The following is a 134,554-nucleotide window of genomic DNA, read 5'->3' on the forward strand; positions in this document are numbered from 1 at the left end:
GACAAAAGGTACATATCCTTTTCAGAAGGAAACCTATTGGTGCACGTCAACCTCTCATCTGAATAAGTTCAAAGACTTCAAGGGAGTATCTCCTAATGCCAGTAGTTCAGACAGGAAGACATCCTCAACACTGGCAATCATTGTACTGATTTGTTTCTATTTTTGCATTTGTAGTTTCTTTGTTGTTAAAAGCTGCTTGCGTTTAAACATCATTGTTTTTAATGGTAATATTGATGAAGTAATGATGCATGTTTTGAATTAATTATCTCGTATTCGCTCATTTTTCTTCTCTTATTTTCAAAAACAAAAATACATCAGTGTTTCTCCCATTCACTTTTCTTTATCATAACTTTTGTTTTAGCAAAGATTTGAGGCAGGATGACGAAAACAAAATACCCATAATTGCTGATTGTATGCTTTCGGATAAAATTTTGCTGATGATGTACATGCATTGTTTCAAATCCCCAAACACTGGAGAGATAAGGAGTTAATCCCTAGTCAACCACTTCGAGCCTAGAAGTAGGAGTTTCTTTCGGATCTAAAAAACCTTACATTAAACCTGGGGAAGGGTAGTGTTCAGTTAATCTAACTACACATTCGGATTACAAGACGAAATATCCTGTCTGAGGATCAACCACATGACATTCTTCGCACACATCCTAAAGTGTCGAAGGGACCTTGCAAAATCCAAAAGTTATGTTGGTTGCTCTCCCAATGACCATTGACTTGGCAGTCACAAATTTTCTAAAAATGAATCAAAGAAAAGCCCGCTAAGTCGATACCCTAAAAGGAGACTTAGGCAAAAACTGGGGCAATCCCGATGGACTAAAGCTTCAAAAAGTGGTCCATGCAAAAGTTATGGATCAAAACAAAAATCAAAGGAGGTCACAAAAACCCTCAACAAAATAAAAACAAGATTTAGTGACCACCATATCAAGAATCAAAGGGTCACCAATATCCATAAAGAGCGAAATAAGTGACTGTCATTTCAAAAAGATCTTACACTGCTAAAATCTCGTAAGAGTAAGTGTATGTCGAATTAACTGAGCATAGGATTGGAGATCATCGTGAAGAATGGGTGGGTTAAAACAAAATTTGAGCCTTACATCCTTTGTTTCAATAACCATGAACCAAGCCACGTTACAACCCTTAAAAGACCTAATTGAAGTAGGGTTTATTCCGAAAGCATATTACAGCAAAGTTGCGTAAACTGACTCCTAAAGATTTGCTAATATTCAACATCAATGTCATTATTCTCACCGTATCTTTCACACTTTAAACTGCTAAATCAGCATTACATTTGGACCCATGGTCCACTCGTCATATACTATCACATCATTCCAATAAATGATTCTTTTTCAAAACTTGCATGAGTATCGCATTAAAATTACCATTTCTGAACAAACGATTTTAACTGAAAGATAGTACTTGACGTCAGGGAAATTCCAACAATAAGGAACAATCAAAGGAACTTGGACATTCGTTGGCTAACCCGAATCAAGACTACCTCACAACCTATGAATCTGAGGCATGCCACCTAAACATCAGTTGATCATAGGAAAATTACTCCAAGAATTGGTCAGTCTTAAACAGTCTCCAACATTTGTTAATAAATATGCAAATCATTTCAAGAATCAGTTGATCCAGAGCAAATCATCTAAGGACTCTATTACCTAGGGGAAGATCACCTAGAGGTTCTGGTGGCCAGGGGCAGACCCCTTCAATGTTCAGTTAAGGTGAGTTAAGTCGCTTCAACGCTCATATCGGGGTAAGCTACCTCAAGAACACAGAAAGTCAACCACTCCAAGAGTCGGTTAACCAAGGATAAATCCTTTCGTGGATCAAAATTCTGGGGCAATCCATCTCCAAATTATGGTACAATTGCTTTCAAAATCCTTTCAAGGTAAACATTTTGCATAGACCCATCACATTGGGGCAAGATGAGCCATACAAGAGCGAGTCCTCTCCATGTTTTCAAGCAGTTCAAGCAAAAGCTTTTTCCGCAAGTCAAATGCAGAGTTCAAGATGAGTGTCAGGGAATCATGCTACCACCCCATAAAATAACCTTTTGACAGATAGAAGCCTTTCTGGAAAGAACCTTATCTTCCAATACCCATGCAGGGGTATTTTGGAAACTTGCAAATCATTGCATAAAGCATCCTCATGCATTAGCCATGTCGCTTTGCTCTAACATAAAACCATGCATATCATAAAATTCATCGGGTCTAACCCCATAACATGAACCTGGCATCAAAAGGCATTGAAACACAAAATCTGACAACAAAGCCCAACATCGCTTGGCCATTTCAAAGTCCAGTTCTCGTCTGGCAATTTATTTCAAAGACCAGTTCCCATCTGACAACTTATTTCAAAAGCCCAGTTCCCGTCTGGCAAACCTTTTTCAAAAAAACAAGTTCCCGTCTGGCAATGTACTTCAAAGCCCAGTTCCCGTCTGGAAATTTATTTCAAAGTCCAGTTCTCGTCTGGCAACTTATCCCAAAGTCCAGTTCCCGTGTGGCAAACTATATCAAAAATCAGTTCTTGTACGACAAATCATTTGCCAAATACCAGTTCTCGTCTGGTAAATTATCTCTTAATACCATTTCTCGTCTGGTAGGTCACTTATTTCGATACCAGTTCTTGTCTGGTAGTCAATTATTTTCAGCAGTTCTCGTCTGGTAGCCTACTTTAAAAATCAGTTCCTGTCTGACAAACAAAAACAAATTCAGTCCCGTCTGACATTTCAATTATTTTCTCCAGTTCGTGTCTGGTAACATATCCTTCAAGTGTTGTCCTCATCTGGTATTTCAATCTCCTTCACCAGTTCTCATCTGACAGTTCCCATTTAAAGTCCAACCTTATTGGCAATCAAGAATTAAACCCTACAAAAACATCCAATTACCCAGTTGCATTCCCACATGCATCACACGAATCATTCATACATGGTTTTCCTACCAAACAGAAAATTAAAAAACACAGTCATATCAATCATCAGCATACTCATGCATAACACTCCCACAAAAGGGGAATTTCAACAAAATAAAAATCATTCTCATTCCTACATGCACATCCAAATACCCCCAGCAATTGCATACTGCATACGTCTCATGCATCCTCTCATGCATAGTATTTCCATCCAAAGTGGAACATCATACAAAAATCACACCAAAATATCAGGATCCAAGGCCATTCATGTATATCCTGGACGTTTCTCATTTCCAAATGAAGTTATTACCCTGCATATGCTCGTGGGTGAAGGTGAGAAAAACAAGAAAGGGGGGGTTTGAATTGTTTTGAAAATAAGCGCTTTTTCAAAATGAAAAATACACAAGGATTTTTATACTGGTTCGCTTATAACACAAAGCTACTCCAGTCCACCCGGCCAAGGTGATTCCGCCTTCAACAAGGACTTAATCCACTAATCTTGAAAGATTGATTACAAACAACGTCTAAGAGAAAGATCTCTTAGTCCTCTCAAGTATACAGACTGCACAGAGTCACTTGAGGAAATACAACAAAGATAAAAACTTATGTAATCTAGAGTGCTTCTAAGATAAGCAAATATTACAACAGTAAGAACAAAAAGTGTTTCACGTTTCAAGCAAAAGCTTTTTGAAGATTGAGAGAATAAAGCGTTTTTATGTGTGTTGATGTTTCAGTATGTTCTTTTTGTGTTGCTGTACTTGTTATATCTCAATGTTGATTTGCAGTCCTTTATATATAGGATAGAAGTAGTCGTAAAAACTGATGGTCAATAATTTGAATTAATGCCATAACTTATATAGCTTCTTGCCAAGACAACTTTCTCTCCTTGAATGACTACTTTCCAAATATAGTTCCTTTTCATTTGAATTTGGAGTTAACGTCTCTTTCTGTATTAGGAATTCCATTTCCAAACCTTTATTTGAAGTTAACGTTACTCTTCCTTTATTTGGAAATCCATTATCAGAGTCTTCGTGTTTCTGGAGATCTTGGAATCTTGCTATCTAACTTCTGATGTTGATCTCTTTTGAGTTCTGATGGTTTCTTCAGATAGCGCTGAGAACTTCTGGAGTTTGACATACCTTTGTTCAGAGTCAGAACTTCTAGAGCGTACTTCTTGTTCAGATGCTTCTGATATTTTGTTGTTTTGCTCAGAGTTAGACTTTCTTGAACGTGTTTCTACTTCAGATGCTTCTGGTCTTCTGATAATTTGTATCTGATATGATTCTGTATCTGATGATTTCTTCCTTCTTTCCTTAGAACCCTGCACACTTAGAAACTTTTTGTTAGGGTGCCATTTTTGGTTTCATCCTTTGTTATCATCAAAATCATGGAATCTGTTGTAGAACAATTTTGTTCTTACAATCTCCCCCTTTTTGATGATGACAAAACAAACTTAATTAGCAGATGAAACATAAACAATATCAGATCAGGTATTTAGGCCAGGGAGTTCAGAAGTTCTTACCAGAGCTTCCAAGCAATGAGGTTTCTTGATACCTTCTGCAATTTCTTAAGTCTAGTGTTAGATAAAAAATTTTTTTTAAGAAAAATATGTTGCAGAGTGCTTAAGGTATTTAGACAGTATTTTCATCAGAGCTATTAATGACTTCTCCCCCTTTTTGTCAGAATAAAAAAGACATAGCAAAAATAAAATAATAATTCAAGAGAAAAACATTGTATTCAGATAAAAGGCAAAAAGAAAACAAGTAAACATCAGAAACAAGAAAAATAAAACAACAAGCAAACAAAATCCTAAGTGCCTAGGGGTTGGGAGGCGGAGGCATTCTCTGAAGCAATTGAGCCAGCATGTTCTGAATGTTGTCGTTGACAGTGTCTTGTTTATCCATTCTGGCACGGAGTTCCTTCTGATCTTTCTTCAGTTCTTCCAGCGTCTGGAGAACCATAGGAACAACTGATGAGGACTCCCCCTGAGTCAGAGCCTGCTGTGCTTCAGCAGCAGCCTTTGCTTCAGCTTCAGCAGCAGTTTGTGCTTCAGCTTCGGCAGCAGCAGCAGCATCGGCCAGAGCTTTAGCTTCAGCTTCCTTTACCCTTAGGATTTCAGCTTCCCTTGCTCTTTCTTCCTCCAGCCTTCTGGCTTCCTCTTCAGCTTCTCTTGCTAGTCTCTCTTCCTCCAGCCTTCTGGCTTCAGCTTCTCTTGCAAGTCTTTCCTGGAGTCTTGCCTCAGCATCTCTGATGTAGCCATTTCTGACTTGCTCAGAGATGTTCTTCAGCTTAAAAGCCTCAGAGGTCATCCAGCCAATGACTCTGTTCCAGTGTGTCCTTACAGAGTCAGGATCATCACTGACTTCAGAGTTAATGGTCAGAGACTTGACCTTTTGTACTGAAGCCCCTGCGACCAACATTATGGCTTCCTCAAGGGTAGGTACGGAAAGGTTAGGTTCAGAGGTTTGAGGTGAAGAGGTTGGAGGGTTGAGATTTAATGTTAGAGGTTCAGGTTCAGCTTCAGGTTCAGGTTCAGGTTCAGGTTCAGCGGAGGTGTTTGGAGGGGTGATATCAGAGGTGTGGAGGTCAGAGAGTTGAGTTTCAGAAGGTTGGTCTTCAGAAGGAATGTTGGTTGTTTGTTCTGGGGGAGGTGAAGTTGCTTCAGATTGTGTTGGTTGTTGTGAAGCAAGGTTTTGAGCCTGAATTTGGGCTAAGGTTGGAGAGTTAGGGTCAGAGTATTCTTGGTCAGAGGAGAGGTCAAGGTATGGAGGTGATTCTGGGGCTGAAGATGATGAAGAGGAAGTGGTAGTGTGAGCAAGATTAAAATTGGGTAGAGGTTGTGAGGTTTTGGTTGTAGAAGGTGGGGTTTCAGAGGATGTGTATATAGGTGGTGTTGGGAGAGGATTAGAAGAAGAAGCCATAAGAGGTTCAGAGGGAATAGAGGGAGCAGACGTTGTAACACCCTTCTAAAATACCCTAAATATTTAATTAAAATAGCAACATATAAATCAGAGTAATTATGCAGTTAAGGGTGTCACACAAACAACTTCACACCATTCCTCAAAGTAGATTGTCATGCTCATTTATTTATCAAATAAAACGTTTGCATAGTACGCAGCGGATAGAAATCAAATCAATCATGCGGAACATGTAACACAATTACATGTAAAATTATTCAACAAGGTAAAACATCCCATCCCGATGTTACATCTATCAGAGCATGACCCACTAAAAGAGACTACATTAGACTCCAAGCACTAGCTTCTACTCAATCACTGCTCGTTACCTGAAAAATAGTTGTAAGGGTGAGTTCCTCAATCAATATAATGAACATTATGAAATATCATGTCATGTTAAGTAATTTAACACATTAATCACCCTAATCACATCACACATTCAGTAACGGCACATTAATTCAAATATCATATTCAATACCAATACAATTCATGCTCATACTCAATATCAACACAAACCCACGTATAATATTGGAATACATCCATTCATATTATACGCCATACACATATTATGCAATGAGACTCCATGCATGCGGTACCGACTATTTGTGAACATATAGTTCACCTCACCGTCCAAATCCAGGCACGGCTACCAAGCCCACTAGTCCCACTCATTTGAGACCTAGTGACTCACTCACTAATTCCTCACCATGGGAATTAGCTACCACCCCAAGGGCTATGATATGCACGCTAATTCACCTAGCATGCAAACATCAACAACAGTCCAAAATGACTAACTCACTAATTCCTCACCATGGGAATTAGCTACCACCATAAAGGCCACAATATGCATGCTAATCACCTAGCAATGCTAAATCATCAACCACAATTCAAGAATAGACATATGCTCACACTCTAAGCCATAAAACAGTCTATTCACAAATGCACACATAACTGATACATTCACAAGATCATGCATACCATCACACATCAATCAGTATTTTATCACATAAGCATATCAGATCATGCTCAAGAACAACCACAGTATTAGCACACTCTACTAATACCTATACTACTCAAAACAACGGGAAATGATCCCTAATATATCATACATCAGCTGAATTACATTACTCAGCTGAACAGTTAAAAACTGCACAACAACAGCTAAGGAAAATCACAATCCTGCTCATACGCGTACTGCCTAGTCCCATACGCGTATGGCCCATTTCTCAGCCAACTCCCATACGCGTAACACCATCTCATACGCGTATGCTACGCGTATCACTTCCCCATACGCGTACCAACAGAGACCAAACTACGTTCAAAACATCACCTTCCTCATCCATACGCGTATTGCCTAGTGCCATACGCGTACCAGACCATCTCATACGCGTATTGCCTAGTGCCATACGCGTATGACCAGAAACCAGATTTCCAGATCTGCTATGGTCTTCTCTGCTACGAGATCTATCCAACCCAACCTTCCACAGTCCAATTTTACACATTATTCGTTCATATCCTCTAACACAATTCATACCCTATTCGATTTCACAAAATCTAACATTATTACATCTAATTCCTACGAATTTCCTCCATTTATAATCCAAATTTCGTTCATCCAATATTTCACAAATTTCATCATACATCATTCCAATCAGAGGTAAATCAATGGTTTATCACTACCCAGTACATATTATCCCATAATACCCATTAAACAGTGATAAACCCCCCTTACCTGAGTTAATCCGGCGAATCTTTAAGCTTCAAGCTCTCCCTCTCTTCAACCCTTGTTCTCTGGCTCTCTTTGCCCTTTTCCACTTTTCTGTCCCTTTTTCCTTTTCACGTGAAAAAAATGAACCTTTTTACTAAATGGGACCTTTTCTAAATTCCAACTTTTATTCCAATAATAATAATAATAATAATCCAATAATAATAATCCCAATTATTTAATTAAATTAATAAATATATTATTAACTTAAATTAAATAATTATCTTATTTTTATCGGGGTGTTACAACTCTCCCCCACTAAAAGAGTTTTCGTCCTCGAAAACATACCTCAAGCGAATAACTCCGGATAAGACTCCTTCATCTGACTCTCAAGTTCCCAAGTCACATTGCCACCTGCTGGTCCTCCCCAAGCTACCTTTACCAAAGCAATCTCTTTACCCCGCAACTGCTTCAACTCTCGATCCTCGATCCTCATAGGTGATGTTTCAACAGTCAGGTTATCTCTCACCTGGACATCATCTACTTGGACCACATGCGACGGATCATGAATGTACCTCCTCAACTGAGACACATGAAAAACCTCATGCAAATTCGCAAGCGACGGCGGTAAAGCGATACGATAGGCTACATCTCCTATCCTTTCCAAAATCTGATAAGGACCAATAAATCGAGGTGTCAACTTCTTTGACTTCAAAGCTCGACCAACCCCAGTTATCGGAGTGACACGAAGAAACACATGATCTCCCTCTTGAAACTCAAGTGACTTCCTCCTCTTGTCGTGATAACTCTTCTGACGACTCTGAGCAATCCTCATCTTCTCCTGAATCATCTTAATCTTTTCCGTAGTCTGTTGAACAATCTCCGGTCCAATCACAACACTCTCACCGGACTCATACCAACATAAAGGTGTCCGACATCTCCTACCATACAAAGCTTCAAATGGTGCCATACCAATGCTCGAATGAAAACTATTGTTGTAGGTAAACTCAATCAAAGGTAAATAACAATCCCAAGCACCTCCCTTTTCCAAAACACAAGCTCTCAAAAGATCCTCTAGTGACTGAATCGTCCTCTCAGTCTGACCATCAGTTTGCGGATGATATGCAGAACTCAATCTCAGTTTAGTTCCCAAAGCCTTCTGCAAACCTTCCTAAAACTTCGATGTAAATCTAGGATCTCTGTCCGAAACAATACTCGACGGAATACCATGCAAACTTACAATCTTCTCAATATACAACTCGGCTAATCTCTCTAACGGATAATCCATTCTGATCGGAATGAAATGAGCCGATTTTGTTAATCTGTCAACAATCACCCAAATAGCTTCAAAATTCTTAATTGTCCTCGGTAAACCAGAAACAAAATCCATACTGATACTATCCCACTTCCACTCTGGAATAGCCAACGGTTGCATTAGCCCAGACGGCTTCTGATGCTCAATCTTCGACTTCTGACAAGTCAAACAAGAATAAACAAAACTCGCAATTTCTCTTTTCATTCCCGGCCACCAAAATAACTTTTTCAAATCATGATACATCTTCGTAGCTCCAGGATGAATACTCAGGCCACTACGATGTCCTTCCTCAAGAATACTCTTCTTAAGTTCGGTAACATCCGGAATACACACCCGATTACCAAATTTCAAAACACCATTCTCATCAACTCTGAATTCACCACCTTGACCTTGATTCACTAGAGTCAACTTGTCAACCAAAAACACATCGGATTTCTGACCCTCTCTAATCTCATCCAGAATACCACTCGTTAACTTCAACATTCCCAGTTTAACACTATTGTGAGTACTCTCACACACCAAACTCAAGTCTCTAAACTGTTCAATTAAATCCAATTCCTTAACCATTAACATAGACATATGCAATGATTTCCGACTCAATGCATCAGCCACCACGTTTGCTTTACCCGGATGGTAATTCAAACCAAAGTCATAATCCTTCAGAAACTCTAACCATCGCCTCTGTCTCATATTCAGCTCTTTCTGATCAAACAAATACTTTAAACTTTTATGGTCACTGAAAACCTCAAACCTTGACCCATACAAGTAATGCCTCCATAACTTCAGAACAAATACTACAGCTGCCAACTCTAAATCGTGCGTCGGATAGTTCCTCTCATGAATCCTCAGTTGTCTCGAAGCATAAGCTATAACATGCTTATTCTGCATCAACACACCACCCAAACCCAACAATGAAGCATCACAGTAAACCTCAAATGGTTCTGACGAACTCGATAATATCAGAATAGGAGCAGTAGTCAACCTTCTCTTTAACTCTTGGAAACCTCCTTCACATTTTGAGTCCCAAACAAACGCTTGCCCCTTTCTAGTCAACATCGTCAACGGTAACGCCAACTTAGAAAATCCCTCAATGAATTTCCTATAATAACCAGCCAAACCAAGAAAACTCCTTATCTCAGAAACTGACTTCGGAGCTTCCCACTTAGATACCGCTTCTATCTTAGAAGGATCAACAGCAACACCACCTCTTGAAATTACATGACCAAGAAAACTAACCTCTTCTAACCAAAATTCGCACTTAGACAGTTTAGCAAATAACTTCTTTTCTCGCAGAACTCCCAAAACCACTCTCAAATGTTCAGCATGCTCTTCTTCAGATTTCGAATACACCAAAATATCGTCAATAAACACCACAACAAACTGATCTAGGTACGGATGGAAAATCCTATTCATATACTCCATAAATACTCCAGGCGCATTAGTCACACCAAAAGGCATTACAGAATACTCATAATGTCCATACCTTGTTCTGAAAGCAGTCTTCTGAATATCCTCAGTCTTCACACGTATCTGATGATACCCCGATCTCAAATCTATTTTGCTGAACACACTCGCACCAACCAACTGATCCATCAAATCATCAATCCTCGGCAAAGGATACCGATTCTTGATCGTCACTTTATTCAGTTGCCTGTAGTCTACACACAACCTCATAGTACCTTCTTTCTTCTTAACCAATAACACTGGTGCACCCCACGGTGACACACTCGGACGAATAAATTTCTTATCCAACAGATCTTCCAACTGACTCTTCAGTTCAGCTAACTCAACAGCAGACATACGGTACGGAGCCATCGATATCGGCCTAGTACCAGGTACCAAATCAATCGAGAACTCAACTTCACGCTCTGGTGGTAATTCATTCACTTCTTCAGGAAACACATCAGGAAAATCACACACCACAGCTAGATCGCAAATCACCAGTTTATCTTTAGCCTCCAAAGTCGCTAACAGCATAAACAACTCTGCCCCATCTGCTACTGCCTCATTCACCTGCCTTGCTGATAGAAACAAATCCTTTCTTTCCTCAATCTCAGGAAAGATCACAGTCTTATCAAAACAATTGATATAGACTCGGTTAAACACCAACCAGTTCATACCCAGAATAACATCAATCTGCACTAGTGGAAGACACACTAGGTCCATTCCAAAGTCTCTACCAAAAATACTCAAAGGACAATTTAAACAAACTGAAGTAGTAGTCACTGAACCCTTCGCAGGAGTATCAATCACCATACTTCCATGCATCTCAGATATCTCTAACTTAAGTTTCACAGCACAATCCAAAGATATAAAGGAATGAGTCGCACCTGTGTCAATAATAGCTACAAGAGGAAAGCCATTAATATAACACGTACCTCGGATCAAACGATCATCTGCAGAAGTCTCAGAACCCGATAAAGCAAAGACCTTGCCTCCAGACTGGTTCTCTCTCTTCGGCTTAGGACACTGTGGACTGATATGACCCACCTCTCCACAGTTGAAACAAGTCACGGTCTTCAACCGGCAATCTGCAGCCAAGTGACCACCTTTTCCACACTTGAAACACTTCTTCTCATTACTGGTACACTCATGGATACGATGTCCAGCCTGACCACATCTAAAACACTTAGCAGGGGCACTGGAGTCTCCCCCACTAGGTCTCTTCATCCCACTCTGTCTCTGGAAACCTTTGCCAGCTGCATACGGTTTCCCACGATCATTCTGATTCTTGCCTTTCCTATCAACCCTTTGCTGATAGCTCTCTGCTCTGGCCTTGGTATCCTGTTCAAAAATCCTGCAACAGTCAACCAAATCAGAAAACACTCTAATCCGCTGATACCCAATAGCCTGTTTGATCTCGGGACGTAACCCGTTCTCAAACTTCACACACTTTGAAAATTCCCCAGTAGCCTCGTTATAGGGAGTGTAATACTTCGACAGCTCTGTGAACTTAGCAGCATACTCAGTAACAGACCGATTACCCTGCTTCAATTCCAAGAACTCTATCTCTTTCTTTCCTCTGACATCCTCTGGAAAGTACTTCCTCAGGAATCTCTCTCTGAACACAGCCCAAGTGATCTCAGCATTCCCAGCAGATTCCAACTCAGTGCGGGTAGCAACCCACCAATCATCTGCTTCTTCTGACAGCATATGCGTACCGAACCTGACCTTCTGGTTATCGGCACACTCAGTCACTCGGAAGATCCTCTCGATCTCCTTCAACCACTTCTGAGCGCCATCTGGATCGTATGCTCCCTTGAACATTGGAGGATTGTTCTTCTGGAACTCACTCAGTTGACGAGCAGCTCCCATTCCCACAACATTCGGATTCCCTCCAAGTACTCCAGCTAGCATACCCAGAGCCTCAGCAATCGCAGCATCATCTCTACCTCTTCCAGCCATCTCTATTCTGAAAACCCAACAAGCTAAAACAATAAGTACTGATAGGGTTACACAACACCTATCCCGTACAGGGGAAACAGAATAATTACGACTCGACTCGACCGACTATGCTCTGATACCACTAATGTAACACCCTTCTAAAATACCCCAAATATTTAATTAAAATAGCAACATATAAATCAGAGTAATTATGCAGTTAAGGGTGTCACACAAACAACTTCACACCATTCCTCAAAGTAGATTGTCATGCTCATTTATTTATCAAATAAAACGTTTGCATAGTACGCAGCGGATAGAAATCAAATCAATCATGCGGAACATGTAACACAATTACATGTAAAATTATTCAACAAGGTAAAACATCCCATCTCGATGTTACATCTATCAGAGCATGACCCACTAAAAGAGACTACATTAGACTCCAAGCACTAGCTTCTACTCAATCACTGCTCGTTACCTGAAAAATAGTTGTAAGGGTGAGTTCCTCAATCAATATAATGAACATTATGAAATATCATGTCATGTTAAGTAATTTAACACATTAATCACCCTAATCACATCACACATTCAGTAACGGCACATTAATTCAAATATCATATTCAATACCAATACAATTCATGCTCATACTCAATATCAACACAAACCCACGTATAATATTGGAATACATCCATTCATATTATACGCCATACACATATTATGCAATGAGACTCCATGCATGCGGTACCGACTATTTGTGAACATATAGTTCACCTCACCGTCCAAATCCAGGCACGGCTACCAAGCCCACTAGTCCCACTCATTTGAGACCTAGTGACTCACTCACTAATTCCTCACCATGGGAATTAGCTACCACCCCAAGGGCTATGATATGCACGCTAATTCACCTAGCATGCAAACATCAACAACAGTCCAAAATGACTAACTCACTAATTCCTCACCATGGGAATTAGCTACCACCATAAAGGCCACAATATGCATGCTAATCACCTAGCAATGCTAAATCATCAACCACAATTCAAGAATAGACATATGCTCACACTCTAAGCCATAAAACAGTCTATTCACAAATGCACACATAACTGATACATTCACAAGATCATGCATACCATCACACATCAATCAGTATTTTATCACATAAGCATATCAGATCATGCCCAAGAACAACCACAGTATTAGCACACTCTACTAATACCTATACTACTCAAAACAACGGGAAATGATCCCTAATATATCGTACATCAGCTGAATTACGTTACTCAGCTGAACAGTTAAAAACTGCACAACAACAGCTCAGGAAAATCGCAATCCTGCTCATACGCGTACTGCCTAGTCCCATACGCGTATGGCCCATTTCTCAGCCAACTCCCATACGCGTAACACCATCTCATACGCGTATGCTACGCGTATCACTTCCCCATACGCGTACCAACAGAGACCAAACTACGTTCAAAACATCACCTTCCTCATCCATACGCGTATTGCCTAGTGCTATACGCGTACCAGACCATCTCATACGCGTATTGCCTAGTGCCATACGCGTATGACCAGAAACCAGATTTCCAGATCTGCTATGGTCTTCTCTGCTACGAGATCTATCCAACCCAACCTTCCACAGTCCAATTTTACACATTATTCATTCATATCCTCTAACACAATTCATACCCTATTCGATTTCACAAAATCTAACATTATTACATCTAATTCCTACGAATTTCCTCCATTTATAATCCAAATTTCGTTCATCCAATATTTCACAAATTTCATCATACATCATTCCAATCAGAGGTAAATCAATGGTTTATCACTACCCAGTACATATTATCCCATAATACCCATTAAACGGTGATAAACCCCCCTTACCTGAGTTAATCCGGCGAATCTTTAAGCTTCAAGCTCTCCCTCTCTTCAACCCTTGTTCTCTGGCTCTCTTTGCCCTTTTCCACTTTTCTGTCCCTTTTTCCTTTTCACGTGAAAAAAATGAACCTTTTTACTAAATGGGACCTTTTCTAAATTCCAACTTTTATTCCAATAATAATAATAATAATCCAATAATAATAATCCCAATTATTTAATTAAATTAATAAATATATTATTAACTTAAATTAAATAATTATCTTATTTTTATCGGGGTGTTACTGACGTACCAGTAGTTACTTGCAGAGGCGCTGGAGATCTGGTTCCAGAAGTTTCTCCTAGCCTTGCTCTCTTTGCCTTTGAAGACTTATTCTTAGAGGGACCTCTTTAGAATCTGACAAAGTTTTCTTCTGAATCTAGACAATCGTCCAATCTGAAGTCAGATATGTCGACTCCTTCATCCTTCAGACGCTGCAGATAGTGGAGGATTGCATCTACGGGTTCATTCTTGAAGAACCTTGCAAGACCATGGGGCAGCTTCCTCTGATCTTTCAAGGCATCCCAGGAGGTGTCCATAGTGGGTCTGACGTGAATCTTCTTCAGAATTCCCATGCTTTTCAGATTTCTGGCGTTCAGAGGCTTTCCAGTATCTATCGCCAGATCTTCCATCAGTCTGTTCTTCTCCAGATGATCTACCAGCCCATTTTCTATGAAGACATCAGACAAAAGCCTTCCCAGAGGGATGTAGGCTCTGGGTTTCATGTGGTTTCTGGTCTCCCTTACAGAGTCTCTGAGATATCTGAAGAGAAGTGCAGGAAGGCAGAGCTTCACACCCTTGTGAATGCAATACAGAATGCACTTCTGATCTGTATTGATGTAGTCAGAGGAGTTTGATGCTGGGCGATGATGAATGGTTCCCAGAATGATCTTGAGCCATACTCTGAGGTTCTGATGAAGTTCTTTGTTCTTTGAAGGATTTCCTTCAGTGTTGAGTTTGAAGATGGTTGGATTGATTTCTTCAGCAATGCGCCTTGACCTAGGGTTGATGTTGTAAATCCTTTTTCCTCCAGTTTTCTCCATGTTTAGTAAAGAAGCAATTGACTTTTCAGTAATCACTATCTTTACCCCCAATACGAAGGAGACGATGAAATGGTTATCAGCATCAGCAAATCTCCAGAATTCTTTTATGAGATTTGGGTAAACAGGGCCATAAAGCCTTTGGAAGTAGTTTTCCCACCCTTGTAGACGGAGTTCTTCAGTAAGATCTACTCCATTTCTCCTCATGTTGTCGAAGTCCACCAGTGTTTCACATAACACTTCCAGTCCCTCAAAGGGAGTTGCTAGGTTAATATGAGGTTGACGATCAAGAATATGGGGTTCCTTGTATACTGGAGTAATGGAAACGCCTGTAACCGTTGGAGTTGGAATGCTTGAACTTTGGGCAGTGGTGTTGGATTCCATTTGTTGAGAAAAGTTGAAAACTTGTTGTTGTTGAGCATCCATAGTTGATGAAGAAGAAGGTGAAGATGAAGTGTTTGCAAAAATGCTTTAGAGAGGGTTTGAGAGTGAGTGAGAGTGATAAGTGTGTGAAATGTGAGAAAAAAGTTTAAATACCCTAAACGAAAACACATGCAAAACGACACACTATTCAGCGTTAGCACAAAGCACAAGTTAGCACGCTTGGGGGAAAAATGATTAAGGCTCATTAATGAATGTCTAATCCCAACAGTATGCACACTGCTCGAGGAGATCTCAATCGTCTGACCTTTGATTTTCTTCTGGACAGCTGTCTAGAAGTTCTAGGGTTAGATGTTAAGTGCTCCACGTGTTTTGATGTATCTGATCTTTAGGAATACCAAAGGATTGGTTCCTGGAGATTTCTAACTCAGATATCTTCTTAACTGGTAGAAGTATCAGAGTCAGAGGCAGAAACACATTTGTTTATGTCAGAGTCTCATTTTACATCTTCAGAGCCACACTTCATTCAGGGCAATTTTGAATGTTCAGATTTTCTAAGATAAAAAGAAATCTATCTTCAGCTAGAGGCTTAGTAAAGATATCTGCCCATTGATGATCTGTATCAATGAACTTCAATGTTACTATCCCTTTCTGAACATAGTCTCTGATAAAATGATGTTTTATTTCAATGTGTTTAACTCTGGAATGTAGAATGGGATTCTTACTTAGACAAATGACAACAGTATTATCACAGAAGATAGGAATGTTACTCTCGAAGATTTGCAGATCTTCTAACTGATGCTTCATCCAGAGCATCTGAGTTGTGCACAGTGATGCTGAGATATATTCTGCTTCTGCAGTTGATAGAGCGATAGTTGACTGTCTTTTGCTAGCCCAGGATATCAGATTGTTTCCCAGAAGCTGGCAATTTCCAGATGTGCTTTTTCGTTCTAGTCTATCTCCTGCATAATCTGCATCACAGTAACCCGAAAGTCTATACTCTGATGTTTTCTTATACATCAGGCCCAGGTTAGGAGTTCCTTTCAGATACTTGAGAATTCTCTTAACTGCTGTTAAATGAGATTCTCTAGGATCTGATTGGAATCTGGCACAGAGACAGACACTAAAGAGAATATCAGGACGAGTAGCAGTCAGATAGAGAAGAGAGCCTATCATACCTCGATAGAGCTTCTGACAAACCTTTGCGCTTACTTCTTCCTTTTCAAGAATGCATGTCGGATGCATGGGAGTTTTTGCAGAGTTGCAGTCAGCCATGTCAAATTTCTTCAGAACATCTTTAATATATTTGCTTTGATGAACATATGTAACTTCTGAAGTTTGGTTAATTTGAATTCCCAGAAAGAACTTTAGTTCTTGCATTAAGCTCATTTCAAATTCTGCCTGCATTAACTCAGAGAATTCTTGACAAACAGAGGCGTTAACTGAACCAAAAATAATATCATCAACATATATCTGGCATATCATGAGATCATTGTTAAGGTTCTTACAGAAGAGTGTGGAGTCAACTTTCCCTCTGATAAAATTGTGTTCCAGAAGAAAATTGCTTAAACGTTCATACCAAGCTCTGGGAGCTTGTTTAAGTCCATATAAAGATTTTTTAAGTTTAAAAACATGTTCTGGAAAATTTGGATTTTCAAAACCTGGAGGTTGGTTGACATACACTTCTTCTGATATATAACCATTAAGGAATGCACTCTTGACATCCATTTGATATAATTTAATAGAATGGTTAATAGCAAAAGATACAAGAAGACGAATAGATTCTAACCTTGCGACTGGAGCAAAGGTTTCATTATAGTCAATACCTTCTTGTTGACTATAACCCTGAGCTACCAGTCGAGCTTTGTTTCTGACGACTTCTCCTTTCTCATTTAGCTTGTTTATGAATACCCATCTAGTTCCAATAACGTGAGTGCCTCTGGGCTTTGGAACAAGATCCCAGACATCATTCTTTGCGAATTGATCTAATTCTTCTTGCATGACTGAAACCCAGTCGTTATCTTGAAGTGCTTCATCACAGGACATAGGCTCAATCAGAGACACTAGTCCCAGAGGAGTATCTTCAGAGGTCCTGAAGGTAGATCTGGTTCTGACAGGTTCGTCTTTGTTTCCCAGAATCAAATCTTCGGATACATTGATACGACTTTTAACTTTCTTTGGGATTTCTAGGGATTTAATTTCTTCAGAGTTCTGAGTGACAGTTGCTTCTGGAGTTTTATCAGATCCTACAAGAGTGATTTCTAAATCTGCAAAATTTTCAACTAGCTTTGACTTTTCAGGGTCAAGCTTATCATCAAATCTGACATGAATTGATTCTTCCACAATTTTGGTTTCTGTGTTGTATACTCTGTAGCCTTTAGAACGTTCTGAGTATCCTAACATAATACCTTTCTGTGCTTTGGAATCAAACTTGTTCAGATGTTCTTTAGTGTTTAAGATAAAGCAAGAACATCCAAAAGGATGAAAATATGAAATGTTTGGTTTTCTTCCTTTACACAGTTCATAGGGAGTCTTTTCCAGAATAGGTCTTATAGAGATTCTATTCTGAATGTAACACACTGTATTTACAGCTTCTGCCCAAAAGTGCTTTGCCACATTAGTTTCATTGATCATGGTTCTGGCCATCTCTTGGAGTGTCCTATTCTTCCTCTCTACAACTCCGTTTTGTTGTGGAGTTCTAGGGCAGGAGAAATCATGGGATATTCCATTAGAGTCAAATAATTCCTCAAAATCTTTGTTTTCAAATTCTCCACCATGATCACTTCTGACTCTAATAATTTTAGAGTCAAATTCTTTTTGCACTTTGGAGCAGAAACTAGTGAATACAGAGTGAGACTCACTCTTGTGCTTTAGGAATTTCACCCATGTCCAGCGACTGTAATCATCAACAATGACTAGTCCATACTTCTTTCCATTGACTGATGCTGTTTTCACAAGACCAAATAAGTCAATGTGGAGAAGTTCCAGAGGCTTAGATGTAGAAACAACATTTTTCTTTTTAAAGGATGTTTTTTGAAAATTTTCCTTTCTGACATGCTTCACACAGAGCATCTGAAGAAAACTTCAGTTTAGGTAGGCCTCTGACTAACTCGAGTTTATTTAGCTGAGAAAGTTTCCTCATGCTAATGTGGCCCAAGCGTCTATGCCACACCCATTGCTCTTCGTGAACAGTCATCAGACATTTAACATTTTGTTCTTTTAAATCAGAAAGATTGATTTTATAAATGTTGTTTTTCCTCTTGCCTGTGAATAGGACTGAACCATTGTTTTGATTTATGGCTTTACATGTTTTTTGATTAAAGATTACATCATAACCGTTATCACTTAATTGACTTATGGATAACAAGTTATGCATTAATCCTTCTACGTAAAGGACATCAGATATAGAGGGAAGAGTACCATTACCAATAGTTCCGGAGCCTCTGATCCTTCCTTTCTGATCTCCTCCGAAACCTACAAATCCAGCGTCTTTAAGTTCCAGACTTTGGAACATAGACTTTCTTCCCGTCATGTGTCGCGAGCATCCAGAGTCCAGGTACCATGACTGGTGTCTGAACTTTGCTGCATAGGATATCTGCAACATAAACAATCTTATATTTCGGTACCCAGAATCTCTTGGGTCCTTTCTGATTAGTCTTCCCAGAGTTTCTTATAACTTTGGGTTTTCTAGCATTTTCAAATTTTTGTTCTTGTGTGTGTGTATAGTGATATGAAAATGGAGATTTAAGTTGGTCACTAGAAGAAGTTTTAACTTCCTTAGGATCATACCCAATTCCCTTTTTATTGTTCTGACTGACTCCATAAATCATGGATGCCATAATACTCCTACCTATTCCATTTTTCAGAAATTCTTGAAAGGCTTCTTCGTATTCATAAATTAATTTATTTGAAGTTTGTGGTGCTTGAGACAACGCTTCTTCTAATTCTAAGCTTTTTCTTTTTGCTCCATCTCTTTCTAATGTTAAAGATCTGATTGTATCTTCCCGCGCTAGAATTGTCATCTCAAGCTTGCCACATTCTTCAAATTTTGCTTTAAGACAGCCTTTTATGTTTTTAAGCTTTTGTTTTAATTTCTGATATGAGCTAAGAGTTTCTGACAAGCATGATTCTAGATCAGATCGAGAGAGTTCAGAAAATACCTCTTCAGATTCTTCATCTGAGCTGCTCCTGGATGTGGTAGCCATAAGTGCCACGTTGGCCTGTTCATCAGAGTCAGATTCTGATGACCCAGATTCACTATCATCCCAGGTAGCCATTAATCCTTTCTTTGTCCTGAAGGTATTTTTCTTGAAGCTTTCTTTTCTAGAATTGTCTTTCTTTAGCTTGGGGCATTCATTCCTGTAGTGACCTGTTTCTTTACATTCATAACAAGTAATATCTTTGTTAGTTTTACCTTTTGAGGTTGATTCTGATCGATCCCCTCTGGGTCTTGGTCTTCTGAAGTTGTTGTTCCTCTTTTTCCAGAGTTGTTTAACTCTTCTGGTCAAGAGGGACAATTCTTCTTCATCATCAGAATCTTCTGGTTCAGAGTCATCAGTATCTTCAGTTTCTGCCTGAAGAGCTTTGGTTCTGTCAGGTTTGCGTCTTTCATATCTGGACTTTAATGCTACGGACTTGTTCCTTTTCTGAGGCTCATCTTCCTCTAGTTCTATCTCATGGCTTCTGAGGGAACTGACAAGTTCTTCAAGACTGATATTGTTCAGATCCTTTGACAGCTTCAGAGCAGTAACCATGGGTCTCCATTTCTTTGGCAGACTTCTGACTATCTTTTTGACGTGGTCTGCAGTTGTGTATCCTTTGTCTAGAACCTTGAGACCTGCAATCAGAGTTTGGAATCTAGAGAACATTGCCTCTATGGCTTCATCATCTTCCATTTTGAAAGCTTCATATTTCTGGATAAGCGCCAAAGCCTTTGTCTCTTTGACCTGAGAGTTTCCTTCATGAGTCATTCTTAGAGAGTCAAGTATGTCTTTGGCTATTTCTCTGTTGGTGATCTTTTCATACTCGTTGTAAGATATAACATTGAGGAGTATGGTTCTGGCCTTGTGATGATTTTTGAAAACTCGCTTCTGATCATCTGACATCTTACTTCTGGGAACTTCAGCTCCATCCTCTGTGATAGGAGGTTTGTATCCATCTGTGATAATGTCCCAGAGATCAGCATCATAGCCTAGAAAGAAACTTTCAATTCTATCTTTCCAGTAATCGAATTTCTCTCCATCAAAGACAAAAGGCTTAGCATTGTAACTATCCTTTTCATTTGTGTGGGCCATAGTTTTTCTCGTTCTGGATCTCTCTACACTGTTAAGTGTTTGATTAGAAAATCAATAACAGAGCCGGAGCTCTGATACCAATTGAAGGTGAGAAAAACAAGAAAGGGGGGGTTTGAATTGTTTTGAAAATAAGCGCTTTTTCAAAATGAAAAACACACAAGGATTTTTATACTGGTTCGCTTATAACACAAAGCTACTCCAGTCCACCCGGCCAAGGTGATTTCGCCTTCAACAAGGACTTAATCCACTAATCTTGAAAGATTGATTACAAACAACGTCTAAGAGAAAGATCTCTTAGTCCTCTCAAGTATACAGACTGCACAGAGTCACTTGAGGAAATACAACAAAGATAAAAACTTATGTAATCTAGAGTGCTTCTAAGATAAGCAAATATTACAACAGTAAGAACAAAAAGTGTTTCACGTTTCAAGCAAAAGATTTTTGAAGATTGAGAGAATAAAGCGTTTTTATGTGTGTTGATGTTTCAGTATGTTCTTTTTGTGTTGCTGTACTTGTTATATCTCAATGTTGATTTGCAGTCCTTTATATATAGGATAGAAGTAGTCGTAAAAACTGATGGTCAATAATTTGAATTAATGCCATAACTTATATAGCTTCTTGCCAAGACAACTTTCTCTCCTTGAATGACTACTTTCCAAATATAGTTCCTTTTCATTTGAATTTGGAGTTAACGTCTCTTTCTGTATTAGGAATTCCATTTCCAAACCTTTATTTGAAGTTAACATTACTCTTCCTTTATTTGGAAATCCATGATCAGAGTCTTCGTGTTTCTGGAGATCTTGGAATCTTGCTATCTAACTTCTGATGTTGATCTCTTTTGAGTTCTGATGGTTTCTTCAGATAGCGCTGAGAACTTCTGGAGTTTGACATACCTTTGTTCAGAGTCAGAACTTCTAGAGCGTACTTCTTGTTCAGATGCTTCTGATATTTTGCTGTTTTGCTCAGAGTTAGACTTTCTTGAACGTGTTTCTACTTCAGATGCTTCTGGTCTTCTGATAATTTGTATCTGATATGATTCTGTATCTGATGATTTCTTCCTTCTTTCCTTAGAACCCTGCACACTTAGAAACTTTTCGTTAGGGTGCCATTTTTGGTTTCATCCTTTGTTATCATCAAAATCATGGAATCTGTTGTAGAACAATTTTGTTCTTACAGTGGGATTATTCCTCAGCAAATCATTTTTCAGCCTTTTGATTAATAATGATATTCCCAACATTTTTCTTTACAATCATTGCTCCCCAAGCAGAGGTTACCCTAAAAAAGTCTCTTATGAGCTTTTCCCCTGCAGAGCATTTCTAGTAAATCTCCCTCAAAAGGAGTCTTTTCAAAAATTCCCCCAACAGACGAATATTTGAGATGTTGCTTCATCAATATGAAGAGTCTCACTTCAGATTTCTGTTAGAGATACTGCTCTAAGTATCCTCGAAGAGTCTTAGATTCAATTAAGGTATCATTCCCTCATTCCGAATATCCCAATTCTATCATATAAGATGCTGTTTCGACCCATACAAAGAATCTCACTTTTACTATTTGAGATACTGCTTCATCAATATGAAGAGTCTCATTTCAGATTTTTTAGAGGTACTGCTCTAAGTATCCTCGGAGAGTCTTAGATTCAATTAAGGTATCTTTCCCTTGTTGGAACATCTTAATTATATCATATAAGATGATGCTTCGACTCGATACAGAGAATCTCACTTTTACTGTTTAAGATGCTGCTTCATCAATTTGAAGAGTCTCATTTCAGATTCTTTTTAGAGATACTACTCTAATATCCTCGGAGAGTCTTAAATTCGATTAAGGTATCTTTCCCTTGCTGTAACATCTTAATTCTATCGTATAAGATGCTGCTTCGACCCGATACAGAGAATCTCACTTTTACTGTTTGAGATGCTGCTTCATCAATATGAAGAGTCTCATTTCAGATTTTTGTAGAGGTACTGCTCTAAGTATCCTCGGAGAGTCTTAGATTCAATTAAGGTATCATTCCTCTTGTTCGGGATATCTTAATTCTATCATATAAGATGCTGCTTCGACTCGATACAGAGAATCTCATTTTTACTGTTTGAGATACTGCTTCATCAATATGAAGAGTCTCATTTCAGATTTCTTAGAGGTACTGCTCTAAGTATCCTCAGAGAGTCTTAGATTCAATTAAGGTATCATTCCCCTTGTTCGGAATATCTTCATTCTATCATATAAGATGCTGCTTCGACTCGATACAGAGAATCTCATTTTTACTGTTTGAGATACTGTTTCATCAATATGAAGAGTCTCATTTCAGATTTTTTAGAGGTACTGCTCTAGTATCCTCGGAGAGTCTTAGATTCAATTAAGGTATTTTTCCCCTTGCTGGAATATCTTAATTCTATCATATAAGATGCTGCTTCGACTCGATACGGAGAATCTCATTTTTACTGTTTGAGATGCTGCTTCATCAATATGAAGAGTCTCATTTCAGATTTTTTTTAGAGATACTGCTCTAAATATCCTCGAAGAGTCTTAGATTCAATTAAGGTATCTTTCCCTTGCTGGAACATCTTAATTCTATCATATAAGATGCTGCTTCGACTCGATACAGAGAATCTCATTTTTACTGTGTGAGATGCTGCTTCATCAATATGAAGAGTCTCATTTTAGACTTTTTTAGAGATATTGCTCTAAATATCCTCAGAGAGTCTTAGATTCAATTAAGGTATCTTTCCCTTGCTGGAACATCTTAATTCTATCATATAAGATGCTGCTGCTTCGACCCGATACAGAGAATCTCACTTTTACTGTTTGAGATACTACTTTATTTATCTGAAGAATCTCATTTATCTGTTTGAGATATTGCTTCATTTATCTAAAGAATCTCATTTTATCTGTTTGAGATACTGCTTCATTTATCTGAAGAATCTCATTTTATCTGTTTGAGATACTGCTTCATTTATCTGAAGAATCTCATTTATCTGTTTGAGATACTGCTTCATTTATCCGAAGAATCTCATTTGTCTGTTTGAGATACTGTTTCATTCATTTGAAGAATCTCATTTGTTTTCAAGATACTGCTCTAGTATCCTCGAAGAATCTTAGATACGATTGAGGTATCATTCCCTTGTTGGAATATCTCGATTATATCATGTAAGAAACTGCTCCGTTGATCCCCAGAGAATATCATGTTTTCTGTTCAAGACAATGTTCTGCTAATTTTCAAAGAGTCTTAGATACCATTGAGGTATCGTTTTATTGTTGGAATATATCGATCATGGCATCCAAGATGTTGTTCTGATAATTCCCAGAGAGTCTTGACTGTTTTCTAATAAAAAACTTTTCTTATTGTATTTCTCACTGCATTTTCTTTCTACATTTCTTCCTTGCATTTCAAAAAGACAAAATTTGGGTCTTTTCGTATTTAATTATCTTCCACTACGAATGTACGAAGACCACTGTCATTCTTACTTTCTGGTTCAAGGTAATTAAATAGGGGCAGCTGTCATACCCCAATTTTATCCGGGCATATTTAAATTATTGTAAAATTGATTTCATTTTTAATTTACATCATATGCACAGTATGACATGCATTCCATCATGAATAATAACTAAAATATCAGTCAAAATAAATTTATTGAAAATACAGACAAATCGGTTGAATTATTTTCTCAAGAACGTGCACAAATCAGCGGGTAAAAAGTTTCAAAATTAAAATTATAGACACTAGTATTATTAATCTACAGTTCACGTAGTTTAAGCTGGTGTCCTCGTTATATTTTTCAGCGACTGTTTCGGTTGCATTTTGACCCGCCTGAGCCTTTTAACCGATGAAAATTTATTTCAAAATTTAAAGAAACGTTGTATTTTTTCAATAAGTATATTTCATGCTGATCATTCTAGTACGTCCAATTTAATTTTCCGAGCAAACTTTCGCTCGACTATTATTCATTTTTAATCATTTTAATTTTATTCTTTTACCAAAATATTCAAAAAAAGTAAATAGAATTTTCCATATCCTTATTTTATTTTTTTATCATGCTTATTTCAGACGTGAGAATTTTTATTTGATTCAATTAATCTAAATTATTTTAAATTGATTGAAACATCTAAAAAAGGGTAATTTTTGCATCTTTAGAATTAATTAACATTTGTGTTTTTTCAAGATTAATCAAAAGTCTATAATAAGTTATCCGTGTGTGTTTGTGTCTACCAATTATAAATAATCGAAATAATAATAATATTAATTAAAAAATCAGAATATAACCAAATAATATATTCCATCACTTGTTGACAGCTAATACAAAGAAGATTCCTTCTTATCCTCTAAATAGGAGCACGTGGCGGGATGTTACTGGTGAAAAAGAAAGTGGAGACAGGGTCTCCCAAACGGTCACTTGAAAAGAAAATGAAAATGAAAAATAGAGCAGCCACCCTCAAAAAGCAGACAGCTAGCACGTTACCCCTCTCTCGGGTCCTCAAAAAGAAAAGAAAATGAAAAGGCTAAAGGAGATCTCTATAAAATCATGCGTTCCCATTTTTTTCTCAATCTACTCTCTAATGTCTCTCTCTGAAAAAGACAAAAAAAACAAGTAATAGGATTCTTTTCTTCTTCGCCAATCGCACACCGTTCACCATCGAACCAACCTTCTGCCTTCACTTCCAAAAAAACCATCGCCGGAAACACCATAGATCCGCCCTCAACAACACACAGTCACCATCCTCTCACCATCCGCCACCAATTCCGGAGAAAATCTCGCTCACACACCGTCATCAACAACCCTTCACCTCGCCGCACCGCCGAACCACACATAAACAACTATACAACTCAAACCGCCATTCACACAATAGCTCCAACCACACACATTCAACAATTTCTTTCTACTTCCGCCAATCACACAATATTGAGTTTTAGATTTAGTTTCCATTGAGTTTTATACTACTGTTACTTTCTATCATAACTTTTTTATATATATTATACGGTTAGTTTTTCTTTATTTACAATTTTATATTTATACTTCGGTCAATGAGCTTCACATATATGTATATACATTTTGTTTTTTTTAGTTATATACATTTTGTTTTTTTAAATTATATATATTTTGTTTTTTTATTTAAGTTTTATATACATTTTATTTTTTTAGTTTGATATTAAATATAAAGTATACTTTATGCTTTCAATTTTATATATAAATTTACTTTTGATTTACTTTTATTTTATTGAAACCACTTTAAGAAGTAAACCAAAAGTAAGGGTTTACTTTTGAAAGCATAAATTTTATATATTAAGTGTTTACTTTTATGCTTTCATAATACAAAATTCGATTCCATTCCATTCCATCATCAATTTAAAATCACTTTAAACCATTTAAATCACATAATTCTCGATTTAATATCAGTCCATTTTCAAACACCCTTGTAAGTCGATCGCTTTTAAAGCATCGCCATCAACCTCACATATCTTACTCTTGGGCTTCCTTACAATGAGACCTATTCAATTTTTATCGAGTAGAAGAACAATACACTAAAATAAAATTCACTTCATTCAAAACACAAATTTAAAACCTTGGTCCAATGTCGAGTATTTCTACCCAAATCAAATTAAAATACCAATCACAATCAAACACCATTTCATTTGGAAATGAAAAAGGGGGTGGCTTTGAGTTTTCAATTCCTCTCCTCGATTATTTGAATATGAGTTCTCTTACTCGGTTAGTCAAATAGTCGTCATTTCCATCCATCTAAGCACAAACAAATCAAACTATTTCATAATAACAAAACGAAAAGGGAGATGACTTTGAGTCTTCAATTTTTCTCCTCGATTTATTTGAATACAAGTTCTCTTACTTGGTCAGTCAAATAATTGTCGTTTCTCTAAAAACTTCTAAATCAAGATTAAATCAAATTATTTTCATAATAACAAAATAAGAAGGGAGATGACTTTGAGTTTTCAACTTCTCTCCTCAATTGTTTGAATACGAGTTTTCTTACTCGGTCAGTCGAACAATTGTCATTTTCCGCAAATTAATAAATTAATCAAATCATTTCATAATAAATTATATGAAAGGGAGATGGTCTTGAGTCTTCAATTCCTCTTCTCAAGTGCTTGGATATGAGTTGTCTTACTCAGTCATTCGAGCACTTGTCGTTCATTCTAAAAATACATCAACCATACACAAACTTATTTTCGTAATCACTCAGATGAAAAAGAAAGTGGTCTAGAGTCTTCTATTCCTTTTCCCGATTATTAGGATACGAGTTGTCTTACTCGGTTATCCGAGTATTCGTCATCCGTTTAAAATACCTTAACCATCATTCAAATCCTTTCCATAATTAAGGATGAAAAAGAAAGTGGTCTAGAGTCTTCTACTCCCTTTCCCGACTGTTAGGATACGAGTTGTCTTACTCGACCATCCGAGTAATCGTCATCCAACCAAAATATCTCAACACAACCAGTCAAACAAAATATCCAACACATTAATCCAACTTGTCGCCCCGTGTGACCAAAACTCTTTTCAGAGAGAACATTGTTAATCTTTTCTAATGCGCACAACAAACCAATGCTTAAGCCTCCGCCGAGAGTAGACGAGCCAACGTTTAGCCTTTAGGATGCAATCCAAACAGTTATTCATTAAAAAACACCAACCAATCGTAGTTCCTCGAACTACGAATGCTCTGAGTTCCTTATTGCACCATAAGGATACATAGGCAGTAGATTGCTTTATCTTCGCGAGCACACTAATAAAAAACCTCCCTTTTCCCCCTTATGAGGTTTCCATCCATTTCTATTTTCAATATATTTATAACCCGAAGATAACAAACAAACATAAATTAACACTCGAAACACACATCAGAACTAAAAGGTTCCCGTTGAGTACAACAGACGTAAGGGGTGCTAATACCTTCCCTTTACGTAATCCACTCCCGAACCCGAATATGGTTGCGATGACCATTATTCTATTTTCTAAAGGTTTTATCGATATTTTCCTATTTCTTCATTGGGATAAATAAAGTTCGGTGGCGACTCTGTTCGAACACCAATTTTTTCCGCGACCATCGCGAGGAATCATATTTTTTGAGATGCGACACCAAGTATTGTTCTTCTCTAGGGATTCCAGCTCCTCCATCATAACACAAATCCATTTTGGATCACTTAAAGTCTCTTCCGTTTTATCGGGTTCAGATTCGGCCATAAGTGCAAAATGGACAAAATCACCATCATCGTTGACTTTGTTGTCTCGGAACAACTTATAATCTTGGAGTCTTTGAGGCAAACCACTTTGCCTTATTGATCTTCTAACATTCTCTTCAATTCGGGCTTCGGCAACGAGAGTTTCTACTATTTTCGTTTATGCATAATCTAAAATTTTAAACTTGTAAATGATTACAACTTTTACGTAACCGGTTATAGGCTAATGCAACTCCTTGATTTCGTCAACAATGATGTCTCAGCTGATCACAACCCTCCTCTTTTCTGCATCAAACAACTTGTAATCACCGGTAGAGTGATACCCTATAAGTATCATCACTTCTCCCTTATCATCCAGCTTGTTTCTAATTTGTCCCAGAACATGTCGATATCTACGAAACCAAAAACTCTCAAATGGTTCAGATTCAGTTTGAATCCCGACCATGCTTCCTCCAGTGTTACATTCTCAAGCTTCTTTGTAGAAAACCTATTCAAGAAATAAGCAGTTGTGGATACCGCTTCTCCCCATAACTCTTTCGGCAAGTTCTTCCCCTTAACATGCTTCTCACCACGTTCATGATCGACTGATTCTTCCTTTCAGCAACATTGTTTTGTTGCGGTGTAAAAGGTGGTACTACCTCATGGACTTGATCTTTTTAAACACTTCAAATACCCCACCCTTTCTCGTGATTAGGTATGTCCATAACTTTTTAATATAATCATCAACAAATGTGACAAAGAATCTATTTCCACCAATGGAATCTAGTTGCATCGGTCCATATAAATCTGAATACACCACCTCAAGATGATTTTTGGTTCTACAACCTGCATCCTTGCTGAATTTACCCTTATGTTGCTTCGCTTGCACACATTCTTCACAAATTTCAGTCGATATGTTGATCGGTGACAACCCCGTTACCATTATATTCTTTTGCAAGTCTTTGAGATCTCGAAAATTGAGATGTCTAAGATGATAGTGCCACATCCACTCTTCTTTACTTGCTGTTGTAGCAAGACATCTATGCTCCAAAACCTTGAAGGTTCTATTGGCATCCATAGGCGCTTTAAGGACCAAAGCTCATTTTGCATCCATAACACATAATCCCTTGTTTTTCATGTGAATCTTGTACCCTTTATCAAGCAATTGGCCAATAATTAGAAGGTTACATTTGATTCTTGGAATATACAATACATATTTGATCAAGGAATGTCCAACATCCCTTCTCATGATCAAAACATCACTGATCGCATTGGTCGCTAGAGTGGTATCGTTCGCAAACTTTACTTTGTTCTTCATCGCATAATTGATTTTAATAAACCAAACCTTCCTCCCCATCATATGAGTAGTACAACCTGAGTCTAAATACCATTTATCGATGCATTGAACTTCTTTCGTACTCATCATGGCGTTTTCTTCTGCATGTAAATGGTTAACTGTATCATGTAACCGGTTGCAACCCGTTTTTGTAGCATTCCTAGAATTGTTGTTGCTGTTGCAATTTCCTTTAGTGATCATGAGCAAGAATGTATTCTTTTCATTAAACTCTTGTCTTGCAACCTTGGTTTCATCTCCTTGAGGTTCCTTCTTATTCGCATTGAACTCTTTTGCGAAATGACTGAACCTTTGACACCTAAACCACTGTTCATTGCTTTTGTCCAACCTCTTATTTTCACCTCTAAAGTTGCCTTGACCACTAATTTTGTTGCAGCTACTCTCACCCTTTTGACAAGTCGAATTCTTAGAATTTTGGGATTCTCTTCCACCAAAATTATGAAAATTCTCTTTACTCTTCACAGACCATTTTTCTTTCGATCTCTTGTCATTCTCGTTAAAACGAGCTTGCAAAGCGATCTCCGCCTTTTCCTTATCAAAATTTCTCTCCTCCATCCTTTGCTCATGAGCCTCAAGAGAACTTTGCAGCTCCTCTTTGTTCATCGTCGCAAGATTCTTCAATTCCTCAATCGCGACAACTAGATTGTAAAATCTTAGTCTTAAAGAATGCAAGATTCTCGCGATAACATACTGCTCCGCGACTGTTTCTCCACATGACTTCACTTGATTCACCAACCGAGTGATCCTCGTTGTGAAATCGTTGATTATCTCATTTTCTTCCGTTTGAGTCAATTCAAGTTTACACTTGTGAGTTTATAACCTTAACACCTTCGCCTTATCAGCCCCTGCATAAGCTTGATTTCTCACGATTGCTTCAACGATTCTCAATCACCAACTTTTTCAAAGTTGTCACCATCAACACATTGATGGATCAAAAACAACGCCTTGAAATCTTTCTTTTTCTCTTTCTTATGTGTTGCTTGTTGTGCATTCGTTGCACCTTGGACAAAGGGGTTCACCCCATTCTTGATAACTTCAAGAACGTCTTGGAAACCAAACAACATTTTCATTTGTTTGCATCATTTGTGGTAATTATTCGCATTAAGGATATATAGGTTTGCATGAATTTTTCATTGGAGACAAAATTCATGTTGCACTCTAGATGTTTGTAGATCAGAACCAGACTCTTGATTCCAAATGTTATAACATTGAACCACAAGATTGGTCAACAATGATGAAGAAATTTAGAATGTGGAGAGTGAAAGAGGAAAATTGAGAGAGAGAGAGAGAGAGAGAGAGAGAGAGAGTTGAGTGTGAGATGTGATATTCACATTACATTGAGATGAAAATGCATCCAAGACATTTATACAAGTGTTACAAAATGATTGAGACCTAAAACATACAATTACACAACAGAAAATTACAAAAACCCGAGTCTGTAACCGATTACACAATTTGGTTAACTGGTTACAGCTGACCTGAAAATTAAAACACCTTCAGTGGTAACCGGTTAACCTCATACGTTAACCGGTTACACCTTCAAATATCTGTCTTTTCTGCTACTCATAAGTGCTTCTGGCTTTGCTGTAACCGAAAACATTTCCCGTGTTAATCGACTACAACACTTGAATTACTCAAAATACTTTTAACATATAACAATCCGATAAATTTTTTTCCTTCAATTTGAGTGACACATTTCAATCACCTAAAATCTATGAAGTCCTCCTCTATTTCAACCAAACTTAAATTTAATATTTTACAGACTCTTTTATTTTTCTATCATTTTATATTACAGATCCAACATATTTAAATTAAAATTCTTCGAATATTAAATTTGTTATGTATGATGAATTCCAAATACAAAAGATTGTGTTAAACATTCTATCCTAAAGTAAAATTGTGAATCGTTTATGAGCATAATTTTTATTTTTATTTTGCCAAAAATAAACTTATATATTTTTTTATATTTTATCTCAGTCAATCTTTCTTTGACCCAATAATTAGTCTTAGAGTCATAATTATTCCATGTGACTTTATAGAATTTGAAGTAAAGTTTGGAGGATATATGATGCAAACATTGACACTCTGATTGAGATGATACTAGTACACAGTCACAGTCACAGTCACAGTCACAATCACACACATACTTTTATGATATGGGTTCCCTGAGATACTATTGTCTAAAGCAGAGCTCATAAATTCATGATCATGACTGGGATCACAAGTTTTCTCTTTTTTTTTTCTTCTCTTAATTAATTGATGTACATTTTTCTTAATTAAAATCCTATAATTTATCTAGAATCTAGAAAACTCCCATTACTACAATATACACATTACCAAACCTTTACTCTGTTTATTTTAGATTCATTCCCTTTTGTTTATATCTATTCTAGTACTCTGATATTGAGATATTCACTTCAGCTAAAGTGTTAGAATTTCATAAACAAAAAGTCAAAAACATGGGTTTTGGCCAAAGCTTGCAAAAAAAAAATCTATCTTTTTTTCTTTCTTTTGCTTCTATTGTTCACTCTTTCTAGTAATTACTTAGTAGCTAAGATTAGTTGGCCAGCTAGAACTCACTTGCATGCATGTGAATTACCAAAAGCATGGCATGTAAACAAGATTATCAAAAAGAAAACAAAACTTTGTACAATGAAAATATACTTTACCTATAACATAGAGATGGAAAAGGAGACTTTTAGTCCTACAAATTGCAGAGCATTATAATGCTATTGGCCTTTTCTTTAGCAAACACAAAAACATCTACTTTTTAATAAGATTTTAATTTATTTTAAATTCTAAAATACTAAATATTTAAAATCTAAATCCACAATATCCAAATCTTGTTTTTATTAACTAGTAGTTAGTTTCAAATTTTGTAGCACATAATACAAATATCAAACCTCCACTTCCCCTCACTATTAGCACTAATCAACAAACAACAACACTATCAATTACTAATACACAACATCATCATCATCATCATCATCCACTTTGAAGTTCATGTCACATAATGGAGCAATATCCACCTTCATATTCCTCATGATCATTATGATAACCATAATTATTGATTGGATCAGACGGTGGAGGAGGTGGTGGAGGAAGTCTAGAGTAATTAGCATGCATAGGCATGATAGGTGCCCCAACATAATAAGCAGAAGTAGTTGAAACAGGATAGGATGTGTTATAGCTTAACCCATAAGGTGGTGGTGCATGAGCAAGAGGAGGGTGTGAATAGTACATATGTGGTGGATATGGGTTATTATAGCCATGATGTTGCTCAAGTACTGGAGGGACAATAATTTCCTTGGGAGTAGCAACTTTTTCTGTACTAAGAATCACTTTTTCTCCTCCATCATTATTATTAAGAGGAACAGAAGTTACAGAACCACTTTTATTCTTCTTTTTCTTTTTCTTCTTCTTTTTAGCACCCCCTTCACTTTTATTATCACCACCACCACCACCATCATCATCATCATTATGATTTGAATCTTCTTCACCACCATCATCACCTACATCATCTATACAATCTTCATGACTACTTTCTCCAACTGGTTCAGTACTATTCTTTTCACCTTCCTTGATCTCTTCCTTTGATTTTGTTGAAGGTTTTTTATCTTTCTTCTCAGGTGGTTTTTGTGGCCAAAGTTCCACTGATTTTCCTGATCTTGAAAGCTTTTTGATGAGAGTCTCAGCTTCAACGTTGCCTGTAACTGTAACCTTGTGCTGCATAGAATCAACTTCTGTCGTGTAAACCCCTGTCACAAACATATATAACATGATTAATAATGTTTTATTATACTTTATAACATGCATATATAATATAAGATACCATCATGTACGTTAAAAAGCATATATAATGTGCATATACCTTCAATTCCTTGAAGAATTTTCTTGATTCTTTTCGTGCAGCCATCGCAGTGGATCAAGACTTTCAAAACCCACGTCTGAAGAATATATAAAAATAACTACTACTAATTAAAGTTGAGATAAGAGAGAAAGTTAAAAGTATGTGTTTGATTATGATTTTACCTGATACTTGAGAGTTTCTGATGCAGGAGGAAGTTGTGGATGATGATGATGATCATGTGGTGGTTTGGGTGCAGCCATTTGAAATGAAGTTTGGTTGGTACGTAGCTTAGTGGAGTGGAAATTAAGGGATGGAGAAAGTTTGTTTAAGTTGGTGTGGATTGGTTTTGCAATGCTTTTAAAGAGTCTGAGAAACACATGTGTCAATGTTATTTTTATTTTTAAAAAAAAGCAAATCATTATAGAGAGTAATCATTTGAATTGAAGAAAATTACAATAAAAATAAATGAAAAGCAATGAATTTTTATTTTATTTTTATAAACACTAAAATAAAACTCTCACTGACATTATTCCATGTCTATGCATGAATTCAAATACTCTTACCTGAAAGTATTTATATATTTACTATTAGAAATTGTACACTTTTTTAATATTCATTTTTCATTCATAGAAATCTATGAGTCTTATTAATATTAATTGAGGTTTACATGATTTAATAAAATTATTTTAACCAATGAAAAAAACATGTTAAAGAATGTGTTCTTTAAGACTCTAATAGTAGTACTTCCATCAGAAAATATAAGTAGTAATGTATTACAAATAATAGTAATAAATAATAAATTATCTTATAATTCTAATTTAATATTAATATTTATGTTCTTATCATAGTTAGTACTAGTATAATTTGATATGAAGCGAAATAATAATTATGAATTAATAAAAAGAAGGAAAAAATTGGAAGAAGAAAAGTGGTTGTGATCATCAAAGCACTCTTTTAGTGTTGGATGCCACATCCCCTTTAACAAGTATATCCCACAAAAGCAATCCCCATTATACTATACATTCTTATGACATTTAAATCATCAAGTCACGTGATTCAATCACGTGATTCCAAAGAGAATATTCAGTAACTATTAAAATAAAAATAAAAGTACCTCCAAAAAGAAGAGGCTTTCAAGTGTACATATCTGCTATTTTCATTTTTTTTATTTCAAAACTGATATGATTTTCTAGGGACTAACATTATCCAATATAACCCAAAATTAAGCTCTCAGTAACTTGTATGATGGCAATGACTTGATTAACAAGTAAGCCAATTGATCCTTATCTGAGACATGTATTTATTTATGCTGTTGAATTGGGTATGAAGGATAATGAATTAATCATGCATGCACCTACTTGCTAAGTGCAAAATATTGAAGCCAGTGACCAAATTGTACAGCTTAATCTTTAGAAATAAATTTTAAAAAAAAATCAAAGCAAATTGCATAATACAATAGTGGTGCCTAAAAAAAATTAATAATAAAACATGGGTTATGACTGAAGTGTAGGAGTTGCACTTCAAATCATCAATCATTAGAAAAAGAATATTAGATATTACTGAGTCTATTGGCAAATAGTAGTAACATTCAACATTAGAACAAAAACATCCATATCAATACTGCACTATATGATATAATGGACACCAGGTTATCTTCCACTCATTGCAAGCCAATGGTTTGACAGGTCTATGGGCAAACAAATTACCTGTGATTACCATTATCAATATTCCATATCTTGTCTTTTGGAGTTCCCTAACAGTAACAAATCCTATAATAAACAAGTAAATTCTAATATCATCTTGAAACTCAGGTTGTAGTATGGTACTATCTATTTGTTGGGAACTTAGAAAGAGATGCAGTGAAGCACTTCACAAAACACAATATAGGAAGGTGTCTATGACCTGTTGTTGTTGAATGCCTTCGCACATAGAACAACACCTGAGGAAAGTGAAGCAAGAATGATCGAGACCCCCTGCCTAGAACGCCAAAATTCACACCATGTCAAGGGTCCAGTGACCCGGAACAAAACCTTCTGAAATTGTTCATTCAAGTCATCTAGTGAACCGGTGTTGTCTATTACTATATCAGCTTTACTCTTTTTATCATCCAGTGGCATCTGAGCATTAACCCTATTCCGACCATCCTCCTCACTAGATTTGTCTCTTGCTAAGAGTCTCTGAATCTGTGTTTCAGGATCAACCCACACGACAATAATGGGCGTCGTGAACTTGTCTATCTTGGCCTCAAATAACAAAGGGACATCAAGAACAATGACCTTGTAACCTTTCAACCATAGCTTCCCAACTTCCCAAAAGATCCCCGACGATATATAAGGAGCCAACAATCTAAAGCAACAATCACAACCAGAACTTCAAAGTAAAAAAATTAAATTAAATTAATTGTAATATAATTCACGCAACATAAATTTAGAATACCGGTTGAGAAATTGACGCTTATCAGGATCCGCAAAAACGATTTGGCCAAGTCTGGGTCTGTTAACTTCTCCATTGTCTAGAAGAATTTCCTCCCCGAACGCCGCAACGACTTTTTTCCATCCACCGCTATCTTTCTTCAAAGCCTCCTGGTAATTTAAATCCCAATAACCACAGCACTTGTAACGGAGTTTGCCACATTAAAAGAAAACCTAAAAAGTAAAATAAAACACAGAAAAAGAAACATACACGAGCAACTACATCAGCATCGACAACAGGGATGTCATGAGACTTGAATAAATTGGAAACAGTGCTCTTGCCACTTGCTATTCCGCCGGTCAGTCCAACAATCCTCATTCCTTCTATCGATCACTGCACCCTTCCAGCTTGTCAGCTATTTATTCTGAGCTTTCTTTCCTTTGCCCTGGTGAAGCAGTAATGGTCAGAAAAACATTACATATTGGAACATATTACAGTTACACACATAAATAACTCAAATAATTATGCAAATGTAAACATTTTGTACATAAATTTCTAATATTACAAACTGCAACAGAGCGGGCACGAGATACAAATGTAAAAACACAGATCAAATATGTTTGTTCATCAATAAAGGTACAACACCACTAGTATAGCAGTAATTACTCAAATGAAGAAATTAGGCTACTTAAGTAAGAAGTCAGGATATTATCATGAATCGAACCAAAATTTCTTTTCTTTCGTTTATTTAACAACTGAGGAAACTTGTGCCACAAGTGATTATAATATCTGAAAGTGGCATCCAGACTACAAGCTGTATACTCCATCATTGCCTTTAAAGTCAAAACCAAATTCATTCTTTTGTTGCATAATAGCTAATAGGTTTAATATCCTTTTTCGCCCCTAATCTTTGATTCGGGGTTCAGTTCGGTCCCTTAACTTTTCAAAATGCACCACGTCAGTCATTTCCGTCTAGTCTGTTAATCAAAGTCAACAATGTAATCTATGTGGCGCTGATGTGTATGCCACCGGAAGTGCCAACTGGAATGTCACTTTGTAGTGACCAATTTTTTCTCTCTAAATTTATCACAAAACCAAATATCTTGTGGCATTTCATCAAACACCTTTCTCTCACTCATTTTTCTGGGTTTCAATAAAACCTTTAAAAAATTTGCTTTTTAACTTTGATTGTGTGTCTTCTACAATAAGTGGATTAACCAAACAGGAAAGCTGGATTCTAAATAATCCCAAATAACAAATACTAACATTTTATGCAAGCAAGAAAGTTAATGAAATCAAAAAAATTTACCAGAGGTTAATGGAAGCAGCTTGGATGCTAATGATGGAAGCTTCGGGTTGGGTTTCTTCAGTCTGGGTAGTTCCTTTCCTCAAATCGCTAAATTATGAAAAAGAAAAAGTATATGTTTAGAGAAGAAATCTTGCTTGTGAGAGCGATTTCTGTTGTAGTGAACATTCTAATAATCTACACACCCCGGTCAAATCTTATTTTACAATTACAAATCAATGCTTAATGATCAAGGGAACCAAACATGTTAATAATCAGTGTTGGAAAACGAAATGAATTTAAGATAAAACTAAGAAGCCATACCAGGAAGTCGAAATTGAGAAGGAGAAGAAGATGATATCGCAATTTGGGAATGATTTAGGAAGGATTTGAAGTAGGTAGGGATTTTGAATTATTGAAATTTCTTCAAAGAAGCGTTAAAACTTTGTTAAATAAGAAACGATGTTAAAACTGAACATCAGAGCGCATCTGGTGTAGTGGTATCATAGTACCCTCCCACGGTACTGACCAGGGTTCGATTCCCTGGATGCGCATTACGTTTTACACTTTTCACTTGCAAACTCTGATCCATCAATTTTATATTTGTTTAATCACTTTTTCACTTGCAAACTCTGATCCTTATAAACCAAAAGCCAACTATGTGAAATAAGAATCAATTTTATATTTGTTTAATTCAATATTGGTTATCCTTTTACAAATTTTGATCCCTTGTTAAATCTCCCCTTTTTTCAAAATTAATTTTTAGATTTTTGTACTCTTATTTTTAAATTTTCAATTTTAATCTAGTGTTTAGAAATTTTTAGAAATTTAACTCAACATTTTTAAAAACAATAGTGCAATATTTATTAATTTTACAATTTGTCACGTTAGATTACATTTAGATTTATAATAGTTCAATAAAATGAATGATGTCAAAATTATTTTTGAAAATAGAAAAAGTAAAGCAAATGAATTTCTTATAAAAAATACAATAAAAACTCTCTAAAATAACTAAAATATTATTTTTTATTTATATTAAATAATCACATATTTTTTATTTACACTGTAGAGACTAAGCTCTATAGTTGAGAACAACGCAATGAGAGTTAAATTTTTTCCTAAAACAAAAAATATTTGTGTGTTGAGATTTGGATTCAATTCAAAACCTTAATTAATATGAAAAACATTACTTACCATTTCACCTTTTTTTATCAAAAAAAGATCAAGTATATTAGAAGATTAGAAGACAAAGAACAAGCTACATACGGGGATAAGACCAAAACCCTTAAGAAATGAATCTAAGTCTTAGAGTACCAAGTTTGTCTAATAAAGTCTTTGTCAATATCACTATGCACAAAATTGAAACAATGGTTACTTCTAGACATAAAATCAATGGGACAATCACTGATTTTCTTAAAAATATGAGTAACTAAAAAAATCATGAGTAATAAATACACAATTCAATCATCTAGATCTTGTCTTCCAAGGAACAAGATTAAAATTGGTGAACGTTTTCGGCAGGAGTCATATTCAATCCAAAGATTATCCCACTTTCTCTTTTTAAAATGCCCCATTGAAGTCATGGTTACAGACAACTCAGCAAATAAAGTGTTGCCATAGCCCAAGAAGTTGGCAAAGCTTCCCATGAGATTAGTTGTCTCGTTTATGAAGATTCTTCCACGAGAACTAGAAGATGGAATATTATAGCAAAATCGTCAATGTTGCATTTGATCTAACCCCTATTAGGAGGCTGCCAAAGAACTTTTATGGTTTTCTTGACTTCAGGGGGATGAATACAGATCTTTAACTTCTTCACAATGCAAAAGTTGTCCATGAAAGAGTTTGAGGCTTTGTCGGTATGGTTTCCCACTAAGCTGGTAGCAACAACTATGGAGGTAATACATGATTTTCAATGGACCAGCCAACAAATTTTATAGTGTTTATAACTATCCAAATCTTTGCAAAAAGACTAACCAAACAAACATTGAAAGTAACTATCAACTTAGGGGATCAATCACTTCTCATGGCATGTTTGCAATCCAAGAAATTCTTGATATGGCTCCGAATGTTGAAGGAATTCGTGAACCAGTTCCAAATGTGAGATACAAACATGCAGTCAAATAAAATGTGAGATGTTTACTCACAATCTCTATTGCATAAAAAACATATTGAAATAAAAGCAAAACTTCTTCTAGACAAGTTTTCATCGGTGGGAAATCTGTTGGGCATAGATCGTCACCTCAGTATAGATTTTGAAGGAGGCATGCAAGGATTCCATGGGAATCCAGTCCACGAGTCTAAGGTGAAGAATTGACCAGAAAATTATAGGTTTGCTTTATGCTTAAGTCGCAATTCTCAGAGCTAGACCAAACCAACATGTCATTAAAGCATTTAATGGGAATGAAGCAAGAAGAGACACAACCCTCAGGAATAACAGCTTGGAGATTTACGGGAAAAGACCAATTCTTTCTAGGAGAATTTGGATGATTCTTCCAACCTGGATTATAAGTATTAGAATATGGGTTGTTTTGCTTCAGAAAATCCACTTCTTCAATTTATTGCATAGTTGTAACACAATCCATGGAAAAATGAGGTCCATCACAAATTTCACAACTAATAGTTTGGACCGGCTGAATTTGAGCTACTCGTTGAGTACATATATTGATTGCCTTGAGTCTTCTTTCAACTTCAGTAGCAACTTGATCTTCCATGTTTATACTTTGAGCAGCATGTTTCAAATTTATCACTCACTATGGCTTACTTATACTCATATCATACAACTCTACGTGTTCATTTGCAGTAATGACTTTTATTATCTTCTTGATACTAGTGGTTGTTCAGTTTAATCTAAGTTGTGAGTAGGACAAGCAACCAGTAATCTCTTGAATCTCTTGTACGTATCACCCAATGGTTATCCCTCCTTCTATTTAAAATTCATGATGTCATATATTTTCTTGAGAAAAACAGAAGTAGGAAAATACTCATTAAAAAATGTTGTTTTCATTTCTTCATAATTAGTGATACTTCCGACAGGAAGCAAATAAAACCATTCTTCGGCATCTTCAGCTAGAGTGAACGGAAATATTGTCAACTTTTTGGCTTATTTAGTATGCCCATCCATCTTCAAAGTAGTACTCATAGTAAGAAATCTTTGCATATGTTTATTTGCATCTTCATTAATCTTTCCTATAAAAAGTCTTTTCACAAGTTGTCAAATAGTGGTCGGGTGCAACTGAAAATTTGCAACATTTATCGGTTGGTTAACTATAGTCAAACGACCACCTGGGGTATTTGCTCTCCCATAATCCCCAAGAAGTCTTTCTTCAAGATTATCAGTCATAACCAGTTCCTCTACTTCTCTGTCAGATTCTATATCTAAATGTACTGAGTCGTCTACCTCTTAATCTTCCAGCATTTCTTGTCGAGCTTGTCGAAGTCGAGCGTGTAATGTTCTTTCTGGTTCTGCGTTAAAAGGAAAATCAGTTGAGGTCTTTCCTCGCATACAAATATTAGACAGATATTAGTAGTAACAAAATAATAGTAATACAATTAAAATAAAAATTTAGTTGCAGAGCAACAAAATTTTAACTAAAAATAAAACTATAAACTTTATAATCTTTGGCAGTCTCGGACAACAACGCCAAACATTTGATCGGTAAATTAGCAATTGTATTAATATGCCAATATAGTAATAATTAGAAATCCCAAGTATCAATCTCAAGGATTGCTTAAAGATATAAAGTTCTATTTTAACTTAGTTAAACAAAAGCCTTGGGGTTTTTGAATTGTTGGTTTGAAAAAATTAGAAAATATAATGCAGTAGAAAGTAAATAAAGTAGTTGAACAATTTAAAAGAGATTATGAGTGAACATGTTAGGGAAGGTGTATGAATGGATTCTTCAACAAAAGTAACCTGACCTTGTAATAACTTAATTCAATAACACTGATTATCGGTCCTTAAAGGTGTTTACTCCTACGGTAAATAGGCAATGCTTAAGGTCGTGGTAAAAGAGAACCACATAAGATCCTAGAGGTGTGGTATTTTAAAAAAATTTAACTTTATCTGAGTTGCCATGAGTAGATAGTCTTAAAGTTGTTAAGGGCAAATAACAAGTTAAGTTTGGGATTGTGATCAGTCACCATTTATGCTATAGTTATTATTATTTTAACAGGTGAAAGTATGCGTGTTATTTGCATTTTCCATAAAGATTGAGTGGCTTATATGTCAGTTTCTTTAATTTTTGTATTTTTATGTGTTTTAATTATTTCTGGTATCTTTGATATTTTTGGGAAGGTTAATGTATTTTATAGATTGGAGGAAGTCAAAGAAATGGTCAGAAAATGAACGCGATGAATTTTCAGAAAGATTCACAAAGTCTATTTTTCAGCATGTTTCACATCATGATATATGTGTGGTATTTTGATCATATCTAGAGCTTCATAACTCACAATGACGTGAGACTAACGGAAAATGAAAGATAACATCAAACGCTACAACTTTCATGAAGACACAAAAGGCTAATTTATAATTGTATGCCCATACGCATATCAACTTTCTCATACGTGTATCATATTTGAAAAAACGTGTTTCTCTGTCCATACGCGTATGGTTTGCCCCCATACATATATGGTTTGTCCCCATACGCATATACGTGTATAAAACACCTCAAATGCGTGTTTTAGCTGCCCTATACACGTATGGTCGCCCATAATCACAGGAAAAAAACTCAATTTCGAGTATTTAAGGCCAGAAAGTGATTTTTTAGGGTTAAACTAATTTGGGGATGAATTTTGACAGAAGAAACAAGTGTAGAAGGCTGGAAAACTCATATTTTCAAGGTGGATCAAAATTTCCATAAGCTTTGAGTGATTGAAGACTTATTTCATCTCTAGATCTATATTGTTTACGAATTTTATCATGTTTTTCTTTATTATTATGAGTAACTAAACCCCCCAATGCTAGGGGGTGTCCCTGATTTGGATTTGTTAATGATTTATACTTGAACCTTGTGATAACAACAATTATTATTATATTCTATTTACTTTCAATTTGTTCTTAATGTTTTCCCTTTTAGGAAAGTTAAGTTTGATTTACGGTTAATATTTAGACTGGACCGCCATTATTTACGCTCAATTGAGAGTATTTTGTAGTAGATATCACATAGGTCTAGGGATACACTATAGAAACTGTATTGTTCTTGATATTTAATTTCTTAAATTCATATATAATTCACTATGGACATATGAGTTAATTTGAATATTTAAAGGTTTACTCACTAAGGACTTAGGAGTAAACACCAATAAGAATCGGTAATCAATATTATGAATTAAATTGTTGCAAGGTCAAGTTAGAATTGTAAATCAATCCTATCATATGCATTCCCTAGCATGTTTACTCATATTACTCTAAGCCATTCAACTGCTTTGTTTATTGTTACTTATTTTTTTCTCTATTCCTCAAACACCAGTTCGAAACCCCTAAGTATTTTGTTTAACTAAATTAAAACATTAACTATGTATCGTCAAACAATCATTGAGATCGATACTGAGTTTTGTTTTAACTTAGTTGAACAAAAATCTTAGGGGTTTTGAATTGTTGGTTTGAAAAAATTAGAAAATATAATCTAGTAGAAAGTATATAAAGCAGTTAAACGATTTAAAAGAGTTTATAAGTGAACATGCTAGGGAAGGTGTCTGATTGAATTCTTCAACAAAAGTAGCATGACCATGTAACAACTTAATTCAATAACACTGACTACCGGTCCTTAAGGGTGTTTACTTCTAAGTCCTTAGTGAGAAAACCTTTAATCATTCAAATTAATCTCTATGACCATAGTGAATTACAGATGGAATTAAGTATTATTTTAATCAAGAATATTATGGTTTTCACAGGGTATCCCTAGTCCTAGGTGGTATCTACTATGAATTACTCACAACTAGGCATTAACAATGGCGGTCCAGCCTAAATATTAACTGCAAATCAAACTCAATTTGTTTGAGAAATAAAGCATTAAGAACAAATTGCGAGTAAATCAAATATCATCAAATCAATGTTATTACAAGGTTCAAACTAAAATTATTGCATAAATCTGAACCAAGGACAACCCATAGCATTGGGGGTTTTAGCTACTCATAATAATAAAGAAAAATAAAGCAAAAAGTGTATAAATTACAAATTAATGGAAGAAAATAGGTATTTAATCACTTAAAGTTCACGAAATCCTCGATCCACCATGAATTCTTCAGCCTTCAAAATGCGTTTTATGTACTAAAAAATTGTTCAACCCTTGGAAATTCGTGTTTTTTTGGCTAAATATGTGAAATATGAGCTTTTCAGATCTGGGTCGTGTCATACGCGTATGGCCTCCTCCTATACATGCATGACACATTTTTGCACTAACTCATACGCGTATGACCCAGGGTATGGCATATGCCCTAACTAGAGCCATACATGTAAGGCTTTGGTCTAGACATGAGGGCCTTGGCTGGTTAGCTTCATATGTGTATGGTCCATCCCATACGAGTATGAGGGGAGGCGTGATTTTTAACCCCTTTCTAGTGTTATGTGTATGCTGGTACATGGGCCTGGGTGTCCATACCCGTATGAGACCCCTCATATGCGTATGGGCAGAAGATGCACAAAATCTTCTCTTTTTCTCCTGCTCATGTATTTTTGTATGGATTCTTCTCTGATCAACTTCCTCTTAATGCTGTAGACCTGTAAACACGTAAAACACTACCTCGAGCGCGTAAAATAGCCCATAATCAATAAAACCTCAGTAGATCACGATATAATAAAAATCTACTAAAATTAGCTTAAACTACTACTCAAATTCACAGTAATTCACCTTCTTTCGTCATTCAAACGACAATAAAACTAACATAAATGGTGACTGATAAAGCTCACACGTCATGTTTCTACCAACAAGTCCTCCCCACACTACCTTCGCCAAAGTAATTTCTTCACCTCTCAAGTGTTTTACTTCTCGAAAGAAGCCATACAACGCTTCAAAATGAGCCATTCTAACTCTAAAGTGAAAATTGTTTTTATAGGTAAACTCAATCAAAGGCAAGCAGGTATCCCAACTACCTCCTTGCTCCAACGCGCAAGCTCTCAGTAAATCTTCTAAGGACTGGATTTTCCTCTCTCTATCTAACTGTCCATCTGCAGATGATAAACAAAACTCAACTGCAACGTAGCTCCCAAGGCTTCCTGCAAACTCTCCCAGAACCTCAAAGCGAACCTCAGATCTATATCTGTAACAATGCTCGAAGGAATACCATGAAACTTAACTATCTACTCAATTTAAATCTCTACAAGCTTCAGCAACAAATAACTATTTTTTGTCGGAATAAAATGATCTGATTTAGTCAATGTATCCATAATAACCCAAATTGAATCACTTCATTTATAATTCTTCGGCAAACCAATCACAAAATACATATAAATGTTATCCCACTTCCATTCAGGAATACTCAACAGTTTTATCAATCTTGACAAATTTTGGTGCTCCATCTTTGACTTTTGGAAAGTCAAACACAAATATACAAACTCAACAACATTCTTCTTCATTCATCGCCACCAAAACATCTTCTTCAGATCTTGATACATCTTGGTAGCACCAGGATGAATACTCATACTACTCCTATGAGCTTCCTCAAGAATTCTCTTCTTAAGCTCTGACACATCTGACATATAAACTTTGTCACAAAATCCCATAATCCTATCCTCATCTATCCTGAAGTCTATCTCCTTACCTTAATTGATTAACACCAACCAATCAATCAATCTCAAGTCAACTTTCAAACCCTCTCTAATTTCTTCAAAATTGATTAACACCGCATAATCCCAAGTTTACCTCATTACCTTAATTGATTAACACCACCTAAACTCATCTCAGATGCATCACAATAAATCATAAATTACTCACTTGGACTTGGCAAAATCAAAATTGGCGTTGACGTCAATTTCCTCTTCTGTTCTTGAAAACTCTCTTCATACTGAACATTCCATACATAAGCTTGAACCTTTCAAGTCAATTGAGTCAAAGGAAAAGCCAGTTTCGAAAAGCCCTTAATAAACCTTCTGTAATAACCAATCAAACGCATAAAACTTCTGATCTCTGTAACATATTTAGGATTCTCCCACTGAAACACGGCATCAACCTTCGACGGATTAACTGATATACCACCATTAGAAATTACATTACCAAGAAAACTCACTTTTTAAAACCAGAAATCACACTTGGATAACTTGACATACAACTCATTCTCTTGCAAAGTTTGCAACACAACTCTTAGATGTCATGCAGGTTCTTCAATTGACTTGGAATACACCAAAATATCATCGATGAACACAACCATAAACTAATCCAAGTAAAGATGGAGGATCATATTAATATACTTCATGAAAACATGTGGCGCATTAGACACACTGAACGACATCACTGAATACTCATAGTGACCATACTGAGTTCTAAACGCAGTCTTCAAAATATCTTCTTACTCTACTTGAATCTGATGATAACCCGATCGAAAATCAATCTTACTGAACATGCAAGCACAAACCAACTGATCCATAAGGTCATCATTCATAGTGTCGCATCCGCGAAAAACAACCGGCGGGCCAAAACAAAACAACACAGAGCCGTCACCGTGCGTTATTTATCCCAAAAGAGGGAAAGGAAACGCTCGAAGTAAACCTGGAAAAGACATGGTCTCGCGACCAAAGAGAATGGGATCGGGAGTCGGTTATGCGAAGGGAAGGTATTAGCACCCCTACGCATCCATCGTACTCGACGGGATCCACGCTCTAAAAATAGGTAAAGGTTGCTAAAACAAACATCACACACACACACAACACAGGTGGGAGAAAAGGGGAAAGGGCTCGCTAGGATATCGCATCCTATGCCTACGTATCTCGTCTGGAACGAGAATCAGAGCCACCGTAGTTCGGCTCACGCACGCCAAAACAAACACACGCACAGAAAGGCAAACATGGAACCCGAATGCCAATCGCTGGACTTACATCAGCTTCCGGACCAAACAAACCCACACTGGAAACCAGATGCCACTTGATGGACTTATACCGGACTCCAAGCACACAACAATAGGATACGGAATGCCAATCGCTGGGCTTACATCCATCTCCTAGCACACACAAGAAGAAACAAGCAACAAGTTACTAAGGAGTCGGGAACTCGAGCCTAGCAACTGTCAAGCAAACACACACAAAAAGGAAAAGGGTGCCCGGAGAGATCTCGTACGACCTCCTGCCTACGTACCTCATCTGGTATGAGGATCAGGGCAACGTAGTTCCCCTGAACAGGGGAGAAAGACTAGCCTAACCAGATACAGAGGGAGACACAACTAGGGAGACTATGACTCGAGCCTAGATGTTATCATGCACATCATCCCTAAGTTAAGGTTTGCTATCTATCTTGCACAGGGAGCAAGCTATCCTAAACACAGACAATAGCAAAGCAAACAATCACAGATAGCACACACTACATACAGACAAAGTGGGCTCACACAAAGGTTAGGCTGCAAAAGCAAACCAACTGTATCAGGTGATGTTAGCTCTTAACCCTAACATTGAGAGTTAGGGTGAAGCCAGATGAAATGGGAGTGAGGGGTGTGCCTCACAGCTCTTATCCCTGGCCAGGGAGAGCTTCAGACAAAGAAGTGTGGGTCCAGAAAGTGGGAACCCTTCTACACTTATGACACTGACTCAACTGTACAACTGTACAAGGATCTTGGGTTACTATCCACAATGCATCAACACCAGTTGTGTGAGCAAATGGATGACTCAACTGAATAACAGGAGATGGATTGCACATCTCTTGTATCTGCCAATTGCCTTATTCAAGGTCTTTTCCTGCTTGGGGACAAAAATAAACAATCACAGGCATCGCCTCTTAAGGAGGACTTCAGACAGGTGCCTGGCCAAGTAACAGACCAGGTCTTCCAGACTACATGGAGAAAAGAAATTCTACCTCAATTGGTTAAGCAACCAAGCAACATCACAAGCAAGTTCAAAATGAACTATAGCAACTAAGGCACCTGAAATCAATCCAACATAATCAGTATACCAGACAAACAAAAGTCAAACAGAAAATTACAAGTCCACAACACAAACAGATAACAAGCATTAATGCACATAGGTGCAAGCCACAAGGCCTAAGCACAAGTCTCAATGCCTACAAAACAAACTCAAGGTTAGTCACAAACAAGTCATAAACCAACTCCAATTGAGTGCACATCATCAAGCATAAGCAATTGGGCTCTTTGACCTGAAACAAAGCTCAAATGTGAGAGCACAAACCACTAGTACAAGACTAGGGTCAAAATGGGGAGCAATAAACCAAAACAGAACATGAAACTTATCAAAAATCAATATCAATCAAATAAGAATCAAATCCAAGTGGTCTCACATTCTTATCATCAACCAATATCATTTCATGAAGCAAAGAGTACAAAGCATACAATTTGAAGCTCATAGAACCAAACAGAATGATTCAACTCAAATCAACTCACAAACATTTCAATAAATCCCCAAAAAATTCATGGTCAAACAGAATTCATAAAATGATATACACGCCAAATTTCAAGTCATTTGGACCAAGGGAAGCAAGTCAATTAAATTCAGCAAGCCAAAGCATACTCAAACAAGCTCATACAAGGCATTAAATCATGCATCAACTTCAAGCAATCATAAAACAGAAACCAAACATGATAAATGAGTGAAACCAAAACCATGGCAAACTTCAAGATGTCTATAATACACATGCCAAATTTCAAGTCCATCCAATAAACCACAAGAATTTCACAAAACATATGAGATCATGACTCACAAAAGGTTCACAATTGGTCAAACAGAGGAGAAATTCTCAAACAAATAGGAAATGCATTCAAAAATTCCAGGAAAATTCATATTCAAACTTAACATCCAGGAGATTCAACATGCAAAAATTCAGCTCATTTCAAGTTCATATGGCATGGCAAAAAAATCAGGAAGTCAAGTAAGACATGGTGTGACACAAATTGTCACACCTCTAATGATCAGGCCATATCTCTCAATCCAGGAATGCAAAAATCACAAACTATATACCAAAATGCTCCTCAAGGTGTCTAGATTATGCATACAAAATTTCAAGAATTTCCAATTAAGCATCATCATTTCATGATCAAAAGGGAAAACAAGGTGCAACAAATGACATGTTCACATAAACCCTAGCCAAAACAGAAATCCACACGTGCACAATTTCCACAAAAATCATCAAAAAATTCTAGAGATTACAAGGATCATCATGGAAATAATCTCATATTATTTGGACAAATATTGAATGAGTTATGATTTATTTAGTGTGGAGAAAAAATAAAAAAAGTGAAACAAGGTAAGGTGAATCATGATAAGTGAAATGAGAAAAATGTCAAAACCTAAAATGAAAAGTGTTGGAGCTGAGGATCGAACCTCCTCCAAATTCAAACAAGCGCGCGCCATAGTGAAACGCCGCGTTTCACTAATACATGTGGCGCAGCGTGATTGGCTCATGGCGTACAAACAAGAAAAACATGCAAATGCACGGGCAAACGGATCAAAGCTGCTTCTGGACACGAAAACCTAACGAACTCATGCATATTCATCGCGTGTTCATATCACCAAGAACAAGACCTCACAGAAATTAACAAATGATATATCAATAGACTCGTCTTCTCAAGCACAACAACAATCCATAACCAATTAAGCCTAATTCATGCTAATAAATCCAGATCGAGCGAAAAAAGATCTGAACATCAAACTTCAATTCACAATATCTCGCTCAATACTTGATGAAAATTAAAAGTATAAAGTTCAACATGCTCCACAATCAAGGATCTATCAAATGCATAGCCTAATTTCAACAATTAAGAGTGTCGAATTCCAACCTTGTTTGAAGTGCAGAGTTGAAATCGTGGTTCCTTGGCCTTGTAATGGTGAAACAGAACTTCTATGGTGCTTATGTTGATGAATGAAAGCAAGAAAATAGCCCAGCGATGCTCAATTCTTCTTGAAATTCCAACTGCCATGTGAATGTTCCAAGTTCAACAGCTGCGATCTAGCTTGAATTATGCACAACCTTGCTTCAACAGATCTTCATCATGCCTGCAAATGATGATTAGAACAAGGAGCAAGCAAAAAGAATCAAAGAATTCGATGGAAAAAGTTGAAAAAGGTTTGAGAGAATTTGAGAGAATTTGAGAGATTTTGAGTTTGGATCTGAAATTGTGAATTGTTGATCCAGAATTCTGTTATAATTAGTGCTTTATACCACCTGTTAATCACACTAGCTAAACATGATTAGCAAAAATGAAATGGATTAGTGAATTGAACATGTTATGCAAATTTGGCAAAAATGCCCTTATGCAAATATGACCAATGGAACAGTGCAAAACCACTTGCAGCAAGTCACAAATTCTGTTTTAATGCAATTGGAATTGGTTTGGAGTGAAAATCATGCTTACTTTTCAAAATCACTTTTTCCCACCAAAATTCAAATTGATTCACTTGAAAAATGGACTTTTTGTGTGAGCAAAATTCATGAAATGTAATGCTTGTTTTGGATAGAGGACATCAAAAGAAATTTGCTCCAAAAAGTCTCACTTCATTTGGCCTTGTGAATCAAAAGTTATGCAACTTTGAAATTCAACTTTTCTTGACAATGATCAATCCATAACTTGCCAACCACACATGCGAAATTCATGTTCTTGGACTTTTTGGAAAGGTGAGAGCAAGATCTTCAACTTTCATGTTGGACAAAATTTCATTTGAAGCATTTTTGGACATATAATTTCAAGGAGAAAACCTTTTCATTTTTGGCAATTTTGAATTACAAGCCACTTTCTATTTTTGGAAAGTTTTCATCTGACTTTATTTTCTTCATTCTTGATGTTTGAAATGTCAAATGAAACTTGTTTAGACATGAATGAAGTGTCTCTAACCCTCTCCCACCTCCAAATCCATCAGTTGACCTTTGGTTGACTTTTTCTGACTGATAGATGAACTGGCCATGCATTGATGATCTTGAGCCTCAATCTCCCGATGAAATGGCTCAATGATGAAACCCTAGCTTCCATAAGCTCAATATAATCATATGATGATCCCCATATCCATTAAAAACCTCATCTCCTTCACAAGCCCTGATTGGCACAATGCAGATGATTAGGGTTGACCAGAGGTCAAAACCCTAATCTCAAGGAACTGATCAAGCATAAGGAATCTCTTGGTGATGACAAAACCATGATGATGATAATGTATCATTTCAACCAAGATGATGAGCAATCTCCTTGAGGAATCAAGAAACCCTAATTTGAAGCACCAACCCTCGGATGATTAGTGATCAGTTCAATGAAACCCTCAGCTTGAATCTCAACCTCTTTATCTTCTGATCAAGACCTAGGAGGATGACTGGTTCAATGTGGCCACATGATATGCAAAGATGCAATGACTAATGACCTAAAAATGAAATGTAATATGCTAAGCTAGTCCCAAAAGAGGAGGGCAAATTTTGAGGTGTTACACATAGGAAGAGGATTCTTGTTCTTTATAGTAACATTATTCAGTTGTCGATAATCAACACACAACTGCATGCTACCATATTTCTTCTTGACCAACAACAATGGGGCTACCCATGGTGAAACACCAGGTCGAATAAAATTCTTCTCAAGAAAATCCTCTAATTGTTTCTTCAACTCACTCAGTTCTGAAGCAGGCATATGATATGGTGTCATCGACATAAGACTAGTACCAGATACTAAGAGTATGGTGAACTCAACTTCTCTCTCTGGTGGAAAATTACTAATATCCTCATGGAAAACATCTGGGAACTCACATACAACCGATAACTCAACACTCGCAACCTCGTTCTCCACTCTCAAGGAAGCAAACATCATGAGCTTATAATTTTCTCCTCTCAAGGGCATTCTTATCTGACGCACGAACACAAATCTCGAATCCGTACTCTCTTCGGGTTCGGGAAACATCACAGTCTTATCAAAGAAATTAACATTAACGTGGTTGAACCCCAACCAGTTCAACCAATTGTAAACATTAGAGTTAATAATTGAAAAGCATCGACAGTGTTCTCACACATATCGCGCATAAGGGTACAAATTAGTCACAACCTAGGCCGAATGGACCAACCTGCTCTGATACCACTATGTAACACCCTAAAACCACCAAACACATTTTATAACATAACCAAAGTATATTTTCCACCAAAGGGTGTCACACATTCTCAACATAAACATTTTTCATCATTTAACATATCACCAAGAAATTTAAAACGTTTAATATAATCTCTTCAAGATCTCGAAATAGAAATTTCTTTAATCGAAATAAAACAATTAGTTCAATAACACTCAATAATCAACAAAGTAAAATAAACAACAACCCATTCCAGTGTTATACTATCAGAGCGACACCAAGTACTAGATAATATGCGAAAAATGATAAATGAAGAAGGCACAATCCATCTTCCATGTGATAACATCTAAGGCTCCCCAGTCTCTACCTGAGTATCTGCAAACATAGGTGTAAAGCCACACAACAAGCAACCAGGGGTGAGAATACAATTTAAAATATAATAACTGTGCAAAGTACAACAAGGATAAATAACACACAAATACTCTCAACATCAGAAAACTCAATCACACAACAATCAATCACATAATATGATTTATGTATGCAATTCACTACTCGACTCTACTCCAATGCATGTGGTGCCAAATTTGGATGTTCAGAGTTATGTTACTGAGGTCATTCACTCATTAGGTTACATCTCTAAACTAGACTACACATTCATTTCAGAACATTAGATCAGACACGTCATGATCACAACACTAGATCATGACTCACCTATCTCCAATATACATGATGTATGCAATGCAACAACACACCAATGCACGAAGGTATCACCACCACCCCTAACTTCACAACTCGTAACTAGTTACAACATTAAACCAGTTACTCAAAATTGGTTACAACACTAAACAAATAACATCAACATCATTATTTTCAATATAAGGTCATCGCAAATTATAAGTTCCCTCTATGAACCAACACCATCAATTAAACAACCACATAATAATGCTAATTATAAGGCGACATTAGTTACAATTTCAAATTGAATACACTAACATATCAATCATTAGAACGCAATCATAAAAATTAATATCTTTCTAAATCATCATTAATCATAAGCACACATACACAATTAAACTCTTAGGACATCACCAAATAATATCACCATGCTTTAGCTTTCCAACACTTTGAACCGCACTTCAAACGGAGTCACGAAACTCAAGTTATGATGAAAATAATATTTTGAACAAAATCTGCCTTCATGATTTGAATAATGTAATTTGTGTTTCGAATCAAATCAGGAAGAGGCCATCATGAGGCTATGATTCGAATCAAGTTTCACAATGTAACCCCATGATTTGAATCAAATCAGTCTGTAACATTTTTCTGCTAATGTTTCACGAGAATTCCACTTCTAAGCCCCTTTTTTTTATACCTAAATCTATCTCAATCCAATTTTTAACGTGAATTATCAAAATATATCACATATACCATTAAATCAAGATCAAAACTCATCAATTGAACAAAATACATTCATTAATAATAACACATAATCAAATCACAACAATTGCACTATAAGTTAGAAAGCTTTGCTCAACCATCTCTCACCTCAAGCTTCATCAATGGATAAAGGAAAAGGGAAGAAGAAGGCAAGTGAACTTCTCTATCCTCTGCATAAATTTACACCCATATGTGAATTAATCCCCCATTACTTCAAAATTCCAACAGCAAATCCTAACTTTGGCTATGGCTTCTCTCCTTCTCCAACCCTTGACTTTGTCTTTGTCTCACAAAAGCTTTTTCTTCTAATTTTCAATTGTACTTACTTATCAAAATAGTTCAATTCTCTATCTATTAATCTTAACCTAGTATTAATATTTTAACTATTTCACCTTGGTCCTAACTTATTCTTAATGTCACACCATTCCCTTATTTTCTCATTATTCTTATTTTTCACCCAAATCTTATAAACCCATTATTTTCTGTTATTTTTAATTAATTAAATTAACTAAAGTTCTAATTAATTTCTACACACCTCAATTATACCCAAACACAACTAATTAAATAAAAACAATTTCAATACAATGAAAAATAAAAATACGAGAAACGAGGCATTACAATTAGTCCCCCAAGTGCAAACCTTGTACGGTTAGCATGAAGATCCTCTAACACTCGTTTGGAACTCAGAACAACTCTTTGAGAGATATGGATAAACTTGAGTGAAGCCAAGAAAGATTAAGAAATGATCTCAATCAGTTCAAAAGACAGATAAGGCAATTCTTGGAAGCCTTGCAAGATTAAACAAAGAGAATAAACAACCTTCCACGAATAACTGCAGCGAAAATGGTTGCTCCTTTAGCTTCTCCCAATTTCAACCCAGGTCCATGACAGACCCATGTAACGACCACCAATTTCCCATTGTACGATCTTCCTCACGGGCATCCCTCACTACCAGCGAACTTCACCGGAAGCTCTTACCGTCTGACATCAGAATCTTTTCGTCCTTTGAATACCCTTTTATCCTCGAGTAAATGAACGTGAATCGTGCCCCATTCTAATATGAATATTTGTCTTCCACCTAAAAATAATCAAAATCAGTCAAACTCATTTTTCGCCCCGTACGCGACCAAAACAATTCTCAAACAAACGATTATCGCTAAGCGCAAATCTTTTATTTTCAACAAACGAGTTTTACTCAGTCAAGTGCAATTAAACTCATTTTCATAATTAAAATCAACCGACAAACAAATTTTTTCTATCAAAAACTACGTAGCTTTGAATTTTCCATCACATTGAGAGATATTTAGGAGCAAGATTCAACATCTCGTTAAGCACCCTAATAAAAACCTTTTTAGTTATTTAATAATTAGAAGAAACCAAACATTTTTAGCTAACATTTATTTCAAAACAAATTAAATGGTTATTGTTGGTTACAACGGATGTCACATCACATGGTGTTAATACATTCTCTGCGTATAATCGACCCCTGACCTAAATTTGTTGTGATGATCTCATTTTTGTTCTTCAGGGATATTATTGGCGTTACTCTTTAGAAAATAAACTTCGATAATAACTTCATTGTCATTCAAGCGTTTCTTCACTCAAGTATTTTTAACGTCGCGACATAAAGTAAAAACAAGTAAATGATAAAGAAGTAATGAAAATAGAACCTGGATTGCAAAACAAAATTACCCCAATGTGTTCAATGTTGTTCACCAATGGGAGACTTTTATAGGAACGTAAAATGCAGAGAAAAAGTAAATTATGCAGGAAACTGAATGTGTATGTGTTTATGAATGACATGAGTGGCTTCGCAGAAAGAGTCGTGACACTACTGAAATTTTCTTGCCGTTCTCAAATTCATGTTAAACAAATTCAAGCGCAAATCGTTCTTCACAACCTTCAATCAAACACCACAATCGCATACAACTTCATCACTGCGTCTCAATCTCACAATCTTCTCATCTCAGTTTTACCTCTCTTCACTCTCCTCATTCCAAAACCCCATGTTTTCATCTTCAACTCACTGATCAGAGCTTTCTCCCACTCCCACATCCCCAATACCCCTCTCTCTTTATACTCCCGCATGCACAAAAACTCCATCTTCCCCAACAATTTCACATTCCCTTTCCTCTTCAAGTCTCTTTCCGACACCCGCAGCTTCGTTCAATCCCAGTGTGTCTACACCCATGTTGTGAAACTCGGTCATGTTAACGATGTTTACGTTAATAACTCTCTTCTTGATGTATACGCTTCGTGTGGTTATGTTGCACTTTGTCGACAACTGTTTGATGAAATGCCTCACAGAGATGTTGTGTCTTGGACTGTTTTGATTATGTGTTATCGCTTTGGTGGGATGTATGATGATGCGTTGCTTGTGTTTGAACAGATGCAGTATGCGGGTGTGGTTCCGAATCGGGTCACGATGGTGAATGCTTTGGCTGCTTGTGCTAGCTTTGGTGCTATTGAAATGGGGATTTGGATACATGATATGGTAAGGAGGAATGGGTGGGAGTTGGATGTGATTTTGGGGACGGCGTTGGTTGATATGTATGTGAAGTGTGGAAGAGTGGAAGATGGGTTGAGAGTTTTTAGTTATATGAAGGAAAAGAATGTGTTTACTTGGAATGCTGTTATTAAAGGGCTAGCTTTGGCTAAGAGTGGTGAGGAGGCTGTTTTGTGGTTTAATAGGATGGAGGTTTATGGAGTTAGAGCAGATGAAGTGACTTTGGTTGTGATTCTTTCGGCGTGCAGTCATTCGGGTTTGGTGGATAAGGGTCGATTGATATTTAGTATGTTGGTCGATGGAAAGTATGGATTTTGTCCTAATGTCAAACATTATGCTTGTATGGTTGATCTCTTGGCACGTGCTGGTCAATTGAAAGAGGCTTTTGAGATCATGAGATGTATGCCTTTTGAGCCGACAAAAGCTATGTGGGGATCGTTGTTGATTGGTTCAAAATCGCAGGGCAACTTTGAGTTCAGCGAGCTTGTAGCTAGGAAACTAGTTGAGATGGAGCCAGATAACACTGCCTATTATGTTCAACTGTCGAATCTGTATGCAGAGGCAGGAAGATGGAGCGATGTTGAGAGAGTAAGGGGAATGATGAAAGAGAGAGAACTGAACAAGGACTTAGGGTGTAGTTCTGTAGAGGTTGAACACCGAAGGTCTGCCAGTGAAGTCTCAGCACCGTAACTCACTCTCCTAGCATTTTCATGAAACTTGTAAGCTGAAATGGAATGCTTGTCTCTCCCTCTAAAGTTGGTGTTCAAGGAACACCACCAAGTTAGTTGTTACTTCTGTTAGGGTGCTGCTGTGCTACAATGTGTATTTCTTGATGGATATTGGTGGTTATATGTCCAGTGATACTGAAGAATGGTACGGATGATTGTTCGGGTAATTTTAGTTTCAAAAGCCTCTTGATGATTTAGTTTGCCAACATTTACTTAGAAAGTAGACCATGTGCAAGTCAGTACTCCTGCAGAGCATCAGTATTTTGAGGTTTAGAGTATTTTGAGGTTTAGAGTGTTTTGAGGCTAAGGTTCGATTGATCTTTAATACGTAGGTTGATGGAAAGTATAGATTTTGTCCTAATGTCGAACACCTTGCTTTTATGTTAGATCTCTTGGCACGTGCTGGTTGGTTGCAAGAGGTTTTTGAGATCATTAGATGTATGCCTTTGAATTCGGCGAGTTTGCAGCTAGGAAACTAGTTGAGATGGAGCCTGATAACACTGCTTATGTCCAGCTGTCGAATTTATATGCAGAGGTGGGAAGATGAAAGAGAGAGTAAGGGGAATGATGAAAGAGAGATTTAACCAAGGACTTGCAATGTAGTTCTGTGGAGGTTGAATACCAAAGGCATGCCACTGGTGAACTCTTTGTGTAGTACTCACTCTCCTAAAGTTGGTGTTCAAGGAACACCAAGTTAGTTGTTACTTCTGTTAGGGGGATGCTGTGCTACGATATGTATTTATAGATGGATATTGATAGTTACAAGGGATGATATTGAAGGATGCTACAAATGATTGCTCATTCGCTGAGAAAGCCACTCGTAGGCGAGTCAGTGTTCCTGTTGAGTTGGTTATTTTAGTTTGCAAAAACAACCTGTTGAGCAATCATTTGGGATGTTGTTTTAGTTTACATAAACACCTTCAATATTCAACTCTTGTCGTTGTGGACAAAATTAAGCTGGCTTCATATGCTACATGATATAGAATTTACAAGTTGAGATGATAGTCCATATACTGCTCTGTCTTTGATCAGATTACAACCATTGCAGCTTGACTTGTGAATATTTGAGCTTGGATATTCTACACATTTTCCTACTCAACCTTAGATATCTTTTAATGGAATTCATATTGCATACATTCTCACAGATTTTATTTTGATTACAATACCTTATGAGAAATTTGTAAATGAAATACTTATATTTGATGAAACAAAGAAGGGAAACAGTAATGAAATGGTTAAGTGCAATTGCAGATCATGCTTTTGATTGGTCTCCATGTTTGAGAAGATGCATCCAGGGTAAAAGCATATGATTGTGTAAAATAAAAAGTTTTTCATTAAACAGCATTTTATAGACTTAAACGGCCTATAACTAGAGGTTCTTTGTTCATCTATTGAAGATGTCAAACATTTGGTATTTTTTCCTTTTTTTTCTATATATTTGAAAAAGAAAGTACTGTGTGTGTTGCAGGATAAGCATCGAGCCATGTTGGATAATAACGATACAAGAAACTGTTATTTGAAAGGAATGACAAGATGTAAAGAAAGTGAGTGCATGCTATACCACAGCTTTCAATATAAAAATTAGCGTATATAATCACAATATTATAATTGAAGCAAAAAGGTCAAACCAGAATTTACAATAATGATGTCTGCATTACTTCAGCCTCCCATCTATTACTAATTACACTCCACATCTATTTCTACTATTATTCCACGGTGAGAACTCCTGTAGAACAACCCTGACTAAAAGATAAGCGTCAAACACTACAGGATTTCATTTCATCTCACAAGGCTGTTTCTGACATTAAAATGTTGTGAAATTCAAGCTGGGTCATTTCACCTCCTTGCGCTGGATCGAATTGGCATTTATAGAAGCTGCACAGAATAACCAATTGCAAATCATTAACATCATATAACATAAAGTTTACCTTTTTTTGTTCAACTTTTTCCATATTACATTTAATCTTAAAATAAGAAAGTACGACACAATAGCCGGCCAACATAACAAATATCACAGTCTTTCTTCAAATCCTCAACTCAATAATACTAGAAAGGAATAACATTATCAGCTATAGATTAAAAGAATATCTATCATCTAAAACTTAGACAAGATATATTATTTGTCACTTCCTCGTATCATACCTTCCATCCATGCCAAGAATTATGACTGTATTCTTTTCGACACCAAATGCAACAGTGTACTGAGTGCCCTCGTGTAAGTGAAACCGAGCAACTGACCACTCTGAATTGAAATACTTGGGCAACACTCCTGCAAGCGCATAGTAACATTCGAGCAACAAGAACAGCTAATTGTATTAACAACTATTTCGCTTTGTAACCGAGAAAAAAATAGATCATAAAACTAAAACATGATCAATATAGAAAGAAATACTCAAGTTGATAAAAATTAAAACAGCAAAAAGATTTACCTTTAAATTTAATGAAGGAGCGAGACGAGCTAGGTGAGGCAATGGCGGCATCTGAACTCGACGACCCATGGGAGTTTTCATTCTCAGGGACATTGGGATTAACCTTAAGGCCAAAAACATGGACAGTACCCTTGTCACTGGAAACTGCTAACCACTGAGCAGTGGAAGAAAACGCCAAACTATATATCTCTGCAGCATTTGCACCTCTTCTTACCTGTAATCAACAGCCAATAAACTTATACAAGAAAACCAAAATGTCTCAAATCTCAATGGCCCACATATTAAATTCAAATCTTCAAACAACAGAACATTAATAAAGCAACAAACATAGACATTAAACCTTAATTGTATCTAATCCAATTAAAGAAACATGATTAATCAACAACAAACATCACACAATTGACTTGTCATAGCACATACCTCCTGAAGTAGTGTGCCGAGTTCAGCATCATAAATCCGAATCAGAGTACCCTTGGTGCTGGCAGTGGCGATAAACTGCCCATCAAGCGTGAGAGCGAAGCAAGCTATTCTCGAATCATGAGCAGAAATAAACTTGGTCCTCTTCTGGGAAAAGTGCTCAATACGAATTTGGCCTTTATGCAAACCAGGGCAAGCGAGAACAAGAGAATCTGTCAAGTGCGAAACTTCACAAAGCCCCTTAGGGTTCGCAATGGTTTCAATCTGATGCAACAGCTTCAAGTCAGCGAAATTATATACGAATATCTTCTGCTCCACCACGACGATTATTCGATCCCGCCGAAGCCGAACACCGCTAACGGGAGAACGGAACGAGAGTTCACCGATGCACGTACCTTGATGATCATCCCAGATCATGACTTTGGTGGGAGGGTACTGAGGGTGAGACCCACCGCCGACAAGTGCTAATATGTTACATCGGAAAAGCATCTCCACATGGCCGATTCCTCCGCCACCGAATTCCCGGCGAAAAAGTTCGCGGAAAGGGTCGCAGTTATATATGCGAAAGCCGTTATCAGTGGCGGCAGCGAAGCAGGCGTGGTCCTGGTTAAAGGAGAGTTGAAGAAGCGACGGCGGTGTGGCGGGGGGAGACTCCGGTGAATCGGTGGAAGCATGGTGAGATTGTGGAGACATTAGGGAATCGAAGTCAAGGGTTTGAGATTGATCAGGATGGAAATTAGGGTTCGGAATTGAATTGAGATTAGGGTTAGGGTTTGGCCAAGGTGGAGAAGGAGAAGCAGGAAGAGTGGCCATTGAAGTGGAAAATTGATTCGAAGCTTCGTTCTCCCGCTAAGGAAGAAAAATTAATAATGTAAGCTTTTTTGTCCGGTTAGTTATCACAAAGAAGACGATTTAAATAATGAAAAAAAAAACAAAACTTCGCCGTTGCCGGGGATCGAACCCGGGTCACCCGCGTGACAGGCGGGAATACTCACCACTATACTACAACGACTTGGTGTTAAGAACTTAATTTATTATTATAATGTAGTGTTACTTTAAACACTTCCATCATTAGTAACAACCTTAAGCTTTACTCTACCCTGACGCATGAACTAGTGGTTCAAGTGGATTTTTTATTTGAAATAAAAATTATCATCAAAGTTTCATCAAATATCAATAAGTTTGTAACACATAAAACATATAAGTGTGGCATCCCATTCCCAAAAAATGTTTATTGTAAATAACTTTTTATATTTTATTATTAAATTCTGTAGTTTTAAAATATATTTTTTATATCAAAATTTGATATAAATTTACTGTTAGTCCATTTTAAATAGGAAATTTGGCGTAATTTTTTATATTAAAATTTGACATAAATTTACATTAATGATGATAAGGAAATATGTTATACCATGTTTAATTATGCAATATAGAAAAATGTGATAGTGTGAGTTTCAAAGAATGATCATATGCTATGAAAACTTGTTCTATGTTATTCCCTCCGTCCGACAATGAACGACGTAGTTGACTATTTCGCATATATTAAGAAAAGTGAGTAAATGAAAGAGAGAATGATGTTTATACTAATTATTCACTAGTATCAAAACTTATCTTCATAATAGGAAGATATTGGTTGAAAGAAGAATGTAGTTGATTAACATTTTGGCATCAGCGCTTTAGCAAAACTTTCGATCATTGAGTGAATCTGGGTTTAGGAAACACACATTAGAGTACCAGTGAGATTTATCTCTAGTGAGTGAAAACACAAGAGCGTGTGAGGATCAGTTAAGTGCGACCATGGGTTTGGAAAAGATTGCTTAGGTTACAAGGCTTTATGATGATACCAGACGAACGCGATGATATCTGAGTGAAATGACTTGATTAATGCATTTCAATGATCTATGCGATGATGATATGCACACCTTTTTGTTAGAGCGAAGCGTCATGATTTATGCATGGTTCACCAAATGTTCATGTGGTGGGAGATGGAAGATTTGAGGTTGGGAAAAAGGTTATAATGATATTATTCCACGATGTCTGCTTCAGGCTCAACGATTGTTAATGCACTTGCCTAAGCAACTTGAAACATGAAGAGGACTTGCACCTTCATAGAATATCTCTGCCCCAGTCTATTGGATATTTGCACGGGTTGCCCCGATCACAAGTTGTTAAGTAGTCTTGTCATAGGACGATCTCGACCTGACTTTCCCCAGGTTCTTAAAACTGTATGGCCTTGATTAACCGTCTCTTGGAGCGATTGACTTCTTGTGATCTTGAGGTGGCCTACCCTAGTACGAGTCTTGAAGTAATTTTCCCCCTGATTAACTGATCTAAGGGAATTCCATTGGTTAACTGATCTTGGAGGAATGCCTCTAGTGGGATCATATGCTATAACTCATTATTGCAACCTCCTTGGTGTTAGGTGTTGATTAGCGGATTAAAATTGTTTACTAAAAAATGGTAATTTTAATGTGACGCTCATGCAAGTTTTTAGATCAAAATCATTATTTAAAGTGTGAAAGACGATGTGAAATTTGATATCAATACAAATGTTTTTAGAAAATCTCTAGGAGTCAGGTTTACGCAACCTTGTTGTAGTATGCCTTCAGAATACCTTTGCTTTAATTAGGTCTTTTGAAGGTTGTAATATTGCCTAGTTACAGTTAAAGAAATAAAGGATATAAGGCTCAAAATTTGATTTTAGCCCACACCATTCTACTTGATGTTCTTTAGTCCTACGTTCAACTAACTCAGCCAGTGCATTAAATTTCCGAAATAAATTTTGGTGATTTTTGGAATCAACAAGGTTTTTCTTTCGTTCGCTTGAGTGGTAGTCACCCTTTTTGTTGGTAGTCACAATGTTTTGCTCTTGCTTTTTTTTTTGTTGAATTTTTTTTATTCTTTTGTTATCCCTAATTTTTGCCTAAGTCATTTCATCATTATTTTTTGTTTTTGACTTAGCAGGCTTTTCTTCTTTTTTTTTGAAAGATTGTGACTACCGTGACATGGGTTATTGGGAGACGGCCATTGCAAACATTTTAATTTTCAACCTCTTCAACGTCAGATGATGCATAAGATGTGATTGATCCCCTGATGGGACATTCTTTTTTGGAATTTGAAGCACAACCGAATTAATTAACGACTATCCTGCCCCTGGTTAAGATTAAAGGTTTAATAGTACAGAAAGAAACACCAACTTCTAGGCTCAAGGGGGTTGACAAGGGATTATCTTCCTTATATCTCCGGTGTGTGGGAGGTGAAACAATATCTTACATTGTTAGAAAAGTTTTATTCAAAAGTATACTGTTAGCGATTTTGGGTATTTGTTCTTCATCATTCTCCATTTTATCCTTGCTTAAGTGAAGTGGAGAAGTATTGATATCGTTTTCAGTTTTTTATGAAAAAAGAAAATATTGAATTAAGCCTGGAGTGAATACGAATGGATTAACTCAAAATGCATGCCCATTTCATTAATATCACCATTGGGAGTAACAATGTTAAAAGCAACCAATACTTTACAAAAAGAAAATAAAAATGAAAAAGCTAAAGATGGCCTAAGGATGATCATTCTTGAGGATGATCTGGCAAAGCTTATCCGTAAAGCATGACAACTTCTGATGATGGAGCTCTTGAACTTTGATCTTGAAATTGTAGAAAACTTTTGTAAAGTTCCCATGTATCCTGCATGGCATTTGCACGTGATATTAGGATTATGCTTAAGATGGTAGTGAGACCTGACAAGTTTGATCTCCTTGGGCACAATTTCCCTAACATGAATTAAAATATGAAGTTGATGCGTATAAGATATTGGAATTGGATGAAAGAGGGGACATATGCTTTCTTGATCGTTGTTCCCTTGGTTGTTTTGCTTTTGCTCATGTTTCTGGTTGCCTTGAGTGGGCTTCTAATTCGATAGAAGATATTGCTCTTGCGGATAATCGGACAGGCTGTTTGTAGTTGTATTCTGGATTTTACCCGCCTTTAGTTCGTTCACCAATCATAACTTGATCTGAGAAGTCCGTTGTCATATTGCCTATGAATAGTTCTAAGATCATGTCAACCTTGCCTTGGGCGTGATCCAAGCTTTCCTTACACATTGCATTCTCATGCTTAACCTTTTCCATGAATGTATAAATATATTTTTAGTTTTTCAAGGAATCCAGGAATTATCGTCAATTGTAGAGTATGGAAGTAGAGACAGAAGAAGAAACTAGTATGGGAAAAAGAAAAAAGAATTTATATATTTATGAACTGATATGTATTTCTTCTGTATGGTTTTATATTTTTTGAACGTTCAACAATGACTGGAAATTTAGGATTCCCTGGAAACGATGCATATGGCTTTTTCATGTGGATGGAATGCAAATAGATAAGCAGTATTTTTTGTTTAAATGGTTTAAAGGTTGGATGATGCAATAATTTAGGTTCAAAAGTTCAGTATGTATATGATGATGCAATAATGGTATGCAATAATATAACTTTAAAGGTTTGTTGTACGTTGGAAATCGGGTATAGAGCTGGGGAGAAAATCAGGTAATCTATGGATAAGGTTCACTACAAAACAAACCCAATCCCGTCACAAGTAAGTATTATTCTTCCAAGAAAGAGATTCCTAAAAAGATCCCTAGAGTCATGTACCCAGTTTGAGATACCGATATTTGAAACAAATGACTCGTAAACAGTGATGTTTCAAAAAGGATCTACTTTATACGTGACATTTCGTGTTGACCATAATTGGGACATAACATCAAGGAGGTCGACATGAATCTACCACTTACTATCATGTGTGTCTGCCCAAGCTCGGGTGTATAACTTTTCTCTCAAGTAGCATCATTAAACCTAATCTACAATAGAGAATATAACAGATATTCAAAATATAATGAATATATAAAAACAATAAAGATGTAATAACTAAAGTAAGTAAAGCAATAAAGATAAACATAAGAACATGTAAAAACAAACAAAACTAGGTTTGACTTGCTTAGGTAATCCCCAACAGAGTCGTCAGATGTCGCGTCACAAAAAATACTTGAGCGCATCGCACGCTCGAAATACAACAGAGTCGCCATTGCATCGTAGGCTCGTGACATAATTCGCATCGTAGTTTTGTTAAGTGTTTTAGTTTATACTTGACGTTGGGTCAAGTTTTATACAAAAAGAGTTTTAGTCTTAAAGGGATAAAAAGACAAATATGATTGAAAGAATGGGATATGATACCAAAATGGAGAATAAAGCCTAATGTATCTCATGCATTGGTTATCCTATTTTCTAGGATTTTAAATGAATAGAATTTTTATTTGACCTAAGAGAACATGTATAACATAAGTCCTAAAGTCTTTCTAATTCAATTTAATGAATCAAATGATATTAATCAATTAGTTGAATAAAGAAACTGAGAGAACATGAAAGAAATTATAGGTCATGCTATATTGAGAAGAATCAAGCAAACATTTCAAGAAGTAATTTCAAACATGAAATCAAGGGAAGAAAATTAAGGTCGAAGATAAACCCCAATTTCAAATTATCGTAATATCCAAATTTGCATTAGATCAAATTAATCAGTTTGCAAAGAAAATTAATTAGTTAGTCATTTTATGAAGAAAAAAAACTAATTAATATAGAAATGGTTAATTAATTAATTAATTATTCAAATATCTAATTAAATTATGACGATAGAAAAAAAAGTTATATAATTAATTGGTAGGGTGTGATATAGTAATATAGAAACCCATGGAAGTGGAAAGAATAAGTCAGAATAAACTAGTGTCATGTGTGGTTTATTATAAAATTAAACTAGATAAAATTAATGTATCAGCCAAATTTGAAATGTAATAAATGTATATTAAACTAGATAAAACTAATATAATAATATATTAATACTTAATCATGAAATAACTAAAAAACGAAAGAAAAACACTAGCATTTAGAAAACAAAACAAAGAAATGAGACATGATAGTAACTATGTTAGGAAACTACGCAAAATTTCCCCATATTATCAGATTTGTGGAAGAACAAATTAACGCGGAAGCACACAAACTTAATGAAAATAAAATATATAAATTCATTAATCTCTCCTCACATGAAAATTGCACAACTCAATTACTCTAAAAGAATTTATTGAAATTATGTTCTGATGATTACAAATGAAAGATAGAAGGCTTTTATAGCCAATAAAACAAGAAAGATGAATGATTATTATTTAACATCTCCTCAAAGTTCTCATAACCATTATTGTTTCTTTTTACTATTATTTTTCTTGTTTCTCCTTCATACTCTCTTTATCTCTCTTTTATTTTGACCAACAATCTCCCACTTGAAGAGTGATTTTAATCAATCTTCACACCTTGGTCAAACAACAACGTTTATCAATTTATTATTCTAGCAGGCCAACTGAAGAAGAGCACAACTTCAGTTTATCAATTGTCACCGCCTTTGTTAACATGTCAGTTGAATTCTCACTTCCTTGTATCTTGCTCAATGTTAGTACCTCATCCTCAAGAAGAGATCTAATGAAGTGATAACGAAGACCAATGTGTTTTGTTCTTGAATGAAATGCAGAATTCTTTGCTAGATGTATTGCACTTTGACTGTCACTATACAAAACACTCTTCTCCTGCATGAAACCCAACTCTGTTAACAATCCTTGAAGCCATATTAATTCCTTACTAGCTTCTGTGACTGCTACATACTCAGTCTCAGTAGTGGATAAAGCAACAATCTTTTGTATTCGCGATATCCAACTAACTGCTCCAGTACCAACAGTAAATATATAGCCAGTCGTACTTCTTTGGTGATCAACTTCACCGGCAAAGTCTGCATCAACGTATCCTTGTACTTTTATTTCTCCTTTGCCAAAGTATAGACATTTCTTTTTAGTGCCTCGTAGATACCGCAAAATCCACTTGACTGCTTCCCAATGAGTTTTTCCTGGATTTGCCATAAACCTGCTTACAACTCCCACTGCATGACCAATGTCTGGCCTAGTACATATCATTGCGTACATCAAACTTTCTATGGCTGAAGCATATGGAATCTTATCCATGAATTCTATTTCTTCCTCCGTCTGAGGAGACTGGTCCTTGGATAGGCGAAAATGACTTGCCAAAGGTGTGCTAACCGGTTTGGCATTGCCCATGTTAAACCTTTGCAAAATACGATTGATGTACTCTGCCTGAGATAACTGCGAAATTCCTCTTTGCTTATCTCTCATGATTTGCATTCCAAGAATCTTCTTTGTTGGACCCAAATCCTTCATGTCAAACTCCTTGATAACTACATCTTCAAGTTTCTGATTTCAACCATATATGGACCTGCTACTAACATATTGTCATACGGTGAACTGGACTTTTTGTGTTTTTTATCGCAATGTCGCGGTTAGCAAGAGTCGCCACCGACTTTTCTTTTATCCAATAAGGAAAGGTGGAAAAGAACAGGAAAGACCTTAATTTAGATTTTGGGTTCGGGAGGTACATTATACAAAGGGAAGGTGTTAGCACCCTTTGTATCCATGGTTATCCATGGGCTCTTAATTGCTCGATCACTTATATTATTTTTAAAAAAAAAAAGTGTTTGTGAATTGTTTAGAAAAATTGTTTTGAAAAGAGAATTTAACTTTGTAATGATTCTTGTATGAATATATACAAAGTAGTTATCTCGTTTAGTTTTGGAAATTGTTTAGAAAAATATAACTCGGTAATGATTCTAGTATGAATATATACCAAGTGGTGATTTTCTAAAGATATTTTGAAAGGTGTGAGGTGTGAAAATTGTTTTTAGATTGTGAGCCAACAATTAAGAGTTATACCGACCCAAGGTCTTTATGAGTATTTCCTATCCTTATGAGGGTAAAACTGTCCTTATTATTGAGAAATAAGTAGTTTTATCCTTTGGATGTAAAAGGGTCATCGTAGGGTCATCGATTGGTCATTGAAGGCAACAGTTACGAGGATACCTTAGCATTCGAAGGGACTATCATCTTTTAACCGTAGGCAACATCAGAGGGTCATCGAGGGACAAAGTTGTATATTCGAAGGCAACATCCGAGGGACTATAATTTATTTTATGATGATTTAACCGAAGGGTCTTTGCTAAGGGTATCCCCACGTTCGCGGGACATGACCGTAATATCGTAATCGTAAGGCAACAAAGAGAGGTCCAAGATCACTTATTCAAAGGCAAAGTTTTACAATTAATTATATAATTAGGATGAAACTCCACATTAAAATTATTAAAAATAATATATTAAAAAATTAATACATTAGAAATTAATACATTAAAAATTAACTTAGGGTGAAACTCCACAAGGGTATCCCACAAATAAAGTGGAATACCTAGCCAATAACCTTTTCCTGGGATATGTGAACCTTTACGAAACTCAAAAAAAAAAGAAACATGTCAGAACACCAAATCAGGGTGCAATCGAAGATTACACCGGAGAAATATCACAACAATAAATAGGATAGGATGAATAATGCATGGCTATGATAAAACATAAAAAAAAAGAATAGAAAAGTCAGCTACTGTCTCGTTCGCCTCTGCCTCGCCTAGCGAAGGCCAGGCGAATACTCGCCCCAGGCTCGCCTAGCGATGTGCTAGCGAGCGGCCACGGATTTTGAATTTGAAAACAGCCCCACGTTAGGAACTTTGAATTTTATGGCATTTTATCACAGGAATAACATGATCAAACATTCAGGGTATTCAGGCATATTTAAATTCCCATACGAAAGCAAATTATATATCAACATTTAATCATGATGCATTATATATGTAGATATGGCCAATTGAAAGTATAAACAATAGAGATACGCAAAACCTGTTTGCCAATTCAAGGTTGAAGGGATTGACCACTTGTAGTATCGGAATAAGTTAGGCAGCGGGAATTGGACGGCGATGGCTTCGGTGCAGATGGGCTGCCTTCAGGGTTTCTTTACTCTGAATTCTCCGGGTAGGCAGGGTTCCTATGCCAAAGTTTCTATCCGTCCTTCTCTGTTCTCTTTCTTTCTTTTTCCTCAAGGTTTGTTCCAAGGAAACCTCAAAGTGTTTTGCTTCTCTTCCTTCTTTCTCCAGTGAATCTCCCAGTGTAACTCCAAGTCTCACTCCCCCTACTGAAACTTCAGTATTTATAGACTAATTTCGTGGGTAATGGGCTTGGACTGAGGGAGACCCAAGTCCAAAATAATTTGTTATATTTTATTTATTTATTTATTTTAATTAATTAATTAATTAATTAATTAATTAATTAAAAAAAAAAATTCTCTTTTTTTTTTTTTTTTTTTTTTTTTCGTTTTTTTTTTCGTTTTTTTTTTTTTTTTTTTTTTTTTAGGAAAAATGATGGGTAATTTTTGGGGTATGACAGCTGCCCCTGTTCAATATTCTTGAACCGAGAGAGTTAGGATGGCGTGTATGCCATTCGTGGTCTGGAGGTGGAAGATTATTGAACACTAGAATGCCCCAAAAATTTGCACTTGAGAATCGACAGTTGGTCTTGATGGAGATGGGCTTAAAGGTGCCATCCGGGAGGTTTGATGACGAAAGCTTCAGATCGCGCCGTATATTAGGCCAATTTGAAGACATGGGTGCCACACTGGGTCGTACGTTAGACCGTATAATGAGTCATCCATTAGGCTGCCGACTTCGCTGGGGAGTCGGAGTGTGTCATATGCTGTTGGGGATAAAGGGTCAGAATGGACCATACGCTAGATCGTATCTGAGTTGCAGAATGAGCCGTACGTTAGGCCGCATCTGATGATGAAAGCGGTAGTCGTACGCCAGACTACACTTCAGAAATGTACCGTACGTTAGGTAGCATCTGAGGGTTGTAAGATCCAAACGGGTCGTACGTTAGACCGCGTTGGAGTTGCTGGAGTTCAGAATGGATCGTACGCTAGACCGTATCTGAGTTGCAGAATGAGCCGTACGTTAGGCTGTATCCGAAGAAGAAAGTAGTCGTACGCTAGACTACACCCCTGAACGTACCGTACGCTAGGCAGTATCCGAGGATTTGAAGGTCCAAATGGGTCGTACGTTAGACCGCATTGGAGTTGCTGAAGAAGTCATATGTTGGGCTGAATCAGAATGAACCGTACGTTAGGCTGTATCTGATAACCTGTATATGTTGTACTTGCAATAAATGTCTGGGATGGGCTTAAAGATGCCATCATTAGGAGGATATCGAAGTGTTGTCAGAATGAATGTTCCCATGAACTGTATTTGAAATATGTATCTGAATCTTGAATGTGATTGATAAAGGTGTCTGTCTGAATGAACCTTTTATTTTGACTATATCAGGAGGATAAATAACCTGCAAAGAAAAGTTAGCTTCATGCTATGTCATGATGCATGAGATGTTTCGTGTTATGCTAAAATAAATGTGAATGTTGTATGCATGCGTATGTTGTGAAAGGATGTAATGAATGAGTTATGCGTATGAGAAGTTCTACTTGGGGACTCTACTGGGGAAAATAAATCCCTATCTACTGATTTGAGACATTTGTGTCGATGACCCTTTCTCGGCTGGGGATGCTTGATTTCTGTCTGATGGTGGAAATATTCAACAGAGTCGGGCTGGAGATGGATGAGATGATCAGCCTGTCTGGCGATGCCGACCTCTGTTGGGGAATAGCTGGCTGTGCCGGGGAATACTGCCAATTTCTTCTGGGAAAAATAGGCTTGCTGGGGAAGAGAATTGGTAGCGGATTCATTGGAAGCATGGTTAGACCTTATCCTCGATCCTGAAGTCTTGTAGTAATTGCTATTGCTATTCTATGCATGTATTTTGGTAAACATTGGTCATATTCAAATGCATATATTAATTCAAATTAAATCAATGGACGTTTACGCAAACAAAACAGAAAAGTAAAAACAAAAGCATCTTTTTTTTTGAAAGAGGGTTGTATTGATTTTGAAAGGAGGCCTATAAACAGGCAATTTGTGTACAAGGAGACAGAAATCCTAGTAAGAGGAAATTGTCGAAAACAAAGAGAAAGCTATGTGGAAGAAGTCCTATTGATTTTAAGCCTACTACTGTCATTATGTCTTCGAGCATCTCATCCCTTGCTGTCGGATAGAAGTGATTGGCTTGGTCAGTCCCTCGAACTTGGATGAAAGTTGACTGAGAACGGGACATAGTCATACGCTTTAATCCCTAATTTTTGCCTGGACCGCCTTTTCAGGTTTTCAGTCCACCAGGATACCCTTTTTTGCCCAAGCCGCCTTTTCAGGTTTTCGACTTGCCGGGTGTACATTTTTTTTATATATCCCTAATTTTTTCCCGAACCCTTTTGGTTCGCCGGGATGCCCTTACTTTTGCCTAGATACGTCGATCTAGCGGGTCTCTTTTATGCGTAGTATTTTTTAACTATGTCCGCGTTCACGGGATGTGGGAAGTCTTCACCATCCATTGTGGCGAGTATCATGGCTCCACCTGAGAATACCTTCTTAACTACAAATGGCCCTTCGTATGTGGGAGTCCATTTGCCTCTGGGGTCAGTTTGTGGTAGGATGATGCGTTTGATTACCAAGTCGCCAATTTGATACACTTGTCTCTTGACCTTTTTGTTGAATGCCCTGGTCATGCGCTTCTGATATATCTGCCCGTGACATACAGCCGCAAGTCTCTTCTCATCCATCAAATTTATCTGATCGAGTCGAGTCTGAATCCATTCATCTTCATCTAAGCCCGCCTCTTTCATGATTCTTAGAGAGGGAATCTGAACTTCCACTAGTAAGATGGCTTCCATTCCATAGACTAAAGAGAACGGAGTTGCCCCTGTCGTAGTGCGCACTGAAGTGCGATAACCGTAAAGAGTAAAGGGTAACATCTCATGCCAGTCTTTGTATGTTACTGTCATTTCTCGCATGACCTTCTTGATATTGTTAGCAGTCCCCACGGCGCCGTTCATCTTTGGCCGGTACGGAGAAGAGTTATGGTGTTTTATTTTGAACTGCGTGCAGAGTTCAGTAATCATCTTGTTGTTCAAATTAGTACCATTGTCAGTGATAACTCTTTCAGGAGACAGCAGGTTTCTCAAATAGGTATTTGATAGAATCCATCTTAGAAGTCAATAAGGTGGTATGATTCAACATATACTGTCTTAGTCGGCGGGCAGCCCAGGCCAAAGCACAGCAAGCTTTCTCGGGCTGTGAGTATCTTGTTTCACAGTCGGTACCTTTTGCTAAGGCAGTATATGGCATGCTCTTTTCGACCAGACTCGTCATGTTGCCCCAACACACCTCATTGAATTTTCTAACACGGTCAAATACGTAATTAAAGGTCTTCCTTCAACTGGTGGCATCGGAACTGGAGGTTCTTGGCGATATTTCCTGATTTTGTCATAAGCTTCTTGGCATTCATCATTCCATACCATCTCTTGATTTTGTCTCAGTAATTTGAAGATGGGTTTGCAGGTAGCAGTCAAGTGTGGAATGAATCGGGCAATGTAATTTGAGTGCCCCAAGAAACCTCTGACTTCTTTCTTGTTTATTTCAGTACCCAGATTTACAATTTCAATTGATTCCTCATGCGGCTGTATAGTCTTTTCTTCTTGCAGTAGTCGGGCAAGTTCTCCAGGGACTTCACAATCTTCCTCGCTTCCATCCTCGGCTTGGTAGATCGGATTTTCAAAGTCATAATGAACAGTAGCAGAGTCATTACCAACAGGATCCAGAGTGGATATGGATCGGCAAATTGTTACGTGAGTGTGTGCAAGAAACATAGCTTGTTTGAAAAATGACAGGAAAGATAAAGAGCGCAATATTTGAATGCAAAAAGTCCATTGATCTATTGAATATGAATATGCTTATGAAAATGACAAACCCCTAACAAATTAGCCATTGTGCCTCGGGCATAGACACAATGCTTTAAGAAGTTTGATTGTAAAAGAAAATTAAAATTTGCAATTCTAGAATAAACAATAACAATTACTCCTGACTAAAGGAAATCGGGATAATGTCTTCAGTCTTCCAATTGTTGAGTCCGTCACCAATTGTTGGGAAAATCCAGCTATCCAAGTCGCAATCACTATCAGCATCTTCCATAGCATTAATCTGATTTTTGACTATCTTTCCAGAGTTAAACCCCAGGCCAGCTTTATCAGACTTGTACGGTACATTGATCAGTTGACCCCAACCAGCACGATCACCATTTTCAATCGCGGCTTGAGCATCTTTCAGAGAGATCATGACAGGGGGAGCACGAACAACCTTGGGCACAAGGGGAGTTGGCTTAAGGACAGGACTGGGTGGAGGAACCACTTCAAATGACTGAGAAGGAGTCTCAAAGAATTCACCATCCATCTCGACGTATTTGAAGGCTTGCACACTACTGACAATATACTCTTCTTCTCCACATACAGTGACAACCATGCCTGCTATTGGATACTTCAGCTTTTGATGAAGCGACGAAGCTACCGCACCTGCCCCATGGATCCAAGGGCGCCCCAACAAGCAGGAGTAGGCGGGACGAATGTCCATCACGTGAAAGGTAGTGTTGAAGACTTGAGGTCCTATCTTGATAGGGAGAACCACTTCACCATAGACAACACTCTTCGCACCATCGTAAGCACGCACCACAACATCACTAGGTTTCAGTTCAATGCCTTTGTAGTCAAATTTATCGAGTACAGCTTTCGGGAGCACATTCAAGGAAGAGCCGTTGTCGATCAACACGTGAGCCAGGGTGATCCCCTCACACTCGATGGAGATATGCAGAGCTTTATTGTGATTCTTTCCTGCTGGCGTCAGGTCAGCATCGGAAAAGCCTAGGCCATTGTCAACAGTCAAATTAGCAACATAATGTTCGAATTGATCGACGGATGTTTCTTGAGGCACATGAGCGGTCTTCAAGAATTTCATCAATGCATTGGCATGGGATTCAGAGGATAACAATAAAGACAACATTGAGATTTTAGACGGAGTATGCCCCAATTGTTCCACTACATCAAAATCGCTCTTACGGATGATTTTCAGCATCTCTTCCATTTCCTGTTTGGCAACATCTTCAGAAGTAACTTCGACCGATGTCTCTGACTGAGGAGGATTGACTGGTCTTTTTCCTCGAATTTCGGGAGCGGGAGGTGAGATTTCTGGGGAGTAGATCCTTCCACTTCGAGTAACTTTACTAGTCCCCACAATATCATTAGGATTAGCAGAACTACCAACTTGCTTTATGCCATGGATGTAAACGTCGCCTCCATAGTTCCACGGAATAGCTTTGCTGGAGGAATATGGCACGGGGCCAGGTGCGGTAATAATCAGGGGAGCCACTTTGGGCTCAGCGGTAATCTTCACAGGCACTCTAGTAGCGGTAATCTTCACTGGAGCTTTGGACCTAGCAATCACAGATACCTCTTCAATAGAGTTGTCCACCTTAGGAACCCTTTCAAATAGAATTGTACGATCATCCATCAGCCGTTGAATGCCGTTCTTCAACTTCAAACAATCATTGGGTCGGAGTACACAGAGATCGCAATCTTCAGCACAACCTGGAAATAAACCAGCTTGCAATAAATTCTTCTTAACGATCAGGAGAGGAGATGCTAAATCAGCAACGTCAGTAACGTGAGAATTGTCGTCCACAACATTAACATTCTGGTCATGATTAGGCATAGGTGCTGTGATGACATTGGGGGTCGCCGGAGGATCAAATTCAATTTCTCCAGCGTCGATCATATCCTGAATCTTGTTCTTCAACAACCAGCAATCATTCGTATCATGCCCGGGGCTATCGGAGTGATAGGCACACCTGGCGTTGGGATTATAACGAGGAGAAGTAGTGTTGGGATTTGCAGGAGGGCCTCTGAGGGTAATCAAATTGGCCTTTAACATACTCTGCAGTGCTTGGGTTAAAGTCATATTGATCTTGGTAAACTGTCTTCTCGACCTGTCTTGTCTGTGTTGGAAGTTCTGAGATGGCGGTGCGGCAATTGTAACTGCCCCAATAGTATGGTCACGATTCTTCTTGTTATGCTTCCTCTCACTGTACACAGCATTTGATTCATTCTTTCCCTGATAGGACTTTTTGGTGCTTGCAGAAGTAGCTGCCTGTATCTTTCCACTTCGAATGCCGCTTTCAACCCGTTCACCTGTCAAGATAAGTTCAGTGAAACCTGACGAGGAACTTCCCAGTAGATGGCTGTAGAATGGGCCAGTCAGTGTACCCATGAACATGTCCACTAACTCTCGATCAGTCATAGGGGGTTTGACTCTGCCAGCCAAATCTCTCCACTTTTGAGCATATTCTTTGAAACTTTCTTTAGAGCCCATAGTCATATTTTGTAGCTGTAGCCGAGTAGGCGCAAACTCAGAATTATACTGGTAGTGCTTGTAGAAAGCTGTTGCTAAATCAGTCCACGTGCGGATGTTAGAGCTCTCAAGCTGATAATACCACTCTAACTGTGTGCCAGACAGACTCTCTTGGAAGAAATGGATCCACAGTTTCTTATCAGTAGTGTGCGGCTGAATCTTTCTCACATAAGCCCTTAGATGCATCTGAGGACAAGAGGCACCATCATACTTAGTGAAAATGGGAACCTTGAATTTGCGGGGAATGACCACATCAGAGACCAGACCCAAGTTTTCGAAATCCAGACCGGGCACTTTCTGCCCCTCCATAGCTAGCATACGTTCTTCCAGCAACTTGTACTTATCATCCTTCGAAGAGTACTGTTCATGTTCATAATCTTCATCGTCGTCCTCAGAATTGACGAGATTAGGATTCTCATCTTCCGAATCATTCTCGGTCTCTTCTTCTGAATCCTTCGGAATTCTAATCTTGACTCCTGTAACCTGTCCCTTAAGCCTTCTCCCCGGGTTGATGTAACCCACAGGTTTCTGGTCCTTCTTCTTCTCCATCAAAAGAGCTTTCAGTTCTTCCTGCCCCTTAGATAAGCTCAGCATCATTTCCTGGAATTGAGCATTCTGGGCCTGGAGATCTTTGACAGTTTGTTCGAGAGCCATTGTTCAATCTGTTTGAATCTGCTGGAATCTGTTTGATAGGAAAATCGTGAGAACACTGATCCTTTAGAATACCTGTTATGCGATGCAATGCAATGTATGAAATGTTTTCAAGGACTTTCGGGATTTAACTTTGCATAAACTAACAAAAAGAGCTTTTTTTTTTTTTCTCTTTTGTTTTTGCTTTTGTTTTTGTTTTTTCTGTTTTTTTTTAGCAGAGTTAAATCCCTAAATCCTTGAAATGGTTAGTACAATGCCATGATGTTATGATGTTATGTTGTTATGATGTCATGTTGTTAGATAAATAACAAGCACAAGCAAGTCACACAACAATCATTCCTAGGTTTTAAGGCTTGCGTGAGTTCCATAGGTAAATACCCTCCCCACTGAAGTTTGGTTGGTTCAACCTGTCTTAGAATAGTAACCGGGTTCTAGAAGGATCTCAAATCATTGACCTTTCCTTAAGTCCACTTCAGTGCAACACCAAGTGGTTGACCGAAGCTTCCCTAAAGTCCAATCTCAAAGAGTGTAGTATCGAGTCTCAACCAACTCCAGTTGGAACCGAAGCCAGTTATCTCACTACTTTCTAATGGCCAAGATGAGTCAATTAGGGTTCTAAAGGTCTGGTTAATGCTTTTATGACACCACGCGAATGCCAAATATTTCCTCAACTAACATGAGGAACATCAGGACATCCAAAGTGCCACATTAACCGTAGCCATCATTTTGACCATTCCAGTATACGCCGGACAGTCGCGATGATCTCTTGCTACTTACCTAAGGTACACTAGATCCGGGTGTAGGATCTTTCACTCAAGCATAACATACCCAAGCAATCCCTTAAAAATAAATCAGACAAATTGAATAAGTGATCTTGTTTTTAAGGTAACCTCTCTTTTTTAAATATTTAGGGTCCCCAGCAGAGTCGAGAGTTCTGTCATACGGTGAACTGGACTTTTTTGTGGTTTTAATCGCAATGTCGCGGTTAGCAAGAGTCGCCACCGACTTTTCTTTTATCCAATAAGGAAAGGTGGAAAAGAACAGGAAAGACCTTGATTTAGATTTTGGGTTCGGGAGGTACATTATACAAAGGGAAGGTGTTAGCACCCTTTGTATCCATGGTTATCCATGGGCTCTTAATTGCTCGATCACTTATATTATTTTTGTCTGAAAAAAAGTGTTTGTGAATTGTTTGGAAAATTGTTTTTTGGAAAGAGAATTTAACTTTGTAATGATTCTTGTATGAATGTATACAAAGTGGTTATCCCGTTTTAGTTTTGAAAATTGTTTAGAAAAATATAACTCGGTAATGATTCTAGTATGAATGTATACCAAGTGGTGATTTTCTAAAGGTATTTTGAAAGGTGTGAGGTGTGAAAAATGTTTTAGGTTGTGAGCCAGCAATTAAGAGTTATACCGACCCAAGGTCTTTATGAGTATTTCCTATCCTTATGAGGGTAAAACTGTCCTTATTATTGAGAAATAAGTAGTTTTATCCTTTGGATGTAAAAGGGTCATCGTAGGGTCATCGATTGGTCATTGAAGGCAACAGTTATGAGGATACCTTAGCATTCGAAGGGACTATCATCTTTTAACCGTAGGCAACATCAGAGGGTCATCGAGGGACAAAGTTGTATATTCGAAGGCAACATCCGAGGGACTATAATTTATTTTATGATGATTTAACCGAAGGGTCTTTGCTAAGGGTATCCCCACGTTCGCGGGACATGACCGTAATATCGTAATCGTAAGGCAACAAAGAGAGGTCCAAGATCACTTATTCAAAGGCAAAGTTTTACAATTAATTATATAATTAGGATGAAACTCCACATTAAAATTATTAAAAATAATATATTAAAAAATTAATACATTAGAAATTAATACATTAAAAAAATTAATTAAGGGTGAAACTCCACAAGGGTATCCCACAAATAAAGTGGAATACCTAGCCAATAACCTTTTCCTGGGATATGTGAACCTTTACGAAACTCAAAAAAAGAAACATGTCAGAACACCAAATCAGGGTGCAATCGAAGATTACACCGGAGAAATATCACAACAATAAATAGGATAGGATGAATAATGCATGGCTATGATAGAAACATAAAAAAACAGACTAGAAGAATCAGGTACTGTCTCGTTCGCCTCTGCCTCGCCTAGCGAAGGCCACGGATTTTGAATTTGAAAACAGCCCCATGTTAGGAACTTTGAATTTTATGGCATTTTATCACAGGAATAACATGGTCAAACATTCAGGGTATTCAGGCATATTTAAATTCCCATACGAAAGCAAATTATATATCAACATTTAATCATGATGCATTTTATATGTAGATATGGCCAATTGAAAGTATAAACAATAGAGATACGCAAACCTGTTTGCCAATTCAAGGTTGAAGGGATTGACCACTTGTAGTATCGGAATAAGTTAGGCAGCGGGAATTGGACGGCGATGGCTTCGGTGCAGATGGGCTGCCTTCAGGGTTTCTTTACTCTGAATTCTCCGGGTAGGCAGGGTTCCTATGCCAAAGTTTCTATCCGTCCTTCTTTGTTCTCTTTCTTTCTTTTTCCTCAAGGTTTTGTTCCAAGGAAACCTCAGAGTGTTTTGCTTCTCTTCCTTCTTTCTCCAGTGAATCTCCCAGTGTAAACTCCAAGTCTCCTTTCCTCTACTGAAACTTCAGTATTTATAGACTGATTTCGTGGGTAATGGGCTTGGAATGAGGGAGATCCGAGTCCAAAATAATTTGTTATATTTTATTTATTTATTTTAATTATTTAATTAATTAATTAATTAATTAATTAATTAATTAAAAAAAAATTTCTTTTTCTTTTTTTTTCTTTTTTTTTTCTTTTTTTTTTCTTTTTTTTTCGTTTATTTTTTATTTTTTATTTTTTTATTTTTTTTTTATTACTGAAGTGCTGGTATTTATAGTGATAATGGTGACCTAATGGGCTCAGAATGAAGCCCGAAATTTTTGTTGTCTGTCAGCTTCGCTAGGCGAGCGCGTAGCGAACAGGCCAGTTTGGGCCATTTTCTGGATTGGGCCATCCGTGAGCTGGGCCTTTGTTTCTTCAAGATCAGGGTTATATATGAGTCGGAATGCCTTGCAAAATGTCTTGAAATATTAATGGGCAAATTTTGGGGTATGACATCATGACATCCTATACACAGAAAATTCAGTAGGAATGTCTGGTGTTTTGTGATTGCACAATTAATGGCAATCTATGTATGATTGAAGATCTGATTAGCTGGCGCATTCAATCATGGATTACAACCTGATTTACTTATTTTCCAAAGAGATCTAACCATCTGTCATGAAAAGATTTAATTGGAAAATAGATTTAGGGTTTTCAAGATGTCCAAGCCCAGCTGAAAGCTTCTATAAAAAGGGACTTAGAAAACCTGTTTGAAGACACAACAAATACTGAGCGAAATATAGAGAGAGAGCTAGGGTTTGTGCCTGTTTAGTCGTGAGACTTGTAGGTTATTCAAGTCATCCATTGATGATTGAATTGGACTGATTTGTGGTTGTAATTTGTCACTCTAAAGCTGTTAAGCAAGAGTGTGTGTCTACTTGATCAAAGCTGTGAAGCAAGATCAAGTGTGTGTCTTCTTGATCAAAGTTGTGAAGCAAGATCAAGAGTGTGTCTTCTTGATTGAAACTGTGAAGTAAAATCAAGAGTGTGTTATTGAAAAGTGTTTTCTTTTCTCAAGGGATTGTTGTTTAAAATCACAGGTGTGATTATAGGGAAGTGAGTGGGTTCTCATATCTAAGAGTGCATAGGTAGAAATTGCACGGGTAGAGATTAGGTGAGAAAGACTGTAACTTGTTGAAGTGTACGGAGAGTCTTTGAACTAATTCTATTTTAGTGGAATTCCTTCCTGGCTTGGTAGCCCCCAGATGTAGGTGAGTTGGACCGAACTGGGTTAACAATTGCTTGTGTGTTTTGCATTACTATTCTCTATCTTTATCCTGTTTGCATTACTTATATATTAGTGTCGTGACATTACCTTCGACATCTCATATCTGATACCAGAACTTCAATTGGTATCAGAGCAGGCATCATGCTCTGGTTCTAGGTGAGATCTAGGGACAATAATTTCTGGTACAATGGAGAGAGATGGAGGATCTGTCCACAGGCCACCAATTTTGGATGGTTCTAACTATGACTATTGGAAACCTCGAATGGTAGCATTTCTAAAATCCCTTGATAACAAGGCTTGGAAAGCTGTGTTAACAGGATGGGTGCATCTTGTAATTACTAAAGAAGGAGAAGCCACCACTGAGAAAAAGCCTGAAGAACAATGTGTCGCATCACGCGAAAAACCGGCGGGAAACAAGAACAACAGAGCCGCCACCGTGCGTTATTTATCCCAAAGGAGGGAAAGGAAACGCTCGAAGTAAACCTGGAAAGAACATGGTCTCGCGACCAAAGAGAATGGGATCGGGAGTCGGTTATGCGAAGGGAAGGTATTAGCACCCCTACGCATCCGTCGTACTCGACGGGATCCACGCACAATAGAAAGGAAAAATGGCTGCTAAAAGACGCTGCTCACACTCACACACACTGGCTGAAAGAGACAAAAGAGACTGACTGAAACTGACTCGGCAGGATGTCGCATCCTGGGCCTACTTAGTCTATCAGGCATAGACATCAAAGTCGAAGTAGTTCGGACTGGGGAAACGACACATGCTCGCTAGGATATCGCATCCTATGCATACGTATCTCCTTGGACGAAGGAGAATCAGAGCATTCGTAGCTCGGCTGACACGCACACAAACAAACAAAGGCAAAGGCAAACGTGAAGCCCGAATGCCAATCACTGGACCTACATCAGCATCCGAAACAAACACACACAAAGAGGCAAACGTGGAGCCTGAATGCCAATCACTGGACTTACATCAGCATCCGAACCAACAAACACACACAGGAAACCAACTGCCAATCGTTGGACTTACGTCGGACTCCAACCAGAAAACACCTACACTGGAACCCGAATGTCACTCGAGGGACTTACATCAGCTTCCAAGCACACAACAAGACAAAACAAAGACACAGGCGCCCGGAGAGATCTGCTCATCTCCTGCCTACGTACCTCATCTGGTATGAGGATCAGGGCGACGTAGTTCCCCTACGCAGGGATACAGGACTAGCCTAACCAGATAACAGAGGGAGACACAACTAGGGAGACTACGACTCGAGCCTAGATGTTATCATGCAAATCATCCCTAAGTTAAGGTTTCTAGCTAACTGGCACAGGAAGCAAGCCTATCCTAAACATGACTTGCACAGGAAGCAAGCCACACACACACTTAACTTGCACAGGAAGCAAGCCAAGCAAAACCTAACTCGCACAGGAAGCAAGTCTAAACTAACCCTAACTTGCACAGGAAGCAAGTCAAACAAACATTACAAGCACAGATAGCACACACTATACACAAGCAAGGGCTCACACAAGGGTTAGGTTTTAGTCGAGGGGTCATATCAACCTCAACAAACAAACCTCTGGAACTGGGTAGATGTTACTCTTAACCTTGACATTGAGAGCCAAGGTGAAGCAGATGAAGGGTGAGTGAAGATGAGACTTCACAGCTCTTATCCCTGGCCTGGGAGAGCTTAAGACAAGAATGTGTGGGTTCAGAAAGTGGGAACCCTTCTACACATTTGATACTGACTCAACTGTACAATTGTACAAGATCTTGGGTTTGTATCTGCAATGCATCAACACAGTGGTGTGAGCAAAGCAGATGACACACAGAATAGCAGGGGATAGGTTGCATATCCCTTGGGTTCTGCCAATTTCCTCTTCACTTAGGAGGACTTTGACTCTATGCAAGGACAAAATTAAACATCCACAAACATTGCCTCTTAAGGAGGACTTCAGACAGTTGCCTGGCCAAGCAACAGGCCAGGTCTTCCAGACTACATGAAGATTAGAAATATACCTCAATGCAAATTGCTTATATAAGCAAAGCAAAGCAAAAGTTCACAAGGAACTGAGCAACTAAAAGCACCTGAAATAGTCAAGCAGACATTAGTATACAACTTCAAACAAAGCAAAAGGAAACAGAAGTCAACAGTCAACACAAGCAAGTGAATGTGCAAGGCACAAGGCTTAAGGCATGTGAGCCAAGCAACCTACAAAACAAAGAGGTTAGCTCATGATAATCATATGAACTCAATCAAATTGTAATGATCTCTTTGAAGCATTTGTGGATTAACCTGAAAACATGAACTTAAACATAAGCCACAGGACCACTAGGACAAGCCTAGGGTCAAAAATGAATGAGAAAGCCAAAACAGCAAGCAATGTCCAATCAAAATCAAATTCAAACATTTAGGAAGCAAACCCAATTGGTTTCATGTTCATATCATGCATCATCATCATTTCATAAGCAAAAGAAGTCAAAGCATGGCAAATGAGATCTCATAGAAGTCAACAGCAAGACTTGCATCAAAAGTCAACCCAAACATTTCCAAAAATCACCAAATAAATCATGATCAATCTTAACACCTAGCATGGTAAGCATGTCAAATTTCATCTCATTTGGACAAGTGGAAGGCAGTCAATGAAAATCAGAAAGTCAAAGTAATTTTGAACATGCTCAAAGAAGTCAACCAATCATGCATCAACTTGAAAAATTCATAAATCAGAGATGGCATATGATAAATTAATGGGACTAAAACCATGGCAAAGCTTAAGATGTCTAGTTATCTCATGTAAAATTTCATATCCATCTAATAAAGTATGAGGATTTCACAAATGAAATGGCAACATGCATCACATAAGGTCAACATAAGACCAAACAGGGGAGAAAATCCCAAACAATTAGGAAATGCCACAAATAATTCCACAAAAAATCACATGTGAACTAGACATACTAGAGTAGGTTCATGCAAAAATTCACATCAATTGGAGGTCAAGAAGCATGGTATCAAAAATCATGAAGTTGCACATCAATGGTGTGACACAAATTGTCACACCCTAATTCAAAAAATCACAACTCACAAACCAGCAATGATAAATTCATGATCTTTACATCAAAATAAACATGGATGAGTCTACTTTATGCACAAAAAATTTCAGGTCCACTGGATATATCATCATCATTTCACAATTGAATTGGCAAAATGTACAAAAATTGGTCACATGCTACAAACCCTAATGCCATTTAAAATTTACTCATCCAAAAAAACAGCAAAAATAATGATAAAAAACTAGGGATCATGATGAAGATGATGCAAAAATTCCCACGAAATTTGGAATTGAAATGAATGAATTATGAATTTTGCAAGTTTGATGATCAAATGAAATAAAAATAAGAAAAATAAATGGATTAAATTGATTTTAAATGGACCGGATGGCAAAGCTGTAATTATGGACTTCATTTAGCAAAACGCAGCGTTTTGCTCACGGCCAGGGAAATGTTCTGATTGGCCAGTATGAATGAATAGTGAACAGCATCATGCAAAACACGTGAAGTGGAAAAAATCTGGGAAATTAGGGTTCATGTTCTTGCTATAGTGCATTCATCATCTTCATCCAAATCGAAAAATATTTTGTGCCCAGAAATTGGAATTGAATATATCATTCGAATCAGCAAACAGCAAGCATGCATAATCTAACAACCAAATCCATTAAATCATGCTAAGCAAGAAGAAATAAGCAAGAACAAATTTGAATGCGAAACCTAAAAACCCGATTTCTCCCACACCACTCAGTCATTTTCAATGGTTCAAGGTTCATTGGAATCAGCAAAGCATAAACTATCTAAAGCACGGCACGATTTAGAGAAATAAGTGAATCGAAAACTGACTTATTCTTGAAGACAAAGTTGGAACAGTGTTGATTTGGCTATGAAAAGTTGAAACAGTTGAAGCTTTAAGTTCCAGATGGTTGATGATGCACGAGTTTTAGCTCAACAAACTTGTTTCTAGCTGCAACCACGATCTGCCATTGATGATACCTTGGAAAAACAGTCGGGCAAGAGGCTCTTACAGGTGGAGAAATAATGTTGGAATGAACTCAAAATGTTATTTGGATGATGAATCAACAAAGGCAAGGTCGGGTTATTTGGAGTTTTTTGGCAGATTTTGAAAAATGATGAAAATGAGTTTTTTGAGAGCAAGTGTTTTTTATGTGATATCTTGTGGCTGCTAGGGTTTCCTTCAGCAGGAAAATGATGAATATATACCCTGTTTTGTGGTACTGATTAGAGTTCATGAAAGGTGGAATGGAGTTGGTGAAAAATGTACTTTTGTCCAATTTTCAAGCAAGTTAGTGATGGGTGTGTGTACTGCACGAAAATGGGCTTCCAACAAGTCACAAATAACATTTCAGAACATGTTTGGATGGTAGAAATGGTTGGGAATGATTATTTGGAAAGTTCAATTTTTCACCTCACTTGAAAATAATCCATGTAGGTTCAAAAGTGCCATTTTGATCCATAAAGTTTTGGTACATGAAAATTACATTTTTGGAAAGAGGAGGTCAAATGTGACTTGTTGGAAAAAACCTCACCAAATTTGGCCAAATGGTTTGAGAGATATGGCCTTTTGAAGTTCAAGAATTTTTGAAAATGAATTGATCATAACTTGCCAACCATACATGAGAATTGAGTGTTCTTGGACTTTTTGGAAATGGGAGAACAAGATCTTCAACTTTCATGTTGGGCAGAAATTCATTTGAAGCTTGTATCATGATGTAAGTTTGAGGATCAAGACTTTCCATTTTTGGTAAATTTCAGTTACAGGTCAAGTTTCCCTTTTTGGAAATTTCTGATCTGGCTTCAAATTCTTCCATGATGGTGTTTGACATGATATATGAAGACCATATGGACACGAATGAGACCTCTCAAACCAAATCCAACCATCAAAACCATAAAATCAGACACAGTTGACCAAGTTTGACTTTTCAGGGTTTCTGGCAAACTGTGCATTGACTGATGACTTCTGAACATCCAATCTTTGACCTAGACACTTCAAATGGATCCCCAAGTCATGTGAACATGTTGGACCAACCCTAGGGCCTTGGCTCCTTGAGAAATGCACTTGCTTGCTTGACTGACTGATCTCCTGACCAGTTTGACCTAATTCTCTTGATTGGCTTGCACTTGAGGCAGATAGGACAATGCAATGTTATGCAGTGGACCATGTTATGTTATGACCTAATATGAGAATGTATGTACAATGATAGGTGCAAATTTGAGGTGCTACAGCTGCCCCTATTCAATCAGCTGGGAACCCGAATGGATGAGAGCAACGGCTGTCAGACCTTCAGGGTAAACAGGGATTGAATACCAAGAACCGTAGAAATTTGCACTCTGCCGGATATGATACAAGGAGAACCACGTCATTTACCGATGACGCCTGCAATTGACAACTTCAGAAAGGCGAAACCATTTACCGATGGTTAGAAACTGGAAACTTGATATTTATCGATATCAACTTCAGCGAGACCATTTACCGATGGCTGCTGGGAAACAACTCTGATGTAAAAGGAAGCAAGACCATTTACCGATGGTGGCTTCAAAGAAACTTGACATTTACCGATATCAACTTCAACTCGACCATTTACCGATGGCTACTGCAACTGGGGATCTGATATTTACCGATGTCGAAGAAAACTGGGCCATTTACCGATGGCGGATAAAACTGGGCATTCAATATTTACCGATATTGAAGCATACGGGGCCATTTACCGACGGCGTCTCCACTTGGGGGGGAACAAAATCTTTGTGGTGTAATCAGACAAGACGTTTACCGACGACTTCTGGGGGTCTTGATTTTATCAACAAGGAAACAAAGCATGACCAGACATTTACCGATGACTGGGATGAGACTCGACGTTTACCGACATCGAAAGATGATGTTTACCGACATCAAAACGACCAGACATTTACCGATAACCGGGGAACACTTCACTAAGGAAAAAACAAATTTTTGCAACTGGAAAACAGATAGGACATTTACCGATGACTCTACTGGGGATCTCTAGCTGGGGGTTATCAGACATTTACCGATGACTGCAGAAAAAACTCGATGTTCACCGACATCGAAAGATGATGTTTACCGACATCAAAAAATGACCAGACATTTACTGATGACTGGGGAGAAAACCCGATGTTTACAGACACCGAAACAATGGTGTTTACCGACACCAAAAATGATGACCAGACATTTACTGATGACTGGAGAGAAGACCCGATGTTTACAGACACCGAAACAATGATGTTTACCGACACCAAACAAAGAAACACACGCGGGTGCTAGTATGACACTTACCGGTATCACGAGAACGACTTTTTAGATATGTCAAGGCAAGGTTGACCACTTGCTGGGGGGTCTCACTGGGGAGAAACAAACTTTCTGTCGCCAACGGGTGAGGTAATAAACCTCTGTGGGGATATAAATCCTGAATGCTGTCAAGAGCAACTGTAGCAGACTTGCTGTGCTGATGTTGAATGAAATGATCCGCCTCTGCCGGGGATACGGTCTGGTGAGGTTAACACATGAATGCATATGTTTGAATTTTTCTATGGCGTAATGCTCCATATTGAATGGGAATGCTACGCAGTTTGAGGATGCAATGATTACTAAAATGCAAAAATGCAAAAATGATGAAAAACTCCGGCTGGGGAGCCAAAATTGATCGGGTACTCCAACTCTGCGGGGAGACTCTGCAAGAAGAGCAACGACTTCTCACTCATGTTGGAGAATAGCACTGTTGCTGGGGGAAGGTAAACTCCGTTGGGGATATCCTTCAGTCCACAGATAGGATAAATGCTGGAGATAAATTTCAATGAGTCTGCCTCACTCGGGAGGAAATCGGCAAATACAGGCCTGCTGGGGATAGGCAATCCTTAGATCTGTTGGGGAATAGAAGGCACTATCCACAGACGTCTCCGCAGGGGAACATAACTCTGATAGCTTCCAAACTTGCTTGGGGAGAATATCTGCTGAGGAAACGTCCTCACAGATGCCAATCTGAAAAACAGCACAACAAAATGCCCCCAGGGGATACATGGACAAGATACGCTCAAGTGTCCTCAACATTCAAAATGATTTTCAAATGTTTTGTCACCTCTGTTGGGGAATAGCTGGCTGTGCCGGGGAATACTGCCAATTTCTTCTGGGAAAAATAGGCTTGCTGGGGAAGAGAATTGGTAGCGGATTCATTGGAAGCATGGTTAGACCTTATCCTCGATCCTGAAGTCTTGTAGTAATTGCTATTGCTATTCTATGCATGTATTTTGGTAAACATTGGTCATATTCAAATGCATATATTAATTCAAATTAAATCAATGGACGTTTACGCAAACAAAACAGAAAAGTAAAAACAAAAGCATCTTTTTTTTTGAAAGAGGGTTGTATTGATTTTGAAAGGAGGCCTATAAACAGGCAATTTGTGTACAAGGAGACAGAAATCCTAGTAAGAGGAAATTGTCGAAAACAAAGAGAAAGCTATGTGGAAGAAGTCCTATTGATTTTAAGCCTACTACTGTCATTATGTCTTCGAGCATCTCATCCCTTGCTGTCGGATAGAAGTGATTGGCTTGGTCAGTCCCTCGAACTTGGATGAAAGTTGACTGAGAACGGGACATAGTCATACGCTTTAATCCCTAATTTTTGCCTGGACCGCCTTTTCAGGTTTTCAGTCCACCAGGATACCCTTTTTTGCCCAAGCCGCCTTTTCAGGTTTTCGACTTGCCGGGTGTACATTTTTTTTATATATCCCTAATTTTTTCCCGAACCCTTTTGGTTCGCCGGGATGCCCTTACTTTTGCCTAGATACGTCGATCTAGCGGGTCTCTTTTATGCGTAGTATTTTTTAACTATGTCCGCGTTCACGGGATGTGGGAAGTCTTCACCATCCATTGTGGCGAGTATCATGGCTCCACCTGAGAATACCTTCTTAACTACAAATGGCCCTTCGTATGTGGGAGTCCATTTGCCTCTGGGGTCAGTTTGTGGTAGGATGATGCGTTTGATTACCAAGTCGCCAATTTGATACACTTGTCTCTTGACCTTTTTGTTGAATGCCCTGGTCATGCGCTTCTGATATATCTGCCCGTGACATACAGCCGCAAGTCTCTTCTCATCCATCAAATTTATCTGATCGAGTCGAGTCTGAATCCATTCATCTTCATCTAAGCCCGCCTCTTTCATGATTCTTAGAGAGGGAATCTGAACTTCCACTAGTAAGATGGCTTCCATTCCATAGACTAAAGAGAACGGAGTTGCCCCTGTCGTAGTGCGCACTGAAGTGCGATAACCGTAAAGAGTAAAGGGTAACATCTCATGCCAGTCTTTGTATGTTACTGTCATTTCTCGCATGACCTTCTTGATATTGTTAGCAGTCCCCACGGCGCCGTTCATCTTTGGCCGGTACGGAGAAGAGTTATGGTGTTTTATTTTGAACTGCGTGCAGAGTTCAGTAATCATCTTGTTGTTCAAATTAGTACCATTGTCAGTGATAACTCTTTCAGGAGACAGCAGGTTTCTCAAATAGGTATTTGATAGAATCCATCTTAGAAGTCAATAAGGTGGTATGATTCAACATATACTGTCTTAGTCGGCGGGCAGCCCAGGCCAAAGCACAGCAAGCTTTCTCGGGCTGTGAGTATCTTGTTTCACAGTCGGTACCTTTTGCTAAGGCAGTATATGGCATGCTCTTTTCGACCAGACTCGTCATGTTGCCCCAACACACCTCATTGAATTTTCTAACACGGTCAAATACGTAATTAAAGGTCTTCCTTCAACTGGTGGCATCGGAACTGGAGGTTCTTGGCGATATTTCCTGATTTTGTCATAAGCTTCTTGGCATTCATCATTCCATACCATCTCTTGATTTTGTCTCAGTAATTTGAAGATGGGTTTGCAGGTAGCAGTCAAGTGTGGAATGAATCGGGCAATGTAATTTGAGTGCCCCAAGAAACCTCTGACTTCTTTCTTGTTTATTTCAGTACCCAGATTTACAATTTCAATTGATTCCTCATGCGGCTGTATAGTCTTTTCTTCTTGCAGTAGTCGGGCAAGTTCTCCAGGGACTTCACAATCTTCCTCGCTTCCATCCTCGGCTTGGTAGATCGGATTTTCAAAGTCATAATGAACAGTAGCAGAGTCATTACCAACAGGATCCAGAGTGGATATGGATCGGCAAATTGTTACGTGAGTGTGTGCAAGAAACATAGCTTGTTTGAAAAATGACAGGAAAGATAAAGAGCGCAATATTTGAATGCAAAAAGTCCATTGATCTATTGAATATGAATATGCTTATGAAAATGACAAACCCCTAACAAATTAGCCATTGTGCCTCGGGCATAGACACAATGCTTTAAGAAGTTTGATTGTAAAAGAAAATTAAAATTTGCAATTCTAGAATAAACAATAACAATTACTCCTGACTAAAGGAAATCGGGATAATGTCTTCAGTCTTCCAATTGTTGAGTTCGTCACCAATTGTTGGGAAAATCCAGCTATCCAAGTCGCAATCACTATCAGCATCTTCCATAGCATTAATCTGATTTTTGACTATCTTTCCAGAGTTAAACCCCAGGCCAGCTTTATCAGACTTGTACGGTACATTGATCAGTTGACCCCAACCAGCACGATCACCATTTTCAATCGCGGCTTGAGCATCTTTCAGAGAGATCATGACAGGGGGAGCACGAACAACCTTGGGCACAAGGGGAGTTGGCTTAAGGACAGGACTGGGTGGAGGAACCACTTCAAATGACTGAGAAGGAGTCTCAAAGAATTCACCATCCATCTCGACGTATTTGAAGGCTTGCACACTACTGACAATATACTCTTCTTCTCCACATACAGTGACAACCATGCCTGCTATTGGATACTTCAGCTTTTGATGAAGCGACGAAGCTACCGCACCTGCCCCATGGATCCAAGGGCGCCCCAACAAGCAGGAGTAGGCGGGACGAATGTCCATCACGTGAAAGGTAGTGTTGAAGACTTGAGGTCCTATCTTGATAGGGAGAACCACTTCACCATAGACAACACTCTTCGCACCATCGTAAGCACGCACCACAACATCACTAGGTTTCAGTTCAATGCCTTTGTAGTCAAATTTATCGAGTACAGCTTTCGGGAGCACATTCAAGGAAGAGCCGTTGTCGATCAACACGTGAGCCAGGGTGATCCCCTCACACTCGATGGAGATATGCAGAGCTTTATTGTGATTCTTTCCTGCTGGCGTCAGGTCAGCATCGGAAAAGCCTAGGCCATTGTCAACAGACAAATTAGCAACATAATGTTCGAATTGATCGACGGATGTTTCTTGAGGCACATGAGCGGTCTTCAAGAATTTCATCAATGCATTGGCATGGGATTCAGAGGATAATAACAAGGACAACATTGAGATTTTAGACGGAGTATGCCCCAATTGTTCCACTACATCAAAATCGCTCTTACGGATGATTTTCAGCATCTCTTCCATTTCCTGTTTGGCAACATCTTCAGAAGTAACTTCGACCGATGTCTCTGACTGAGGAGGATTGACTGGTCTTTTTCCTCGAATTTCGGGAGCGGGAGGTGAGATTTCTGGGGAGTAGATCCTTCCACTTCGAGTAACTTTACTAGCCCCCACAATATCATTAGGATTAGCAGAACTACCAACCTGCTTTATGCCATGGATGTAAACGTCGCCTCCATAGTTCCACGGAATAGCTTTGCTGGAGGAATATGGCACGGGGCCAGGTGCGGTAATAATCAGAGGAGCCACTTTGGGCTCAACGGTAATCTTCACAGGCACTCTAGTAGCGGTAATCTTCACTGGAGCTTTGGACCTAGCAATCACAGATACCTCTTCAATAGAGTTGTCCACCTTAGGAACCCTTTCAAATAGAATTGTACGATCATCCATCAGCCGTTGAATGCCGTTCTTCAACTTCAAACAATCATTGGGTCGGAGTACACAGAGATCGCAATCTTCAGCACAACCTGGAAATAAACCAGCTTGCAATAAATTCTTCTTAACGATCAGGAGAGGAGATGCTAAATCAGCAACGTCAGTAACGTGAGAATTGTCGTCCACAACATTAACATTCTGGTCATGATTAGGCATAGGTGCTGTGATGACATTGGGGGTCGCCGGAGGATCAAATTCAATTTCTCCAGCGTCGATCATATCCTGAATCTTGTTCTTCAACAACCAGCAATCATTCGTATCATGCCCGGGGCTATCGGAGTGATAGGCACACCTGGCGTTGGGATTATAACGAGGAGAAGTAGTGTTGGGATTTGCAGGAGGGCCTCTGAGGGTAATCAAATTGGCCTTTAACATACTCTGCAGTGCTTGGGTTAAAGTCATATTGATCTTGGTAAACTGTCTTCTCGACCTGTCTTGTCTGTGTTGGAAGTTCTGAGATGGCGGTGCGGCAATTGTAACTGCCCCAATAGTATGGTCACGATTCTTCTTGTTATGCTTCCTCTCACTGTACACAACATTTGATTCATTCTTTCCCTGATAGGACTTTTTGGTGCTTGCAGAAGTAGCTGCCTGTATCTTTCCACTTCGAATGCCGCTTTCAACCCGTTCACCTGTCAAGATAAGTTCAGTGAAACCTGACGAGGAACTTCCCAGTAGATGGCTGTAGAATGGGCCAGTCAGTGTACCCATGAACATGTCCACTAACTCTCGATCAGTCATAGGGGGTTTGACTCTGCCAGCCAAATCTCTCCACTTTTGAGCATATTCTTTGAAACTTTCTTTAGAGCCCATAGTCATATTTTGTAGCTGTAGCCGAGTAGGCGCTAACTCAGAATTATACTGGTAGTGCTTGTAGAAAGCTGTTGCTAAATCAGTCCATGTGCGGATGTTAGAGCTCTCAAGCTGATAATACCACTCTAACTGTGTGCCAGACAGACTCTCTTGGAAGAAATGGATCCACAGTTTCTTATCAGTAGTGTGCGGCTGAATCTTTCTCACATAAGCCCTTAGATGCATCTGAGGACAAGAGGCACCATCATACTTAGTGAAAATGGGAACCTTGAATTTGCGGGGAATGACCACATCAGAGACCAGACCCAAGTTTTCGAAATCCAGACCGGGCACTTTCTGCCCCTCCATAGCTAGCATACGTTCTTCCAGCAACTTGTACTTATCATCCTTCGGAGAGTACTGTTCATGTTCATAATCTTCATCGTCGTCCTCAGAATTGACGAGATTAGGATTCTCATCTTCCGAATCATTCTCGGTCTCTTCTTCTGAATCCTTCGGAATTCTAATCTTGACTCCTGTAACCTGTCCCTTAAGCCTTCTCCCCGGGTTGATGTAACCCACAGGTTTCTGGTCCTTCTTCTTCTCCATCAAAAGAGCTTTCAGTTCTTCCTGCCCCTTAGATAAGCTCGGCATCATTTCCTGGAATTGAGCATTCTGGGCCTGGAGATCTTTGACAGTTTGTTCGAGAGCCATTGTTCAATCTGTTTGAATCTGCTGGAATCTGTTTGATAGGAAAATCGTGAGAACACTGATCCTTTAGAATACCTGTTATGCGATGCAATGCAATGTATGAAATGTTTTCAAGGACTTTCGGGATTTAACTTTGCATAAACTAACAAAAAGAGCTTTTTTTTTCTTTTCTCTTTTGTTTTTGCTTTTGTTTTTGTTTTTTCTGTTTTTTTTTTAGCAGAGTTAAATCCCTAAATCCTTGAAATGGTTAGTACAATGCCATGATGTTATGATGTTATGATGTTATGTTGTTATGATGTCATGTTGTTAGATAAATAACAAGCACAAGCAAGTCACACAACAATCATTCCTAGGTTTTAAGGCTTGCGTGAGTTCCATAGGTAAATACCCTCCCCACTGAAGTTTGGTTGGTTCAACCTGTCTTAGAATAGTAACCGGGTTCTAGAAGGATCTCAAATCATTGACCTTTCCTTAAGTCCACTTCAGTGCAACACCAAGTGGTTGACCGAAGCTTCCCTAAAGTCCAATCTCAAAGAGTGTAGTATCGAGTCTCAACCAACTCCAGTCGGAACCGAAGCCAGTTATCTCACTACTTTCTAATGGCCAGGATGAGTCAATTAGGGTTCTAAAGGTCTGGTTAATGCTTTTATGACACCACGCGAATGCCAAATATTTCCTCAACTAACATGAGGAACATCAGGACATCCAAAGTGCCACATTAACCGTAGCCATCATTTTGACCATTCCAGTATACGCCGGACAGTCGCGATGATCTCTTGCTACTTACCTAAGGTACACTAGATCCGGGTGTAGGATCTTTCACTCAAGCATAACATACCCAAGCAATCCCTTAAAAATAAATCAGACAAATTGAATAAGTGATCTTGTTTTTAAGGTAACCTCTCTTTTTAAATATTTAGGCTCCCCAGCAGAGTCGCCAGTTCTGTCATACGGTGAACTGGATTTTTTGTGTTTTTTATCGCAATGTCGCGGTTAGCAAGAGTCGCCACCGACTTTTCTTTTATCCAATAAGGAAAGGTGGAAAAGAACAGGAAAGACCTTAATTTAGATTTTGGGTTCGGGAGGTACATTATACAAAGGGAAGGTGTTAGCACCCTTTGTATCCATGGTTATCCATGGGCTCTTAATTGCTCGATCACTTATATTATTTTTAAAAAAAAAAAGTGTTTGTGAATTGTTTAGAAAAATTGTTTTGAAAAGAGAATTTAACTTTGTAATGATTCTTGTATGAATATATACAAAGTAGTTATCTCGTTTAGTTTTGGAAATTGTTTAGAAAAATATAACTCGGTAATGATTCTAGTATGAATATATACCAAGTGGTGATTTTCTAAAGATATTTTGAAAGGTGTGAGGTGTGAAAATTGTTTTTAGATTGTGAGCCAACAATTAAGAGTTATACCGACCCAAGGTCTTTATGAGTATTTCCTATCCTTATGAGGGTAAAACTGTCCTTATTATTGAGAAATAAGTAGTTTTATCCTTTGGATGTAAAAGGGTCATCGTAGGGTCATCGATTGGTCATTGAAGGCAACAGTTACGAGGATACCTTAGCATTCGAAGGGACTATCATCTTTTAACCGTAGGCAACATCGGAGGGTCATCGAGGGACAAAGTTGTATATTCGAAGGCAACATCCGAGGGACTATAATTTATTTTATGATGATTTAACCGAAGGGTCTTTGCTAAGGGTATCCCCACGTTCGCGGGACATGACCGTAATATCGTAATCGTAAGGCAACAAAGAGAGGTCCAAGATCACTTATTCAAAGGCAAAGTTTTACAATTAATTATATAATTAGGATGAAACTCCACATTAAAATTATTAAAAATAATATATTAAAAAATTAATACATTAGAAATTAATACATTAAAAATTAATTTAGGGTGAAACTCCACAAGGGTATCCCACAAATAAAGTGGAATACCTAGCCAATAACCTTTTCCTGGGATATGTGAACCTTTACGAAACTCAAAAAAAAAGAAACATGTCAGAACACCAAATCAGGGTGCAATCGAAGATTACACCGGAGAAATATCACAACAATAAATAGGATAGGATGAATAATGCATGGCTATGATAAAACATAAAAAAAAAAGAATAGAAAAGTCAGCTACTGTCTCGTTCGCCTCTGCCTCGCCTAGCGAAGGCCAGGCGAATACTCGCCCCAGGCTCGCCTAGCGATGTGCTAGCGAGCGGCCACGGATTTTGAATTTGAAAACAGCCCCACGTTAGGAACTTTGAATTTTATGGCATTTTATCACAGGAATAACATGATCAAACATTCAGGGTATTCAGGCATATTTAAATTCCCATACGAAAGCAAATTATATATCAACATTTAATCATGATGCATTATATATGTAGATATGGCCAATTGAAAGTATAAACAATAGAGATACGCAAAACCTGTTTGCCAATTCAAGGTTGAAGGGATTGACCACTTGTAGTATCGGAATAAGTTAGGCAGCGGGAATTGGACGGCGATGGCTTCGGTGCAGATGGGCTGCCTTCAGGGTTTCTTTACTCTGAATTCTCCGGGTAGGCAGGGTTCCTATGCCAAAGTTTCTATCCGTCCTTCTCTGTTCTCTTTCTTTCTTTTTCCTCAAGGTTTGTTCCAAGGAAACCTCAGAGTGTTTTGCTTCTCTTCCTTCTTTCTCCAGTGAATCTCCCAGTGTAACTCCAAGTCTCACTCCCCCTACTGAAACTTCAGTATTTATAGACTAATTTCGTGGGTAATGGGCTTGGACTGAGGGAGACCCAAGTCCAAAATAATTTGTTATATTTTATTTATTTATTTATTTTAATTATTTAATTAATTAATTAATTAATTAATTAATTAATTAATTAATTAATTAATTAAAAAAAAAATTTTCTCTTTTTTTTTTTTTTTTTTTTTTTTTTTAGGAAAAATGATGGGTAATTTTTGGGGTATGACACATATCATCGACATAGAGTAGCAAAATGATGTAATTGGACTTATATCTCTTGAAGAAACAACAGTGATCGGCATTGCACTTCTGGAAACCTTCCTTGTGCATAAAGCTTTCAAACTTCATATACCACTGTCTTGGAGCTTGTTTCAGGCCATACAAGCTCTTCTTTAATCTGCACACCTTATTCTGTTTACCTTCCTCTAAGAAACCTTCAGGTTGGTGCATGTAGATCTCCTCATCTAAGTCTCCGTGAAGAAATGCAGTCTTCACGTCCAATTGCTCAAGGTAGAGCTCTTTGCTGGCCACAATGCTTAAAACTGATCTGATAGTATTGAGTTTCACAACTGGAGCAAAGATTTCAGTGTAACCAACTCCTTCTTTTTGCTAAAATCCTTTGACAACTAGTCGAGCTTTGTATCGCTTAGAACCATCATGATGTAAGAACAAAAATTGTTCTACAACAGATTCCATGATTTTGATGATAACAAAGGATGAAACCAAAAATGGCACCCTAACGAAAAGTTTCTAAGTGTGCAGGGTTCTAAGGAAAGAAGGAAGAAATCATCAGATACAGAATCATATCAGATACAAATTATCAGAAGACCAGAAGCATCTGAAGTAGAAACACGTTCAAGAAAGTCTAACTCTGAGCAAAACAGCAAAATATCAGAAGCATCTGAACAAGAAGTACGCTCTAGAAGTTCTGACTCTGAACAACGGTATGTCAAACTCCAGAAGTTCTCAGCGCTATCTGAAGAAACCATCAGAACTCAAAAGAGATCAACATCAGAAGTTAGATAGCAAGATTCCAAGATCTCCAGAAACACGAAGACTCTGATCATGGATTTCCAAATAAAGGAAGAGTAACATTAACTTCAAATAAAGGTTTGGAAATGGAATTCCTAATACAGAAAGAGACGTTAACTCCAAATTCAAATGAAAAGGAACTATATTTGGAAAGTAGTCATTCAAGGAGAGAAAGTTGTCTTGGCAAGAAGCTATATAAGTTATGGCATTAATTCAAATTATTGACCATCAGTTTTTACGACTACTTCAATCCTATATATAAAGGACTGCAAATCAACATTGAGAGACATAAGTACAACAACACAAAAAGAACATACTGAAACATCAACACACATAAAAACGTTTTATTCTCTCAATCTTCACAAAGCTTTTGCTTGAAACGTGAAACACTTTTTGTTCTTACTGTTGTAATATTTGTTTATCTTAGAAGCACTCTAAATTACATAAGTTTTCTATCTTTGTTGTATTTCCTCAAGTGACTATGTGCAGTCTGTATACTTGAGAGGACTAAGAGATCTTTCTCTTAGACGTTGTTTGTAATCAATCTTTCAAGATTAGTGGATTAAGTCCTTGTTGAAGGCGAAATCACCTTGGCCGGGTGGACTGGAGTAGCTTTGTGTTATAAGCGAACCAGTATAAAACTTAGACAAGATATATTATTTGCCACTTCCTCGTATCATACCTTCCATCCATGCCAAGAATTATGACTGTATTCTTTTCGACACCAAATGCAACAGTGTACTGAGTGCCCTCGTGTAAGTGAAACCGAGCAACTGACCACTCTGAATTGAAATACTTGGGCAACACTCCTGCAAGCGCATAGTAACATTCGAGCAACAAGAACAGTTAATTGTATTAACAACTATTTCGCTTTGTAACCGAGAAAAAAATAGATCATAAAACTAAAACATGATCAATATAGAAAGAAATACTCAAGTTGATAAAAATTAAAACAGCAAAAAGATTTACCTTTAAATTTAATGAAGGAGCGAGACGAGCTAGGTGAGGCAATGGCGGCATCTGAACTCGACGACCCATGGGAGTTTTCATTCTCAGGGACATTGGGATTAACCTTAAGGCCAAAAACATGGACAATACCCTTGTCACTGGAAACTGCTAACCACTGAGCAGTGGAAGAAAACGCCAAACTATATATCTCTGCAGCATTTGCACCTCTTCTTACCTGTAATCAACAGCCAATAAACTTATACAAGAAAACCAAAATGTCTCAAATCTCAATGGCCCACATATTAAATTCAAATCTTCAAACAACAGAACATTAATAAAGCAACAAACATAGACATTAAACCTTAATTGTATCTAATCCAATTAAAGAAACATGATTAATCAACAACAAACATCACACAATTGACTTGTCATAGCACATACCTCCTGAAGTAGTGTGCCGAGTTCAGCATCATAAATCCGAATCAGAGTACCCTTGGTGCTGGCAGTGGCGATAAACTGCCCATCAAGCGTGAGAGCGAAGCAAGCTATTCTCGAATCATGAGCAGAAATAAACTTGGTCCTCTTCTGGGAAAAGTGCTCAATACGAATTTGGCCTTTATGCAAACCAGGGCAAGCGAGAACAAGAGAATCTGTCAAGTGCGAAACTTCACAAAGCCCCTTAGGGTTCGCAATGGTTTCAATCTGATGCAACAGCTTCAAGTCAGCGAAATTATATACGAATATCTTCTGCTCCACCACGACGATTATTCGATCCCGCCGAAGCCGAACACCGCTAACGGGAGAACGGAACGAGAGTTCACCGATGCACGTACCTTGATGATCATCCCAGATCATGACTTTGGTGGGAGGGTACTGAGGGTGAGACCCACCGCCGACAAGTGCTAATATGTTACATCGGAAAAGCATCTCCACATGGCCGATTCCTCCGCCACCGAATTCCCGGCGAAAAAGTTCGCGGAAAGGGTCGCAGTTATATATGCGAAAGCCGTTATCAGTGGCGGCAGCGAAGCAGGCGTGGTCCTGGTTAAAGGAGAGTTGAAGAAGCGACGGCGGTGTGGCGGGGGGAGACTCCGGTGAATCGGTGGAAGCATGGTGAGATTGTGGAGACATTAGGGAATCGAAGTCAAGGGTTTGAGATTGATCAGGATGGAAATTAGGGTTCGGAATTGAATTGAGATTAGGGTTAGGGTTTGGCCAAGGTGGAGAAGGAGAAGCAGGAAGAGTGGCCATTGAAGTGGAAAATTGATTCGAAGCTTCGTTCTCCCGCTAAGGAAGAAAAATTAATAATGTAAGCTTTTTTGTCCGGTTAGTTATCACAAAGAAGACGATTTAAATAATGAAAAAAAAAACAAAACTTCGCCGTTGCCGGGGATCGAACCCGGGTCACCCGCGTGACAGGCGGGAATACTCACCACTATACTACAACGACTTGGTGTTAAGAACTTAATTTATTATTATAATGTAGTGTTACTTTAAACACTTCCATCATTAGTAACAACCTTAAGCTTTACTCTACCCTGACGCATGAACTAGTGGTACAAGTGGATTTTTTATTTGAAATAAAAATTATCATCAAAGTTTCATCAAATATCAATAAGTTTGTAACACATAAAACATATAAGTGTGGCATCCCATTCCCAAAAAATGTTTATTGTAAATAACTTTTTATATTTTATTATTAAATTCTGTAGTTTTAAAATATATTTTTTATATCAAAATTTGATATAAATTTACTGTTAGTCCATTTTAAATAGGAAATTTGGCGTAATTTTTTATATTAAAATTTGACATAAATTTACATTAATGATGATAAGGAAATATGTTATACCATGTTTAATTATGCAATATAGAAAAATGTGATAGTGTGAGTTTCAAAGAATGATCATATGCTATGAAAACTTGTTCTATGTTATTCCCTCCGTCCGACAATGAACGACGTAGTTGACTATTTCGCATATATTAAGAAAAGTGAGTAAATGAAAGAGAGAATGATGTTTATACTAATTATTCACTAGTATCAAAACTTATCTTCATAATAGGAAGATATTGGTTGAAAGAAGAATGTAGTTGATTAACATTTTGGCATCAGCGCTTTAGCAAAACTTTCGATCATTGAGTGAATCTGGGTTTAGGAAACACACATTAGAGTACCAGTGAGATTTATCTCTAGTGAGTGAAAACACAAGAGCGTGTGAGGATCAGTTAAGTGCGACCATGGGTTTGGAAAAGATTGCTTAGGTTACAAGGCTTTATGATGATACCAGACGAACGCGATGATATCTGAGTGAAATGACTTGATTAATGCATTTCAATGATCTATGCGATGATGATATGCACACCTTTTTGTTAGAGCGAAGCGTCATGATTTATGCATGGTTCACCAAATGTTCATGTGGTGGGAGATGGAAGATTTGAGGTTGGGAAAAAGGTTATAATGATATTATTCCACGATGTCTGCTTCAGGCTCAACGATTGTTAATGCACTTGCCTAAGCAACTTGAAACATGAAGAGGACTTGCACCTTCATAGAATATCTCTGCCCCAGTCTATTGGATATTTGCACGGGTTGCCCCGATCACAAGTTGTTAAGTAGTCTTGTCATAGGACGATCTCGACCTGACTTTCCCCAGGTTCTTAAAACTGTATGGCCTTGATTAACCGTCTCTTGGAGCGATTGACTTCTTGTGATCTTGAGGTGGCCTACCCTAGTACGAGTCTTGAAGTAATTTTCCCCCTGATTAACTGATCTAAGGGAATTCCATTGGTTAACTGATCTTGGAGGAATGCCTCTAGTGGGATCATATGCTATAACTCATTATTGCAACCTCCTTGGTGTTAGGTGTTGATTAGCGGATTAAAATTGTTTACTAAAAAATGGTAATTTTAATGTGACGCTCATGCAAGTTTTTAGATCAAAATCATTATTTAAAGTGTGAAAGACGATGTGAAATTTGATATCAATACAAATGTTTTTAGAAAATCTCTAGGAGTCAGGTTTACGCAACCTTGTTGTAGTATGCCTTCAGAATACCTTTGCTTTAATTAGGTCTTTTGAAGGTTGTAATATTGCCTAGTTACAGTTAAAGAAATAAAGGATATAAGGCTCAAAATTTGATTTTAGCCCACACCATTCTACTTGATGTTCTTTAGTCCTACGTTCAACTAACTCAGCCAGTGCATTAAATTTCCGAAATAAATTTTGGTGATTTTTGGAATCAACAAGGTTTTTCTTTCGTTCGCTTGAGTGGTAGTCACCCTTTTTGTTGGTAGTCACAATGTTTTGCTCTTGCTTTTTTTTTTGTTGAATTTTTTTTATTCTTTTGTTATCCCTAATTTTTGCCTAAGTCATTTCATCATTATTTTTTTGTTTTTGACTTAGCAGGCTTTTCTTCTTTTTTTTTTGAAAGATTGTGACTACCGTGACATGGGTTATTGGGAGACGGCCATTGCAAACATTTTAATTTTCAACCTCTTCAACGTCAGATGATGCATAAGATGTGATTGATCCCCTGATGGGACATTCTTTTTTGGAATTTGAAGCACAACCGAATTAATTAACGACTATCCTGCCCCTGGTTAAGATTAAAGGTTTAATAGTACAGAAAGAAACACCAACTTCTAGGCTCAAGGGGGTTGACAAGGGATTATCTTCCTTATATCTCCGGTGTGTGGGAGGTGAAACAATATCTTACATTGTTAGAAAAGTTTTATTCAAAAGTATACTGTTAGCGATTTTGGGTATTTGTTCTTCATCATTCTCCATTTTATCCTTGCTTAAGTGAAGTGGAGAAGTATTGATATCGTTTTCAGTTTTTTATGAAAAAAGAAAATATTGAATTAAGCCTGGAGTGAATACGAATGGATTAACTCAAAAATGCATGCCCATTTCATTAATATCACCATTGGGAGTAACAATGTTAAAAGCAACCAATACTTTACAAAAAGAAAATAAAAATGAAAAAGCTAAAGATGGCCTAAGGATGATCATTCTTGAGGATGATCTGGCAAAGCTTATCCGTAAAGCATGACAACTTCTGATGATGGAGCTCTTGAACTTTGATCTTGAAATTGTAGAAAACTTTTGTAAAGTTCCCATGTATCCTGCATGGCATTTGCACGTGATATTAGGATTATGCTTAAGATGGTAGTGAGACCTGACAAGTTTGATCTCCTTGGGCACAATTTCCCTAACATGAATTAAAATATGAAGTTGATGCGTATAAGATATTGGAATTGGATGAAAGAGGGGACATATGCTTTCTTGATCGTTGTTCCCTTGGTTGTTTTGCTTTTGCTCATGTTTCTGGTTGCCTTGAGTGGGCTTCTAATTCGATAGAAGATATTGCTCTTGCGGATAATCGGACAGGCTGTTTGTAGTTGTATTCTGGATTTTACCCGCCTTTAGTTCGTTCACCAATCATAACTTGATCTGAGAAGTCCGTTGTCATATTGCCTATGAATAGTTCTAAGATCATGTCAACCTTGCCTTGGGCGTGATCCAAGCTTTCCTTACACATTGCATTCTCATGCTTAACCTTTTCCATGAATGTATAAATATATTTTTAGTTTTTCAAGGAATCCAGGAATTATCGTCAATTGTAGAGTATGGAAGTAGAGACAGAAGAAGAAACTAGTATGGGAAAAAGAAAAAAGAATTTATATATTTATGAACTGATATGTATCTCTTCTGTATGGTTTTATATTTTTTGAACGTTCAACAATGACTGGAAATTTAGGATTCCCTGGAAACGATGCATATGGCTTTTTCATGTGGATGGAATGCAAATAGATAAGCAGTATTTTTTGTTTAAATGGTTTAAAGGTTGGATGATGCAATAATTTAGGTTCAAAAGTTCAGTATGTATATGATGATGCAATAATGGTATGCAATAATATAACTTTAAAGGTTTGTTGTACGTTGGAAATCGGGTATAGAGCTGGGGAGAAAATCAGGTAATCTATGGATAAGGTTCACTACAAAACAAACCCAATCCCGTCACAAGTAAGTATTATTCTTCCAAGAAAGAGATTCCTAAAAAGATCCCTAGAGTCATGTACCCAGTTTGAGATACCGATATTTGAAACAAATGACTCGTAAACAGTGATGTTTCAAAAAGGATCTACTTTATACGTGACATTTCGTGTTGACCATAATTGGGACATAACATCAAGGAGGTCGACATGAATCTACCACTTACTATCATGTGTGTCTGCCCAAGCTCGGGTGTATAACTTTTCTCTCAAGTAGCATCATTAAACCTAATCTACAATAGAGAATATAACAGATATTCAAAATATAATGAATATATAAAAACAATAAAGATGTAATAACTAAAGTAAGTAAAGCAATAAAGATAAACATAAGAACATGTAAAAACAAACAAAACTAGGTTTGACTTGCTTAGGTAATCCCCAACAGAGTCGTCAGATGTCGCGTCACAAAAAATACTTGAGCGCATCGCACGCTCGAAATACAACAGAGTCGCCATTGCATCGTAGGCTCGTGACATAATTCGCATCGTAGTTTTGTTAAGTGTTTTAGTTTATACTTGACGTTGGGTCAAGTTTTATACAAAAAGAGTTTTAGTCTTAAAGGGATAAAAAGACAAATATGATTGAAAGAATGGGATATGATACCAAAATGGAGAATAAAGCCTAATGTATCTCATGCATTGGTTATCCTATTTTCTAGGATTTTAAATGAATAGAATTTTTATTTGACCTAAGAGAACATGTATAACATAAGTCCTAAAGTCTTTCTAATTCAATTTAATGAATCAAATGATATTAATCAATTAGTTGAATAAAGAAACTGAGAGAACATGAAAGAAATTATAGGTCATGCTATATTGAGAAGAATCAAGCAAACATTTCAAGAAGTAATTTCAAACATGAAATCAAGGGAAGAAAATTAAGGTCGAAGATAAACCCCAATTTCAAATTATCGTAATATCCAAATTTGCATTAGATCAAATTAATCAGTTTGCAAAGAAAATTAATTAGTTAGTCATTTTATGAAGAAAAAAAACTAATTAATATAGAAATGGTTAATTAATTAATTAATTATTCAAATATCTAATTAAATTATGACGATAGAAAAAAAAGTTATATAATTAATTGGTAGGGTGTGATATAGTAATATAGAAACCCATGGAAGTGGAAAGAATAAGTCAGAATAAACTAGTGTCATGTGTGGTTTATTATAAAATTAAACTAGATAAAATTAATGTATCAGCCAAATTTGAAATGTAATAAATGTATATTAAACTAGATAAAACTAATATAATAATATATTAATACTTAATCATGAAATAACTAAAAAACGAAAGAAAAACACTAGCATTTAGAAAACAAAACAAAGAAATGAGACATGATAGTAACTATGTTAGGAAACTACGCAAAATTTCCCCATATTATCAGATTTGTGGAAGAACAAATTAACGCGGAAGCACACAAACTTAATGAAAATAAAATATATAAATTCATTAATCTCTCCTCACATGAAAATTGCACAACTCAATTACTCTAAAAGAATTTATTGAAATTATGTTCTGATGATTACAAATGAAAGATAGAAGGCTTTTATAGCCAATAAAACAAGAAAGATGAATGATTATTATTTAACATCTCCTCAAAGTTCTCATAACCATTATTGTTTCTTTTTACTATTATTTTTCTTGTTTCTCCTTCATACTCTCTTTATCTCTCTTTTATTTTGACCAACAATCTCCCACTTGAAGAGTGATTTTAATCAATCTTCACACCTTGGTCAAACAACAACGTTTATCAATTTATTATTCTAGCAGGCCAACTGAAGAAGAGCACAACTTCAGTTTATCAATTGTCACCGCCTTTGTTAACATGTCAGTTGAATTCTCACTTCCTTGTATCTTGCTCAATGTTAGTACCTCATCCTCAAGAAGAGATCTAATGAAGTGATAACGAAGACCAATGTGTTTTGTTCTTGAATGAAATGCAGAATTCTTTGCTAGATGTATTGCACTTTGACTGTCACTATACAAAACACTCTTCTCCTGCATGAAACCCAACTCTGTTAACAATCCTTGAAGCCATATTAATTCCTTACTAGCTTCTGTGACTGCTACATACTCAGTCTCAGTAGTGGATAAAGCAACAATCTTTTGTATTCGCGATATCCAACTAACTGCTCCAGTACCAACAGTAAATATATAGCCAGTCGTACTTCTTTGGTGATCAACTTCACCGGCAAAGTCTGCATCAACGTATCCTTGTACTTTTATTTCTCCTTTGCCAAAGTATAGACATTTCTTTTTAGTGCCTCGTAGATACCGCAAAATCCACTTGACTGCTTCCCAATGAGTTTTTCCTGGATTTGCCATAAACCTGCTTACAACTCCCACTGCATGACCAATGTCTGGCCTAGTACATATCATTGCGTACATCAAACTTTCTATGGCTGAAGCATATGGAATCTTATCCATGAATTCTATTTCTTCCTCCGTCTGAGGAGACTGGTCCTTGGATAGGCGAAAATGACTTGCCAAAGGTGTGCTAACCGGTTTGGCATTGCCCATGTTAAACCTTTGCAAAATACGATTGATGTACTCTGCCTGAGATAACTGCGAAATTCCTCTTTGCTTATCTCTCATGATTTGCATTCCAAGAATCTTCTTTGTTGGACCCAAATCCTTCATGTCAAACTCCTTGATAACTACATCTTCAAGTTTCTGATTTCAACCATATATGGACCTGCTACTAACATATTGTCATACGGTGAACTGGACTTTTTGTGTTTTTTATCGCAATGTCGCGGTTAGCAAGAGTCGCCACCGACTTTTCTTTTATCCAATAAGGAAAGGTGGAAAAGAACAGGAAAGACCTTAATTTAGATTTTGGGTTCGGGAGGTACATTATACAAAGGGAAGGTGTTAGCACCCTTTGTATCCATGGTTATCCATGGGCTCTTAATTGCTCGATCACTTATATTATTTTAAAAAAAAAAAAGTGTTTGTGAATTGTTTAGAAAAATTGTTTTGAAAAGAGAATTTAACTTTGTAATGATTCTTGTATGAATATATACAAAGTAGTTATCTCGTTTAGTTTTGGAAATTGTTTAGAAAAATATAACTCGGTAATGATTCTAGTATGAATATATACCAAGTGGTGATTTTCTAAAGATATTTTGAAAGGTGTGAGGTGTGAAAATTGTTTTTAGATTGTGAGCCAACAATTAAGAGTTATACCGACCCAAGGTCTTTATGAGTATTTCCTATCCTTATGAGGGTAAAACTGTCCTTATTATTGAGAAATAAGTAGTTTTATCCTTTGGATGTAAAAGGGTCATCGTAGGGTCATCGATTGGTCATTGAAGGCAACAGTTACGAGGATACCTTAGCATTCGAAGGGACTATCATCTTTTAACCGTAGGCAACATCAGAGGGTCATCGAGGGACAAAGTTGTATATTCGAAGGCAACATCCGAGGGACTATAATTTATTTTATGATGATTTAACCGAAGGGTCTTTGCTAAGGGTATCCCCACGTTCGCGGGACATGACCGTAATATCGTAATCGTAAGGCAACAAAGAGAGGTCCAAGATCACTTATTCAAAGGCAAAGTTTTACAATTAATTATATAATTAGGATGAAACTCCACATTAAAATTATTAAAAATAATATATTAAAAAATTAATACATTAGAAATTAATACATTAAAAATTAACTTAGGGTGAAACTCCACAAGGGTATCCCACAAATAAAGTGGAATACCTAGCCAATAACCTTTTCCTGGGATATGTGAACCTTTACGAAACTCAAAAAAAAAAGAAACATGTCAGAACACCAAATCAGGGTGCAATCGAAGATTACACCGGAGAAATATCACAACAATAAATAGGATAGGATGAATAATGCATGGCTATGATAAAACATAAAAAAAAAAGAATAGAAAAGTCAGCTACTGTCTCGTTCGCCTCTGCCTCGCCTAGCGAAGGCCAGGCGAATACTCGCCCCAGGCTCGCCTAGCGATGTGCTAGCGAGCGGCCACGGATTTTGAATTTGAAAACAGCCCCACGTTAGGAACTTTGAATTTTATGGCATTTTATCACAGGAATAACATGATCAAACATTCAGGGTATTCAGGCATATTTAAATTCCCATACGAAAGCAAATTATATATCAACATTTAATCATGATGCATTATATATGTAGATATGGCCAATTGAAAGTATAAACAATAGAGATACGCAAAACCTGTTTGCCAATTCAAGGTTGAAGGGATTGACCACTTGTAGTATCGGAATAAGTTAGGCAGCGGGAATTGGACGGCGATGGCTTCGGTGCAGATGGGCTGCCTTCAGGGTTTCTTTACTCTGAATTCTCCGGGTAGGCAGGGTTCCTATGCCAAAGTTTCTATCCGTCCTTCTCTGTTCTCTTTCTTTCTTTTTCCTCAAGGTTTGTTCCAAGGAAACCTCAAAGTGTTTTGCTTCTCTTCCTTCTTTCTCCAGTGAATCTCCCAGTGTAACTCCAAGTCTCACTCCCCCTACTGAAACTTCAGTATTTATAGACTAATTTCGTGGGTAATGGGCTTGGACTGAGGGAGACCCAAGTCCAAAATAATTTGTTATATTTTATTTATTTATTTATTTTAATTATTTAATTAATTAATTAATTAATTAATTAAAAAAAAAAATTCTCTTTTTTTTTTTTTTTTTTTTTTTTTCGTTTTTTTTTTTTTTTTTTTTTTTTTTTTTTTTTTTAGGAAAAATGATGGGTAATTTTTGGGGTATGACAGCTGCCCCTGTTCAATATTCTTGAACCGAGAGAGTTAGGATGGCGTGTATGCCATTCGTGGTCTGGAGGTGGAAGATTATTGAACACTAGAATGCCCCAAAAATTTGCACTTGAGAATCGACAGTTGGTCTTGATGGAGATGGGCTTAAAGGTGCCATCCGGGAGGTTTGATGACGAAAGCTTCAGATCGCGCCGTATATTAGGCCAATTTGAAGACATGGGTGCCACACTGGGTCGTACGTTAGACCGTATAATGAGTCATCCATTAGGCTGCCGACTTCGCTGGGGAGTCGGAGTGTGTCATATGCTGTTGGGGATAAAGGGTCAGAATGGACCATACGCTAGATCGTATCTGAGTTGCAGAATGAGCCGTACGTTAGGCCGCATCTGATGATGAAAGCGGTAGTCGTACGCCAGACTACACTTCAGAAATGTACCGTACGTTAGGTAGCATCTGAGGGTTGTAAGATCCAAACGGGTCGTACGTTAGACCGCGTTGGAGTTGCTGGAGTTCAGAATGGATCGTACGCTAGACCGTATCTGAGTTGCAGAATGAGCCGTACGTTAGGCTGTATCCGAAGAAGAAAGTAGTCGTACGCTAGACTACACCCCTGAACGTACCGTACGCTAGGCAGTATCCGAGGATTTGAAGGTCCAAATGGGTCGTACGTTAGACCGCATTGGAGTTGCTGAAGAAGTCATATGTTGGGCTGAATCAGAATGAACCGTACGTTAGGCTGTATCTGATAACCTGTATATGTTGTACTTGCAATAAATGTCTGGGATGGGCTTAAAGATGCCATCATTAGGAGGATATCGAAGTGTTGTCAGAATGAATGTTCCCATGAACTGTATTTGAAATATGTATCTGAATCTTGAATGTGATTGATAAAGGTGTCTGTCTGAATGAACCTTTTATTTTGACTATATCAGGAGGATAAATAACCTGCAAAGAAAAGTTAGCTTCATGCTATGTCATGATGCATGAGATGTTTCGTGTTATGCTAAAATAAATGTGAATGTTGTATGCATGCGTATGTTGTGAAAGGATGTAATGAATGAGTTATGCGTATGAGAAGTTCTACTTGGGGACTCTACTGGGGAAAATAAATCCCTATCTACTGATTTGAGACATTTGTGTCGATGACCCTTTCTCGGCTGGGGATGCTTGATTTCTGTCTGATGGTGGAAATATTCAACAGAGTCGGGCTGGAGATGGATGAGATGATCAGCCTGTCTGGCGATGCCGACCTCTGTTGGGGAATAGCTGGCTGTGCCGGGGAATACTGCCAATTTCTTCTGGGAAAAATAGGCTTGCTGGGGAAGAGAATTGGTAGCGGATTCATTGGAAGCATGGTTAGACCTTATCCTCGATCCTGAAGTCTTGTAGTAATTGCTATTGCTATTCTATGCATGTATTTTGGTAAACATTGGTCATATTCAAATGCATATATTAATTCAAATTAAATCAATGGACGTTTACGCAAACAAAACAGAAAAGTAAAAACAAAAGCATCTTTTTTTTGAAAGAGGGTTGTATTGATTTTGAAAGGAGGCCTATAAACAGGCAATTTGTGTACAAGGAGACAGAAATCCTAGTAAGAGGAAATTGTCGAAAACAAAGAGAAAGCTATGTGGAAGAAGTCCTATTGATTTTAAGCCTACTACTGTCATTATGTCTTCGAGCATCTCATCCCTTGCTGTCGGATAGAAGTGATTGGCTTGGTCAGTCCCTCGAACTTGGATGAAAGTTGACTGAGAACGGGACATAGTCATACGCTTTAATCCCTAATTTTTGCCTGGACCGCCTTTTCAGGTTTTCAGTCCACCAGGATACCCTTTTTTGCCCAAGCCGCCTTTTCAGGTTTTCGACTTGCCGGGTGTACATTTTTTTTATATATCCCTAATTTTTCCCGAACCCTTTTGGTTCGCCGGGATGCCCTTACTTTTGCCTAGATACGTCGATCTAGCGGGTCTCTTTTATGCGTAGTATTTTTTAACTATGTCCGCGTTCACGGGATGTGGGAAGTCTTCACCATCCATTGTGGCGAGTATCATGGCTCCACCTGAGAATACCTTCTTAACTACAAATGGCCCTTCGTATGTGGGAGTCCATTTGCCTCTGGGGTCAGTTTGTGGTAGGATGATGCGTTTGATTACCAAGTCGCCAATTTGATACACTTGTCTCTTGACCTTTTTGTTGAATGCCCTGGTCATGCGCTTCTGATATATCTGCCCGTGACATACAGCCGCAAGTCTCTTCTCATCCATCAAATTTATCTGATCGAGTCGAGTCTGAATCCATTCATCTTCATCTAAGCCCGCCTCTTTCATGATTCTTAGAGAGGGAATCTGAACTTCCACTAGTAAGATGGCTTCCATTCCATAGACTAAAGAGAACGGAGTTGCCCCTGTCGTAGTGCGCACTGAAGTGCGATAACCGTAAAGAGTAAAGGGTAACATCTCATGCCAGTCTTTGTATGTTACTGTCATTTCTCGCATGACCTTCTTGATATTGTTAGCAGTCCCCACGGCGCCGTTCATCTTTGGCCGGTACGGAGAAGAGTTATGGTGTTTTATTTTGAACTGCGTGCAGAGTTCAGTAATCATCTTGTTGTTCAAATTAGTACCATTGTCAGTGATAACTCTTTCAGGAGACAGCAGGTTTCTCAAATAGGTATTTGATAGAATCCATCTTAGAAGTCAATAAGGTGGTATGATTCAACATATACTGTCTTAGTCGGCGGGCAGCCCAGGCCAAAGCACAGCAAGCTTTCTCGGGCTGTGAGTATCTTGTTTCACAGTCGGTACCTTTTGCTAAGGCAGTATATGGCATGCTCTTTTCGACCAGACTCGTCATGTTGCCCCAACACACCTCATTGAATTTTCTAACACGGTCAAATACGTAATTAAAGGTCTTCCTTCAACTGGTGGCATCGGAACTGGAGGTTCTTGGCGATATTTCCTGATTTTGTCATAAGCTTCTTGGCATTCATCATTCCATACCATCTCTTGATTTTGTCTCAGTAATTTGAAGATGGGTTTGCAGGTAGCAGTCAAGTGTGGAATGAATCGGGCAATGTAATTTGAGTGCCCCAAGAAACCTCTGACTTCTTTCTTGTTTATTTCAGTACCCAGATTTACAATTTCAATTGATTCCTCATGCGGCTGTATAGTCTTTTCTTCTTGCAGTAGTCGGGCAAGTTCTCCAGGGACTTCACAATCTTCCTCGCTTCCATCCTCGGCTTGGTAGATCGGATTTTCAAAGTCATAATGAACAGTAGCAGAGTCATTACCAACAGGATCCAGAGTGGATATGGATCGGCAAATTGTTACGTGAGTGTGTGCAAGAAACATAGCTTGTTTGAAAAATGACAGGAAAGATAAAGAGCGCAATATTTGAATGCAAAAAGTCCATTGATCTATTGAATATGAATATGCTTATGAAAATGACAAACCCCTAACAAATTAGCCATTGTGCCTCGGGCATAGACACAATGCTTTAAGAAGTTTGATTGTAAAAGAAAATTAAAATTTGCAATTCTAGAATAAACAATAACAATTACTCCTGACTAAAGGAAATCGGGATAATGTCTTCAGTCTTCCAATTGTTGAGTTCGTCACCAATTGTTGGGAAAATCCAGCTATCCAAGTCGCAATCACTATCAGCATCTTCCATAGCATTAATCTGATTTTTGACTATCTTTCCAGAGTTAAACCCCAGGCCAGCTTTATCAGACTTGTACGGTACATTGATCAGTTGACCCCAACCAGCACGATCACCATTTTCAATCGCGGCTTGAGCATCTTTCAGAGAGATCATGACAGGGGGAGCACGAACAACCTTGGGCACAAGGGGAGTTGGCTTAAGGACAGGACTGGGTGGAGGAACCACTTCAAATGACTGAGAAGGAGTCTCAAAGAATTCACCATCCATCTCGACGTATTTGAAGGCTTGCACACTACTGACAATATACTCTTCTTCTCCACATACAGTGACAACCATGCCTGCTATTGGATACTTCAGCTTTTGATGAAGCGACGAAGCTACCGCACCTGCCCCATGGATCCAAGGGCGCCCCAACAAGCAGGAGTAGGCGGGACGAATGTCCATCACGTGAAAGGTAGTGTTGAAGACTTGAGGTCCTATCTTGATAGGGAGAACCACTTCACCATAGACAACACTCTTCGCACCATCGTAAGCACGCACCACAACATCACTAGGTTTCAGTTCAATGCCTTTGTAGTCAAATTTATCGAGTACAGCTTTCGGGAGCACATTCAAGGAAGAGCCGTTGTCGATCAACACGTGAGCCAGGGTGATCCCCTCACACTCGATGGAGATATGCAGAGCTTTATTGTGATTCTTTCCTGCTGGCGTCAGGTCAGCATCGGAAAAGCCTAGGCCATTGTCAACAGTCAAATTAGCAACATAATGTTCGAATTGATCGACGGATGTTTCTTGAGGCACATGAGCGGTCTTCAAGAATTTCATCAATGCATTGGCATGGGATTCAGAGGATAATAACAAGGACAACATTGAGATTTTAGACGGAGTATGCCCCAATTGTTCCACTACATCAAAATCGCTCTTACGGATGATTTTCAGCATCTCTTCCATTTCCTGTTTGGCAACATCTTCAGAAGTAACTTCGACCGATGTCTCTGACTGAGGAGGATTGACTGGTCTTTTTCCTCGAATTTCGGGAGCGGGAGGTGAGATTTCTGGGGAGTAGATCCTTCCACTTCGAGTAACTTTACTAGCCCCCACAATATCATTAGGATTAGCAGAACTACCAACCTGCTTTATGCCATGGATGTAAACGTCGCCTCCATAGTTCCACGGAATAGCTTTGCTGGAGGAATATGGCACGGGGCCAGGTGCGGTAATAATCAGGGGAGCCACTTTGGGCTCAGCGGTAATCTTCACAGGCACTCTAGTAGCGGTAATCTTCACTGGAGCTTTGGACCTAGCAATCACAGATACCTCTTCAATAGAGTTGTCCACCTTAGGAACCCTTTCAAATAGAATTGTACGATCATCCATCAGCCGTTGAATGCCGTTCTTCAACTTCAAACAATCATTGGGTCGGAGTACACAGAGATCGCAATCTTCAGCACAACCTGGAAATAAACCAGCTTGCAATAAATTCTTCTTAACGATCAGGAGAGGAGATGCTAAATCAGCAACGTCAGTAACGTGAGAATTGTCGTCCACAACATTAACATTCTGGTCATGATTAGGCATAGGTGCTGTGATGACATTGGGGGTCGCCGGAGGATCAAATTCAATTTCTCCAGCGTCGATCATATCCTGAATCTTGTTCTTCAACAACCAGCAATCATTCGTATCATGCCCGGGGCTATCGGAGTGATAGGCACACCTGGCGTTGGGATTATAACGAGGAGAAGTAGTGTTGGGATTTGCAGGAGGGCCTCTGAGGGTAATCAAATTGGCCTTTAACATACTCTGCAGTGCTTGGGTTAAAGTCATATTGATCTTGGTAAACTGTCTTCTCGACCTGTCTTGTCTGTGTTGGAAGTTCTGAGATGGCGGTGCGGCAATTGTAACTGCCCCAATAGTATGGTCACGATTCTTCTTGTTATGCTTCCTCTCACTGTACACAACATTTGATTCATTCTTTCCCTGATAGGACTTTTTGGTGCTTGCAGAAGTAGCTGCCTGTATCTTTCCACTTCGAATGCCGCTTTCAACCCGTTCACCTGTCAAGATAAGTTCAGTGAAACCTGACGAGGAACTTCCCAGTAGATGGCTGTAGAATGGGCCAGTCAGTGTACCCATGAACATGTCCACTAACTCTCGATCAGTCATAGGGGGTTTGACTCTGCCAGCCAAATCTCTCCACTTTTGAGCATATTCTTTGAAACTTTCTTTAGAGCCCATAGTCATATTTTGTAGCTGTAGCCGAGTAGGCGCTAACTCAGAATTATACTGGTAGTGCTTGTAGAAAGCTGTTGCTAAATCAGTCCATGTGCGGATGTTAGAGCTCTCAAGCTGATAATACCACTCTAACTGTGTGCCAGACAGACTCTCTTGGAAGAAATGGATCCACAGTTTCTTATCAGTAGTGTGCGGCTGAATCTTTCTCACATAAGCCCTTAGATGCATCTGAGGACAAGAGGCACCATCATACTTAGTGAAAATGGGAACCTTGAATTTGCGGGGAATGACCACATCAGAGACCAGACCCAAGTTTTCGAAATCCAGACCGGGCACTTTCTGCCCCTCCATAGCTAGCATACGTTCTTCCAGCAACTTGTACTTATCATCCTTCGGAGAGTACTGTTCATGTTCATAATCTTCATCGTCGTCCTCAGAATTGACGAGATTAGGATTCTCATCTTCCGAATCATTCTCGGTCTCTTCTTCTGAATCCTTCGGAATTCTAATCTTGACTCCTGTAACCTGTCCCTTAAGCCTTCTCCCCGGGTTGATGTAACCCACAGGTTTCTGGTCCTTCTTCTTCTCCATCAAAAGAGCTTTCAGTTCTTCCTGCCCCTTAGATAAGCTCGGCATCATTTCCTGGAATTGAGCATTCTGGGCCTGGAGATCTTTGACAGTTTGTTCGAGAGCCATTGTTCAATCTGTTTGAATCTGCTGGAATCTGTTTGATAGGAAAATCGTGAGAACACTGATCCTTTAGAATACCTGTTATGCGATGCAATGCAATGTATGAAATGTTTTCAAGGACTTTCGGGATTTAACTTTGCATAAACTAACAAAAAGAGCTTTTTTTTTCTTTTCTCTTTTGTTTTTGCTTTTGTTTTTGTTTTTTCTGTTTTTTTTTTAGCAGAGTTAAATCCCTAAATCCTTGAAATGGTTAGTACAATGCCATGATGTTATGATGTTATGATGTTATGTTGTTATGATGTCATGTTGTTAGATAAATAACAAGCACAAGCAAGTCACACAACAATCATTCCTAGGTTTTAAGGCTTGCGTGAGTTCCATAGGTAAATACCCTCCCCACTGAAGTTTGGTTGGTTCAACCTGTCTTAGAATAGTAACCGGGTTCTAGAAGGATCTCAAATCATTGACCTTTCCTTAAGTCCACTTCAGTGCAACACCAAGTGGTTGACCGAAGCTTCCCTAAAGTCCAATCTCAAAGAGTGTAGTATCGAGTCTCAACCAACTCCAGTCGGAACCGAAGCCAGTTATCTCACTACTTTCTAATGGCCAGGATGAGTCAATTAGGGTTCTAAAGGTCTGGTTAATGCTTTTATGACACCACGCGAATGCCAAATATTTCCTCAACTAACATGAGGAACATCAGGACATCCAAAGTGCCACATTAACCGTAGCCATCATTTTGACCATTCCAGTATACGCCGGACAGTCGCGATGATCTCTTGCTACTTACCTAAGGTACACTAGATCCGGGTGTAGGATCTTTCACTCAAGCATAACATACCCAAGCAATCCCTTAAAAATAAATCAGACAAATTGAATAAGTGATCTTGTTTTTAAGGTAACCTCTCTTTTTAAATATTTAGGCTCCCCAGCAGAGTCGCCAGTTCTGTCATACGGTGAACTGGATTTTTTGTGTTTTTTATCGCAATGTCGCGGTTAGCAAGAGTCGCCACCGACTTTTCTTTTATCCAATAAGGAAAGGTGGAAAAGAACAGGAAAGACCTTAATTTAGATTTTGGGTTCGGGAGGTACATTATACAAAGGGAAGGTGTTAGCACCCTTTGTATCCATGGTTATCCATGGGCTCTTAATTGCTCGATCACTTATATTATTTTTAAAAAAAAAAAAGTGTTTGTGAATTGTTTAGAAAAATTGTTTTGAAAAGAGAATTTAACTTTGTAATGATTCTTGTATGAATATATACAAAGTAGTTATCTCGTTTAGTTTTGGAAATTGTTTAGAAAAATATAACTCGGTAATGATTCTAGTATGAATATATACCAAGTGGTGATTTTCTAAAGATATTTTGAAAGGTGTGAGGTGTGAAAATTGTTTTTAGATTGTGAGCCAACAATTAAGAGTTATACCGACCCAAGGTCTTTATGAGTATTTCCTATCCTTATGAGGGTAAAACTGTCCTTATTATTGAGAAATAAGTAGTTTTATCCTTTGGATGTAAAAGGGTCATCGTAGGGTCATCGATTGGTCATTGAAGGCAACAGTTACGAGGATACCTTAGCATTCGAAGGGACTATCATCTTTTAACCGTAGGCAACATCGGAGGGTCATCGAGGGACAAAGTTGTATATTCGAAGGCAACATCCGAGGGACTATAATTTATTTTATGATGATTTAACCGAAGGGTCTTTGCTAAGGGTATCCCCACGTTCGCGGGACATGACCGTAATATCGTAATCGTAAGGCAACAAAGAGAGGTCCAAGATCACTTATTCAAAGGCAAAGTTTTACAATTAATTATATAATTAGGATGAAACTCCACATTAAAATTATTAAAAATAATATATTAAAAAATTAATACATTAGAAATTAATACATTAAAAATTAATTTAGGGTGAAACTCCACAAGGGTATCCCACAAATAAAGTGGAATACCTAGCCAATAACCTTTTCCTGGGATATGTGAACCTTTACGAAACTCAAAAAAAAAAGAAACATGTCAGAACACCAAATCAGGGTGCAATCGAAGATTACACCGGAGAAATATCACAACAATAAATAGGATAGGATGAATAATGCATGGCTATGATAAAACATAAAAAAAAAAGAATAGAAAAGTCAGCTACTGTCTCGTTCGCCTCTGCCTCGCCTAGCGAAGGCCAGGCGAATACTCGCCCCAGGCTCGCCTAGCGATGTGCTAGCGAGCGGCCACGGATTTTGAATTTGAAAACAGCCCCACGTTAGGAACTTTGAATTTTATGGCATTTTATCACAGGAATAACATGATCAAACATTCAGGGTATTCAGGCATATTTAAATTCCCATACGAAAGCAAATTATATATCAACATTTAATCATGATGCATTATATATGTAGATATGGCCAATTGAAAGTATAAACAATAGAGATACGCAAAACCTGTTTGCCAATTCAAGGTTGAAGGGATTGACCACTTGTAGTATCGGAATAAGTTAGGCAGCGGGAATTGGACGGCGATGGCTTCGGTGCAGATGGGCTGCCTTCAGGGTTTCTTTACTCTGAATTCTCCGGGTAGGCAGGGTTCCTATGCCAAAGTTTCTATCCGTCCTTCTCTGTTCTCTTTCTTTCTTTTTCCTCAAGGTTTGTTCCAAGGAAACCTCAGAGTGTTTTGCTTCTCTTCCTTCTTTCTCCAGTGAATCTCCCAGTGTAACTCCAAGTCTCACTCCCCCTACTGAAACTTCAGTATTTATAGACTAATTTCGTGGGTAATGGGCTTGGACTGAGGGAGACCCAAGTCCAAAATAATTTGTTATATTTTATTTATTTATTTATTTTAATTATTTAATTAATTAATTAATTAATTAATTAATTAATTAATTAATTAATTAATTAAAAAAAAAATTTTCTCTTTTTTTTTTTTTTTTTTTTTTTTTTTTAGGAAAAATGATGGGTAATTTTTGGGGTATGACACATATCATCGACATAGAGTAGCAAAATGATGTAATTGGACTTATATCTCTTGAAGAAACAACAGTGATCGGCATTGCACTTCTGGAAACCTTCCTTGTGCATAAAGCTTTCAAACTTCATATACCACTGTCTTGGAGCTTGTTTCAGGCCATACAAGCTCTTCTTTAATCTGCACACCTTATTCTGTTTACCTTCCTCTAAGAAACCTTCAGGTTGGTGCATGTAGATCTCCTCATCTAAGTCTCCGTGAAGAAATGCAGTCTTCACGTCCAATTGCTCAAGGTAGAGCTCTTTGCTGGCCACAATGCTTAAAACTGATCTGATAGTATTGAGTTTCACAACTGGAGCAAAGATTTCAGTGTAACCAACTCCTTCTTTTTGCTAAAATCCTTTGACAACTAGTCGAGCTTTGTATCGCTTAGAACCATCATGATGTAAGAACAAAAATTGTTCTACAACAGATTCCATGATTTTGATGATAACAAAGGATGAAACCAAAAATGGCACCCTAACGAAAAGTTTCTAAGTGTGCAGGGTTCTAAGGAAAGAAGGAAGAAATCATCAGATACAGAATCATATCAGATACAAATTATCAGAAGACCAGAAGCATCTGAAGTAGAAACACGTTCAAGAAAGTCTAACTCTGAGCAAAACAGCAAAATATCAGAAGCATCTGAACAAGAAGTACGCTCTAGAAGTTCTGACTCTGAACAACGGTATGTCAAACTCCAGAAGTTCTCAGCGCTATCTGAAGAAACCATCAGAACTCAAAAGAGATCAACATCAGAAGTTAGATAGCAAGATTCCAAGATCTCCAGAAACACGAAGACTCTGATCATGGATTTCCAAATAAAGGAAGAGTAACGTTAACTTCAAATAAAGGTTTGGAAATGGAATTCCTAATACAGAAAGAGACGTTAACTCCAAATTCAAATGAAAAGGAACTATATTTGGAAAGTAGTCATTCAAGGAGAGAAAGTTGTCTTGGCAAGAAGCTATATAAGTTATGGCATTAATTCAAATTATTGACCATCAGTTTTTACGACTACTTCAATCCTATATATAAAGGACTGCAAATCAACATTGAGAGACATAAGTACAACAACACAAAAAGAACATACTGAAACATCAACACACATAAAAACGTTTTATTCTCTCAATCTTCACAAAGCTTTTGCTTGAAACGTGAAACACTTTTTGTTCTTACTGTTGTAATATTTGTTTATCTTAGAAGCACTCTAGATTACATAAGTTTTCTATCTTTGTTGTATTTCCTCAAGTGACTATGTGCAGTCTGTATACTTGAGAGGACTAAGAGATCTTTCTCTTAGACGTTGTTTGTAATCAATCTTTCAAGATTAGTGGATTAAGTCCTTGTTGAAGGCGAAATCACCTTGGCCGGGTGGACTGGAGTAGCTTTGTGTTATAAGCGAACCAGTATAAAACTTAGACAAGATATATTATTTGTCACTTCCTCGTATCATACCTTCCATCCATGCCAAGAATTATGACTGTATTCTTTTCGACACCAAATGCAACAGTGTACTGAGTGCCCTCGTGTAAGTGAAACCGAGCAACTGACCACTCTGAATTGAAATACTTGGGCAACACTCCTGCAAGCGCATAGTAACATTCGAGCAACAAGAACAGCTAATTGTATTAACAACTATTTCGCTTTGTAACCGAGAAAAAAATAGATCATAAAACTAAAACATGATCAATATAGAAAGAAATACTCAAGTTGATAAAAATTAAAACAGCAAAAAGATTTACCTTTAAATTTAATGAAGGAGCGAGACGAGCTAGGTGAGGCAATGGCGGCATCTGAACTCGACGACCCATGGGAGTTTTCATTCTCAGGGACATTGGGATTAACCTTAAGGCCAAAAACATGGACAGTACCCTTGTCACTGGAAACTGCTAACCACTGAGCAGTGGAAGAAAACGCCAAACTATATATCTCTGCAGCATTTGCACCTCTTCTTACCTGTAATCAACAGCCAATAAACTTATACAAGAAAACCAAAATGTCTCAAATCTCAATGGCCCACATATTAAATTCAAATCTTCAAACAACAGAACATTAATAAAGCAACAAATATAGACATTAACCCTTAATTGTATCTAATCCAATTAAAGAAACATGATTAATCAACAACAAACATCACACAATTGACTTGTCATAGCATATACCTCCTGAAGTAGTGTGCCGAGTTCAGCATCATAAATCCGAATCAGAGTACCCTTGGTGCTGGCAGTGGCGATAAACTGCCCATCAAGCGTGAGAGCGAAGCAAGCTATTCTCGAATCATGAGCAGAAATAAACTTGGTCCTCTTCTGGGAAAAGTGCTCAATACGAATTTGGCCTTTATGCAAACCAGGGCAAGCGAGAACAAGAGAATCTGTCAAGTGCGAAACTTCACAAAGCCCCTTAGGGTTCGCAATGGTTTCAATCTGATGCAACAGCTTCAAGTCAGCGAAATTATATACGAATATCTTCTGCTCCACCACGACGATTATTCGATCCCGCCGAAGCCGAACACCGCTAACGGGAGAACGGAACGAGAGTTCACGGATGCACGTACCTTGATGATCATCCCAGATCATGACTTTGGTGGGAGGGTACTGAGAGTGAGACCCACCGCCGACAAGTGCTAATATGTTACATCGGAAAAGCATCTCCACATGGCCGATTCCTCCGCCACCGAATTCCCGGCGAAAAAGTTCGCGGAAAGGGTCGCAGTTATATATGCGAAAGCCGTTATCAGTGGCGGCAGCGAAGCAGGCGTGGTCCTGGTTAAAGGAGAGTTGAAGAAGCGACGGCGGTGTGGCGGGGGGAGACTCCGGTGAATCGGTGGAAGCATGGTGAGATTGTGGAGACATTAGGGAATCGAAGTCAAGGGTTTGAGATTGATCAGGATGGAAATTAGGGTTCGGAATTGAATTGAGATTAGGGTTAGGGTTTGGCCAAGGTGGAGAAGGAGAAGCAGGAAGAGTGGCCATTGAAGTGGAAAATTGATTCGAAGCTTCGTTCTCCCGCTAAGGAAGAAAAATTAATAATGTAAGCTTTTTTGTCCGGTTAGTTATCACAAAGAAGACGATTTAAATAATGAAAAATAAAACAAAATTTCACCGTTGTCGGGGATCGAACCCGGGTCACCCGCGTGACAGACGGGAATACTCACCACTATACTACAACGACTTAGTGTTAAGAACTTAATTTATTATTATAATGCAGTGTTACTTTAAACACTTCCATCATTAGTAACAACCTTAAGCTTTACTCTACCCTGACGCATGAACTAGTGGTACAAGTGGATTTTTTATTTGAAATAAAAATTATCATCAAAGTTTCATCAAATATCAATAAGTTTGTAACACATAAAACATATAAGTGTGGCATCCCATTCCCAAAAAATGTTTATTGTAAATAACTTTTTATATTTTATTATTAAATTCTGTAGTTTTAAAATATATTTTTTATATCAAAATTTGATATAAATTTACTGTTAGTCCATTTTAAATAGGAAATTTGGCGTAATTTTTTACATTAAAATTTGACATAAATTTACATTAATGATGATAAGGAAATATGTTATACCATGTTTAATTATGCAATATAGAAAAATGTGATAGTGTGAGTTTCAAAGAATGATCATATGCTATGAAAACTTGTTCTATGTTATTCCCTCCGTCCGACAATGAACGACGTAGTTGACTATTTCGCATATATTAAGAAAAGTGAGTAAATGAAAGAGAGAATGATGTTTATGAAGGTGAGAAAAACAAGAAAGGGGGGGTTTGAATTGTTTGGAAAAATAAGCGCTTTTCAAAATGAAAATCACACAAGGATTTTATACTGGTTCGCTTATAACACAAAGCTACTCCAGTCCACCCGACCAAGGTGATTTCGCCTTCAACAAGGACTTAATCCACTAATCTTGAAAGATTACAAACAACGCCTAAGAGAAAAATCTCTTAGTCCTCTCAAGTTTACAGACTACACTAAGTCACTTGAGGAAATCAACAAACAATAAATGAAAGATTTATGTAATCTAGAGTGCTTCTAAGAAAGCAAGTATTACAATATTAAGAACAAGAGTTTTTCACGTTATAAGCAAAAGCTTCGTGAAGATCTTAGAGAGAAAGAGTGTTTTTCTTGACTTGGTGTTTCAGTATAATTTTGGCTTGTTGGCTTACTGATTTCTTAGTTTCTTCAAGGTTGATTGCAGCCTATTTATATACTCGTTGAAGTAGTAGTTGAAACTGGTGGATATTGAGATGAAGTTACGCCATCACATAATTAGCTAATGCAGGATGACTTTTTCTTCTTGAAATGACTACTTACCACAAGTAGTATTTTCTTTATTGAGATTGGAGATTAACGTCTCTTTCTCAATTAGGAAATCCATTTGCAAATCTTTTCTTGACTTAAATGTTACTCTTTCATGATTAGCAATTCCATGCTCAGAGTATTTGTGTATCTGGAGATCTTGGAAACTTTCTTCTGATGTTGATCTCTTGAGAGTTCTGATGGATTCTTCAGATAGTGCCAAGAGCTTCTGAGGTTAGACAAAACTTTGTTCAGAGTCAAAACTTCTAGAGCTTACTACTTGTCCAGATGCTTCTGATACTTTGGTATTTTGCTCAGAGTTAGAACTTCTTGACATTGTTTCCACTTCAGATGCTTCTGATCATTTGAGAATTTGTATCTGATCTGGTTTTGTATCTGATGACATCATCAGATTTCTTCCTTCTTTCTTTAGAATCCTGCACACTTAGAAACTTTTCGTTAGGGTGCCATTTTTGGTTTCATCCCTTGTTATCATCAAAATCAAGGAATCTGTTGTAGAACAATTTTTGTTCTTACAATCTCCCCCTTTTTGATGATGACAAAACAACCTTAATTAGCAGATGAAACTTATAAAATATCAGATCAGATAGACAGAAGCTCCCCCTGAGATAATGCTAGGGAGTTCAGAAGTTCTTACCAGAGTTTCTTAAGTACAGAGGTTTCTGAAACTTTCTGCAATTTCTTAAGTCCAGGTTAGATAAATTTTATTTTTAAGAAAAAAATAAATATGTTGCAGAATGCTTAAGGTATTAGACAATGTTTTCATCAGAGCTAATAATTACTTCTCCCCCTTTTTGTCAGAATCAAAAAGACATAGAGAAAATAAGTAAAGAGAAAATAAATAAAGAGAAAAACTGGAATTCATAGATAGAAGCACAAAGGCAACAAGAAAAAAACATCAGAGTCAGAGAGATAAAAAAACAAAAACAACAGGCAAGCAAAAAATAAATCCTAAGTGCCTAAGGGTTCGGAGGCGGAGGCATTCTCTGAAGCAGCATTGCAAGCATATTCTGGATGTTGTCATTGACAGTATCTTGCTTGTCCATTCTGGCCCGGAGTTCATTCTGATCTTGCTTGAGTTCTTTCAGAGTCTGAAGAACCGTAGGAATCACAGAAGATGACTCCCCCAGAGTCAGAGCTTGCTGAGCTTCAGCTTCAGCAGCAGCTTGAGCTTCTGCATCTGCCATAGCCTTTGCTTCAGCTTCCTTTTGCCTTAGGATTTCAGCTTCCTTAGCAAGTCTTTCTTCTTCTAGCCTTTTTGCTTCTTCTGCTTCTCTTGCAATTCTCTCTTCCTCTAGCCTTCTGGCTTCAGCCTCTCTGGCAAGTCTCTCCTGGAGTCTTGCCTCAGCATCTCTAATGTAGCCATTTCTGACTTGTTCAGAGATACTCTTCAGCCTAAAGGCCTCAGATGTCATCCAGCCAATGACTCTGTTCCAGTGTGTCCTTACAGATTCAGGATCATCACTGACTTCAGAGTTAGTGACCAGAGAATCGACCTTTTGAACTGAAGCCTCTGCAATCATCAAGATGGCTTCCTTAAGGGTAGGCTTAGAAAGTTCAGGTTCAGGTTCTGGTTCAGAGGTGTGAGGTGGAGAGTTTGGAGGGCTGAGATTTAAAGTTTGAGGTGCAGATTCTGACTCAGGTTGAGGTTCAGATTCTGCTTCTGGTTGAAGTTCAGATGTTTGGGGTGAAGCATAAAGAGGGTTTAAATCTAAAGGTTCGGATTCTGGTTCTGGTTCAGCGGAGATGTTTGGTGGGTTGATATCAGAAGTGGGATGGTCAGAGGGTTGGTTTTCAGAAGGTATGGTGGTTGTTTGTTGTGGTGGAGGTGAAGTTGCTTCAGATTGTGTTTGTGTTTGTTGTGAAGCAAGTCTATGAGCATAAATTGTGGCTATGGTTGGGGAATCAGGATCAGAAAATTCTGGGTCAGATGAGAGGGAAACATATGGGGGTGATTCTGGTGCTGAGGATGATGAAGATGAAGTGCTTTGGTGAGTTAGTTTAGGTTCAGAGGGAGGTATGAATGTACGGGCTATATTTAGAACTGGTGTAGGTTGGGAGGTTCTGGTGATTGAGGGTGAAATATCAGAGGTGATATAAATAGGTTGTGAAGAGAGAGGGTTAGAGGAAGCCATTAGAGGATTAGAGGTTATAGGAGGAACAGACTTACCAGTAGAGATATTCAGAGGCGCTGAAGATTTGCTTCCAGAAGTTTCTCCGAGTCTGGCCTTCTTTGCCTGAGATGCTACCTTCTTTTCAGACAGACCTCTCTTGTATCTGACGAAGTCTTCTTCAGAGTCCAGACAGTCGTTGAGGCTGAAATCAGAGATGTCAATACCATCATCCAGCAGACGCTGAAGATAGATAGCAACAGCGTCTCTGGGTTCATTCTTGAAGAATCTGGCAAGGCCATGAGGCATCTTCCTCTGATCTTTCAAGCTATCCCAGGATGTATCCAGAGTTGGCCTAACTTGAATTTTCTTGATAATCCCCATACTCTTGAGGTTTCTGGCATTCAGAGGCTTCCCAACATCTATTTCCAGATCATCCATCAGCTTGGTCTTTTCCAGCTCGTCTACCAGTCCATGCTCAATGAAGACGTCAGATAGCAATCTTCCCAGAGGAATGTAGGATCTGGGCTTCATATTGTTTCTGGTTTCTCTGACTGAATCTCTCAGATATCTGAAGAGGAGATCAGGGAGGCAGATCTTCACACCCTTCTGAATACAGTACAGAATGCATTTCTGGTCTGCATTGATGTAATCAGAAGAGTTAGAGGCTGGACGATGGTGAATTGTTCCCAGAATAATCTTCAGCCACACTCTGAGGTTCTGGTGTAGCTCTTTGTTTTTAGAAGGGTTTCCTTCAACGTTGGGTTTGAAGATTGTTGGGTTGATGACTTCAGTGATGCGCTTTGACCTAGGAGGAATGTTGTAAATCCTTTTTCCTCCACTTTGCTCCATGTTCAACAAGGAAGCAATAGACGCTTTAGTAATAACAATCTTCACCCCCAGAACATATGAGACGATGAAGTTGTCATCTGCATCTGCATGTCTCCAGAACTCCTTGACGAGAAGTGGGTAAATGGGACCATAAAGTCTTTGGAAATAGTTTTCCCACCCTTGTTGACGAAGTTCTCCAGTTAGATCAACGCCATTTCTTCTTAGGTTGTCGAAATCAACAAGCGATTCGCACAACACATCCAAACCTTCAAAAGGGGTTGAAAGGTTGATATGGCGTTCACGGTCAAGAACGTGGGGTTCTTTGTAAACAGGAGTGACGGTGACGCCTGTAACCGTTGGAGTTTGAGTGTTTGAGGTTTGAGCGGTAGAACTTGATTCCATTTGTTGTGAAAAGTTAAACACTTCTTGTTGTTGAGCGTCCATGGTGAAGAAGAAGATGAAGATTGAAGAACTTGCAGAGAATGCTTGAGAGAAGGGTTTAGGGTTTTAGAGTGAGTGAGAGTGATAAGTGTGAAATGTGAGAAAAGTGTTTATATACTCTAAGTAAAAACATGCAAAACGACACACATTCCAGCGTTAGCACAAAAATCAAAATAGCACGTATGGGGGGAAAAATGATTACAGCTAATAAATGAATGTCTAATCCCAACAGTACGCACACTGCTCTAGGAGATTTCAAACGTTCTGACCTTTGATTTCTTTTGACAGCTGTCTAGAAGTTCTAGGGTTAGACGCTTGGTACTCCACGTGTTGATGTATCTGATCTTCAGGAATACCAAAGGATTGGTTTCTGAAGATTTCTAACTCAGATATCTTCTTAACTTGGTAGAAATATCAGAGTCAGAGGCAGAAGTACATTTGTTTACATCAGAGTCACATTTTACATTTTCAGAGCCATACTTCATTCAGGACAATTTTTAATGTTCAGATGTTCTAAGATAAAAAGAAATCTATCTTCAGCTAGAGGCTTAGTAAAGATATCTGCCCATTGATGTTCTGTATCAATGAACTTCAAAGTTACTATCCCTTTCTGAACATAGTCTCTGATAAAATGATGTTTTATTTCTATGTGTTTGGCTCTGGAATGTAGAATGGGATTCTTACTTAAACAAATAGCAGCAGTATTATCACAAAAGATAGGAATGTTACTCTCAAAGATTTGTAGATCTTCTAGCTGATGCTTCATCCAGAGCATCTGAGTTGTGCACAGTGATGCTGAGATGTATTCTGCTTCTGCAGTTGATAGAGCAATAGTTGACTGTCTTTTGCTAGCCCAGAAGATTAGATTGTTTCCCAGAAGCTGGCAATTCCCAGATGTGCTTTTTCGTTCTATTCTATCTCCTGCATAATCTGCATCACAATAACCCGAGAGTCTATACTCTGATGTTTTCTCATACATCAGGCCCAGGTTAGGAGTTCCTTTCAGATACTTAAGAATTCTTTTAACTGCTGTTAAATGAGATTCTCTAGGATCTGATTGGAATCTGGCACAAAGACAGACACTAAAGAGAATATCAGGACGAGTAGCAGTCAGATAGAGGAGAGAGCCTATCATACCTCGATAGAGCTTCTGACAAACCTTGTTGCTTACCTCTTCCTTCTCCAGAATGCAAGTTGGGTGCATGGGAGTTTTTGCAGAGTTGCATTCAGTCATGTCAAACTTCTTCAGAACGTCTTTAATGTACTTGCTTTGATGAACGTACGTGACTTCTGGAGTTTGATTAATTTGAATTCCCAGAAAGAACTTTAATTCTTGCATTAAACTCATTTCAAATTCTGCCTGCATTAACTTAGAAAATTCTTGGCAAACAGAGATATTAGCAGAACCAAAAATAATATCATCAACATAAATTTGGCATATCATGAGATCATTATTAAGGTTTTTACAGAAGAGTGTAGAATCAACTTTCCCTTTGATAAAATTTTGTTCCAGAAGAAAATTGCTTAATCGTTCATACCAAGCTCTGGGAGCTTGTTTAAGTCCATATAAGGATTTCTTAAGTTTAAAAACATGTTCTGGAAAATTTGAATTTTCAAAGCCTGGAGGTTGATTGACATACACTTCTTCTGAAATATAACCATTAAGGAATGCACTCTTGACATCCATTTGATATAATTTAATAGAATGATTAATGGCAAAAGATACAAGAAGACGAATAGATTCTAACCTCGCGACTGGAGCAAAGGTTTCATTATAGTCAATACCTTCTTGTTGACTGTAACCTTGAGCTACCAGTCGAGCCTTGTTCCTGACAACTTCTCCTTTCTCGTTCAACTTGTTTCTGAAAACCCATCTGGTTCCAATGACATGAGTGCCTCTGGGTTTAGGAACGAGATCCCAGACATCATTCTTTGAGAATTGATCCAATTCTTCTTGCATAGCTGCCACCCAGTCGTTATCCTGAAGTGCTTCATCACAAGACGTAGGCTCAATCAGAGACACTAGTCCCAGAGGAATATCTTCAGAAGTTCTGAAGGTAGATCTGGTTCTGACAGGTTCGTTCTTGTTTCCCAGAATCAAATCTTCAGATACAATAATACGACTTTTGACTTTCTTTGGGATTTCTGGAGATTTTATTTCTTCAGAGCTTTGAGTGACAGTTGCTTCTGGAGTTTTATCAGATTCTACAAGAGTGATTTCCAAATCTGCAAACTTTTCAACTAGCTTTGACTTTTCAGGGTCAAGCTTATCATCAAATCTGACATGAATTGATTCTTCCACAATTTTGGTTTCTGTGTTGTATACTCTATAGCCTTTAGAGCGTTCTGAGTATCCTAACATAATACCTTTCTGTGCTTTGGAATCAAACTTGTTCAGATGTTCTTTAGTATTTAATATAAAACAAGAACATCCAAAAGGATGAAAATATGAAATGTTTGGTTTTCTTCCTTTACACAGTTCACAGGGAGTCTTTTCCAAAATAGGTCTTATAGAGATTCTATTCTGAATATAACACGCTGTATTTACAGCTTCTGCCCAAAAGTGCTTTGCTACATTTGTTTCATTGATCATGGTTCTGGCCATCTCTTGGAGTGTCCTATTCTTCCTCTCTACAACTCCATTTTGTTGTGGAGTTCTAGGGCAGGAGAAATCATGGGATATTCCATTAGAATCAAATAATTCTTCAAAATCTTTGTTTTCAAATTCTCCACCATGATCACTTCTGACTCTAACAATTTTAGAGTCAAATTCTTTTTGCACTTTGGAACAGAAACTGGTGAATACATAGTGAGACTCACTCTTGTGCTTTAGGAATTTTACCCATGTCCAGCGACTGTAATCATCAACAATGACTAGTCCATACTTCTTTCCATTAACTGATGCTGTTTTCACAGGACCAAATAAGTCAATGTGAAGAAGTTCCAGAGGCTTAGAGGTAGAAACAACATTTTTCTTTTTAAAGGATGTTTTTGAAAATTTTCCTTTCTGACAAGCTTCACATAGAGCATCTGAAGAAAACTTCAGTTTAGGTAGGCCTCTGACTAACTCGAGTTTAGTTAGCTGAGAAAGTTTCCTCATGCTAATGTGTCCCAAGCGTCTATGCCATACCCATTGCTCTTCGTGAACTGACATTAGACATTTAACATTTTGATCTTTTAAATCAGAAAGATTTATTTTGTAAATGTTGTTTTTCCTCTTGCCTGTGAAAAGGACAGAGCCATCGTTCTGATTAATGGCTTTACATGTTTTTTGATTGAAGATTACATCATAACCGTTATCACTTAATTGACTTATGGATAACAAGTTATGCATTAATCCTTCTACATAAAGAACATCAGATATAGAGGGAAGAGTACCATTACCAATAGTTCCGGAGCCTCTGATCCTTCCTTTCTGATCTCCTCCGAAGCCTACAAATCCAGCGTCTTTAAGTTCCAGACTTTGGAACATAGACTTTCTTCCCGTCATGTGTCGCGAGCATCCAGAGTCCAGGTACCATGACTGGTGTCTGAACTTTGCTGCATAGGATATCTGCAACATAGATAATCTTATCTTTCGGTACCCAGAATCTCTTGGGTCCTTTTAGATTAGTTTTCCCAGAGTTTCTTATAACTTTGGGTCTTCTAGCATTTTTAAATTTGTGTTCTTGTGTGTGTGTGTAGTGATATGAAAAAGGAGATTTAATTTGATCACTTGTAGAAGTTTTATCTTCCTTAGGATCATACCCAATTCCCCTTTTATTGTTCTGACTTACTCCATAAATCATGGATGCCATAATACTCCTATCTATCCCATTCTTCAGAAATTCTTGAAAGGCTTCTTCATATTTATAAATAATTTTATTTGAAGTTTGTGGTGCTTGAGACAACGCTTCTTCTAATTCTGAGCTTTTTGTTTTTGCTTCATCTCTTTCTAACATTAAAGATTTGATTGTATCTTCTTGTGATAGAATTGTTATCTCAAGTTCACTACACTCTTCAAATTTTGCTTTAAGACAGCCTTTAATATTTTTAAACTTTTGTTTTAATTTCTGGTAAGAGGTAAGAGTTTATGACAAACATGATTCTAAGTCAGATCGAGAAAGTTCAGAAAATACCTCTTCAGATTCTTCATCTGAGCTGCTGGATGTGGTAGCCATAAGTGCTACGTTGGCCTGTTCATTAGAGTCAGATTCTGATGATCCAGATTCACTATCATCCCAGGTAGCCATCAGTCCTTTCTTTGTTCTGAAAGTGTTTTTCTTGAAGCTTTCTTTTCTAGGGTTGTCTTTCTTCAACTTGGGGCATTCATTTCTGTAATGACCTGTTTCTTTACATTCATAACAGGTAATATCTTTGTTAGCTTTACCTTTTGAAGTTGACTCTGATCGATCCCCTCTGGGTCTTGGTCTTCTGAAGTTGTTGTTCCTCTTTTTCCAGAGTTGCTTAACTCTTCTGGTTAGTAGGGACAACTCTTCTTCATCATCAGAGTCTTCAGGTTCAGAGTCGTCAGTATCTTCAGTTTCTGCCTGGAGAGCTTTGGTTCTGTCAGGTTTCCGTCTTTCAGATCTGGACTTTAGCGCTACGGACTTGTTCTTTTTCTGAGGCTCATCCTCCTCTAGTTCTATCTCATGGCTTTTGAGAGAACTAACAAGTTCTTCAAGGCTGATATTGTTCAGATCCTTTGACAGCTTTAGAGCAGTAACCATAGGTCTCCATTTCTTTGGCAGACTTCTGACTATCTTCTTAACATGATCTGCAGTCGTGTATCCTTTGTCTAGCACTTTAAGACCTGCAATAAGAGTTTGAAATCTAGAAAACATAGCCTCTATAGCTTCGTCATCTTCCATTTTGAAGGCTTCATATTTCTGGATAAGCGCCAGAGCCTTCGTCTCCTTGACTTGGGAGTTTCCTTCATGGGTCATCTTCAGAGAGTCAAGTATATCTTTGGCTGTCTCTCTGTTGGTGATCTTTTCATATTCGTTGTATGATATAGCATTTAGAAGTATTGTTCTGGCCTTGTGGTGATTTTTGAAGACACGTTTCTGATCTTCTGACATCTTACTTCTGGGAACTTCAGCTCCATTTAAGACTGGAGGTGTGTATCCATCTGTGACAATGTCCCAGAGGTCAGCATCATAACCCAGAAAGAAACTTTCGATTCTATCTTTCCAGTAGTCAAATTTCTCTCCATCAAAAACAGGAGGCTTGGCATTGTAAGAATCTCTTTCATTTGAGTGGGCCATTGTTTTTCTCGTACTGGATCTCTCTACACGGTTAAGTGTTTGATTAGAAAATCAATAACAGAGCCGGAGCTCTGATACCAATTGAAGGTGAGAAAAACAAGAAAGGGGGGGTTTGAATTGTTTGGAAAAATAAGCGCTTTTCAAAATGAAAATCACACAAGGATTTTATACTGGTTCGCTTATAACACAAAGCTACTCCAGTCCACCCGGCCAAGGTGATTTCGCCTTCAACAAGGACTTAATCCACTAATCTTGAAAGATTACAAACAACGCCTAAGAGAAAAATCTCTTAGTCCTCTCAAGTTTACAGACTACACTAAGTCACTTGAGGAAATCAACAAACAATAAATGAAAGATTTATGTAATCTAGAGTGCTTCTAAGAAAGCAAGTATTACAATATTAAGAACAAGAGTTTTTCACGTTATAAGCAAAAGCTTCGTGAAGATCTTAGAGAGAAAGAGTGTTTTTCTTGACTTGGTGTTTCAGTATAATTTTGGCTTGTTGGCTTACTGATTTCTTAGTTTCTTCAAGGTTGATTGCAGCCTATTTATATACTCGTTGAAGTAGTAGTTGAAACTGGTGGATATTGAGATGAAGTTACGCCATCACATAATTAGCTAATGCAGGATGACTTTTTCTTCTTGAAATGACTACTTACCACAAGTAGTATTTTCTTTATTGAGATTGGAGATTAACGTCTCTTTCTCAATTAGGAAATCCATTTGCAAATCTTTTCTTGACTTAAACGTTACTCTTTCATGATTAGCAATTCCATGCTCAGAGTATTTGTGTATCTGGAGATCTTGGAAACTTTCTTCTGATGTTGATCTCTTGAGAGTTCTGATGGATTCTTCAGATAGTGCCAAGAGCTTCTGAGGTTAGACAAAACTTTGTTCAGAGTCAAAACTTCTAGAGCTTACTACTTGTCCAGATGCTTCTGATACTTTGATATTTTGCTCAGAGTTAGAACTTCTTGACATTGTTTCCACTTCAGATGCTTCTGATCATTTGAGAATTTGTATCTGATCTGGTTTTGTATCTGATGACATCATCAGATTTCTTCCTTCTTTCTTTAGAATCCTGCACACTTAGAAACTTTTCGTTAGGGTGCCATTTTTGGTTTCATCCCTTGTTATCATCAAAATCAAGGAATCTGTTGTAGAACAATTTTTGTTCTTACAGTTTATACTAATTATTCACTAGTATCAAAACTTATCTTCATAATAGGAAGATATTGGTTGAAAGAAGAATGTAGTTGATTAACATTTTGGCATCAGCGCTTTAGCAAAACTTTCGATCATTGAGTGAATCTGGGTTTAGGAAACACACATTAGAGTACCAGTGAGATTTATCTCTAGTGAGTGCAAACACAAGAGCGTGTGAGGATCAGTTAAGTGCGACCATGGGTTTGGAAAAGATTGCTTAGGTTACAAGGCTTTATGATGATACCAGACGAACGCGATGATATCTGAGTGAAATGACTTGATTAATGCATTTCAATGATCTATGCGATGATGATATGCACACCTTTTTGTTAGAGCGAAGCGTCATGATTTATGCATGGTTCACCAAATGTTCATGTGGTGGGAGATGGAAGATTTGAGGTTGGGAAAAAGGTTATAATGATATTATTCCACGATGTCTGCTTCAGGCTCAACGATTGTTAATGCACTTGCCTAAGCAACTTGAAACATGAAGAGGACTTGCACCTTCATAGAATATCTCTGCCCCAGTCTATTGGATATTTGCACGGGTTGCCCCGATCACAAGTTGTTAAGCAGTCTTGTCATAGGACGACCTCGACCTGACTTTCCCCAGGTTCTTCAAACTGTATGGCCTTGATTAACCGTCTCTTGGAGCGATTGACTTCTTGTGATCTTGAGGTGGCCTACCCTAGTACGAGTCTTGAAGTAATTTTCCCCCTGATTAACTGATCTAAGGGAATTCCATTGGTTAACTGATCTTGGAGGAATGCCTCTAGTGGGATCATATGCTATAACTCATTATTGCAACCTCCTTGGTGTTAGGTGCTGATTAGCGGATTAAAATTGTTTACTAAAAAATGGTAATTTTAATGTGACGCTCATGCAAGTTTTTAGATCAAAATCATTATTTAAAGTGTGAAAGACGATGTGAAATTTGATATCAATACAAATGTTTTTAGAAAATCTCTAGGAGTCAGGTTTACGCAACCTTGTTGTAGTATGCCTTCAGAATACCTTTGCTTTAATTAGGTCTTTTGAAGGTTGTAATATTGCCTAGTTACAGTTAAAGAAATAAAGGATATAAGGCTCAAAATTTGATTTTAGCCCACACCATTCTACTTGATGTTCTTTAGTCCTACGTTCAACTAACTCAGCCGGTGCATTAAATTTCCGAAATAAATTTTGGTGATTTTTGGAATCAACAAGGTTTTTCTTTCGTTCGCTTGAGTGGTAGTCACCCTTTTTGTTGGTAGTCACAATGTTTTGCTCTTGCTTTTTTTTTTGTTGAATTTTTTTTATTCTTTTGTTATCCCTAATTTTTGCCTAAGTCATTTCATCATTATTTTTTTGTTTTTGACTTAACAGGCTTTTCTTCTTTTTTTTTTGAAAGATTGTGACTACCGTGACATGGGTTATTGGGAGACGGCCATTGCAAACATTTTAATTTTCAACCTCTTCAACGTCAGATGATGCATAAGATGTGATTGATCCCCTGATGGGACATTCTTTTTTGGAATTTGAAGCACAACCGAATTAATTAACGACTACCCTGCCCCTGGTTAAGATTAAAGGTTTAATAGTACAGAAAGAAACACCAACTTCTAGGCTCAAGGGGGTTGACAAGGGATTATCTTCCTTATATCTCCGGTGTGTGGGAGGTGAAACAATATCTTACATTGTTAGAAAAGTTTTATTCAAAAGTATACTGTTAGCGATTTTGGGTATTTGTTCTTCATCATTCTCCATTTTATCCTTGCTTAAGTGAAGTGGAGAAGTATTGATATCGTTTTCAGTTTTTTATGAAAAAAGAAAATATTGAATTAAGCCTGGAGTGAATACGAATGGATTAACTCAAAAATGCATGCCCATTTCATTAATATCACCATTGGGAGTAACAATGTTAAAAGCAACCAATACTTTACAAAAAGAAAATAAAAATGAAAAAGCTAAAGATGGCCTAAGGATGATCATTCTTGAGGATGATCTGGCAAAGCTTATCCGTAAAGCATGACAACTTCTGATGATGGAGCTCTTGAACTTTGATCTTGAAATTGTAGAAAACTTTTGTAAAGTTCCCATGTATCCTGCATGGCATTTGCACGTGATATTAGGATTATGCTTAAGATGGTAGTGAGACCTGACAAGTTTGATCTCCTTGGGCACAATTTCCCTAACATGAATTAAAATATGAAGTTGATGCGTATAAGATATTGGAATTGGATGAAAGAGGGGACATATGCTTTCTTGATCGTTGTTCCCTTGGTTGTTTTGCTTTTGCTCATGTTTCTGGTTGCCTTGAGTGGGCTTCTAATTCGATAGAAGATATTGCTCTTGCGGATAATCGGACAGGCTGTTTGTAGTTGTATTCTGGATTTTACCCGCCTTTAGTTCGTTCACCAATCATAACTTGATCTGAGAAGTCCGTTGTCATATTGCCTATGAATAGTTCTAAGATCATGTCAACCTTGCCTTGGGCGTGATCCAAGCTTTCCTTACACATTGCATTCTCATGCTTAACCTTTTCCATGAATGTATAAATATATTTTTAGTTTTTCAAGGAATCCAGGAATTATCGTCAATTGTAGAGTATGGAAGTAGAGACAGAAGAAGAAACTAGTATGGGAAAAAGAAAAAAGAATTTATATATTTATGAACTGATATGTATCTCTTCTGTATGGTTTTATATTTTTTGAACGTTCAACAATGACTGGAAATTTAGGATTCCCTGGAAACGATGCATATGGCTTTTTCATGTGGATGGAATGCAAATAGATAAGCAGTATTTTTTGTTTAAATGGTTTAAAGGTTGGATGATGCAATAATTTAGGTTCAAAAGTTCAGTATGTATATGATGATGCAATAATGGTATGCAATAATATAACTTTAAAGGTTTGTTGTACGTTGGAAATCGGGTATAGAGCTGGGGAGAAAATCAGGTAATCTATGGATAAGGTTCACTACAAAACAAACCCAATCCCGTCACAAGTAAGTATTATTCTTCCAAGAAAGAGATTCCTAAAAAGATCCCTAGAGTCATGTACCCAGTTTGAGATACCGATATTTGAAACAAATGACTCGTAAACAGTGATGTTTCAAAAAGGATCTACTTTATACGTGACATTTCGTGTTGACCATAATTGGGACATAACATCAAGGAGGTCGACATGAATCTACCACTTACTATCATGTGTGTCTGCCCAAGCTCGGGTGTATAACTTTTCTCTCAAGTAGCATCATTAAACCTAATCTACAATAGAGAATATAACAGATATTCAAAATATAATGAATATATAAAAACAATAAAGATGTAATAACTAAAGTAAGTAAAGCAATAAAGATAAACATAAGAACATGTAAAAACAAACAAAACTAGGTTTGACTTGCTTAGGTAATCCCCAACAGAGTCGTCAGATGTCGCGTCACAAAAAATACTTGAGCGCATCGCACGCTCGAAATACAACAGAGTCGCCATTGCATCGTAGGCTCGTGACATAATTCGCATCGTAGTTTTGTTAAGTGTTTTAGTTTATACTTGACGTTGGGTCAAGTTTTATACAAAAAGAGTTTTAGTCTTAAAGGGATAAAAAGACAAATATGATTGAAAGAATGGGATATGATACCAAAATGGAGAATAAAGCCTAATGTATCTCATGCATTGGTTATCCTATTTTCTAGGATTTTAAATGAATAGAATTTTTATTTGACCTAAGAGAACATGTATAACATAAGTCCTAAAGTCTTTCTAATTCAATTTAATTAATCAAATGATATTAATCAATTAGTTGAATAAAGAAACTGAGAGAACATGAAAGAAATTATAGGTCATGCTATATTGAGAAGAATCAAGCAAACATTTCAAGAAGTAATTTCAAACATGAAATCAAGGGAAGAAAATTAAGGTCGAAGATAAACCCCAATTTCAAATTATCGTAATATCCAAATTTGCATTAGATCAAATTAATCAGTTTGCAAAGAAAATTAATTAGTTAGTCATTTTATGAAGAAAAAAAACTAATTAATATAGAAATGGTTAATTAATTAATTAATTATTCAAATATCTAATTAAATTATGACGATAGAAAAAAAAGTTATATAATTAATTGGTAGGGTGTGATATAGTAATATAGAAACCCATGGAAGTGGAAAGAATAAGTCAGAATAAACTAGTGTCATGTGTGGTTTATTATAAAATTAAACTAGATAAAATTAATGTATCAGCCAAATTTGAAATGTAATAAATGTATATTAAACTAGATAAAACTAATATAATAATATATTAATACTTAATCATGAAATAACTAAAAAACGAAAGAAAAACACTAGCATTTAGAAAACAAAACAAAGAAATGAGACATGATAGTAACTATGTTAGGAAACTACGCAAAATTTCCCCATATTATCAGATTTGTGGAAGAACAAATTAACGCGGAAGCACACAAACTTAATGAAAATAAAATATATAAATTCATTAATCTCTCCTCACATGAAAATTGCACAACTCAATTACTCTAAAAGAATTTATTGAAATTATGTTCTGATGATTACAAATGAAAGATAGAAGGCTTTTATAGCCAATAAAATAAGAAAGATGAATGATTATTATTTAACATCTCCTCAAAGTTCTCATAACCATTATTGTTTCTTTTTACTATTATTTTTCTTGTTTCTCCTTCATACTCTCTTTATCTCTCTTTTATTTTGACCAACAATCTCCCACTTGAAGAGTGATTTTAATCAATCTTCACACCTTGGTCAAACAACAACGTTTATCAATTTATTATTCTAGCAGGCCAACTGAAGAAGAGCACAACTTCAGTTTATCAATTGTCACCGCCTTTGTTAACATGTCAGTTGAATTCTCACTTCCTTGTATCTTGCTCAATGTTAGTACCTCATCCTCAAGAAGAGATCTAATGAAGTGATAACGAAGACCAATGTGTTTTGTTCTTGAATGAAATGCAGAATTCTTTGCTAGATGTATTGCACTTTGACTGTCACTATACAAAACACTCTTCTCCTGCATGAAACCCAACTCTGTTAACAATCCTTGAAGCCATATTAATTCCTTACTAGCTTCTGTGACTGCTACATACTCAGTCTCAGTAGTGGATAAAGCAACAATCTTTTGTATTCGCGATATCCAACTAACTGCTCCAGTACCAACAGTAAATATATAGCCAGTCGTACTTCTTTGGTGATCAACTTCACCGGCAAAGTCTGCATCAACGTATCCTTGTAC

At 37.7% G+C, this 134,554-nt stretch overlaps 5 protein-coding genes and 3 non-coding genes across 10 annotated transcripts; 2 read left to right on the plus strand and 6 right to left on the minus strand.

The window, feature by feature from the left end:
* Positions 1 to 29,171: 29,171 nt before the first annotated feature.
* LOC127129761 (uncharacterized) lies at positions 29,172 to 30,029 on the minus strand. The gene has a single exon (XM_051058888.1). It carries the CDS (start codon positions 30,027 to 30,029, stop codon positions 29,172 to 29,174), a length of 858 nt encoding a protein of 285 aa, XP_050914845.1.
* A 2,230-nt stretch (positions 30,030 to 32,259) lies between these two features.
* LOC127132690 (heavy metal-associated isoprenylated plant protein 36) lies at positions 32,260 to 33,647 on the minus strand. Its single transcript, XM_051061653.1, has 3 exons — positions 33,459 to 33,647; positions 33,298 to 33,373; positions 32,260 to 33,184 (listed from the first exon to the last, which is right to left on the minus strand). The coding sequence occupies exons 1-3, from the start codon at positions 33,534 to 33,536 to the stop codon at positions 32,433 to 32,435; spliced, it is 906 nt and encodes a 301-aa protein (XP_050917610.1). The 5' UTR covers positions 33,537 to 33,647; the 3' UTR covers positions 32,260 to 32,432.
* Positions 33,648 to 34,811: 1,164 nt separating this feature from the next.
* Positions 34,812 to 37,471, minus strand: LOC127132691 (dephospho-CoA kinase). Its single transcript, XM_051061654.1, has 5 exons — positions 37,298 to 37,471; positions 36,998 to 37,084; positions 35,959 to 36,133; positions 35,713 to 35,858; positions 34,812 to 35,622 (listed from the first exon to the last, which is right to left on the minus strand). The coding sequence occupies exons 3-5, from the start codon at positions 36,064 to 36,066 to the stop codon at positions 35,172 to 35,174; spliced, it is 705 nt and encodes a 234-aa protein (XP_050917611.1). The 5' UTR covers positions 36,067 to 36,133; positions 36,998 to 37,084; positions 37,298 to 37,471; the 3' UTR covers positions 34,812 to 35,171.
* On the plus strand, positions 37,457 to 37,527 carry TRNAG-CCC (transfer RNA glycine (anticodon CCC)). Its single transcript has one exon. It is a non-coding gene; the product is annotated as a tRNA-Gly (tRNA).
* Positions 37,528 to 54,264: 16,737 nt separating this feature from the next.
* On the plus strand, positions 54,265 to 56,965 carry LOC127132692 (pentatricopeptide repeat-containing protein At5g06540). Its single transcript, XM_051061656.1, has one exon. The coding sequence runs from the start codon at positions 54,340 to 54,342 to the stop codon at positions 55,789 to 55,791; it is 1,452 nt and encodes a 483-aa protein (XP_050917613.1). The 5' UTR covers positions 54,265 to 54,339; the 3' UTR covers positions 55,792 to 56,965.
* Positions 56,966 to 57,365: 400 nt separating this feature from the next.
* Positions 57,366 to 118,217, minus strand: LOC127132693 (autophagy-related protein 18a). Of its 3 annotated transcripts, none has more exons than XM_051061658.1 (4): positions 117,320 to 118,217; positions 116,900 to 117,113; positions 116,613 to 116,739; positions 57,366 to 57,704 (listed from the first exon to the last, which is right to left on the minus strand). In XM_051061658.1, the coding sequence occupies exons 1-4, from the start codon at positions 118,127 to 118,129 to the stop codon at positions 57,614 to 57,616; spliced, it is 1,242 nt and encodes a 413-aa protein (XP_050917615.1). In that variant the 5' UTR covers positions 118,130 to 118,217; the 3' UTR covers positions 57,366 to 57,613. The 3 variants fall into 3 exon arrangements, with proteins under 3 accessions (XP_050917615.1, XP_050917616.1, XP_050917614.1); XM_051061659.1 differs by lacking the exons at positions 116,613 to 116,739; positions 116,900 to 117,113; positions 117,320 to 118,217 and adding exons at positions 95,507 to 95,633; positions 95,794 to 96,007; positions 96,214 to 97,176; XM_051061657.1 differs by lacking the exons at positions 116,613 to 116,739; positions 116,900 to 117,113; positions 117,320 to 118,217 and adding exons at positions 57,972 to 58,098; positions 58,259 to 58,472; positions 58,679 to 59,621.
* Positions 59,616 to 59,687, minus strand: TRNAD-GUC (transfer RNA aspartic acid (anticodon GUC)). The gene has a single exon. It is a non-coding gene; the product is annotated as a tRNA-Asp (tRNA).
* On the minus strand, positions 97,151 to 97,222 carry TRNAD-GUC (transfer RNA aspartic acid (anticodon GUC)). Its single transcript has one exon. It is a non-coding gene; the product is annotated as a tRNA-Asp (tRNA).
* Positions 118,218 to 134,554: the final 16,337 nt, after the last annotated feature.

This window comes from Lathyrus oleraceus, chromosome 3, assembly GCF_024323335.1.
Source record: "Lathyrus oleraceus cultivar Zhongwan6 chromosome 3, CAAS_Psat_ZW6_1.0, whole genome shotgun sequence".
Classification (NCBI taxonomy): Eukaryota; Viridiplantae; Streptophyta; class Magnoliopsida; order Fabales; family Fabaceae; genus Lathyrus; species Lathyrus oleraceus.

Coding starts and splice junctions, on each gene's coding strand:
- LOC127132692 (XM_051061656.1), top strand. CDS start 54,340: ATGCAGAGAAAAAGTAAATTATGCAGGAAACTGAATGTGTATGTGTTT.
- LOC127129761 (XM_051058888.1), bottom strand. CDS start 30,029: ATGAACAAAGAGGAGCTGCAAAGTTCTCTTGAGGCTCATGAGCAAAGG.
- LOC127132693 (XM_051061658.1), bottom strand. CDS start 118,129: ATGGCCACTCTTCCTGCTTCTCCTTCTCCACCTTGGCCAAACCCTAAC. Junction 116,740..116,899: donor CTCCTTCATTAAATTTAAAG/GTAAATCTTTTT, acceptor ATGCGCTTGCAG/GAGTGTTGCCCAAGTATTTC. Junction 57,705..116,612: donor ATTCTTGGCATGGATGGAAG/GTATGATACGAG, acceptor TATTCTGTGCAG/CTTCTATAAATGCCAATTCG.
- LOC127132691 (XM_051061654.1), bottom strand. CDS start 36,066: ATGAGGATTGTTGGACTGACCGGCGGAATAGCAAGTGGCAAGAGCACT. Junction 35,859..35,958: donor ATGCTGATGTAGTTGCTCGT/GTATGTTTCTTT, acceptor TTAAATTACCAG/GAGGCTTTGAAGAAAGATAG. Junction 35,623..35,712: donor AAGCGTCAATTTCTCAACCG/GTATTCTAAATT, acceptor TTGTTGCTTTAG/ATTGTTGGCTCCTTATATAT.
- LOC127132690 (XM_051061653.1), bottom strand. CDS start 33,536: ATGGCTGCACCCAAACCACCACATGATCATCATCATCATCCACAACTT. Junction 33,374..33,458: donor CAGAAACTCTCAAGTATCAG/GTAAAATCATAA, acceptor TATATTCTTCAG/ACGTGGGTTTTGAAAGTCTT. Junction 33,185..33,297: donor AATTCTTCAAGGAATTGAAG/GTATATGCACAT, acceptor TGTTTGTGACAG/GGGTTTACACGACAGAAGTT.